Raw genomic sequence first — 141,429 nt, forward strand, 5'->3', positions numbered from 1 at the left:
GAAGCCTCTGGCCCATCCTTGATTTTGGAGGCCTGAATTCTTCATTACTCCATGCAGTTTCCGTATGGCTTTCTTGGACTGTTAGTCACTAGTTACGTCCAGGGGGTTGGTTTATTGTAAGATGCTCATTTTCATGCGGGCATCTGGTTGGACCATGATTGCTTTCTCAGGATATTAATTGGGGAAATCACTGTTTACCCATGGTTGGTTCACTGACTCCTGGTTGCGGAGTCCAAACCACAGGCTGGTGAGCTCACATCCTTGGCAATGCCCCTTTTGTCAGTGTGAGGACTATAGGTCAACATAGTGAAGCTGACTTTGCACCTTACACACTGTGTAAATTGTATTAATGTGCCTTTGGATGCTTTCTTGTAGCAGGATTTTCTCCTGACAATACGTTCGTGGCAATGTTTGACTGGTTATGCTCCTTTTTTCTTCAGGTGCTTGGTTCCTTGCCCTACAGGTCCGGCGACTCCTTGGACTGATGGCATCTACTGCAGCTGTTCGCTCAACTGAGGTTGCAGTCCCTTTAATCCTGGTTTCTTTCACTCTTTCAGGTATCTTGCGACCACCGATCCATGTCGCTCTAGGTGACTCTGGAACTCGCTGCACACTTGGATTGATGGATGCTCCTCCACACACTCTACAGTTAGGGAGACCCTTTGGTATCTTGACCCAGTTGGTTTGGTCAGTAGTGGATACCAGCCCGCCAGGCTGTGGGGGGACTGTCTACGCCACCATGTTGCCCTTGGCAGCTGGTCCATGATGGTAACCAGCCTGCATATTATTGTGCTGGAGCTCCTGGCACTCACCAAGATCTTTTGGGCCTCTGAGTCCCTGCTCCAGAGTCGGGTGGCCCAGGTCACATCAGACTGGACCGCTGCAGTTTCTTATATGGACACGCAGGCTGGCACTCACTAGTTACACCTTCTTCAGAATGGTGTTATGCTCGCCACATTTATCCAGTGGCTGTACATTAGGTAGGCGAGAACAATTCCATGGCAGTCCATCTCAACAGACTACAGTCCTGCTCTCACGAGTGGGCTCTTGACTGTTCTATTTTTCTTTGCCTATGTCGTTGATGGGGGACTCCAGACATGGATGCTTTCACATCTCGATCGAACAAGTAGTGTGCCATGTTCGGCTCTTGACATGGTGTTGGCCGCACCTCCCTGGGGATGCCTTCTTGACCAAGGGGCATGGGGATTCCTTTACAGATTTCAACCTTTCACCCACTTCAGGGCTGGTCATTCGAGTCCGCCATGGGTGTGCAACCATCCTGCTTTGTTGCGTCACTAGCCTTGGTTCTTGATCTTGCTCCCAGGACCTGCAGGATACATCATGCTGCACCTGGTCCCTCACCTACGGTCTCAGGACAGGGGTCTGGCGTTTCATCTGGATGTCGGCTTGGAGTCTTCCCTGATAGTAATGGACGTGCTCCATCATGTTTGCATACCTTCTACCACCTTGACCTACTCCTTTCATTGGTAGGCGTTCTGTCCCTTTGCATCAAGACGACATTGGCCTACTAGGCCACTGTCTCTGGATGCATTCCTTCAGTTTCTCCTTCACTTGTTTTGCCTGGCACTGGCCCGTTCCACCTGCAAGCTATTTCTCTGCATCCCGGAGAATATGCACCCTGCCTATGGACCGCTGACACCTCAGTGGTCTCTCCAGTTAATTCTTTGGCAGCCCTCAAGGCTGCCTTTCTCCTGGCAGTATCCTTAGCTTGCAGGGCTGGAGGAGTGGTTTCACTAGGAGCTGGTCCTAATTTCTGCAAAGTACCCCTACGGCCAGGCCTTACCTTGCCTACGGTATTTTCTGCCTTCAATTTGAACCAGCCAGCTGTCCTTCCTGGTTTCTTTCCCACACTATCTTCACTGCTTGAGACAGCTCTGCATGCTCTGGACGTGCAGTGTGCTTTGTCATATTATGTGCATCACATGACCACTTTTCGGGCCTCACAACGTTTCTCTGTTACCTTTGCTGGCTCTCCTTCGGAGCACCGGCTTCCTCTTAGACTATGTCTAGCTCGACAGTCCAGACCATCCGCCTTCCCTATGATTTGGCAGAGACTCTTCTTCCAAAATCAGTGAGAGCTCACTCTGCTAGAGCTGTGGCATCCTCAATGGCCTTTCTCTGTCACATGGACATCACCGTTGTCTGCTGCACTGCCACGTGTGCCACTCTGTCTCCCTTCATCTCACACTACCACCTGGTTGTCCAGCTGAAGGCTCAGGCTGCAATCAGGCGAACTGTCCTGGCATCTGCACTTTGGTGACATCCCTCCTCCTGGTTAGTCAGCTTGCTAGTCATCCATTAGTGTGTATTCACAGAGGACACGAAGGAGAAAAGAGGTTACCTACTTGTAACTCTTGTTCTTTGAGTAGTCCTCTGTGAATTCACATGTCCTGCCTTCCTCCCTGCTGTCCGTCACTTGTGCCATGGCATATTAGGCAGCGGCAGTTGGTTCTTTAAGAATTGAAGCACTGGGCCAGGGGGTGGAGTTATATAGCCAGGTGTAGGGGAGGTCCCAGCACTAAGTGCTTAAAGCTGTGGAAGTTTCGAGAGATTGCTCTGCTCAGGCGCAGATTAACCCATTAGTGTGAATTCACAGAGGACTACTTAAAAACCAGAGTTACAGGTAGGTAACCTCTTTTTTTACATGTTACATGCTACTCTTCTGTTTATATTGACGTGGAACTTATTAAGGTAAAAGTAAAAAATAAAGCAAAACTAGCTCATGAACAGTCACAATTGGATAACCTCATAGAAAGATGAGGAGGCTGTACTTATAAAACAAACAAAAAACCAATAACCTTAGCATGTTATTCAGATAACCAGTTAGTGGCACAATGTTGGAAAACAGAAGGGTGCTTTATACCATATTATCAGCTTGCAAATTGTTATTGTCAAACATGCTTACATTTTTCAGCAGAAGAAAATATAACTGATACTCTCAAACTATGATACTGAACAATATGTATAATTTTAATTATTTTTTTATTTTAATTTTTGGAAATTCTATATAGTACCATCTTTTATCATAAAAAACAATGAAGTTTTTTATGAGAGAAAACCAGCATAACAAAAACAGTAACAGTAGGATATATCACTTAATATCTTAATTATGTGTTTTGTACTTGTTGAAGTTTCCAAACCAACCCTGATCACACTGGAATAATATAACTGAAAAGTTAATGGGTGAATTGCTGTGGCCAAATTATCTCTTTAACTGAAAGGCTGAAAGGCGTTTCCAGCCACTCAAACTACCTGAGCCTCCTCCAGGTGAGGATAATTCCACCCTCACCTCAGATTAAGAATCTTCTTTAAGAGAAGATTAACTCTAGAAAACCGTTCAGCTCTTGGCCCTGAGGACTACTTACCCACAAGCCTTCTACCTTACTGAGGATCAGGCTTTATGGCCCTTAGAGAGTAACTATAAGCTGAACTGGCCTTCTATGCTTAGCTTATCAAAATCCAGATGTATTAATTTCTGGAAGTAAAAATTATACAGTACAGTGGTGCCTCACTTAGCGAGGTTAATCCGTTCCGTTAAATGATTTAATCGCTATCCGGAAATGAAAAGCCCATAGGAACGTATTGAAACAGGTTTAATACGTTCCTATGGGCTTAAAACTTACCTTTAAGTGAAAAATCTCCATTGCGGTGGCCATTTTGGGTGCCTCATAAGCGAGGCAAAACAGCGGTCGCCATTTTGTTTTTGCGGTGGCCATTTTGGAACTGCCAATCAGCTGAGAAAAATGGGGGCTTTGCGGCGATCGCGTCCCCACAATTGTCGCAAAGTGATTTTTCCCCATAGGGGCCATCGCTAGGCGATCGCTCCAGCGATGGCCCCAAACCCTTCGCTATGCGGATTTGTCGTTAAACGGTGCGCTCGCTATGGAGGGCACCACTGTATATCAATGAATTAACAGTAGAGATGGGCACAAACCCACCCATCCACCCACCTGAATCAGGCTGTTTTGTGGTTAGTTTCAAGGAACTTTGGAGAAACATGTCTGCCCAGCATGGAAGAAACACCAAACTAATATCACTGTTGATGATTCATACATGGGCTATACCTTTGAGGTCACAAATCCAGTCTTCGCCAAACTTGGAAATACTCGTGGGCTGCCTCTCTTCCATGCTCCACGTTTGGCGAAGATTGGATTTGGGATGTCCGAGTTATAGCCCCCCAAAACATGTATCCTCAGGAAAGTGCTAATTAGCAGCTGGCTGGGGGGGGGGAATCTACCTTAGAGAGCTATAATTCGGATGACTTGAATCTAATCTTTGCCAAACTTAGAAGGTGTGGGGAGGAGAGTCAGTTGAAGGCTCATTGTGAGTTTGGAATCTCTAACTTCCATGGGGGGTGTTCTACCACTCCTGGATCATTCCATGTCAAATCAACCGATGTATGGAAACTTGATGACATGGATTTGTTTAAATTTTTGTACATTTGTACCTTACCATGTGATGTTTACAATTTTTTTTCAGATTTTTTGGTCCACCCATTTCTGAGATACTGCATTTTCAAAACTGCCAAAAAATCACTATCCACCATAAATTCTAAAATCATTTAATAGATACATGTGATAGCTACAGACCTGTGACAGGCGTCATTTTAAAGTGAAAAGGGCATTCATTTGATATACAACATGAAGCAATTGTACGTTTTCAATAAATTTACACATTAAAAAAAATTAAAATTTGAATTTCAAATAATCCACACTTAAAGATACATGTCTTGTAGCCAGTCAATCCAAATTTCAGGCTGATATCTCATTGTTATACAAAAGTTAAACTTTCTTTTAAAATTTCTTAAACTTTAAAAAAATCAATTTTCCCAAAAATTAAAATTTTAATTTTTAAATATATAATTTTTTTAAAAAATGTAGAATTGCTTCATGTCATATATCTAATTAAAGTCCTATTCATAAGCTTTAAGATGACACATGTCTCAGGCCTGTAGCTATCATAGGTATCTATTAAATAACATTTGAATTTATGGTGGCTAGTGAATTTTTGGCTTTTTTTGCAATTTTGAAAATGCAGTATGCATGTGCAACTGTGTGTAAACCTTATTTATATACTGTATATAGTTTCCAATCCAGAGAAGGTGGTCCATATTTAGGCTTAATGCATTCAAAAATTGTGGTTCTGAGGAATATGTATGAAACTGCATATACTACACTGTTCAGCTGAGCACGGAGATTCCGCATTCTCCTCACTGAAGGAGCCAGTTTTGCGGTTGCTGGCTGGACCAGTAGAATTTTAAAACAGTGAGCCTATGCCGGAACTCTAGATAATTTGAGCACACAATAGATTAATTCAGATGCTCACTTTGAATATGACTTATGTGTATTTATGCAGTCATAAGCCCCACTGATTTCAGTGGAGGGTTTCTTCCCAAGTTAGTATATATAGGATATTCAAGTCAATACAATTCAGTCATAAATGCATCTGTACAATCCTCCTTGTCTATGATTTCAATAATTTAGATACAACAATTCATCTCTTTCTATTCTTTAGGAAGATGAATGTGGTTTTTAAAACTTTCATCTTCATTAACAATCTTTTTTTACAATGAAATGTAAATGTTATAACCACATATTAATTTCATCTAAAAAGTGTTTATCATTTTAAGGACTTTTTTTAATATCAGCCAAAACTGAAAGCAGATTAGTTATACTTTAGGCTATTATTTCATTTTCTTCTAACCAATGATAGAGACAAGCTCCATGAAACAGCTGAAAAAAAATTCCGAAATCTGCTCTATATTAGAGTGCAATCATTTGTTTGCCAGCTTCTTTCCACACAGATAGAGTTCAAAAAATTGGGAGGGAGAAGGATTATAAGGGATTTATAGAAGCATGGAATAGACATGTTATAGTTGACTACTAGTAGCACTGGGTTAAGCCTTTGCTCCTCTTAATCTTTGCCGGTATTATAGGAAATCTCTTGCCTGCAGACAGTAAACAAGTAAGCAATATGGCACCAGTCTCTTTTCTGTTGTTTTGATGTCTGCCTTTTGTTACGTAGTTCTAGGGCAAAACACTCCTATGCAATTATATTGTGGTGGAAAAGAATTGTACTGCCACCATTGCCTGTATGTTATCAGTCTAGGAGAGGACAGAAAAACATATTTTGCAAAAATATCAATAAAAACAGCAGCTATGCCCACAATGTCACTGAAAAAAGGAGATAAGCTAGCAAATCCACTCACATGCAATCTACATATGGAAAACAAACCCTTAGCTCATAATGATAGGGACAAAATCATCAGAAATCTTTACATAACTGCACACAGTTTGTAAGACCACACCTCAGCAGTCTCACTTCAGTGACACTGCCAGTAGTACAATTCAATCACAAATTCATCTGAGCAATTTTATATCTTATCTATTATTTCAGTTTAGATACAACAATACAATATAGGCCGGAGTCAATTTCCTTGATGTACCTCTCAATCCTTGTTTTGGAATGCAAAGGGACAGCCCACATAAAACGGTACCAGCAGTACTGGAAAATTCAGTGACAGCAGCAGGGACTGTAGGGCCTGGGGACAGCAGTGCAACCTCCCAACCAGAAAGAGCAGCCCACCCACTCCTTAGAGGGAGAGGGTACTTACAAGCATGTGGATCACTTCAGAATCTTAGCTATCACCCAAGAGTGCTACCTGTGCTAAGTGGAAAGCTTTCACATCTCTTAACTTTCAAGTAAGCTCTATGTTCTACTCCTTCCTTAGCAGTTTTTAAATGTGCTGAACAAATAATTGAAATGCTCAGTCCTACAGTTACTGCTTCTCAGATGAGAAAAATGTTTGAAGAGAAGGGTGTAAATTTGAGATTTTTAGTGAAATCTATGTTGAGTGAAGGATCTAGATGCAGTTATCCCTTCCTATTTGACGTTTTCCTATAAACATTTATGGTGCAAACAGATACAGTACTTGAGTTTAACTGGCTGAGGGGCTATATATAACATGGGGTGGGAACAGATGCTGTTGAACTTGAACTCCCATCAGCTCTGTTCAGATATAATGGCAATTAAGAGTCTACCAACTTTTCAAGGTCCACTAGTTCTCCCCTTAGTTTAGTGGAAACTGTGATATACTGGCACAATTTCATACATGTGGGCAGTACTGATATGTAATCATACCTTCCCACTAGAGGAACAGCTGAAATGAGACAGAGTCATGGCTGAAGTAAATGGCATGGTGAGGAACACACATAATGCTGTGTGTCATGCCTCCATTATGCACATTTCATATCAAGTGTGGCTGAAAGCCAAGGATATATTGCTATGATATTCTTGATTACTGTGTATGAAAGCTAGACTTCTAAACTGACCACATTGTATCCCCTTTTGTTCAGAAACGAATTGCCTTGGATATAGTTAGAATACTTTTGGTTCCTTAGCTTGATGTGAATGATCTGGGAATGTAGTCAACCCTTCCCTAAGTATCCTAAGTAATCTTGTCTGTAGCTGTGAGAAAATGCTATTCTATCTTCCCTATCCTTTCAGAAACAGAATTTACTGGTAATTTTTCCACTGAAAATTCCTACATTGCTTCAATGTACACTTTAGATGCAAACAGTGAGTCTGTGTGGTGGTCAAAACCATTAAACATTTTCACTGTGATATTATCTAAATAATGTAGCAAACCATGAGCTTAATTCTGGGTCAGGTTTCCTACCCATCTTCAGTGGTTTACTCTTGCACCATTTTCCCTGCCTTTTTCCAAGCAGAAAAGGGGTTAAAAAAGTTAATAAGCAATAAAAAGGCAGTTACAAAGGAATTAGAAAAGATCCTTAATTATAAGGATAATAATATAATAATAATAATATAATTTATTGTCATTGTAAGTATATACACAGTATATCATACAACGAAATTCACAGGAAAGAAATAAAGTAAAGTACTACTAAAGTACTCATGTCAAAAAAGATGTATATGAGATGGATTTTCTCAGTACAGAAATCCATAGGCTTTACTTTACAATAACTAAGCAGAAAACCTGTTGAAGGTTAGTAATTCATAGAGCTACTATGAGTCAAAAGTGACTTGATGGCATATAAGAACAGGTTACTTACCTGTAATTGTGATTCTTCGAGTGGTCTTCTGTGAATTCACACATGTGGTTTTTCTGTGCCTGCAAAAAAACCTCATCAGAATATTCTAGGACTCAGTAAAAAGAAAAACCATTAAGGCAGGCCCATCCTCCACTGTACATGTTCCTGCACTCAATGGTTATAATTGGTTCTGAATATCAGCCACTGCCTGTAAGTTGACAGTAGCACGTCAGACTGAGGAGAGTCTGAGCCAGTTGTGTGAATTTACAGATGACCATTCAAACAACTGTTAAAAAAAGGTAAAGGTTCCCCTTGACATTTTTAGTCCGACTCTAGGGGGCGGCGTTCATCCTGCTTTTCAAGCCATAGAGCCAGCGCCTGTCCGAAGACAGTTTCCATTGTCACGTGGCCAGCGTGACTAGGGAATGCCATTTTACCTTTCCACCGAGATGGTACCTATTTATCTACTCGCATTTACATTGCTTTTGAACTGCTAGGTTGGCGAGGAGCTGGGACAAAGCGACGGGAGCTCACTCCGTTGTGTGGCTTCGATCTTACGACTGCTGGTCTTCTCACCCTGCAGCACAGGCTTCTGCAGTTTAACCCACTACGCCACCATGTCCCATTCAAACAACTGTTACTTACTGATAAGTAACCTGTTCTTCATTGTGGTCTCTGTGAATCACACATATGGGTGTCTGGCAAGCACAGAAGAGATGAGACCAAGCTGCTGCTTTGCACATGTTACTTAACTATATGCCCTTGAGAAAAGCTGTTAAGGATACCACAGTCCTAGTAGAGTGTCCTTTTGATGAATCTAGTAATGGAGTCTTTGGTAATTCATAAGTCAACTTGATCGTGTTCCATGACCACTTTGAAAGTTGATCCAACTTTGCATCCTGGTAGCTGATAAACAATCTTTTGGACTTTCTGAGTTGTCTTGTTCCAGAAATGTAAAAGGCAAAAGCTTGTGGTTATCCAGTGAATGGATAGTTCTTTGTGGCCTCTGTGACTGCACACAAATGGGCTCTGAGCCTGTGCTGAACTTCTCAGAAGATTCTAGAGCTAAAAGTAACAATTTAGTGGGACGTTCCCCTGTGGGGCACATGCTCCCCCCCCCCAAGTTTCCCCTCAGTTCCTTTTTTCCGCCAAGCTGATTGGACTTTCAGAAGACTTGAGCAATACTTCCCTTTCTGATTTACAACTAAATTGATATCTTCTTATTTTCAATCAACTAATCAACGTTCCCCTGTACATTAGTTCCGTTTTTTGCCTTTCCCACTTTTTGGCTTTCTGCCCCCCCATTCTTCAATGGTTCCCCCCTCTTCCCCCCCACTCTTTATGTCCTCACCACCCCCTTTTAAGCATTGTGTTATTTGTTCTAACAAAACCCTGCTTTCTGACGACCACAAGCGGTGTTTATTTTGTTTGGGTGGAACACCCAAATCACTTGTGTGCTGCTTGTAAAAGTCTGATCAAACTGGCATTAAAACTCAGGCTCCAAAGGCTAAGATCATACCTTTGGCAAACAGCCATGAATCCTCCTGCAGCTTCTGTGGAGACAACGAGGTCACCAACTATATTGACAGAGCAGCATATCCCAACTCGGCCTGCTCCTGACCCAACAACCCCGTCTCCACTATCTAAGGAGACTGCCGAGAAAACAAAATCAGCAGCTAAGCAAAGTTACCCGACACTGGATACCTGTCATCATCTGCTTATTCTTCTTCTACTGAAGAAATCCACTCAGACTCTTCACCAGAATCATCTCCTAACCTCCCTACTCCTCCTTCTGATGTACTTGATAATCATCCTTCATCTCCCTCAGAGAATTATAATCCTATTCCCAGCTGGTATCCTGAATGGCTAAAGCACTGTAGCTCCACATCGAAGAACCTCCTTCTCTCGATGCTGACCCAGTTTTTCATGACATCAGCCAGGAACGTTCTCCTCCACTTAATCTAAACTTTATCAAATCAGTGTTGAAGCTCATTAAAGACACTTGGGACAAGCCACCATCTGCAATGCAAATATCAAGAAGGATAGAAAAACCCATGGATCAGATACCAAATTTTTGGCCAAGCACCCTCTTCCGAATTCCATAATCATTGAGTCCAATCAATCCAGAGCAGGGGTCTCAAACATGCGGCCCGGGGGCCATTTGCGGCCCCCCAGATGATAATTTGTGGCCCTCGCCTTGCCTGCCCCCCCAAAGCACCCACACATGCTCTGCTGTCAAGAGTAAAAAAAAAAGCCTTGCCTCGCTCGTTGGCTCTCTCCCAAGACAGCACCTCTTGCACCCTCCATCCAGAACTGCAGCCTGCCAGCCCGCCCACCTGTCTGTCGGCTAAGGAAACTCCTGGGCAGCTTCCTCGGGCTCTTGCTCTGCTTGGCGGAAAATCTGATGCAGCCCAGACTCACCCAGACTCTGCCTCTAGCGGCCCCCAGGTAAATTGAGTTTAAAACCCTTGATCCAGAGGAAGAAATAAATCTACAGTGACACCAACTAACGAGGGAAGAAAGAATGACATTTTAGGCAGAAGGATCTATTCACTGCAATCATTCCTACTAAGAAACACCAATTATCAAGCTGTGATGGGGGCATACCAGTGCCAGCTTTGGAACAAAGTCCTCCCTGTCCTGGAATCAGCACCCGAATCAATAAAAATTGAACTGATTAATACCCATACTGAAGCCGTTACTCTGGCAAAACAGCAGCGAATTGCAGCTAGGCATGCAGCAGAAGCAGCGTCTAAGAGACTGGTTTCTTCGATAGCCCTACACCGCCATGCATAGCTGAGGTCTACAGGAATGTCTGATGATACCAAAGCGAGGATAGAGGACCTTCCCTCTGGGGCAGGTGTCTTTAATCAAAAAACAGATGAGACGATGGAGAATATTCATAAAATGCGTAAGACTACAAGATCATACAATAATCAGCAGTCCTACAGATACCAAAGGCCACCATATAGACAAAATCAGTTCTATCCCCAACCATAGTATCAAACAGTATCAAAGATTTCATCCATATCGACAGTACAGACCACAACAAACTGACAGGTCTTTTCAAGGTCCACCACCTCTGATGTCTTCCTTTCAGAACCAGAACCAATCCTGCCAATGCCAGCCCTTTCACAAAACCCAGAAAAATAAGCAACACCAACAATACACATAAATTTTGTTTCCCAAATACAGTTATCCTTTCCATTACCAATTTTAAACCAGACTGAGGAAATTTTTCCACTCTTGGCAAAATATTACTGTGGCGATTTCCTCTGAAGCCCCTATCCCCTCGGGTCTTCACAAGGTTCTCACCTTTCTTCTTTCTTCGCTGCCACCAGGTATTGCTGCCTTAATACCATTTATTCATGGAGACATGTGCTTTTAAAAAGTCATTTATTAGATCAGGGAAGTTAACATCTGAGTAATATTCAATAGGCAAATCACAGGTTGCTAATCACTTGTATTTTAACCAATTCTACTTTAACTTTAAAACTCTATTAACTCTGTTCCATTCAGCGTTCTTACAGATCTCTAACTCCAAGTTCACTTTTAAGTTTCACACTGTCTCTCACTCACAGAATCTCTCTCCAAACTCCATACACCAGCCTTTATATCCAGCCCCCTCCCCCCTTGGCTCCACCTTCCATCCTCTCATTGGCTCCTACTCCACTGTTCTTCTGTGGCAGACAGCTGAGGATGGGGCTGATCGCTACAATTACCAATCACAAATGGGTCCTTTTCATTGTTAAATACGGTTATTTTATTGAATTTGAAACTCTACCACCTTTGTTGTTGTTTAGTCGTTGTGTCCAACTCTTCGTGACCCCATGGACCAGAGCACACCAGGCCCTCCTGTTTTCCACTGCCTCCCGGAGTTGGGTCAAATTCATGTTGGTAGCTTCGATGTCCAACCATCTCATCCTCTGTTGTCCCCTTCTCCTCTTGCTTTCACACTTTCCCAACCTCAGGGTCTTTTCCAGGGAGCCTTCTCATGAGATGGCCAAAGTATTGGAGCCTCAGCTTCACAATCTGTCCTTCCAGTGAGCACTCAGGGTTGAATTCCTTCAGAATAGATAGGTTTGTTCTCCTTGCAGTCCAGGGGATTCTCAAGAGTCTCCTCCAGCACCACAGTTCAAAAGCATCAATTCTTCGGTGGTCAGCCTTCTTTATGGTCCAGCTCTCACTTCCATACATCACTACAGGAAAAACCATAGCTTTGACTATGTGGACCTTTGTCGGCAAGGTGATGTCTCTGCTGGAATGATCAAACCCACTCCCTATTCTTTAATTCTTCAGAATGAAGTTTCAACCCTTCTTCAAAAACATGCTATAATTAGAGTACCATCATCTGATTTGTATAATGGTTTCTATTCAAAATATTCCATTCAAAACATTACATTCATTGAACCTCAAAAATTTAGAATGCTGACACTTGACACTATTATCCCTTTACTTTCACAGGGAGACTGATTTGTTGTAATTGACTTGAAAGATGCTTATTTTCATATTTCGATTCATCCTTCCCATCAAAAGTTTCTCAGATTCCAAGTCAACAACATTTATTTATTTATTTTAATTATTTTATTTTATTTATATCCCGCCTATCTAGCCAACTCAGGACCACTCTAGCCAACTCAGGACCATTCTATGCTTACACACAATTTCTGCAATCTAGGAGAAGCAGACATTGCTAATTTGAAAATTTCATGCATGGAAGAGGTCATGGAAGAGAGAATTGTCTGTAAACTCCGAGGAACAAACAATCCTATTTGCAAATTTCACTTTACGGAGCTATTTTTCTGTAAAATCCAATAGCAGCAACACTCATTTACAACTTGATTCTGGCTTTTACAGGGTTCAAAACCTCCATTCCATACACAAGTATGACACATAGTTATCTTTGTATAGAAGTAAATGTATATTGCTCTAAGTGTTTAAGCAAGCGATACTTTGCAAAAACAAGCTGACCATGCAAATCATGCAGAGATTGAGCTCAATAGTAGAGGACAGTAGGTTGGTTGCTGGAGTACTAGAGGTGGAACTGGGAAAGACCAGAGAAAGAGCATCATTAAATTGTACTATATTCTGCTACTTCTTTTTCACCAACTGCCACAAGAAAAATCATCTTCTTGCAGCTACATGTGAAAAATCCACTACACAAGGACATCTTAATCACAATTTGCTGGACACTCCCTGCTTTCCCATCAATTTCCCTGTTTTTTCTGACTTACCAGAAAGTGGCAACCCTGAAACATGAGATACATTGACTTAAAAAAAGAAGCCATGCCCTTGAGTTTGCAACAGCTGAGCAAATCCATTAATGATAGGATATTTTGGGAGTCACTCACAGGGTTGCTGTAAGTCAGAGGCAGTTTGAGAGAATGTAAGAACTCAAGAGAAACTGTATATACTTTTCTAAGATGCAAAAGGTTCAAATATATTCTTAGAGGTGGGTCATCCTCTGACTGTTCTGGAACATTAGTTCCAGAAATAAAGGATTAAAGCACTATTAATGTGACAACTAACTCATGCAACACATACAAGAAAAATTACAAGAAGTAGTGAGGCATTTCTACATGGAAAACTCAAACTCTGATCTGGTATCCTCTTTTTATGGCACACCCTACGAGCAAGCATAAGAAGACACATACAATAGGAGCCATGGGGGTGTGGAGAAATAAGGGGGAAAAAAGAGAATGGAACTGATATAGAACATATAAGCTATCTAAGCAATATAAACAAATGAACTCCAGTAGGGTTCTTTGCAAATTAATAATTGTGCACTGTCAAGTTTATTGCTGGGAAAGACACTGAAAGGAGAGATTCAGTATACCACCAAACTTTGTCATGAAATCCCCCTTTCCTCAATTTCTCCTCTGTACTATACAGAGAACGACAGGTTACCCACCTGTAATTGTAGTTCTTCAAGTGGACCTCACACCTTGGGTGATCCGTGCCTGTGTGGAGCCTCATTGGAAAGTTCTAGAGCTGCAGTAGCAAAAACACATTAGAATAAAGCCCCTTCCCCCTTGTATATCTTGGCACCAAGGCTCTCCTTTCAGTTGTGTCAACCACCGCTACATTAAGCAGAATGGTGTGACAGTGGGGAGGATGGGCGGGATGTGTGAATCACAGAGGTCCACTCGAAGAACTACAATTACAGGTGGGTAACCTTTTTTTCTTTGTGGCCTCTGTGAATCACACCATGGGTGACTAAAAAGCTGTCTTACTTGGAGGTAGGGTGTCACGCCAAGGTAGAGGCTAGAACACCATGTCCAAAGGCTGCATCAGACTTCTGCCAGAGATCGTCTATAATACCAGATGAAAGTGGACGGCTGTTCCCAGGTGGCAGAGGCACAGATGTCTGGAAGAGGTACGCTGCGTAGGAATGCCGTAGAAGTTGACACTGCTCTGCTGGAGGGTGAATCACCTTCAAGACTGGCTTGCGTGCCAGCTGATACGCGAGGTGAATGGTTGAAGCGACCCATCTAGATATAGTTTGAGACATCACCTGGGGACCTTTAGTAGATGGTTGGAGACTTATGAAAAGTCAATGTGAACGCCTAAAAGGTTGGGTGCGTTGGACGTAAAAGGCAAGGACTCACCTAATGTCTAAAGTATGGAGGATTCTTTCTCGAGTTGTGGACGGTGATGGGAAGAAAGAAAGATAAATGGCTGAGAGAGATGGAATTGAGATATGACTTTGGAGAGGAAAGAAATATCCATGGATAGTTTTACTTTGTCCAGAAATAATTGTAAATAAGGATAGTTGTGACGTAAGGCTGCTAACTCACTAGCTCATCAAGCTGAGATGATGGCGATGAAGAAACTGTTTTAAAGGTAAGTAGCCGTAAATCAGTTGAAGCTAAAGGTTCGAAAGGAGCTATAGTAAGTTGTTGCAGTACTAGTGCTAGTGACTGTTGCGGGGAAGGCGGGTGGGTATCTGGGTAGATATGAGATAGACCTTGAAGAAAACGTTTCAATGTTGGATGTTTGAAGAAATCAGCTGCCGGAGAGTTAGGGGGCTGATAAGAAACTATGGCAGAGAGGTAAACTCTCAAGGAAGAGATGGAAAGGCCACTAGACTTGAGATGAAGCAAAAAATGTATAACAGTAGCAAGTGATGGGTTGATAGAAGGCAATGAAGAAGCTTCAGTGAAAGATTTGAATCTGTTCTATTTATACAGGTAATCCTTTCTAGTGGAGGGCTTCTTTGATTGACAGAGGACTTTCATTAGCGAGACAGAATCATCGACGCTGCCTGGTGCAGAATAGGTAATAGGAATACCTGGGCGTTGTTCTGTGTGAGGTGGGGCAAGCGAGGGAGGTGGTGAATGTCTGATGAGAAATTGTGAAGGACTGGAAACCAGGGTTGTCTCGGCCACCAAGGGGCTATAACGATGGCATCGGGTTTGTCTTGTTGTAGGCAAACCACGACCTTGTGGAGAAGCGGAAATGGAAGGAAGAAGGTAAGTACAGTAAGGGTCTTGGGCCATTGGCCGACGAATGCATCTCCTTGGGAGTGTCTACCAATGCCGGCTCGGGAGCAGTATCGTTTGCACTTCCAATTCACAAGGGAGCTGGAAGGGTCGAGAGTTGGTTTGCCCCACTGTTCGCATAGGCAAAGAAAAACTAATTGGTCTAACTCCCATTGAGCTTGAGAGTTTGTGTGGCTGAGTAGATCAGCCAAGTCATTGTCGTGGCCGGCAATGTGTAAAGCCGTGAGGCAGATATGATGTGCTAGGCACCACTTCCAGTGGTTAACGGCTAAGTAGAGAAGACTTGGAGAGCGGGTGCTGCCTTATTTCAGAATATAGTACATCGGCATGGTGTTGTTGGTGGCAATTTGTACCATCTTGCCAGAGAGATTTCTGAAAGCTTTGCAAGCTGTTATAACCGCCAACAGCTCTAATTCGTTGATGTGAAGCAGTTTCTCTCTGGAAGACTACTTGGTGTGGATTTTGAGAGATCTGCAGTGAGCACTTCAGCCTGTGAGGCTGGCGTTGGTGGTGACCTGTATTTGTGGTCGTGGTTGTCCGAACAGCCACCTGATGGATAGGTTGGGAGGAAAATGCCACCACTGAAGTTGGAAAGCGAGTTCTGGGGTGACCCTTAAAAAAGTGTAAGGAGGGTCTGTGAGCGGATCGAAGAGGGCAAGAAACCATGACTGAAGAGATCTCATCTTGAGACGCACATGCTGGGCTACTGAAGTCATAGAGGCCATGGTGCCTAGTACACATTGCACAGTCAAGGTGGGTACCATAGCATGAAGGGTGAAAATTTGAAGTAATGCGATGAGATTTTCTCTCTTGTCTTGAGGAAGAAAGGTGCGAGCTTCTGTGGAATCTATGCATGTGCCTATATAATGAATAATCTTTGTAGGTTTCAAATTAGATTTTTGTTCGTTGACAGTGAGACCGAGATCACAAAGGAGCGTAAAGGTGAAGTGAGTGTCTTGTTGGGCCTTGCAACGGGAATGAGCTAGGATGAGCCAGTCAACGATATATGGAAATATGAGAATTTTTTGCAACTTGTGATACTAGCTGAAATTGAAGGAATTTTCTGTGTGAGAAATGTATGGAAATATGGAAGTATGCGTCTTTGATGTCTATGACAGTTAACCAGTCATTTTTGCGGAGTAAAGGAAGAACTGACAGACAGGTAGGTGTTTCCAGAGGGCAGGATGAGTGGTGTGGTGTGCAATCTCGTTCATGGGAGCGTCAAATGTGATGTTTGGGCTTGCAGTTGTTGCGCCTAGTAATGGGTTGTTGGTGGGGTTTATTTCCTTGATTTCTGAAATAGATTGTATAAGATGTTTGTTTTGGAGGATCACATTGGAATTTTTGATATGATTTGTACAGTTGTCTCCATTGATTTTGTTGGGGTCGTTGTTGGTAAGATGGATAAACTCCCCAACGTCTAGCTGCTGATCTTTTCTTTTGCACGTTTTCCAAAATATCATCAATTTCAGCATTAAAGAGGTCTCCCCTGTTGAATGGAAGGGGATACATGCGCGGGCATCCTCAGCCAGGCCAGCTGTCCTTAGCCAAGAGAAACGTCGTAAGGCTACTGAAGTGGCCACTGACTTTTCTGTGGCATCTACCGTGTGCCTGGCAGAAAGCATCTGTTGTTTGGCAACCGCAAGACCTTCTTGTTGAAAGGTATGGGTGAGCACTTTTTAATCTTCTAGTAAAGATTCGACAAAGGTTGGCATATTGTCCCAAAGGAATCGCTGATATGCACCCATGGCTCCCTGGTAGCTAGCGACACGCATGGTGAATGCTGCTGATGAATAAAGCAATCTTCCCATTGAGTCAATCTTTTTACTGTCTTTATTTGGTGGCATGAGGGTTTGTCAATGTCAAAATCTGGATGGTGAGGCTTCGACAAAAATAAGAGTTTGGAGCTGGTTGTTGTTGAAAAAATAGAGCTCCAGGATCATGGACTCCGTAGAGGTTATCGATTTGTTTAGACATGGTATCAGAAGAGGCTGGTTTTGTTGAGTAGAGACGGAAGCATTGAAATGTGTACTGGAGTAGTTGTATCTTTAGACATCGGGTCGTATAGATGAGCGGCTGGTTCTGTCGAAGGACGGTGGATTTGGAGATTGAGAGACTTAGCCATACAGATCACAAGTTGGGCATAAGTTTGGAAGTCTTCCACCAGTGATGGTGGGTTGGGATCAACAAGGTCGGATTCCAGTGAGGTAAGTAATACTGATGGCATCTGAGGTCTGGATCCGTGATTGGAATAATCGAGATTGTGTCGGGAGTCAATGGATAGTCGATCGACTTTGGTGTTGATAGGTTGAGTGTCATAGTATTGACCTTTGTGGCTCGATGTCAATGGAGCCGGTATGTCCATGGGCATTTGTTGGTATCGAGGATTTTTGATACCAAGATATGTCATCCGAGTGTTCATGGACGTCGTTTGATATGGTTGAACGTCGGTGTCGAACCCGGGGTCATAGTCATGTCAAGTTCGATGGTTTGGTTCTATCGGGCAACAGAAATCGTGCATTGATAGAGGGACAGAATGAGTGTCCGTGAATCAGGATGGATATCGAGGATCATCAGTATCAGAACCTGTGTCTCGGTGATGTCAAAATGGAGGTTGTTGATGAGCTGGTAAAGCAGTGGAGTATACAGATGCTGGAGATGCCGAGCGAGAGGAATGATTTCCCTCATCTGGATTAGTGGGAAAATATCAGGAAGCTGGAGCTGTAAAAGCCTCATGTGTAGAAGAAAATTGCTCGACTGTCCTAGATCTTTTAGGTGCCAGGTAGGGAGCAGGTTGGAGTCCATGTGGGTCATGGTGATATGGCCATTTCGACAGCAATGGCTGTCGAGATTGAGGCCCGCCATGAAAAACTACGACTGAGCTGGATTGAACAACTGGGTGATTAGCAGTTGCAGTTTGTCCGTTCGAGCACTGGTTGGGGCAAATGGCAACCCGATGAGAGTGCTGAACACGGGTCTCAGCCACATGTGATGAAATAGACGGCTTCAGGTACAGTTGGGAGCGATGTCTCTGAGGCAGTCGTGGTGGACGATCTGATGTTACCAAATAAGGTAAGGTCTCCAGTTGTTTGGAGTCGACCCTGTCAGGTGAAACTACGGAATGGTTGCTTGAAAGAACAGAGTGTTGAGGACTGGGAAGTGAAGATGTTAATCAATCAACCCATTCCAGTGATTGGGAACAGGGTTGATGAGAGGGGATTCCGTCATCGTCAGAAGGTGAACCAACAGAGATTGATTTGGCGGTTTGTTGGGGCTGCTAAGAGATGACTGCAGCTTTAGATTTATGCTGCTTAGGTTTTTTAGGTGGAGAGGGCTCCGGGACCAAAGAGGGTTCGGTGGACATTTCACGTTTAGTGGAGGGGTTCGATATCGAGGATTTCGGTATCGAGCGCATAGATTTATGGGTTTTTGAAGTTTTAGATGAAATGGATAGAACGTCGGAGTGGGATGGTGTGGAAAAAAGGAACTGAGGGGAATCTTGGGTGGAAGGAGCATGTGGCTCATGGGGGATCATCCCACAAAATTGTTACTTTTAGCTCTAGAATCTTCCAAGAACCTCAGACAAGACCCTTTTGTGTGAATTCACAGAGGACCACTAGAAGAACTATGCTTACAGGCAAGTAACCTCTTTTTTTGACATTTTAGTCAAAGTGGATGAAGCGACGGAGTGGGATGGTGTGGTTGATGGACGTTGTTCGAGGCTTCAGAAAGAGCCTTCTCCATAGCTTTGGGTTGTGAGGTGGCCTTACAAGGAGGTTGGGCCATTTTGGTTTGGTTGAAGGGATTGTTCCCAAAGAGTTTTAATCTGGATAAGTGAGAACAGAGGACTCCACGCTTGAAGTTCTTACAATGCTGACAGGACGTTTGGTGTGCCTCTCCCAAGCAAAAAAGACACTTGCCATGGCTGTCGGAAAGTGGTATTTTGTTATCACAGACCACACAGTGTTTAAATGGGCCCAAAGGGGCCATGAATAGGAGAAAAATAATTTGAGGAGAAAAAGCAATGACTGGAGGGGGGAGGTGCTGTGGCCAGTGGCCGAGCGAAGCAGAAAGGAAAAAAATCACTGATGATAATGAATTTGATCTAAAAGGAAAAAAGATTGATAACAGGAAGGAATCAAGAATAAACTCTCTCTTTTACTCACAGAAGCAGAACTATGAGGCTCTGAACATGGTGGTTGAAAGAAACTGAAAGGGAAGCCTTGGTGTCAATGTACTTATACAAGGAGGGAGCGGCCTTATTATTATGTGGTTTTGCTACTGCAGAAGCTCTAGAACTTTTCGATGAGGCTCCGCGCAGATGCGGATCACCTGGAGTGTAATTCACAGAGGCCACGAAGAAGAACTAGTTTTTGCTGCTTTAGAGAAGCAGAACTATAACAGAGAAAAATTACCTGGCTCAGAGAATGACAGTTTCTGTCAGATCTATGTGAGCTTGCTTCTCCTAGGCACTGCTACCCAGTGAAAACCCTGGATCTTTTAAAAGGAAGCTTGAAAAGCAAGCCACCCCCTTCAATCTATGTCACTGTTAATACGACATCCTCAATTACAGTGGGCCCTTGACTTACAGACGGCTTGACTTACAGACTTTTTGAGTTACAGACTTCTCTGGCCGCAAAATTTAGGTTTGACTTGCAGACTGAGATTTGACTTACAGACCAGAAAAAAACCAAAATGGAACAAAAACGGCCTGTTACGGGATTAATCGGTTTTCAATGCACTGTAGGTCAATGGAGACTTGACTTACAGATTTTTTGACTTGAGAACCGCCTTCCAATACGGATTAAGTTCTCAAGTCAAGACCCCACTGTAGCTTATGTAGCTTTGTGGTAAAATAACAAGTAAGGACACTTCACATATATTTCAAAATTTAAGTTGCACTAGTGCTGGATATCATACATTATGAACTCAATATGAGGAAAAAATAAGCAATACACGTTTTCACTTGAAATATTTATTGAAACTGTGCGAGTTCCATAAAGGTGAGTAAAACAATTTTTTTTGTAAAAAAATTTCAATAAAATTTCTTGCAGACATAAGTCATACAATAAAAAACAATAGAAAAACAAGAAATGCCCAAACATACAGGTGTGCCTTGAGAGAAATAAGACTGTTAAAAAAATCTTACACATATTTAGACATCATTGACCCTTGCAAATATAGTACACAGTTTACCAAATCAGGCATGGATTTTTCCATAACTTTTATCTCTAGTACTGCAAAAAGTAGGAAAGCCAGCCTCTAGCAAGAGAAGGTAAACCCTGAAAGGAAATGCATCACATGCCACTGGCAGTGAATTGCTGCATTAAAATCACGCTACACAATATCCAGAGTTAAGGGTGGTAGTAGGAAAAATACATTTTCAGGAATATTTTGTCTGCATTTGAACACATGTAAATAGGACACTGATAATGAAACAAAAGGATGAGGCCAAAAATCAAAGAAAATACTCAGCCTAAGGAACTAATCTATTACCGAGTTCTTTGCCTTTTTGTTATCTAGTACCGGAACTCTGTATTAATTAAGGAAATATAACTTTCACTTCCGATAATGCTTTTACATGCTCCAAATATCTGAAGGTTTTAATTATCCACAGCTGCATTCTGCAACAACTTCTAGTATGAAATGCATGTGATGAACAATACCTTGAAACTTGCCCAAAGACAGTGATACAGCTACATCAACATCTAGCTAAAACAATACATATAACTCTTCTCTCAAATGGCTCAATTTCAGGTCACTAACAACTTACAAACAGCCATTTAATGAAAGAGAATTTCATTCCCAGATGAAGAACAATAAGCAGCCATGTCCCAAAAGGGAGTGTTTTTTTTAAAAAAAAGCAGCAATAGCCAATAAAATGACAGTTTCCATATAATCATTCTAGCAACAATAGTTGTATTTCAATAGTTGAGACATGATTCTATTACTCTCTGAGGCATTTGCAGTATACACTGGAGTACATCCTACATACATGTCAGCTTCCTGACCTCTACCAGTATTTCTATGTCCCTTCGTTTAGAAAATCATATATTGTCAGGTTGAAATCCAATGTTGTATGAGTAGACTTCAGGTCATGCAGTGACATTTCTCCCTCAGGTTCCTTGTACCTGCCTTCTTCTGCTCTCCAAACCTTAAAATGTAGAGGGTTGTCCAACCTGCAGAACAGAACAGGGACTTCAGACCTCTCCCACCCTTGCAATTAATCTTCATTTTCTTCATCTTTTCTCTCTCCAAATCGACCTGCAAGTTTGCAGGTGAGAATGGAGAAGAGATGAATTGCTGATGCATTTGCTTTCATGTTTCTTTCCACTTATTTCCCAGGGGTTTTCTTGTACATGAACCACCTGACACACACAGAACATGGCAATTGGAATATATACAAAGAAGTTGCACGCCTACCACTTAACTGACAAAATGACATAGTATTATCTTTATATATAGACTTGGAAATCATGGCAGATAAAAAACAGGAAATTTGGTCTCATTTTAAATTAGCTCATTTTAAATGTAGCTTCATTCTTGTTAAGATCTCATTATTCCCCTCCATCCTCTCTGTATTCTACCTCTCTTAAGCTTAATTACTCAAATGTCACAGATAGCAGCACAGGCCACTGAATGTGAACCAAGATTTCAGTGAATAAGTAACTGAAATGCTAAAGGATATTGAGAACATTTTGTTTACTTAAAACATTACTTGTTCTGGGCTAACAGTTAAGCAGTCTCATTCAAATGGAAATTTTCTAGACAAGCACTTGATGTTCATGGTATACATTCCTTAGCATTTTCCACTGTTTGTTCAAATTATTACAACCATGAGAGTTAAATAAATAGTGCTCTCTTAATGTAATCTAGAGTGTCAGCTTTCCAGTACAAACCTAAAGGCCACCCTGACATGCAGTAAGGACCATGTGCTATCTGCCCGTCTTTGTTCTGGCATGGGAAGTCATGCCACTTTTTTCTGGAAAAACACATCTTACACATATTCACTGAAACAATGAATCCAGAATTTTAAGTAATTTCAAAGACCTATGTTTTATACACAATTCCAGAGAGTTTGGCCCTTTGATATGTAATAGAAATTTCATTAGACAGTCTGGTAACTAAAAACGTTTGGCAATGTAACATAAAAAGTGGAACCAGACAGAAAACAGAATGCAGGTATCTCTCATACACAAGAGTAATGTTTCATAAAGACATATTTCACAAAGTCAAGAAATGTTTCACAACCACAAGAAAAACTGGTGCATGTCCACTAGAGTTAAACACAATAAAAGTATCATACTGCTTGAAATCTGACCTAGTTTTACTAATTACACTATTTCCCCACATCTGGCAACACAAACTTCAATTGGAAATGTCCAAATTAAGTGAAGTAAGAAATCCACTGACCTCTTAATATTTTGGGGATTGATATTTTGGGGATGGTTCTAAGTCAATCCTGCTGTGTTAATAAAACAGATGTTTTGCAAGAAGAAACAAAGTTGTGTCAATACAATATAGCAGTGATTTCCAACCTCAGGTCCACATATGTTCTTTGATTAAACCTCCTAGAAGTCTTCACCACTAGCTGTGCTGGCCAGGATTTCTGGAAGATGAAACTCAAAAACATCTAAGGACCAAAGATTGGGAACCACTGCAATATAGAATTGGGGTATAACATGTAACACTATAGAATTCCAGATGTGCGAATTTGTTAATCTGTTGCAGCAAAGTCAATGAAGTCTTACAGCACCTTAGACAAATGAATACATTGTAGAATAAACTTTTGCATTTCAGAGCCAACTTATGCATATGAACAAAGTGGTCACCTAATTAGGTAGGTACATGGACTTGGGGTACAAAAGGTTTTAAAAAACAAACATGAAGCGAGGCAAAAAGGCCAAACCATGCAGTAGATAGTAACATGTCACCTTAAGCAAAAAAGAACACAAGATCCAGTTATTGCAAACATGACCTTCTCATGGCTAGTGATCACTGGTAAACAGGCATATCAAGATTAACAGCATAATACTGTTGCTATGCCTGTTTATCACAAATGGCTGCCAACTTGTGAGTGGGCCATGCTATTGCTACAGTATTTTTGTTAGTATAAAGCAGAGGTGGGCAAAGTGTGGCTTCCAGATATTGCCGAACTTGCAGCTTCCATTAGCTTTAGAAAGCACAGCAAATGGTGAGGAATGCCAGAAGTTGCAGACCAACAGTATCTGCAAGGCCCCACTCTGCCTAATTCTGGTCTGAAGACAGAAGAAAAGTTAACTTTTAAAAGGTCAACTTTTCTAAACTGCATAGGTATGGTAGCCCTAGTTCCTTCTCATCAACTCCATGTCAAGAATAATTTTAAATTACGTAGGTCTTTTCCAACAGAAATGTACAGCTCTGAAGATGTTTTGGAATTTGAAGTTTTGGGTTTTCTAGCTTATTTTGTTGTATCTCAGTAAATATGCTTTTGTAGCCAGAATAGTTTCAAACTCTCTACAAGCAGATTTCATAACAGAAACATCCTCCTACTGTTCAGTGTTAGACAGTTATAGTTTATTTTTGAAAAACAGAACAGAAGAAATGAAATGGGCCACATGTGCAGATCAGTACTAAGACACCAAAGGTCCTTAGCGTGACACCCTAACTATATCGCTAGTCAAAAGAGAGACTATTTTTCACTTAAGTAAACCGCTTTAACAAGTATCATGCCTGACAAATTATTACCCTCAGCAGACCCACAAAACAGTACTTTGACAACCAGGAAGAACCATGCATGGCCATTTCATGATCATATGACTACAAGGTTTATATACTATTGTGGCAAGACATGATAGGATCCAGGAGAAGTCAAAGGCAATTTAAAAATTTGACAGTGACACAACAAACCCAAGATGTCCCAAGAGGCACTGATGTGAGTTAGTTGGTATTTTTGCAGAGAGAAGAAGAGAATATTGTTCTGAAACATAAGTCACAGGACTAGGATCAAGTCATTACACTGCTGACTGAAGTGCTTCGAAATGATATTTCCAGACAAGGAATTTTATTCATGTGCATACTCATTCCCCACCAAATATGTTCTAATATTGCTTTTTGTTTTAGTCTCAATGATGTTAAGCTTATGTGGGAGAAGGAGGGAAAACAAAGTGATCACATGATAGAATACTGGAAATTTTTGATTCTTTGGTCCTGGAAGTAGAAATTATATAGTAACCATCCTGCTTTCTGGTATGCATCAAAATAACTCAAGATCTATAAATAACTTCTCATGCAAAAAAATACGTCTTCCAGTGCTATTTGCAGTTTTCCCCTTGCAGGAATTTTGTTAAGGATAACTGTTAACATATTCTATTTTTCCTTGTTCAAAACTGAAACTGGGATGCAAAACATTAGGAAAATCGGTTGGTTGAACTGCACAAAAATAATAAAAATAAAATTTAAAAAATCATGGATGATGCCTCCCTTCTTCTTGGTACCAAAAGCTTCAAAAATAGCAGGCCATTTTTGAACTCATGAACTTGAGCCTTCCCGAGACAAGTGCAGCAGTCTCTCTGCCACTCCTCTTTTCCAGATCTCACAGCAGTCTAAAAGGCATAGTCATAGAGATCAAGATATCAGTTTGACATGTTTATGGAACTGCCGGCTACTATGTCGCGGACAAATGCAATTTGGAAGGCTTCCATCACAGGTACCTTCAGTAACGCTCACTCACATGTTAACAGCCAAATTTACCCTTCAGTTTCTTCACCATGTCCTGACTGGTGGAGTAGAGACATCTGTGATATTACTTTGTTTGTTCCACGAGACAGACGGTCTTGATCTGTATTTGCAGACAAGGAGGCCATGGAAATAGGCTGCAGCAATGTGGGCGTTATTCCAGAGGTGACGGTCAGATTATGAGTAGCACCTTTGAGGGTAAGATCTTGTGTGGGAAGTAGTGGCTTAAGGATGCTAACAAGGCAGAAAGCGGAGCCACTTTTAGGAATGAAATTTACTTTATTCTTGTCAGGACAGTAAAAGGCTGGAATTTCATGCAAGGGCTTTGGCCTAGAAACAGAAAGACAAGAATGCAAAAGATGTAAAGTTTAATATAGAAAGCTGCATGTTCCCATGGAATACATGAGTTTTGACAGTTTAACTACACAAGCAAAACTGAAAAATCACCATGTAAACATTTGTGATAGGTCATTTTATATACAGTTTTTCATAAGAGCACCACTAGGTAAAGGTAAAGGTAAAGGTTCCCCTTGACAATTTTTGTCCAGTCGTGTCCGACTCTAGGGGGTGGCGCTCATCCCGCTCTTCAAGCCATAGAGCCAGCGTTTGTCTGAAGACAATCTTTCCGTGGTCACATGGCCAGTGTGATTTAGACACGGAGCGCTGTTTACCTTCCCACCGAGATGGTACCTATTTATCTACTCGCATTTGCATGCTTTCGAACCGCTAGGTTGGCGGGAGCTGGGACAAGCAACGGGCGCTCACTCCGTCGCGTGGATTCGATCTTACGACTGCTTGGTCTTCTGACCCTGCAGCACAGGCTTCTGTGGTTTAGCCCACAGCGCCACCACGTCCCCTAAGAGCACCACTACATCATCCTAATTCAGTCCATTTTTACTGCTCTACAACAAGAGTGAGCAAACCTTCTTCAGTGCTGCAGATATTTATGACTGCAAGACTATAAAACGTGGCCCAACAACATCTGGTTTACAACTCTGCCACCCTAGTATGCCATGATCGCTGTGTTGGTTCCAGAGATTCAAGAAATATGCAATAGGCAAGCAGATTCTCGGCTATTCAAACAACATAAAAACACAAAGGATTCTAAATCACAAGCAGACCTCCCTAATCTATACATGTCAACATTACATTATGTGAACATTAGGATAAAAGTGGAAGTTTATTAATGCACTTGCCTTCAAAAAGTTGCTGATGAGCCTTGACTACAGAAAATAAAACTTTCAATGAAAAAAGCTAAATATCAACAACCCAAGTCCTCCATTTTTCAAGTGTGCAGTGCTTTTATTTGCCTTCTAGACATTCTCTATTCACCTACTCCTTCCTCACCCTCTAAAAATCAGAATTCTGTACCCATCAAACATACTCAGTCCTAACTGCTTGTACTGGTCCCCCACGTCAGCTTTAGTGTATTAGTGATAGGTGAACATATCTATCTATCTATCTATCTATCTATCTATCTATCTATCTATCTATCTATCTATCTATCTATCTGTCTATCTATCTGTCTGTCTATCTGTCTGTCTATCTATCTATCTATCTATCTATCTATCTATCTATCTATCTATCTATCTTACACACACACATCTGTGTCCAGCTATATATATATAGCTGGACACAGATGTGTATATATATCTTTGATTTTTCCACTGATGTCCTCTGTTTTGTCCCTATTGATCTGTTATAATATCAATTAATTAGTGCCAGATCCAGGACAGCTGATCTTGTTGCTTCTTCTACCTTCTGCAGATGAAACTAGCAACAAGGTAAGTGAGAAGTTTCTTGGACCAGAGTGTCTTGGCAGAGATAGACTTCTGACATATATCAGAATAGCTCAAGACTCTCCTGATTGCTATGTGCCTTCTCTTTGAATGTTTGTTAATCTGATATAGGAGGGTATTACCCAGATCCTTAGTCTTTTTAGGAGATCATAAGCAAACTCCTCCTGCCCCCGTGATGTCACTGTTGTTTTTTATCTCAATGCTTTCCATCAGCATTTTGTGTTCCAACACATTGGCCTCCTCATAGTTGTATACATCCTTTACATACAATCCTGTTCTTCCCTCCGTTTCACCTCTTCCTTTTGAAAAAGTTATACCCTACAGACAAAATACACATTTGATGCAGTTTAATGTAGCACATGCATTAAAAAGGCCCTCAACATCAAATAACACTCAATTTTTGCTTTAGTGCTATTAGGTACCCCTAACAATTTGAGCCACGCATGACAACATAAAGCAATTACTGCAGATGTGACATCAGAGGAACAACCCACCATGTGTTATGCTGCATGTATCTACTGACTAGCTAGTGAGTGTGCTTCTCAAATAAAAAGGGCCTAAAACTTTGTGGTCTTCTGAGAAAGGTGCCATGAGATGTCCTAAATTTCTTCTCTCAAAACACTTCTTATAAGTTGGCATATCAGTTTGGTAATTAGTAATGCAGATGCCCAGGGGATCAGAAGATTAAAACCCATCAGCTTCAGTGTTATACAGTAATGTACTTGTTTATAGTGAGATTTTCCTTTCCCTTTTGTCTGGAGTGCTATCACAATAAGGAAATTGAATGCTGGCGAATTAAATAAGAACTCTGCATCCTGTGGTGCATCCCCCAGAGGGACGTGGTGGCGCTGCGGGCTAAACCGCAGAAGCCTGTGCTGCAGGGCCAGAAGACCAAGCAGTCGTAAGATCGAATCCACGCGACGGAGTGAGCGCCCGTTGCTTGTCCCAGCTCCCGCCAACCTAGCGGTTCGAAAGCATGCAAATGCAAGTAGATAAATAGGGACCACCTCGGTGGGAAGGTAACAGCGTTCCGTGTCTAAGTCGCACTGGCCATGTGACCATGGAAGATTGTCTTCCGATAAACGCTGCCTCTATGGCTTGGAAACGGGGATGAGCACCGCCCCCTAGAGTCGAACACGACTGGACAAAAATTGTCAAGGGGAACCTTTACCTGCATCCTGTACAAGTTTTCCATTTACAGAGAGTTGGAACCATAAAGAGAGGTTACTTACCTGTAACCATGGTTCTTCAAGTGGACCTCTGTGAATTCACACATATGGGTTAAATCAGCGCCTGCGCTGGAACTTCGGAACCTTCTAGAGCTTTTCTGAAAAAGATACATAGTTTAGATTGCCCCTTGCACGCATGCTCCATTCCCCCCAGCCTTCAGTTCCATTTATCCGCCACTCTAAGAGCATAAGCTTAAGTACATTATAAACAGTGACGGATAGTGGGGAGGCCAGGTGGGGATGTGTGAATTCACAGAGGTCCACTTGAAGAACCATGGTTACAGGTAAGTAACCTCTCTTTCTTCAGCGTGGCCTCTGTGAATGCACACATATGGGTGACTGGCAAGCTCACTTACCGGAAGGAGGGCTGTCAGTGTAAGACAGATGTCAAGACAGCCCTTCCAAAACCTGTCTCCCTCTTTGCCTGAAGGTCCAGTCTGTAGTGGGTGACGAATGTGGACACTCTGGACCATGTTGCTGCCTTGCAGATGTCCGGAATGTCCACACCATGCAGTAAGGCAGTAGATGTTACCATGGACCTTGTAGAATGTCCTCTAAGACCTTCAGGCACAGTCCTACCAGCAAGTTCATAGGCAAGAGTGATGGTGGAGACAAGCCACCTGGACAAGATGGAAGATGATGCTGGAGAACCCTTATGCGGTCCATGAAAACACAGGAAAAGTCTTTCAGATTTACGAAAGTCTTTTGTCCTAGAAGTATAGTATGCCAGGCCTCTCCTGACATCGGGGGAATGGAGCATCTTTTCGACGTCAAACGAAGGATCAGGAAACAAGGTAGGTAACGAAAGAGGTTGATTAAGATGAAACTCCGAAACAACTCTGGGTAAGAACGAAACATCTGGGAACAACATAACTTTGTCCTTGTAGAATTGCAAGTAAGGAGCATCAGACCTCAAAGCTGCTAGCTCACTTGCTCTTCTAGTGGATGTAACAGCAACCAGAAAAAGTCTTAAATGATAAAAGTTTGATATCACATGAAGCTATTGGTTCAAAGGGATGCTTCATGAGAGACTGCAGTACCAATGTTAAGGACCACTGAGGTACCGGGGGTTTAGTAGGAGGGCGAATATTGACCAGTCCTTTCAAAAACACCTTCAAAGTTGGGTTTGAAAAGAGACGAGAGGATTCTGAGTCTCTGGGCTGATATGTACACCTTAAGAGTAGATAAGGTAAGGCCCAAGCCAAAGAGATGTTGAAGGTATATCAGTAACGTCTTTAGAGATACTGGTGACACCTTGAGGTTCCTAGAAGCAGTAAACTTCAGGAAATTGTTCCACTTATACTTGTACAACAGAGTAGTAGAAGGTTTCCTAGATCTTTCTAAAACCTCTCTGATCTCTGGCAGATCTTTCACGCTGCAAGGTGGAGGGACTTCAGGTCTGGATGCAAGATGCTCCCCGAGTCCTGTATCAGAAGATGTGGAAGTAGTGGAAGCTTCAGCATGTCCACTGCCAAGTCTCTCAGAGTAGAGAACCACGGTTGACGCGGCCAGCAGGGAGCTATGATGATGGCTTGTGCTTGTTCCTGCTTGAGCCTGACCAAGGTCCGCTGGATCAAGGGAATTGTTGGAAACAGGTAAAGTTGTTCTCGCCAGGGTATCATGAAGGCATCTCCCAGGCAGCCTGGACCCCTGCCCGCTCGAGATGCATATCTGTCGCACTTCCTGTTTGTGTGAGAAACGAACACGTCTATGGATGGTTGACCCCACCTTCTGCATAGCATCTGGAATATGCTGTCGTCCAGCTCCCACTTGTGGGACTGTCCCTTCAGGTGACTAAACTTGTCTGCCAGCTGGTTGTCTGATGTTGAGATGTGGATCACCACTGGGTAGATGTGATGGAGGCAACACCACTCCCACAGGTGCACGGACAGGTAGAGTAGTGACATTGACCTTGTCCCTCCCTGCTTGTTGATGTAGTACATGGTCATGGTGTTGTCTGTCACAACCTGAACACCACGACCTGTATCAGTGGGAGGAACGCTTTGAAGGCCTGAATCACTGCCAGCATCTCCAAGTGGTTGATGTGGAGTCCTTTGTGCCTCTGAGTCCAGAGTGCATGTATTCTGTGTCCGTTGCAATGTGCACCCCAGCCTGTGGGACTTGCATCTGTAGTTACTTGCACAGATAGTTGTAGTGGACGAAAAGGATGCCCCATCATGAGATGTGGTAGGAAACTCCACCATTTGAGTTGCTTTGCCAACTCTGGGGTGACCAGAATCTGTTTCCAAGGGTCGTCGCAAAGTGCGTCGAAGTGATGGAGGAGCCAAGCCTGCAGAGAGCGCATCTTCAACCTTGCGTGTGGGAGAGATGCTGTTGTCGAGGCCATGAGGCCTAACAGGTGTTGTTCATGGTGAACTGATACCAGTGAGTGCGGGTGAAACTTCTGAACAGCTGCCTTTAGTTTCTGAATGGGCTCTGCGGGAAGAAATAGCCTTGCCTGTATGGAGTTCAGCGTGGCTCCTATATAATTTGTGATGCGAGATGGTGTCAGAGTGGATTTCTTGTAATTCACTGTGCGGCCCAGATTTTGAAGGAAGCTTAGAGTGTACCTCGAGTCGTGGATGGCCCTTTCCCTGAATGGAGACACAATCAGCCAATCGTCTATATAGGGGAACATTTTCACTCCTCGTAGACGTAGAAAGGCTGCCACCGGTGCCATGCACTTCGTAAATGTGAGTGGAGCTATTGCTAAGCCAAATGGTAAGGCCACATATTGGAAGATTCTGTTGTTGATCACAAAGCGCAGATACTTCCTGTGATGGTGATGAATTATTATGTGGAAGTACACATCTTTGAGGTCTATGACTGTAAACCAATCTCCTTTTTTCAGCAGGTGGACGATGGACTCCAGTGTCACCATCCGAAATTGACATGGATGAAGGTAAGTGTTCAGGTCTCTCAGGTCCAGATTTGGTCTGAGTCCCCCGTCCTTCTTGGGCACTGTAAAGTACCAAAAGTAGAACCCTCTGGCGATGTCTCGATGCAGGACCTGCTGTATTGCTTCTTTTTGGAGCAGAGCGAGAACTTCCTCCTCTAGAGCAGGGTTGGATGTTGTCACCTTTAGATACCCTAGAGAAGGTAGCCGAATTTGATGATATTTAGAACCCAATTGTCCTTTGTGATCTTTTGCCAATTGTGATAAAATGGAGCAAGTCATGTGGGATGATCCTGCAGTAGATTGGGAAAGTCAAAGGTACTGTTTGGCCTTTTTGCTAGAAGGCCGGTAAGACTGAAACTGGACGTCCTTGGACACCAATGTCAACGTTGAAGCAGGCTTAGCTGGTGTCTTCTTTAGTAGTTTTGCTGGTTCAATGTCGTGAGAATGTCGATGTCGAAGTGGAGAGGTTGATGAAGAGGTGGAAGTAGATGGAGAGGAAGAATAGCGCCTCTTTCTATGCCTATGGTGCCTCTGCGGGATCGAGAACTAGTGCTCTTGGTGTCAAAGTGTCGATGTCGATATTTAGATTGGTGTCTAGTTGAATGGGAATGGCTGGAGTGGTGCCTTCTATGGTTCCTCTGACGTCAAGAACCCTCCTTGTCAGAATGTCGAGCAGAGGAAGAACGGTCTCTTTTCGAAGACCTCTTGCGAGGCGGATATTCGCGCTTTGGAGACGAAGGCAACCTTGGAGCCTCTGATGCCCGCCCGGCATTAGCAGGGTTGAAATGGGCAGAATGAGGGCTGGATGGCGCAGCCTCTTCAATTCTATCAGGAGTAGGAGAACATGGAGGCTCAGCTTGAACATCCGAATGTTGGTGAGGAGGCAAAGACAGAACCGCCTCAGAGATTCCTGATCCCTCGAGGAATCTTCCAGTATAGGGGAAGGCAGCGAGGGTGTCACTGGTGGGATAGAAGTAATATCCCTAGCCTTGTTCTTTTTAGACTGGCCAGCCAGCTTTTTAGGCTTTGGAGTGTCCTGAGAGACAGTCACTTTGGGTGTAGTGGGCGGCTTTTTTAGAAGAACTCGAAGCGGTCTTCTTGGGAGTTTTAGCTGGCTTAGAAGCAAAGGTAGCTGGAGTAGACACATTAGCCTCAGAGGAATGAGTCACAGATGGATTGGAAGATGTTTCCATCTCAGATGGGTGGGAAGCAGACAAGGTTTTGTCCCACAGATAAAACTTCAGCCTTTGCTGACGAGCCTTTAAAGCTGCCCTGGTAAACTTCTTACAATGTCTGCAAGTGGAGGTGTTATGAGCGTCTCCCAAGGAGAATAAACAGAGATTATGCTTGTCATAAAAGGGCAGTTTCCTGGAGCACGCTCTACACTTGCTAAAAGGGCCTGACGGGGACATAAACAGTCAAAGTCAGGCTATAGGAGCCTCAGTACTCATGGCAATAAAAGAAAACATCCTGAGGAAATTAAGGTTAAGTAGATAATGGCGTGCCCCACAGCGCCAATCAGCCAGGCAATCAAGCAATCCACAAAAGCGTGGGAAAGCTGAAAACAGAGCCAAAGTCCGCAAACGAAAGAATGGTCGATATAGTCCGAGGTCAAGAGGTAACAGAGAATATTCTTAGTTGATGAAACAGTCTGAAAATCAAGCCAAAATATCGAAATGTGAAGAGCTCTATCAGAAACGTTCCTAGCACTGTGGCAGAAAAATAGGAACTGAAGGTTGGGGCGAATGGAACATGTGTGCAAGGGGTAATCTAAACTATGTATCTTTTTTCAGAAAAGCTCTAGAAGGTTCCGAAGATCCAGCGCAGGCGCTGATTTAACCAATATGTGTGCATTCACAGAGGCCACGCTGAAGAACAGATAGTTTTAAGCAAAGACTGTTTGATCAGATGTACCAAAGCTGTGTAGGAATTATCAGGTGAATGTTCTTTCTCGGTAATTATGAAATGGCTTTGAGACAGAAGCAGAAAGAGGTACAGTATACTGCCTACACTTCTTGGTTTTCATGGGTAGCATAAAGTAAGGACAGGATGCTTACCTATAACTAGGGATGAAAGTTTTGGATTTCTTAAACTGCGAATCTCATGATTCTTCTTTCTGGGAGTTCTACCTGACAGATAGACACTTTACATACACTTAAATGTGGTTCACCTGGAAGAATAGTCTCAATTGGAAGGTTTTGAGGCTGAATTAGGTTTAATTCTGCCCAAACTTCTTGCTTTTGTCCTAGTGTTAACTAAGAGCTAGACCTAGCTCAGCCTCAAAGCCTTACAGTTGAGACTTTTTGTCTGTAAGGTGTCTATCAGGTGGAACTCCTAGAATTGAGAATTATGGGATTTCTAATCCAAGAAATCAAAAAATCCCATCCCCACCTGTAACTATAGTTCTCCGAGTGATCATATGTTAATTTGCACACATGGGTTCTTGTGGCTGTGCAGAACATACTACGGAATCCTCTGTTGCTTAGTATCCTCTAACACAGTGGTTCTTACCCTTGGGTTACTCAGGTGTTTTTGGACTGCAACTCCCAGAAGCCTTCACCACCAGCTGTGCTGGCTAGGGTTTCTGGGAGTTGCAGTTCAAAAACACCTGAGTAACCCAAGGTTAAGAACCACTGCTCTAACATCTTTCTTCCTCCTGTATCACAATTCTTAGTCCCACTCTGTCTGCTGCCTAGGAACATTTATAGACAGGTGTAGCAAAGAGTGGGGAGGAGGGTTGGTTGTGCAAATCCTCAGATGACTACCTGAAGAACTACAGTTATAAATGAGCAACCTGTCCATCTTCTTTGTGGTCTCTGTAATTCACACATGACTGACTGACAAGTTGAATGATGGGATGTAATGCCAACATAGATTATAAGACTGCACAGCAGAAGGAGACACCCCACTGGACACAAAGATCCAACTTATGTTTAATAAAGCTCACTGGCTGGGGTCAAGTTGTTGTTCTCTAGACCTCCTGTAGTTCAATATTCTCATGAAAACTACTGATGCTGCCACTGCTCTAGTGGAATGACTTCTAGGAGTAAAAAGTTAGGTTACTTACCTGTAACTTTGGTTCTTCTAGTGGTACTCTGTGAATTCACACAAATGGGTTATCCTGTGCCCGCGCAGGAACATCTGGAAGATTCTAGAGCTTAAGAAACAAGAGTCAAGCCCCGCCTCCTCCATCTTCCTTTCAGTTCCCTAATCTGCCGTTACCGTAAACTAGATAAGCATGGTATCATAGAACGGTACCGTGACGGATAGAGGGGAGGAAGGAAGGGATGTGTGAATTCAGAGTACCACTAGAAGAACCAAAATTATAGGTAAGTAACCTAACTTTCTTCATAGTGGTCTCTGTGAATGCACACAAATGGGTGAATAGCAAGCTGTGCTCACTGGCAGGGGGGCCGTCACGGTATCTTAGATCAGTGGTTCTTAACCTTTGTTACTCGGATGTTTTTGAACTGCAACTCCCAGAAACCCCAGCCAGCACAGTTGGTGGTGAAGGCTTCTGGGAGTTGCAGTCCAAAACTCCTGAGTAACCCAAGGTTAAGAACCAGTGTCTTAGATGACAGTATCGCCCGTCCAGATGCCGCATCATTTTTGGCTCTGACGTCCAGTCGGTAGTGTCTGGCAAACGTCAGAGGGGTAGCCCAGGTGGCTGCTTTGCAAATGTTCTGCATTTGGACACCTTTGAATAGGGCTGTCGAGGTGGAAACCGCTCTGGTGGAATGTGCCTTTAAGTTCTCTGGAAGAGGTTTCTTGGCCAGCTGGTAAGCCAGGTGAATGAGCTGAACAATCCACCATGATACTGATTGAGAAGAAGCAGGGGCACCCTTGCGTGGTCCGTGGTAACACAAGAAGAGATGTGGGGGAGCGTCGGATGGACTTGGTGCGGTGTAAGTAGAAGGCAAGGGCCCTTCTAACGTCAAGAGAATGAAGTTTGCGCTCCAGCGGTGTAGTTGGAGACGAGAAAAAGGTTGGGAGCACAATGGGCTGATTGACATGGAATTCTGGCACCACTTTTGGGAGGAAGGAAATGTCCATGTATAAGGTAACTTTATCTGGGTGCATTTGTAGGTACGGAGGGTCGGACCTTAGGGCAGCAATCTCGCTTGCTCATCTGGCTGAAGTAATGGCTGCTAAAAATGCTGTCTTCAAGGAGAGAAGTTTTTCAGAGCACGTAGCCATTGGTTCAAATGGAGGTTTAGTAATGGCCTCTAAGACCAGCGGAAGGGACCATTGGGGTGCAATGGTTTGGGAGGGTGGTCATATGTTTTGGAGACCTTTTAGAATCTTTTGAGTGTAGTCGGAAAAAAGCCTCGCAGAGTATGAACGAGGAGGCTGGTGTGCTACAATCACTGAAATGTAAACTTTAAGTGTGGAGTGAGCAAGTCCCATATTGAAGAGATGCAGCAAAAAGGTAAGTACTGTGCGTAGAGAAGCTGGTACTGTGGTCATGCCCTTAGATTGGGCAAACTTGGTAAATGCTGTCCATTTGCCTTCTTATAAGTGTGAGGTAGAGGGCTTTCATGCATGGTCTAGCACCTCGCGGAAGCAGGGGTTATCCTCCACGCCGTCAGGCGAAGGGACTGAACATTGGGATGGAGGAGAGCCCCGTTGTTCTGTGACAGGAGGGACGGTATCTGAGGTAAGTGGTACACTTCTTGTGCTATTTCTGACAGGTGAGCGAACCACGGTTGCCTCAGCCACCAAGGAGTGATGAGGATAGCGTCTGTACCATACTGGATTATCCTGGTCACAGTCCTGAGAAGCAGCGGTATTGGAGGGAACAGGTACATTATTTCCCCTGACCAAGGTATGAGGAAGGCGTCTCCCAGGGAGGCGGCGTCCATGCCTGCCCTGGAACAATATTGGAAACACTTGGTGTTGCGATGGGACACAGAAAGGTCCAGGGTGGGCTGTCCCCATCATGTGCAAATACTGCGAAAGACCGTCTGGTTCAATGCCCACTCGTGCATCCTGGTAGGGAGCCTGCTCAGGTGGTCCGCCAGAGAATTGTCCTTGGAAGCGATGTGGATCGCCTGTGGGAAAACGTTGTGGGAGTGACACCATTTCCAAAATTTGATGGTCAGCTGGAGGAGACGCGCTGCTCGCGTTCCACCTTGCCTGTTGATGTAGTGCATCACTGTGGTATTGTCCGTTACCAGTTGCACTGCATGAGCTTGGATGCAAGGGAGGAAGGATTGACGGCTATCAGTTCTAGCTGATTGATGTGCAAGGTCCTTTGGGTTGGGGTCCAAAGACCGTGAGCACGGAGGCGCGCGCCCCAACCTGAGAGGCTGGCGTTGGTGACAACCTGTATGGACAGGTGAGGGGAGCAGAACGGTCTTCCCTGTGACAGGTTGTTGGAGCTGGACTACCAGGCGAGATACCACACGACCTGAGGAGGAATTCTCAACCTCTTGGACTGTGGGTCTGCCACGGGATCGAACTGGGTGATGAACCAAGACTGTAGGAGTCTGAGTTCGAGTCTGACGTATGGTACCACCGCGGTAGTGGATGCCATCAGCCCTAGAACATGTTGGATGTAGTGCGCTGTAAGTATGGCACACGGTTTGAATTTGCGCATGGCTGCTTTGATCTTTCAAATTCGTTGTAGTGGAAGAAAACCCTTTGTGCGAACAGAGTCCAAGGTTGCTCCTATGTAGGAGACTACTTGAGAGGGTATGAGATTGGATTTTTTGCATTGATTTTTAGTCCTAATTTCTTTAGGGTGGACAGGGTGAATCTCGAGGCCGAGAGCGCTTTGTGGTAGGATCGGGCCACCAGAAGCCAGTCGTTGATGTAAGGAAAAAAAATTTATCCTTTGAGTTCATAGGTACGCAACAACTGGTGCCATGCATTTTGTGAATGTCCGGGGGGCTGTTGAGAGCCCGAACGGTAAGGCAGTGAATTGGAAGGTATCGTGGTGGAACCGGAACCGGAGGAATTTTTGATGAGACGGGTGGATGGAGATATGGAAATATGCGTCTTGCAGATCGATGATGACGAACCAATTTCCCTGAGACAAGAGGGGAAGAATGGAGTCAAGAAATGGAATTTCTTGTGAAGTATGTACCGGTTGAGGTCTCTTAAGTCCATGATGGGCCTTATGCCCCCATCGTTCTTGGGGACTGCAAAGTAGTGTGAGAAAAAACCATTGGTACTGTCAGATGGAATTTGGATTATGGCCCCTTTAGATAACAGAGATGAGATTTCCAAATGTAGCGGCTTGGAAAAGGGGGTAGGCCTGACTGAATTTGGTGGAGGGATGCGGAAAAATTCTATCTTATATCCATGTTTAATGATACTAAGGTAGTGTCATTATCAGTAGTGATGTTTTTCCATTCTTGTAGGAATGGAAATAATCTTGTATAGGGGGGAGGAGATTCATAAGAATTGCTTACTCCTATGCTGAGTCTTGCGAAAGGACTACTTAGGGCTACGAAAGCATTGTTGCTTGAACAGCGGCGTAGGAAGCTGCTGAACTTGGTAGGTGTGGTCTTGCTGTTGCTTACTGTACCGAGAAGGCTGGTACTGAGTAGACGATTGGTACTGTGGCTTTTTGTAGGCAGATGTATGGTACCTATATGCCTGGTATGGTACATAAGATTTCGCTGTTTTTCTCATCTTATGGATATTGTCCATAGTCTCATCAGTTTTAGAGTTGAATAGTCCCGCAGCATTGAAGGGAAGTTCTTCGATCTTGGTTTTGGTGTCTTCAAGGATGTTGGCTGTCCTAAGCCAAGCGTGGCGTCTAACAGCAATGGCAGTCAGCATGGATTTAGAAGTGATGTCAGCTGTATGTTTTGCAGCAAATCGCTGTTGCCTGGTAAGGGTGTTAGCCTCTTCATAAACGTTAAGGGCTTCTGCTTTTGCGGGGTCAGGTAGTGATTGCAGTACTGGAACTATCTTGTCCCACAAGTGCTTCTGATAGGCGCCTATGGTGGCCTGGTAGTTAGCAATTTTAATCAGCATTGCGGCGAATGAATACAGCTTCTTTCCAAAGGTGTCTGATTTCTTTCCGTCTTTGTCAACAGGTGTAACTGATGATCTGGTACGGGATTTGTACTGAGTAGTTTCGACCACAATGGAATTGGGTGAAGAATGCCTGGCCAAAAAGTCAGAGTCCGAACCATGAGTCTTATAGTGGTGCTCGAGCTTGCGAGGCACCTGTACCAAAGTAGGAGGTTTGTCCCAAGAAGATTTTACCAGCTCAAACAGAGCAGGAATGAGACTGAGGCTAGGAGAGGTTGTACCTCCTTCCATATCATGGAAGACAAGGTCCCGTTCTTGTTGAGGGATTTGTGCATCAAGCTGTAGGGTTTTCGCCATCCACATAATAAGCTGTGCATAAGATGAGAAGTCCTCTGACGAGGGCTGAGATGACGAGCCTTGGGCAGCAGTGTCAGGGGCGTCAGAATCAGAGGACACCATAGATGGATTAGACGACTGCGAGGCAATCAATGGAGAACGCCTCGGTACTGCGTCTTCTGGTGCCATTTCCACATCCGATTGGGTGGACTGGGAGAAAGATATGGTATTGTGGGCATCAGGACTGGAGTAGAGCGCCGTGGCTTGAACCAAAGAATGTCCACTACTGAGCACGCTTGGGAAGTGCTGTAGGTACTGTAGGAAACTGCCTCTTACGAGATGGTGCTTGAGGTGTAGAAAAGTCCTGTTCAGTATGTGGCTGTCACGGGATAGAGGGAGCCACGGTACGGTGGCACGGTACTTGTGCCTGAGGCTCCGACTGGTAGGCGTAGCCTGGGTACGGACACGGTTGGAACGGAGCATAAAAAGAGTGGCCAAACTGAGGTAGTCCTTGCAGACGGTACCCGTCGCCTCCATCCCGAGGCTGGTACGGAGCGATATTTTTGCGCTTCGCGATACGCTTCCTAGGAGTTTCATGATCAGACTCCTGTTCAGATGGAGACTCGGTATCAGCCCGCCCTGAGTATCGAGGGCTTGAATGGGCAACGGCCCGGCTGGTGTCTGGCTCAGCCTCAAATCGGCCCGAGTTTGGTAGCATGCACATATGTTCCTGAGCCATCTGGGCTAAAGGAACGTGCTCCTCTGCATCAGAGAGTCCAATTGCTTCCCTCGAAGACTCCTCGAGCAATATCGAAGGAGCGGGAGGAGGTACAACGGGCAACTTAGCCGGTTTCTTCGGTCTCTCAGGCTTATCGGTAGCCTTCTTTTTTACAGGGTGAGAAGGCGGTTTGACTTTTGGCGGTTTGGAAGCGTCCTTAGCCTTAACCGGCACAGAGACGGTAAGCAGCGGCTGGTCTGCCAAAGAGTCCTGTTTAGAAGCCTCAGCATGCGACGGGGACAATGCTGTGAGGAAGGCGCTTTCCATGTTTGGAGACAGAGTCTTTTCGTAAACGAAAGCTCGAAGTCTTTGGCGCCTCAACTTAATTGCTTGCATTGAAAATCCTTTGCAAGCAGAGGAAGACTGATCTTGATGCGATTCTCCAAGACAAAACAGGCATTTATCGTGTCCGTCTGATAAAGGGATCTTTTGGAGCAGACGACACACTGCTTGAAGCCCCGAAGGGCCATAAACAAAAGAGAAAAAGGGGGATCGCTGATCGGGGGGGACCACGACAGAATACATGAAGTAACTCAAAATCAGCAAGTTCTGTCAAATAACCGTTAAAAGTAAGATAAAGTAAATAATAAAACAAGAGAAAAAGGTAGCTAGCTAGCTAAATACTTAAAGGTTGATAGCTCTGCTCTTCCTACGTCCTACAGGAATGGCGGAAAAGGAGGAACTGAAAGGAAGATGGAGGAGGTGGGGCTTATATACCCGCGGGGGGAGCTAATTGACTCTTTTTTTCTTAAGTTCTAGAATCTTCCGGACGTTCCTGCACAGGCGCAGGATAACCCATTTGTGTGGATTCACAGAGACCACTACGAAGAACTATTTTTAAGCCAGCCAGATAAGTGATGTGACCCATTTGGCTAAAGGTTAAGATTACACCACCTGACCCTTGCAGTGCCTCTGATAAGAGCCAAAATGTTTTGTAGAGTTCTTGAATTCTTTGGTCTTTGTTATACAAAAAGCAAAGATCTCTTAAAATCTAAGGTATATAGTGACCATTTTAATGGTGTTTGGGGAGATCGGTAAAATGAGGAGTTGTTAACATGTGAAAAGAGAGCAACAACTTTAGGAAGAAAAGCAGTATCATGGTATAAAGTAACCTTGACTTTATGAAACTGCAAGTAAGGTGAGTCATGCCTCAATGTGCAAAGTTCATGAACTCTCCTAGTAGATATCATTGCAACTAAAAATATTATCTTCATTGTTAACCATATATCTTGCTTCAAATGAAGATTTCATTAATTGTGACAAACACCACTGAAAGAGACCAGGATGTTGGTGAGGATTTGATGCCAAGGTAAAATACTGGCTATAACTCTTTAGACATCTTTTAAGCATTGGGTCTGAAACAATTTTGATTAAGTGTAGTCTTTAGGCTGATACAACAGACTAACTACCAAATATAGTTCCAAGGGACAAGTGAGATAAGCCATACTCCTTAAGATGTAATGGCTGTCTCTAAATTAGTTGGGACAGACAATGCATTGATGAAATTTGCAGAGATGACAATTTTGTTCCATTTAAATTTACAGGAAAGTTTTGTGGATGATTTCTTGGATGATCCATCCTATTTGTGACAAATTCTCCATGCAATTAGTTTCATGTGGTCCATGTCTGGGTGGCTAACTTTGCCATCTTGGCATGTCAGAACGTCTGGCAAAGAGAAAAAAGAAAGGTTACTTACCTGTAACTCTGGTTCTTCGAGTGGTCCTCTGTGAATTCACACTAATGGGTTAAATCTGCACTTGTGCAGAGGCCTCGGAATATTCTAGAGCTTAAAGTAACACTTTTGGCTCCGCCCCCCAGGACCTCATGGTCCGCCCGTCCTAACAGTTACCTCAGTTCCCCAAATTCCGCTGCTGCTCTAAGGTGAGACAGCCGTGACGGAAAGAGGGGAGGACGGGCGGGACGTGTGAATTCACAGAGGACCACTCGAAGAACCAGAGTTACAGGTAAGTAACCTTTCTTTCTTCTTCGTGGCCTCTGTGAATGCACACTAATGGGTGATTAGCAAGCTTGCCTCTGATAGGAGGAGGGACGTCATGGCAAAACAGCAGACAGGACCGCACGTCCAAAAATGACATCCTCCTTGGCCCGCAGATTCAGGCAATAGTGAAAGATGAAGGCTGACGGAGTGGGCCAAATGTCAGCTGTGCAGGTGTCTGACAGCGGGACACCCTTGACGAAAAGCTGTAGAAGTAGCCAAAGTTCCGGTAAAGTGAGCGTTCACTGGGCGCAGGCGATTAGACTTGCGGGGGAAAAAACAGTCCTGCAAACATAGAACGATAATGCTCTGCGAACATCTAGCAGGTGAAGAGACCTCTCTACATCTGTAGGCAGTTAGGAAAGAAAGTGGGCAGACTGATATGAAACTCAGTAAAAACTTTAGGTATGAAGGAGACATCTGGGAACAGTATAACTTTGTCCAGGTGGCAAAGTAGGAAGGGAGGATCCACCTGAAGTGCTACTGGAAGTAACTGCAACTAAGAAATAACCTTGAAAGTCAACAAATGTCCAGCAATTGTGGTCAGTGGCTCAAACGATGAATGCGAGAGGCACTCAGGACAGTGTGAAGAGTCCACTGTGGTATAGACTGGCCCCGTGGAGGGTAAAGGTTTGCCGTACCACGGGAAAACCTCTTCATTTAGGGTAGCGAGTAGTAATTTTGGTAAATGCCAGCCAATTGCAGAAATAGAATTGATTGGTAGGGGGCTTCCTGGAGTGTGATAATATGGAGTTTATTGAGGAGGAATTCTCCATGCCATGAGGTGAAGAGCTTGTAGACCTGGACGGTACGTTTTCCCTTGATTCTGGGTCAGAAGATGAGGAATAGACGGGGGTCTCAGGGAGCCTGACGACATTGTCAGCAGTGTTGTGAACCACAGCCGTATGGGTCAGTATGGAGCTATGAGGATCACGATGGCACTGTCATGTCATATCTTCACTATTATGCACAGTAGGAGAGGTATTGGAGGGAACATGTACATGAAGCAGCCCTTCCAGGGCACCATGGGAGTTTACCCCTAGTCCAGGCCGTGAAAGATAGATGGCACACTAGCTGTTCACCTCAATTGCAAGGGCATCTATGGCAGGGAGGAACAAAAAAAAAATCTCTTGCAGATTCTGATGAATGTGCAATGGTCCAGAGATCACTCGTGTATTTGGTATGTTCGCCTGCTCAGATGGTCTGCCCATGTGAAGTCCTGGGCGGAGATGTGCACAGCAGACAGAAAGATGTGGAATTCTAGACACTACTCCCAAAACTGAACAGTCAGGTACAGTAGAGGAAGAGAATGGGTGCCTCCCTGTTTGTTGATGTAGTACATTGCTGTCGCATTATCCGTAGTAACTTGGACAGCCATGCCTAGGTTGAGAGTTAGGAGCGCCTGAAATGCTTTGAAGATGGCCAGCAATTCCAGATTTTTTTAAAAAGAGAAAGTTTTACTTCACTGACCAGGTGTCGTAGATATGAAGAGTGGTACAGTGGGGTCCCCATCCGACCAGACTGGAGTCTGTCGTGATTCTCGAGGTAGGTAGGAGTGGAGCAAACACTCTTTCCAGGGCCAAGTCTTCTGGGTTGATTACCAGCAGGGTTGGTGTGCAAGCTCATGAGTAATCTGGAGGCATATGTAGGGCGTATTTTTCATGGGGTTAAACAGGGCAGATGCCAGGCCTGTAGGGACTGCCTCTTGAGCCTCGCGGGCTTTATGACAGATGTGGTGAAAATCATGAGTCCCCGAAGATTTTGGGCCTGATGGGCTGTGATCCAAGACAACGGAGGGGAGCGACATATCAGGGAACAAATTTAGACCATGCCATTCTGGGAAAGGAAAAGCTCTTGCCGGCCAAGATTCCAATACGGCCCCTATGTGAATACTCGAGGCGCCGTCGAGAGCTGAATGGCAAGGCGCTGAACTCTAAAATGGGCCTTCCTAGAGAGAATGGAGGTATTCGCAATGATCACTTCTGATGGAGATGTGGGAGCAGGCGTCACTCAAGTCTATCAAAGTAAACCAATCTCCTTGTCGAATTAGTGGAAGGATATGTTCCAAGGTCACCATGCAAAAACAGCGCTGGCTGATGAAGAAAAATCAGGTCCTTTAGGTCTAAAATGGGGCATAGTGATCTGCCCCCACCTGGAGTGGCAGGAGATATGTCTGATTTTCCAAAAAGGATCTTTACCTTGTCTCATAGAGTGGTAGAAGAGTGAGTGTAAATCACCCGCTGAGCCGGTGTATCCCAAAACTCTATGGTGTACCCATAGGTGACAATGGAAAGAGCCCAGGCATCCGAGGTGATGTGGGTCCATGCAGAAAGAAGGGAGCAAGCATACTGAACATGTGACGCAGAATCGAGCGGTGGTAAGCGGGAGGGAGTCACAGTGTCTGTTGGATTTTTTTGTCAACTTCCTATAGGAATGGTGGGGATGGTCGCGTTGATTGGATTGTGGTACTGAGCCAACTGTTGAGGGAGATATCTTCGTTGAGAAGTATAAGGTCTGTATACACTATAAGAGTACTGATGCATCAATGGGAATTTTTGAGATGTATAAGGCTGAACGTTGTACGACCATGCTGTTTTCCTCATTCTTTGAAGGCCATCTAGGGATCGAATAACCTAGAGCCATCAAAGAGCAAGTCCCCTATTCCAAATCTGACATAATCAGAAATGTTGGCTGACCTTAGCCAATTGTGTCTTTGCAAGGTTACCCCAGTCATGAGTTGTTTGGAGGTGACCTCGATAATGTGATGCGCTATCACACTCTCTTGCTGAGTGAGGGACATGGCGTCTTAATGGAGAGCAAGCCCTTTCAGATTAAATGCTGCTGGGGCTGCCTGAAGAGAGGGTAGTGCACAGTTAGAGAGGTTGATATGGTAGGCACCCATAGCTGCCATGTAGATGAGCTTTCTAACCTCCTCGCTGCTCGGTGTGGTAGTAGATCTCGAGCGTGATCTGGCTTGTGTGGCGTCCACATCCACATAAGGAGGAGGATGCCTAGTTAAAAATCTGTATTGGTACCATAGGTCTTGTACAGATTTTCTACAAGCCTGGACATTTTAGGGACAGAGAAGAGCTTTTCCCAGGTCTACTGAAGCAAGCAGAATAAAGATGGGATAAGGGACAAGCACAGGGAAGGCACTGATTCCTCATCAATATCTGCATAAACCTTATCAGACTCTGTTTGAAGTTGATGTACTGTTAAATCAAGAGCCTTATCGATTCTCTGTATCATGTTAGAACATGAATGAAATTCAGAAATGAGGGATGGAGGAAAGCCATCACAAATATCAGAGTCTGGCAGGGTCAGGTTAGGAGTGGTCTGGTGCCATGGAGTCGGAAGATTCAGAGTCAGAGTCATGGGAAGTAGAAGAAAGTGGAGCATCAGAAGTGAAAAAGGACTTCTGGTTTCTTTTTCAGTATCCTTCCTCATATCATCAATATTCAGTATCTTCCTTAAGAATACTTCCTCAGTACCAGGCGTTTCTTATGGGCATATATTGTTTTAGTCTTCCGCTTGGTACCGTGGCATGGTACCAGCCGGTTTTAATCCCCTGGTACCAGCAAGTTTTAATCCCCTGGTACCAGCAAGTTTTAGCCTTCTGCTTGGTACCAAGGCATGGTACCAGCATGTTTTAATCCCCTGGTACCAGCAAGTTTTAGCCTTCCGCTTGGTACCAAGGCATGGTACCAGCATGTTTTAATCCACTGGTACCAGCAAGTTTTAGCCTTCCGCTTGGTACCAAGGCATGGTACCAGCATGTTTTGACCTCCTGGTACCAGCAAGTTTTAGCCTTCCGCTTGGTACCAAGGCATGGTACCAGCATGTTTTGACCTCCTGGTACCAGCCTGTTTTAACCTTCCCCTTGGTACCAAGGCATGGTACCAGCATGTTTTAATCCCCTGGTACCAGCAAGTTTTAGCCTTCCGCTTGGTACCAAGGCATGGTACCAGCATGTTTTAACCTCCTGGTACCAGCCTGTTTTAACCTTCCGCTTGGTACCAAGGCATGGTACCAGCATGTTTTAATCCCCTGGTACCAGCATGTTTTAGCCTTCCGCTTGGTACCAAGGCATGGTACCAGCATGTTTTAACCTCCTGGTACCAGCCTGTTTTAACCTTCCGCTTGGTACCAAGGCATGGTACCAGCATGTTTTAATCCCCTGGTACCAGCATGTTTTAGCCTTCCGCTTGGTACCAAGGCATGGTACCAGCATGTTTTGACCTCCTGGTACCAGCATGTTTTAGCCTTCTGCTTGGTACCAAGGCATGGTACCAGCATGTTTTAACCTCCTGTACCAGGGAGGCTTCATGGTACCATCTCTTCTTATGTCTTTTGGTATCAGGAGATGATCTCTTTCTTCGGTACCGGAGGCCGCAGGAGTATCGGGACCTGGGAGGTCCATCGATGTTCGGGCATCTCCAGTAACAGAGGTTCCCTCGGTACCGATCGGTGCCTCTTCCTCCTGATATCAGGGAAGGACAGTACCGACGATGTCGAACTCTCATTGGAGGATTCCGATGAGGACGAGGAGGCCTCGGAGGATGAAGTTGCCGCAGCAAGGCTGTATAGCAGACGTGGATAATACAGCTTTTGCATTTGCTGCCTCCAACGTCTCAAATAGCTCTTAGAGAGCTTGAGCGGTTGCAAGTCCTCTTTAGGTGCATGCTCTTTAGCTTCATTGGGGCGAAGATGTCGAGCCCCGTGGGGTGAGACCTTCGGTCCCGAGTGGCTCAGAGATCGGGAATCTCTAAAAGATGGCACGAAATGCTTCGTTTTCGCCTTCTTGTTTTTCGCAAGTCCTCTTTAGGCGCATGCTTCTTCGCTTTATTGGGGCGAAGATGTCGAGCCCCGTGGGGTGAGACCTTCGGTCCCGAGTGGCTCGGAGACCGGGAATCTCTAAAGATGGCGCCAAATGCTTCGCTTTCACCTTCTTGTTTTTCGGAGAGGATGTTGCAGGGATAATTCCGGAGTAGGAGGAAGCGGGACCGACGACGGCGGTGAAGATGGAGGCGAAGAGCCCTAGGAAAGAAACTCAACAGGAGACTGAGGAGTGAGGACAGGCAAGGACGGGGAAGCCTGTGGTGGCAGGCTAGGAATAGCCGAAGAATGAGGGGTTGGTGGTTATAAAACTAAGGGTTTGGCCTTAGTTTTAGAGGCTTTACTCTTTTCCCTAGGTTATATATGAGGTAAAGGGTCGGGTTCTGCGGACGCAGAGGCCACTTCGATGCATATACAAAGATTTTTGTGCAACTCTCCAAGGCAATGCAGCTTTTAAAAGTAACCCTGGGAGATGAGGAAGCCTTGGAGGCCTGGGAACAGTCCAAGGGGGGGGAAGGGGGGAAGGGAGGGGGAAAGAGGGAAAACCCTCGCAAAGGGCCAAAACACACACCTCCCCTCCTAAATAATAAAGTCTTTGTACTTTCCTTAATGAAGAATCGAACAGGAGCCAAATATTTTCCAAGAATTTCCAATAATTTCACGGAGCTCTAGCCAGGAGACCTAACTGCAGCAGCGGAAAAAAATGGAACTGAGGTAACTGTTAGGACGGGCGGACCATGAGGTCCTGGGGGGCGGAGCCAAAAGTGTTACTTTAAGCTCTAGAATATTCCGAGGCCTCTGCACAAGTGCAGATTTAACCCATTAGTGTGCATTCACAGAGGCCACGAAGAAGAACAAAAAATATGTTGTTGGACATTAAAAGTATTGTGGCAAATCATGACTGACGAGACCCACCAATGTGTGATGTGAACTGCATTTCATTTGATTTGCCTCAGTTTGATCATCATCGGATGTATATGGGGAAATGCAGAAAAGATACATTAGAGGTCCCCACCAATGAAGAGTGAAAGCATCTCCCATCAAATGCTGACCTTTGCTGGACCATAAGCAAAAATCTGCATCTGCAACTGTTGTGAGGTACAAGTAAGTTGATCTGTAGAATACCTCTATGTTTGATTATTAACATGAATGCTAGTTGGAACAGGTCTCATTCATATAACAGGGTCAATCTCCTGCTTAGGAGTCTGCTTGCTGATTATTCTTTCCTGCTACATGAATACAATGGAAAAATGTGCCCAACTTTACACCATTCCCAGAAATGTTCAGCAGAAGTGACATATATCGCATGCCCCACTGTTTGTTGCCATGATATATTGTTGCAATATTGCCTGTGCTATTTGGACAACTGTGCCAATAAAGTTAAAATCCTCTCATTGTTTGGAAGAATGCCATCAGCTTGAAATAACTGATGCAATGTTGTCTCTCGCTCATTGTTCAGAACACAGGTATGTTCTTGTTGAGACAGTGTGCTTCCCCAGCCTGTCATACTGGCATCCCTTATTATAGGTAAAGGTTCCCCTTGACAATTTTTGTCCAGTCGTGTTCGACTCTAGGGGGTGGTGCTCATCCCTGTTTCCAAGCCATAGAGCCAGCGTTTTGTCTGAAGACAATCTTCCGTGGTCACATGGCCAGTGCGACTTAGACACGGAACGCTGTTACCTTCCCACCGAAGTGGTCCCTATTGATCTACTTGCATTTGCATACTTTCGAACCGCTAGGTTGGCGGGAGCTGGGACAAGTGACGGGAGCTCACTCCGTTGCGTGGATTCGATCTTACGACTGCTGGTCTTCTGACCCTGCAGCACAGGCTTCTGCGGTTTAGCCCACAGCACCACCACGTCCCTAATCCCTTATTATAGGGATCAACAACTGTAGCTGTTTGAACAGTGTTGGTTCTACCATTACAGAATTTGGCAACAGGTGTCTGAATAAGAAGTCCACTCCTTCTTGCACTCCATATAAATTCTCAATGTGACTAGAAGTGAGTCACATGGTTGACAGTTTTTACCATGATTGCATTATAAATTCCATTAGCGTTGATAACATTGACACATATATTGGAATGTTAGGATTATATTGCCACATTGAGCTGTTTTTTTTTTATTTGCACTTTGGAGCGATTTGGCCATTCTTTGTCCAAACATGCTTTATGGCGTATACATTACCTCTGGAAACACAAATGAAATAAAGGGGATGGTGAATAGGAAGTAGATCATGGTCCAAATGAGAAGTGTCTGTTTTGATTTGTGGCAGATGGCTATCCTTCAGTTCCATTTGTTAGTGTTCTGTAAGTTAGTTACTGTGGATAATAATAGTAGTTCCTATTAGGAATCTCAATTTCATAGTCAAACTGTTTCTCAATAACTGTCTTAGCTGAGTGTTTCCATTCCATTGATGAGCCAAAGGGTCTTCTGATATTGGGGCTGATGCTGATGTCAGAGATTTGATCTCATTGGCAAATATTGACAGTGTAGAATGCCCCTGTTCAGAATTCAAATTGATAGACAGGTTACTTACGTGTAACTCTGGTTCTTCGAGTGGTCATCTGTGAATTCACACGAATGGCTTTCATCTGTGCCTGCGCGGAGGTCTCCGGAATATTCTAAAGCTTTATGCTATGTTTGTGAAGGACCGCCCCCCCAGCCCACGAGGTCCGTCTGCCCTCACAGTTACCTCAGTTCCCAACATAGCCCACCGCTGCATCAAAGGATACAGGAGTGCTGGACAGATGGGAGGACGGGCGGGAAGTGTGAATTCACAGATGACCACTCGAAGAACCAGAGTTACAGGTAAGTAACATCTCTTTCTTCTTCGTGGTCTCTGTGAATGCACACTAATGGGTGATTAACAAGCTTACCGTGCAGGTGGAGGGATATCACGGAAGGACTGGAAAAAACAGCTCTCCCAGAGACAGCATCTGCTTTGGCTCTTCTGCCGAACCTGTAATGGGGGGCCAACGTGGAAGGTGTTGCCGAAGTAGCAGCTTTGGAAGTGTCCATCAATGGGACTCCGTGAAGGGATGCTGCAGAGGAGGTTGTCACCCTCGCCGAATGAGCCTTAATACCCTAAAGTAAAGGTTGCTTGGCGAGTTGTTATGTCAATTCTATAGTGTGGATCAGGATATTGTCGGCGAGGATGTCCGAATAATCACTTGTGGGTGGTACAGTGACATGAACAGTCTTAGACTTTGTGGATGGAGCCATCTTGTAACTATAAAGGTCTGGGCCCTTTGGTGTCTAATAAATACAGTGATCTTTGCAGATTAGTAGTAGAAGATGGAAGAAAGGCGGTAGATTTATTGTTTAAAGATATAGGATGTGATCCGATGTTGTGGCTGGAAGCTTGAAGATAGGACAAGACGGCCGGTGTAACATAATTGACCAAGGCCATCGAGGAGTATGTGGGTTTGGCGATAGTTGAGTATTGGTCGCCCTTGAAGGAACGGTTTATGGTTGGATGTTTGAAATTACTGCAGCAAATTTTGACTGAAGGGAGTGATAGTTGTTTGCCAAACAAATAAGAGAGAAATTGTAGACCAGTATTTAAGGTCGTCAGTTTGACAGGTAAGTTATGTTGAAGGGGAGGTGAAGAAATAATTATCCATTTCTGTGAATAAGTTTTGATTGTGGAGGGTTCACTGACATGGAGTAAGATATCATTCATCGAGGGAAGATTCTCAAGCTGAAAGGTGGAGGATATATACCGTATTTTTCGCTCCATAAGACGCACCTTTCCATAAGACGCACCGATTTTTTAGGAGAAGAAAACAGGAAAATATAATCTGTTTTCTTCGCTCCATAAGATGCACAGACTTTCCACCCCCCTGTTTTGTGGGAAAAAAGTGAGTCTTATGGTGCAAAAAATACAGTAGATCCTACTGGTGAGCCCTGTCATGATGTAGGATGAGGAGATGAGGTATGGAAAGTAGACGGGAATAGTTGTTGGTAATGGTTCGTAACATGGTGAGCCAGGGTTGTTTTGGCTACCGTGGAACTGTGAGTATTGTTTTGGTACTATCTTTTCTGAGATTGTCTATTGCCTTTAGAAGGATAAAGATAGGCGGGAATAGATATATAAGGTGAAGGTTAAAAATTTTCCTGAGGACATCTCTTAGGGGTCCATGGGCCATGTCCACTCATGAATAGCAGAGACTGACTTTGTTATATTGGTGTGTGGCCAATGTATTGATCTGAGGGAATTGCAGATCTTATACGGTAAGGGAAAAACTGTATGTTGCTAGTTGATTGTCTTATGCGGTGATGTATAACGCCATGGGAATATATATGGCTTTCAATGCACCATTCCCAAATTAGGTGTAGTGGTGTTGTCCGTTGTGACTCGGGCAACGTTGTCTCGGATGGTAGATTTAAACACTCTGAATGTCTGGAGGCGGTTAGGTGTTGTAGGTTGTTTATGTGTAGACGGCATTTTGTGGCCTTTTTCGGTAGAATGTGCCCTTGGATTTCTGTAATTTGCATGTCATCCGGTGGTGTTGTCATGTGCAGTGTTCTGTATAAGTGGTTGTAAGGGAGAAACGGGTTGTCTCCTGGGGTGGTTGTATTATCTGTTCCAGCAGAATAGCTGTGGTGGTAGTTGTAGTGTGATTGTGAGTCTCGCCTTGTATGCAGTTACAGTGGGATGGTTTCGTAACTGGAGGATAACTTCATTTTATTTTATTTTATTTCATTTTATTATTGTGTAAACTTTAAAACTTAGATCCGGACGGAGAGGGAGAATTGTTTGGATGTCCTGTGACCTTCTGTGACTGAAGTTGGGAGGTCGCGAACCAGTGTTCTCTGTAGGTAAACTAGCATAGGTGCCATGCCTTACATGAATACTCATGGCAATGTAGGGAGATCAAGGAAAGGAGCCTTTATATCACAAGCCCGATTTTGGAGTTTTTGATGAATGTGTTGTACAGTGATGTGACAACATGTATCGATAAATCGATGGTGGTGAACCCACTGCTTTTTGAAGAAGTGATAAAGTCCATTCTGTTGTACCTTTGCGAAAAGTCCTTTGTATGATGTACTAGCTTGGTTCCCTAAGTTGAGGATGGATTTAGATCCTCCACCTCCCTTCAGAGTTTTGAAGTGATGATAGCAAAAAGGAAAACTTAGATGGTTCAAGGGGTACTAGTGAGAAATACGGTATCCCTTAGTAGGAGGGGACTTAATTTCTGTTTGAGGATAAGGACGGTAGTGTTTTAACGAACCTTATCATCATCATCATCATCATCATCATCATCATCATCATCATCATCATCATCATTTTGAAATCTATGGCCATGATGGAAGGTAAGGGTTTTTTTTTTCGTTTTGTTTTTTGAAAGAGAAGATATTTTGTGTGGATCTAGGGCCTGAGAACTCAAAGGTCATTCTTTTGCTTTTTTTTTCTGAGCGTATGAAAGGTTGTTTTGTGTGTGATTGTTGAGGGATCTGCCGTGACTGAAATGAAGAGGTTGATTAATTTGAGTACAGTGGTGCCTTGACTTACGAACACCTTGACCTATGAACATTTTGAGTTACGAACAGCTCTGTTCACATAATTTTGCTTTGACTTGCGAATGGAGCTTTGACTTACGAACAGAAAAAAGGCAGGGGGAAATGGTGGGAAATTCAAATTTCTAACTGTAGGTGGCGACGAGGCTGCTTCTTTCACCCCGGAAGTTAGAGAGTGTGCGATCTGAGGAGGTTGCCTACTAAGGTAAGGCACTGGTTTATACATTTAAAAACCTGTTCTGGGTATTTTTGCAGCATGGTTTTTGGCTGGGGGGGTTATGTTTCTGTGCTGTGATGGGTCTTGGGAGGGTTTGTTTGTTTTTGGTTCCCCCCATTTCCAATGGGGGGGTTGGTTGCTTTTTGGAGTGTTTTTCCCCACTTGTGATGGGTCTTGGGGGGGTTTGTTTGCTTCTTGAGTTTTTTCCCCATTTTCGAAGGGTCTTGCATGCTTCCCTTGCTTTCTTGCTTCATTCTCTCTGCATTTTTTATTTGCTCTGTTTGTCTTCTGTGCTTTTGCAATGGTTCCTGCATGCTTCCCTTGCTTTCTTGCTTCGTTCTCTTTGCATTTCTGATCTGCTCCATTTGTTTCTTTTGCTTTTGCAATGATTCCTGCATGCTTCCCTTGCAAATCAGAAAAGTTTTTGCAACGGTCTGTACTGGCTTGGTTAGCATGTGTTTTAGAGTGCAAACTCTCTTCCTCCCCCATTGTCTTCTCTCTCTCCTTTCCTGCCCTTTTTAAAACCTAAGTCATCTTAGGTTAAAAAATTCTTCCCCTAGTGGTAGAGGACAGATTAACCAGTTTTAGGAACTAATGCTTTGACTTACAAACCGTGCCTTGACATAAGAACAAAACAAAAAAAAAAGCCGGAACGAATTAATCGGGTTTCAATGCATTCCTATGGGAAATGCCGATTGGACTTACAAACATTTTGACTTATGAACACCATTCCGGAATGGATTAAGTTCGTAAGTGAAGGCACCACTGTATCATAATATGTTCTAGGTTGTTATAACTGTATGGTCAGTGCCACTGTGGTCGCTGAGGTTTGTAATAGGATTGTTGATAGTTAAATGACTGAGTTGTTTTCTTTTATTTCTGTAGATTCTCCAATATGTCATCAGTCTTCTGATCGAAAAGACTATAACAATCAAAGGGTAAGTCCTCTATTCTCATTTTGATGTCATTCATTCATTCATTCATTCATTCATTCAGTCATTCATTTATTTATTTATTTTATACCCCGCCTATCTGGACCACCAGACCACTCTGGGATATATGTTGATCTTAACCAGGTGTATCAGCGCAATGGTACTGCAGAAACCAACTGTCATGATGATGCATCTATGATGTGCCTAGCTGTCAGTCTTTCTTGTCATGCGAGGGCCATTGCCTCCTGGTGAAATGCAAGTCCGCATCCTTTATATTCTCCTGCAGCAGACTGGAGAGATGGGAGTGCTTTATTCCACAAACAGTGGTGGTATGTTCCCACTGCTGCGATATAGTTGGCAGCTCGGAGAACGAATGAGGCTAAGGAATAGGCCCTGCAACCTGCTATGTAAACTTTCCTTCCTTCTTTGTTGTTAGGAGTTGGGGTGGAGCGATTCTGTGTTCTATTTTGTATCGAGTTAACAATCAGTGAGCTTGAAGGCAGATGTTTGAACAAGAATACTGTACTGTCACCATGCGTTTTATAAAGGTTTTCAACCTTTTTAGACATTTGTGGTACTGACAATGGTTTTGACCATGTTTGTTTAGTCAGTTCTAGTAAGGACTGGATGAAGCTCATGCTTGGGGGCAGAGTTTGTTCGTCATTAATGTCCTCAAAGACTTTATCAGATTGTCTTTGTGTTGGCTGCTATATATCAAGCTCCATGGCCTTGGCTATCCTGAGGACTAGTTGCGAATATGAGAAAAATTCATCAGAAGGAGAAGGTGGATTATTGGTGAGGGTATCCAAATCCAGTGTAGGCAGATTGGGTATTGATTCTTGGTTTACGACTGAATGAGAAGAGTGAGAGGAAAAGGAGTGAGATGACGGGGTGGGATAACATTGAGTAGGAGCTATATCCGAATGAGTATGTTGGAGTTTAGATGGGGTCATTTGAGCCATTATCAGAGAAGTACAATGTCTGGTATGCCTTTTATGTGGGGGCTTGGTACCGGTAGCCACTGTCTGATCAGTATCTTGTAAAGGAGGTTCATCCGCTTGTTGTTGTTGGGCTGGTATCGAGGTTTGTTTCGTTATCGTGTTTTAGATGAGGCCGGACAGTTTTTTGTTTTGTTGATTTATGTCTCCATACCGAGGCAGATGAGATGGAGTCATCTGATATTGATCGGGACCGGCAATTATCATAGTACCGTGATCTGTATCTAGGTGATATGGATGATTCGGAATAGTCTGAATCATAATAAAGTTGGTGAAAGTGTCACCTTCCTGGATGAAATTGAGCTCAGTAGAAGGGTTCCAATATGCTCGATAATGAGAGCTTTCATAGGCTGGGTCATCATATTCTGAAGGCTCATATCGCCTGACCCTCTTAGATCGCCTATGTCTTCTGTACCACTCTTGGGGCGTGAAAGACCCAGGTGGAGTAACAGGCCTCACAGTAGTGATTGTCTCACCATGGTATTGTCGATGAGACGTTTGATGTTCTTTCCTCAACCTCTTGCGGGGAAGAGAAACGTTGGGTGCCTGATAATGATGGTTGGATTCATAAGCCGACACTGATCACACTGCCGATACAGGACTGGAGTGCAGTGAAGTTGGGATTACTATAACATCCGCAGTATTAACCAGCGTTGTTGGAGATACAGTAAGGATAGGTGACTCAAGTTGACCCGGTGGTATCAGACTGTCCTATGGAGACTCAATTGTCACTGTGGGTTGGTCTTGTAATGGAGGTTGTTGTGAAGGTGGTTTTTGCAGAAGGGTATCATCTTTCTTTCATTTTTTAGTCTTAAGTGTATGATATGGAAGGGGACTTTGGGATCGGTGTCGACTTGTCTGAATTCATTAGTTTCTATTTTGATTTTCTGGTAGTTTTAGAGGACGATTTTGCGGATGAAGAAACTGTTGCTAATACTGGGGACTGTCTGGGAGGTTGCGCTGTATGAGGCACATCCATTGTCTAAGGTTTAAGACATTTTTCCCAGAGAAAGGACTTGAGTTTTTGTTCTCTTAATTTTAGTGCTTGTTTTGTAAGATTTTTACAGAATTGGCAAGATTATTTTGGTGGGCTTCCCCCAAACAGAAAAGGCAGATGTTATGGCAGTATGTAAGAGGAATTTTATTCAAGCATGACATGCACTTTTTGAAGGGGGGAGGGGTGCCATAAATGGCAGGAGAAAGGGGGGGAAAGTCCAAATAGTGTACTTATCTAGCGTTGTTATAAGTGCTGATTAGAAGAGTTTGAAGACTGAGAAAAAAGGGTCCTAACATTCCTCTTTTATAGAAAAATAGGACAATTCTCCTCAGTCAGCTCGACTAAGAGACCTCATGCGGCGGTGGCAAAAAGGAACTGACGTAACTGTGAGGGTAGGCGGACCTTGTGGGCGGGGGGGTGACCCTTCAGGAACGTAGCATAAAGCTTTAGAATATTCCGGAGACCTCTGCGTAGGCGCAGATGAAACCCATTAGTGTGCATTCACAGAGACCACGAAGAACAATATTTTTTTAAACTTGACTGCCCTGAATACGTTTACCGTGCCTGTTGTAATACAGAGAGTCCACAGCTTTGAGAGATTTTCCCCAAGAATTTTTTCTTCAATACCAAGTTGATACTTCAGAACAAAAGTGTATCTCTGCATCCTGATCAAACTGGAGTGTCAACTCAATGTCAAAAGGAGAAATAAAGTATGAAAGCCTCACTGAGTATGAGCCAGTGAAGACCTACTTCTGAGAATAAGGTCTATGGCACTCCTGATGCCGACTTCTCAGTGCCACTGCCTTAGTGCTCCTCCTGTCTCCTCTTGCTGCAATGTCAAAAGTGTAGTAGTGTGTAGTGTGACACTGAGGTCACCTCATTGAGGTAAACTTTCTTCAGTCAGTTATCTGTAGACGCTATCTAATGTTGCCATAATGACCATTTCAGAGCTACACTTGCAAACTGATGCAGAAGAAGGGTGCAACAGTATATTTTATGCAGCCAAATATGCACTGTGGAATTGTTTCTTCCAAAGATGAAACATTGTGTCTTGATTCCCTACTTCTAAGTCCCACCACAGTGAATCTTTCACAAATACTGCACTGCTACATTAAATGTCCCTCTCTGAGGCAGAACAAAAACTTTTTGTTCATACAAGGGGGTGATTTCTCTCTCATGGGTCAAACACTTTAAAGGGCAACAAGGGCCATAAAAGGAAACAGGTTTTTCAAATTTTTTATTCATACAAATTACAAAACAATAAAGAAGATAAAGCTATTTGAATTGTAGAAAGACACTGAATAATACACCTTCTCCTACTTTTTGAATAATGGACAAAAAACAACCAAGGAAAGGCTATAAGGGTGGATTCACCACAAAAGTAATTAAGTGGCGCCTCGTGGCGCAGTGGTTAAAACGCTGTACTGCAGCTAAAACTGTGCTCACGACCTGGGGTTCAAATCCCAGGTAGCCGGCTCAAGGCTGACTCAGCCTTCCATCCTTCCGAGGTCGGTAAAATGAGTACCCAGCTTGCTGGGGGGGGGGCAATGTGTAGCCTGTATAATTAAAAATTGTAAACCGCCCGGAGAGTGCTTGTAGCGCTATGGGGCGGTATACAAGTCCAATAAATAAATAAATAAATAAATAAATAAATAAATAAATAAATAAATAAATAAATAAATAAATAAATAAATAAATAAATAAATAAATAAATAAGTTCTAGAATTTCTGAAAGAGGCTCTGCACAGGCAGAAGACCTGTATGGTGACTCACAGGATAGAGAGATACCTACAAGAGGAAGAGTCCTATCCAAACAACTAGATAGTATTTTCTATTTTAAAAAATATTCATACCCCTCCTATTCCATTCTTTTAGAACCACACAGTTGTTAGTTCTCCCTCCTCAGTTTCCCTACCATTCTGTGCCACCGAGTTAATATGGGCTGTTCTGAGGTTCCTCTACTTTGGATTCTTTCCTGAAAAAGAACAGCTACTGAGCAACAGCTACTTCCAAATGCAGTGTGCTTTGGAATGTGCATTAACAATGCATAGAGTTTATATGTTTTTAAACCCTAAGCGAGAGCTCACAGCAGTAGCTTTTCTCTTCACTGCTTGCTACCTTTTGAATGGTCCTGTGTTTGTACAAAGGGGGCAGGGACTGTTTCCTGTTGAAAAAACATTCCTCTCACTATTGATACCTGTATATTAAACTATTTCTAACCCACTCTTCCTCATTACTGGTGCACTAGGGTACACTCAATAATACTGACACATTAACCACTATTGACAGATTGGCATACTGACTAAGGATATTTTGGGCACAATCCTGTTCATGTGAGCATAACATAAAGTTATGTTGGTGTAAATGTGCCAGATGATATGCTTGGCAACAAGGAATTACACTATGTACTTGTGCTATTTTTCATCCCTGGCACAACTGATTGTGCAATGAACTAGCAAAAGGGTTTCAGAGACTGCACTTGCACCTGGGCACTAGTGCAATTACAAGGGATGCAACCTTCAGTTGCAAGCATGTAGCTACGCAAGAAGATTTTGGCCAGTGTAAAACAGAAGTTCAGATGTTAGGTATACCACATTTCATTTTAGAGAAGTATAAAACGTAGAATTACTTACAAGCTTTCCTCAAACACTTTCACCTTCTCACAGCCCTCAGGAGGTTCACGTTTGAACATATAGCTGTTATTAGGTTTTGGTGAGGTGGCATATTTGAGCAAAGGTGAATTGTTTCCATTTTCTGTAATAAAAATATCTGTTTTTTAACCATAACTAAAATATTTATCACATCTCTTACCACTTTCTCCCATTCCTCCTCGCCCCTCTACATTTAATCTGGCTAAAAGGTTTAATGCAAATTTATTCCTCAAGTAAAAACATTCTCTTCCTGGTATTCCTATAACACTTCTACTATAAAACACAAGGTAAATAAAAAAGTAATTAGTCCTTAGTCCTGTTCCTTTTCCCCAAAAAGTAACCATGAGTTATTTTTGACTGCTTCAAAAAATTAATACTGTATTTTTCATTCAGCAAAACAATAGAAGAGCATGAATCAGCATTTGACATATGTAGTACTCCTACACCTCATTTAATGAAGTAACACACCTAAACGATGAAGGCAAGTCACCATTAAACTGCGAAATGGGAGATCCCTTATTTACAATAATAATTAAATGTACTTCCAACAAAATTATTACAGAATGAGCTTAACAGCAAGTAACTAGTTATACGTAACTACTACAAACTCTGGTACAAATTCTCCATGTCTGACAGAGAAATATTCTTTTTTAACATAGGGGGAATTAGCATGCAACTAGACTGCACGAAGAATACACTTGGACCTGCCGAGACCCACATTTTTTCAAATCAAACTTCCACAGGTAACATTGCTGGAGCCATCCAGACATCAAATAATTTGGAGGAATCCACAGGGGCAGAGAAAGACAGCTGTCTTTGTACAGCAGAAAATGACTTTGACAAGGTGCTAATTATCAAATTCCACCTCTTTTTAAAATTTACTTTTCCTGAAGTAACATAGGAAAATGGTGTTCTAGCTTCCAAAAACAAATAAAAAACAAACAAGCACTTCATTCACGGGAACTACCCCTATCGACAAAAGATCTTAATTGTGCAAGGTAAGTAGAGTTTCCTTTAGCTCTAAAAGTGAGTGTGAGAGCAAGAGTTCTGCCCCCTTTGCTTTCAGATCAGGAGATCACACTGGGAAGAAAGCAGACAAAAGCAAAGTCAAACCTATCAGAGCATATTGAAACCATCCCTGCTGGCTAAACAAATAAACAAATAAACACAAAATACAATTCCCCACTTAAAAGAGATGATTTCACAATGGGCTTCCCTATATTGAGTTTTATATCATGTAGTTAGTGTGTCTCAAATTCATCTATGCCTAATCCGTTACAAACTGCTAAATAAACGGCCAGTGTGATTGCCCTCTTATTATACCTAGTTCCTGACCGGGGGGGGGGGCAGAACTCTCTCTCACTCACTCACTTTTAGAGCTAAAGGAAACTCTACTTACCTTGTACAATCAAGATCTTTTTTCGATATACAATTTAACGGCTAAAATCTTGTTGTTATGCATGAGTAAAACAAACTGTGTAACATTCAGTCACCTCTAGTTGCTATTAGCAAATCCCTGATAGAATTCTAAGCACCCGCCCAGCTAACAGGTGTGTCACACACCCAAGAATCCCAGCATAACTTATTAACTGCCAGATAGAAATGGCAGAATATTATGCCATTTGCCTTTCACATGCATTTTAAAGCAACATGATTTCAACCAATGTCTTAATTGCAACAATTCAACAGAAACATAAGGCAGATGTATAATGAATACAATACAGGGGTAAAGCAACAAGCTAGCGAGCAACTGTGATGCTTGTTAAAAATGAGAGGAAGCAATGGCTAAAATATCAGCTTCTTTTAAAGCTGCAGCAATGAAAAAGAAGTGTTTTTAATTGAATTCTGGGTAATACCACCTCCCCAGAAAGATACTTAAGTAAAGCTTTAGTTATTTTTCCTGAAAACAGGGCATTCATAGCAGTAGCTCTCAACCTGTGGTACACGTTCCACTAGTTGGAAACAAAATTAGGTGAGACACAGGATTGTTAAAACATTTGCTACGCATTCACACTTTCTCAATCCCCATATTCTCCTATAAGAGTGGCATGCCATCTGCTATCAAATCTTCGAGGCATGGATTATGTTTTCACCTCTTAATAGCATCTTTGGACACTTACTGTTCCCCATAATCTCTTGTTCCCCTGCACACCAATTTACCATACATGATAAATAGATTAACAAAATGCCTGGAAACGTACAAATGTCCTTCTTGGGAAAAGTGGGCTTTTTAAGACAATCATAATGGGACTGAGCTTCTTTGACAGAATGACTGTTGGGATGTAAGGCTGAGAAACACGTCCACATCATGTGACATGAACAGTTCTGTACCTTAAAAACAATTTTGCAATAAGGAACAAAGGTGGAAATCTCTGGGTAAATACTTTGCATGAAACTAAATAGCCCTTGAATTCTGGCCCACAGATCAAATATCTATGCAACACAAAAGGTTTCATGGCCCAAGACTGCCCTCAAGTTCGTAAGGTAAGAAAAGCATTAAAATGAGTACCCTTCAAGGAGTACCTTTATCTCTGGGCTCCCCAAGCAAGTCATCAGCAGAGCATGGGCTCTCTTCGTTGATCTCATTGGTGATGGCAAGGAAGGAGCTAGGGGACACAGACTGAGACCTGCTGCTGTTGTTACTGCCTTTCTCTGCTCCACCTGGAGTTTGCGTGTCAATGCTGCGAGTACTGCTGCTGCGTTGCACCAGAGGAGGTGGAGCTCGATGCCCATCTGGAATATCTTGTGGCTGTGGAGCAAAAACATATTATGTCCTTTTTAGCACAAGGCAGATGATTAATCTTGTCTGGATAAGAATTACGTTACATGTTAATAGACTACTTGTATCAATAAAGCTCTTTAGCAAAAGATTAGTTGCCCATCAGACTACAACAAAAAAGAAAAAGATAAAGACAAACCTAAGGAGATTTGGAGTCTGGGGAAGCACACCAAGGAAGAGGAAATATATATGTATGTGTGTGTGTGTGCACACTTGCGCTTAAGCGGATTTAAGAAGGATGATCATGTATAAAAAGCAACTAAAATGCCCAAAGCAGGCTTCCTAATGAGTGACCTCCTCCATGATGTCTGCTTTCCTCTTCCTTTAAAAGGAATTGGATCTTAAAACATTTATACATATATCTGGTCTTGGAAAAATATAATGCACAGCTAGTTGGAGACCTCCAAACAAAATGAGGCTGGTTCAGAGCAATGCTTCTAATTTAACAAATTATGGTTTATTAAGCAGCAAATAACACCAAGCTTGCACACTCCCCTCTTACCATCTCATCATTCATGCCCCTACACCACTCTTGATTTAAATGGAATCACAATTCCCTATTATTTCTAAATTGAGAACTCTGATCTATTATCAGTTTATGAACTAGAATGTTAAACCCATTTGATCCTCCCTTTTGGGCAAGAAGAACAAATGTTTCAAAGAGACCAAGACTGAAGCACAAAAGCAGGCACAGAACAGTACAAGGAGCAAAAGAGAAATATGTGGGTCCAAAGATGCCCATTCCTGGCTTCTTCAATAGCTGTTTAAGAAATCAGAATTATTATATAGAAATAAACCCTATAATTGCTAACCTTTCAAATAAAACTGTGTTCAAATACTGCTATAAGATAAGGTTACTTACTTGTAACCATAGTTCGAGTGGTCCTCTGTAAATTCACACATATGGGTTTTGTCTGCGCCTGCGCTGACGATCTCGGAAGATTCTAGAGCTGAAAGTAACAATTTAGTGGTGTGATTCCCCCATGAGGCATATGCTCCGCCCACCATCCCTTCCCCTCAGTTCCAAAAACTTTTCCGCCAGGCATAAGTATGACAAGTTAAATGAGCAGTGACGGAAGAGGGGGGGATGGGTGGGTAGTGTGAATTCACAGAGGACCACTCGAAGAACTATGCTTACAGGTAAGTAACCTTATCTTCTTCTTCGTGGTCTCTGTGACTGCACACATATGGGTGACTAGCAAGCTTCACTTGCCGGCAGGTGAGACGTCACGGCAGGAAGGATGCCAACACAGCTTTGCCGAAGGAAGCATCATGTTTCGCTCTGACATTGAGCCGGTAGTGCCGTATGAAGTTCGACAGTGTGGACCAGGTGGCAGCACGGCAGATGTCCAGAATCTTGGTGCCGCAGTGGAAGGCAACCGATGTGGAAAGGGCTCTAGTGGAATGAGCTGTCAAATGGTCAGGAGGTGATTTTCCTGAAAGTCTATAGGTGAGAGAAATTGTGGAAACTATCCATCTGGAGATGGATTGGGGAGATGCAGGGGTCCCTATACGAGGACCATAGAAACATGTTAAGGTATATAATTTTTATATAGCCTGAACATAATATGTGTGTGTGCAGAACAAGATTAAGATGACGTCATTCCTTCATCCCTGGCTGATGCAATTCTCTGCAATATGAAGATTGCCACACCTGTGTGCATGAAGTCACCTTAGACGGGATTGGACCAGACTGATGCCAGAATTGTATTTAAGAAATGAACTCTGTACAGTCTTTCTCTTCTCCTGTGTACTGATGTCTGCATGTCATGCTGCTGGTTTGAATACTGAGCTACTGAAGTGCTGTATGTATGTATATCCTGTATATATTTGTAAATACACTGCTGAAAAGAAGAAGCTGTTGTGTGCGTTTATCTGCGCTTTACTCTGCGAGAGACAAGATAAAGTCACAGACGCACACTCCCTTAACAGAGGTTATGCGCCCAGCAACGTTCCGCTGCGCTGCAAACGTGAGTAAATGAGTAAATGAAAGAGGAGGAGAGCCTAAGCAGCAGTGATAGTGAGACAGAAACCAGTTCGTCTGTAAACCCGGGGAAGGGAAGGATACAGAGAGCTGCAAGGATGGCATACAGCACGGGAGGAAATATAGGTGGCCTGGCCATAAATAGACTGAATGAAAATAATTATAGAACGTGGGCAATTAAAGCGGAGATGTTGTTGAGAAAGGAGTCTCTGTGGCGCTACGTTACAGCCCCCCCAGCGCAGCCCAGTGAGGAGGAAGAGGCAGAGCATGAGAGAGCTCTAGCCACGATCATTTTGGCCATTGAAGATTCGCTTCTGACCCACATTCAAGGACTGGCAACAGCAAAAGCAGTTTGGGATAAACTAAAAGGCATTTATCAGAGGGAGACGACAGGCACAAAATTTCTCTTACCAGGAGGTTGTTCCAATTCAGGATGAAACTGGATGAGTGTGCTTCGGAACACTTAAAGAATATGAAGGACATGTTTAATCAACTGCAATTAATGAATGTTGTCTTCCCTCAGGAACAGCGCGTGTATATTTTGCTAAGTTCTCTGAATGACGATTACTCCATGCTAGTAACAAGTTTGGAAAGCATGCCGGAAACAGAGCTTTCAGAAGAATATGTGACAAACAGAATTCTCCAGGAGGAACAGCATTTAAAACAGAGAATGCTGAACAAAAAGGCAAGCCACGTGCGTGCTGACCACGAGAGACAGAGATACTCTGATGGCAGCGTGCCCAGGAGGCGGGCGGACGGAGAACAAAGAGGAAGAGTGATGATGACGAAAGCCTGTTTCCTCTGCGGATCCACCAATCACCTGCAACGGAACTGTGACAAAAGCGGAAGTCCTCCAAGCAACAGAGACGGAAGAAAGAAGGTCTCCAAAAGGTTTCAACAAAGAAACGACATGAGGCCGGTCTCCTTGGTTACCAGAGGAACGAGGGACAAGGTTCCCGGCAGCCACACAGTGGGGTGGCTCATTGACTCGGGGGCTGTAGTGCATTTGACTAATAATAGAGATTTATTTTGTCTTTTAGATGAAACCAGCCTCAGAAGTGTGATGATGGCGAATTCACAAGAGACGGCCGTCGAAGGACAAGGAACTGTTTACATTCCTTCGTTGAATACTGAGATAAGTGGGGTATTTTACGCTCCTGAATTGTCGTTTAATATAATAAGTGTATCAGCGTTGGCTGAGCAAGGGTTCACTGTCACTTTTGAGAAACAGGAGTGTATAATTAAGAAAAATGGTAAAATAGTTGCAAAAGTGAAGCAAGAAAATAATTTGTACATGTTAAAGAGCCAGACACATGAAAGTGCACATGTGATACATACAAACAAACCACAACATGATAACTGTATTCATTTACTGCATAGGAGGCTGGGTCATGTAAATTTCAGATCATTACAGAAAATGGAACATTTTGCCAGGGATATAAACATAAAGGAATGCAAAAATTACTTGGACTGTAATGTCTGTAAAAGTAGCAAGACAAATGTGGCCCCAAAAGGGAGGAAAAGTGACAGAGTCACAACCAGGCCATTTGAATTAGTTCATGCAGATTTAATGGGACCATTTCCTCCATCATTAGGAGGAGCGAAATATGCAATGGTTCTAGTGGATGATTTTACAAGGTTTTCTTATTGTTATACACTAAAATCTAAAACAGAAGTGTTTGAAACATTTAGAAAATGGTTGTTTTCAGTAGAGAGGTGATTTGGCCACAAGGTGGCGCAGTTGCAAACGGATCGAGGTACGGAGTTTACAAACACTAAGTTTCAAAGATGGTTAGAAAGTCTGGGAATTAGACATAGAAAAACGAGCCCATATAGCCCATTTCAGAATGGTGTTGCTGAGAGACGGAACAGAGTGTTACAAGAGATGAAAAATGCTTTGTTGGCAGACTCTGGGTTGCGTCACGGTCTGTGGAGTGAAGCGATACTAACCTCTAACTTTTTGGTTAACAGAATTTATTCTTCCTCGATAGATGACACACCATATTTCATGTTATACGGTAAGAAACCATGTTTAAAATATTTGAGGGTGTTTGGATGCACGGCTTGGGTGCATATCCCGAAACAACTCAGAAGAAAAGGTAAAAATAAAACAAGGAAAATGACATTTGTAGGGTATGAACCCAATTCAAAGGCATACCGGTTTTTTGATGGGGATAGAAGTGTGGTAATCTCTAGGTCAGCCAGTTTTAATGAAGGGGAAAACTGGGACCAAGTACATGCAAACTCACAGTTATACATCCCTCTACACGAAAGAAAAAGTCAATTAAGACAGACAGAAACACTTAAGCAAGGCGTGGAGTCCTGTGCTGATGATGAAGAAGGAGGAGCTACTACAGATGATGAAGAAGAAGAAGAAAAAGAAGGTAGTGATGAGAAAGGACAGGAAGAGGAGGAAGCACACACAAGTAGTCAGACAGAAACACACACAAATTCACATGGTCCCAGGAGGTCCCAGAGGGCAAATAAAGGTGTGCCACCCAGTAGATATGGAGTGGGTATTATAGTGTGTAATGTTTATATTGAGCCCAGAAACTATAAAGATGTTTTGAAGCTTCCTGATTATGAGAAGAATAAGTGGTTAGAGGCCATGGAGGAGGAGATGAATTCCATGAAGGAACATCACGTGTTCACTGAAACCAAACTACCAGCAGAGCATAAGGTAATAGGTAGTAAGTGGGTGTTCAAAAGAAAATTGCAAATTGACGGAAACTACAGATATAAAGCGAGATTGGTTGCACAAGGTTTTACACAGAAAAAGACTTAAAGTGTAAAACAGATAATGCAATAAAAGTAATGGAAGATAATACCACTTGTATACAAATGGCCAAAACAGATAGAGTAAAAAACAGGAGCAAACATGTTGATATTAAATATCATAACGTAAGGGAAGCTGTAAAAGGAAAACTAATTGAATTAGAATATTGCAAGACTGAAGAAAATATTGCAGACATATTGACTAAACCGTTGTGTGCTCAAAAGCATGAAATGTGTATAGATGCATTGGGAATGTGTAATGGGTTCAGGCAATTTAAAAATTAGGAGGAGTGTTAAGGTATATAATTTTTATATAGCCTGAACATAATATGTGTGTGTGCAGAACAAGATTAAGATGACGTCATTCCTTCATCCCTGGCTGATGCAATTCTCTGCAATATGAAGATTGCCACACCTGTGTGCATGAAGTCACCTTAGACGGGATTGGACCAGACTGATGCCAGAATTGTATTTAAGAAATGAACTCTGTACAGTCTTTCTCTTCTCCCGTGTACTGATGTCTGCATGTCATGCTGCTGGTTTGAATACTGAGCTACTGAAGTGCTGTATGTATGTATATCCTGTATATATTTGTAAATACACTGCTGCAAAGAAGAAGCTGTTGTGTGCGTTTATCTGCGCTTTACTCTGCGAAAGACAAGATAAAGTCACAGACGCACACTCCCTTAACAAAACAGATAAAAAGTCTCTTGGCCTGTCTGTGTGACTCAGTCCTGTGGATATAGAAAGACAATTACTCTCGTGATGTCCAAAGTGTGGAGCATATGCTCTAATGGAGTCGATGGGGAATTGAAGAAATAAGGTAGTATAACAGGTTGGTTCATATGAAAATTGGAAACTACCTTGGGCAGGAAGGAGACATCAAAGTACATGGTCAACTTGTCAGGGTAAAATTGGGTAAAAGGTGGGTCACAACGGAAGGCAGCAAGTTTGCAGGCTTGCTTAGCTGAGGTGATAGCCACCAAAAATGCCGTTTTGTAGGTTAGCAATTGAAGACTGTAGGAAGACATGGGCTCAAAGGGAGGACGTGTCAGGGCGTTAAGTACAACCTGCAGGGACCACTGAGGGAGGATACGTTGAGGTGGTGGTCGAGTGCTGCGGAGCCCTTTAAGGAATCTCTTGAGTGTCAGATGCGAGAAGAGTTTTGTGGATGGAGAGTTGTCCGGTTGGTGGGCAACAATGGCGGAAATGTATACCTTTAAGGTGGACAGAGCGAGGTGAAGAAGAAAGGTAAGTAAAGTTGCAAGTGAAACTGGTATAGCAGGTAAGTTGTGCTCAGCATAATATTTAAGGAAAGCTTTCCATTTGCTCTTGTACAGGGAAATAGTAGAAGGTTTACGGGCTCAATGAAGAACCATCATGATTTCGGAGATATTTTCCATGCTACGAGATTGAGGGAGGCCAGGTCCAGGTGATGGATCATGCCCTGTTTGAGAGTGAGAAGGTCTGAGATCAGTGGGAGATGAATCCAGTCTGTGGACATGGAGACCAGGTGAGTAAACCAGGGTTGCCAAGGCCATTCTGGGGCTATGAGAATGGCATGGGCGTTGAACTGCCTGAGCCGAATAATTGAGCGCTGGATGAGCAGAATTGCTGGGAAAAGGTAAAGAAAGTTCTTGGACCAATCCACCATGAAAGCATCGCCAATTGAACATCTGTCCGCTCCAGCTCTGGAGCAGAAGATCTGGCATTTCCGATTGCAGCTGGTTGCAAAGAGGTTGATTGAGGGGGAGCCCCACCAATGACACAGTTGGTGGAATATGGAGTCCTTCAGGGACCACTCGTGTGTCGTCAAAGGAGACAACTGAGGCAATCGGCAATGTAGTTGTCCTCTGTGGTAATATGTACAGTTATGGGGTAGATGTGTTTGCGGTAGCACCATTCCCAAAGGTTGACAGCCAGATAAAGTAGGGAGCGGGAGTGTGTTCCTCCCTGCTTGTTCACGTAGAAGAGCGCTGCTGTATTGTCTGTGGCTAGCTGGACCACTTGTCCCTTGATGAGTGGGAGAAAGGCATTGAAGGCTCTGATAACAGCCAGAAGTTCCAAGTGGTTTATGAGGAGAGTCTGTTCCTGTTTTGACCACAGCCGTTGGATCTTGTGCGAAAGGCAGTGGGCACCCCAACTGGATGGGCTTGCGTCGGTGGTGACCTGAATAGTGGGTTGGAGGGGCAGAAAGGGTCTGCCGGTCAGCAGGTGTGGAAGGTTAGTCCACCATGCAAGCTGAGTGACTAGGTCGTGTGGGACTAGTAGTCTCTTGGTTGGAAGGTCTGACATGGGGTCAAACAGTGTGCAGAACCGAGATTGAAGCGGTCTCATTTTGAGTCTGGCGTGGAGAATCAACAATGTGGTGGACGCCATGATGCCGAGAAGGTGCTGCACTCAATGAGCAGGGATGGTTTGATGGGTTTGGAAGAATGATATTGAGTCCTTTATCTTTAGGAACGTTTCGTGAGGAAGAAAAGCCCTTGCCTGCAAGGAGTTGATGTGGGCGCTGATAAAGAGGGCCGTCTGTTTGGGCTGAAGATGTGACTTTTGCATGTTTACAGTCAGTCCGAGTCTTTGCAAGGTGAGGAGAGTGAAGTCTTGAGCGGCCATGGTGTTGTGGTATGACGGTGTGACGATTAGCCAATCGTCGATGTGGGAATAAATAGTGATGCCATGAAGGCATAGGTAAGTGGCGATGGGTGCCATACATTTTGTGAAAGTCATTGGGGCTGTAGAGAGCCCGAATGACAGAGAGCAATATTGGAATATTCCAGCATCGTTGGAATGAAAACGGAGATATTTTTGATGTGAAGGATGTATGGAGATGTGGAAATAGGCGTCTTGTAGATCGATGATGCAAAAGTAAAGGAAGAATTGGGTCCAGTGTAAGCATACGAAATATATGAGGCTGAATGAAAGTATTTAGGAGCCTTAAGTCCATAATGGGATGGAGTCCCTTGTCCTTTTTAGGTACAGTAAAGTATTTGGAATAAAATCCATTATGCCTATCATCCGATGGTACGGAAACAATGACTCGCTTAGACAGCAGGGTGGCAACCTCATCCTGGAGGATAGGGGGGAAAGGTGTAGGGCAAATAAATCCCAACAGCAGCGGGAATTGAAACGCAATCCTGTAGCCTTGAGAAATGATGGTTAGGACCCAATGGTCAGTGTTAACACTCTGCCAAAAGGGCAGGTATGGTGCCAACCTGGTTTGAAATGAAGTGGGGGCATTCCCTTGGGAAGGGAAGCATGCTAGAGTTAGTATGGCTTACCCTTCCTTTGGTTCTTGGGAAGGTGTTGACGTCGTAGAGTTGAACTGTGGGGACAAAAGGAAGGCAGGAGTGGCTGCAGGGTCGAAGAAGACCTGTCTGGCTGATGAGGTCAAAATTGCCTCTATGGCTGATATCGCTGGTACTGGTATGGAGAGTACGGCTGGGAATAGAGTTGATTGAAGCGGTAGTTAGACCTTGAGTAAGTGGAGAACTGTTGCGAAGAGTAAGACTTTGCAGTTTTACGCATTTTGTGAAAGTTCTCCATGGCTTCATCAGTTTTACTATTGAATAGTACAGTACCGTCAAAGGGTAAGTCCTCGACACGGGACTTGGTATTGTCAGATATAGTCGACGAGCGAAGCCATGCATGACGACGAATGGAAATGGATGTAACTAGAGTCTTGGATGCAGCTTCTGCTGCATGGCATGCTGCAAGCCGTTGTTGTCTGGCCAAAGTGATAACTTTAGCATGAATGTTAATAAGGTCAGACTTCACTGACTCAGGAGCAGTCTCCAGAAGAGGGAGGACCTTGTTCCAAAAGTAGCGCTGATATGCTCCCATAATGGCCTGATAGTCAATGTTCTGTAAGAGGAAAGACTGTAGGGAGTAAACTCACTTGCCGAGGTTATCATGTTTCCTGCCTTCTTTGTTCATGGGAGTGGCCTTAGATAGAGCTACGGGACTGACTAGATTCCACTATAATGGAATTTGGTGGAGGATGTTTATTGAGGAAGTCGATGTCATCACCATGGGAGTTGTACAGGTTCTCAGTTCTACGAGATACCTGCATCATTGAAGGGGGTTTATCTCAAGTCTCTTTGATGAGTTGTAAGACTGATTTATTGAAGGAGAGACTGACTGGCGATGTCGTGTCACAAAGGATATCATCGAAGACAGGGTCTAGCTCGGGCGGGTAAGGTTCCTCCACTTGAAGGTGAAGGGCATGAGCCATGCATGAAATAAAGTGAGTGTAGGAGGAAAGGTCCTCCAGTGGGGAGGAAGGCTGAGCCTCTTTAGTCTGGTCTGGAGGGATAGGGACATCAGGAGAGGAACAATGTGAAGAGACAGACTGGTTGTCATCGAAGGATGGTTGTGAATAAGGCGATGTGTCATGACATCGGGGTTCATAAGGAGACTGATCCTGCATATGAGGTTGCTCCATGCCATCAGGGGCAGCATAGGATTCCCATGACAATGGGAGTCTGGGCTGGGACGATGTCGAAGCCAGTTGCTGTGTCTTGGCAGATCCTCTCTCAGGAAGAGGGGACTTGGCAGTTTCAGGAGGGAAACGAGCCCATTTCTGTTGGTCGGTATGATATCGCTCAAAGTGAGCCTGCCAGACAGCGGGGTCAAAAAGCTGGTATGGCATCATATGAAATGGGAAGAAATCTCCAAACGGTGTAGAGGGTCTCTGTGGGGATATATGCTTTCATTTCTCCGTTCATTTCCTGGGGGAGCGGACAGAAGATTCGGGATCAGAGACCTGAGTTTCAACTGCCCTCCCTGTTGCGAGGTTGGAACGGGCTGAGGTCGGGCTGGAAGGAATCACAGCCGCTGGTTGGCCGAAACTTGTCGTGAAACTCAATGTCATAGCTGAAATCACCGTCTGCTGGACATCCTCCTGGTTGGAAGCAAAGTCCTGGTCATCCCTTGAAGATTCCTCGAAAGGTGGGGGAGGGAGGAAAGGCTGGGGTGGCTTGGGACGAGTAACTTTGTCTGGTTTGGAAGTTCTGGTGGTGGGCTTCTTCTTAGATGAAGGAATGAGAGGTTTGGAGGACTTAGTGGAAGCCTTTGACTTTTGGGTTTTCTTTTTCTGCTTCGGATCCGCAGGGGGAGCGGGGTCCGTGGCTTCAGAGGAGGGCTGGGCAGCTGGGAGCCAATCGGACAAAGAAGCAGGGGATCTCCCTGGGTCCCGAGGGGGGGGGATGGAGGATTCATTGTGATTTGCCAAAGGTGAGACCGAAGTCTCTGAAGACGCTAGAGTGGTCTTATAGGCCAGATGGGCGGGGTATAAATCAAATAAATAAATAAAAAAAATAAAGATGTTGCTTCAATGCTGGACGAGTGAGATTTTTGCAAGCAGTGCAGGTATGGAAGTGAGAGCTGGACCATAAAGAAAGCAGACCACCGAAGAATTGATGCCTTTGAATTGTGGTGCTGGAGGAGGCTCTTGAGAATCCCCTGGACTGCAAGGAGAACAAACCTATCAGTTCTAAAGGAAATCAACCCTGAGTGCTCACTGGAAGGACAGATCCTAAAGCTGAGGCTCCAGTACTTTGGCCATCTCATGAGAAGAAAAGACTCCCTGGAAAAGACCCTGATGTTGGGAAAGTGTGATGGCAAGAGGAGAAGGGGACGACCGAGGATGAGATGGCTGGACAGTGTCTGCGAAACAACCAACATGAACCTGACACAACTCCGGGAGGCAGTAGAAGACAGGAGGGCCTGGCGTGCTCTGGTCCATGGGGTCACGAAGAGTCGGACACGACTAAACGACTAAACACACACACGCAGGAATGAGTGGGGTGAGATTCACCCAAGCAGAATAGACACTGATCATGAGCGTCAGAAAGAGAAATTTTGTTAGGGCAAGAAGTGCAGCGTTTGAAAGGAAATTGATAGGCCATAGGAGAGAAGGGGGGGGACAGAATCAGGAGAAAGAAAAACAGAAGAAAAATAGCTCCCGTTCAGCAGAAAAACAGTAGAAAGAACGATAGTCCTTAAAAGGACTTTTGGATTAGTTAGCTCAAGGCTAGAGTTAGCTAGAGGCTAAAAGCCAGTAGAAAGAGTTTAGAAGTGCTCCAATCTTCCTAAGGGAACTGAACAGCTCTGCGGAAAAGAGGAACTGAGAGGAAGGGATGGTGGGCGGAGCATATGCCTCGTGGGGGAATCACATCACTAAATTGTTACTTTCAGCTCTAGAATCTTCGGAGAACGTCAGTGCAGGCGCAGATGAAACCCATATATGTGCATTCACAGAGGCCACGAAGAAGAAATAAGACCTTCACTTCTGTCCCCACAGGACCACATTATCTACCTGCAAATGGTTTGCTTGTTTTTTATTCAATACCTCTGAGGTGGGCACTTTGGTGGGTCTGGAAAACCTGTTTTTTCTCCCACAAATCACACAGGGGCCATAAAGCCTGCCAGAAAGTTGGGGGCTAGAAGTCTATTTCTGGTCCATTATGGTTTATTTCTTTATAGATTTTGGAAACTCTCCTTGAAGTTCCCACCTGTATCCCATTCAAATCCCTGGAAGTGTCTCTTAAAACTACATTTGAGGTGTTTAATCTTCATTTAATTTCACCTTTGCTCCAGTCCTGAAAATTATTAAGATTTGAGTTGTAATATTATTGTACATTATGTTTTATATTAACATGCCAATGTTTTATATCAATGAGCCAACTGATCACATATCAAATATAAATTTCTTGTTAAGTAATCTGGTTTCTGCTTTTGAAAATGTGGTTATTTTGTTGCTTGGGCACCCCTGCAAACTATGTAAAAGAAAAAACACTGCTCCTAGAGACTGTAAGTACAGTGGGCCCATTCTGGAAGGACGTTCGTACCTCAGAAAGTTCCTAAGTCGAAGTACCATTTCCCATTGAAATGCATGGGAATGGAATTAACCTGTTCCAGCATTTCAAAAAAATACCAGAATAAAAATAAAAAGAGCAAGTCCCACGTTGGGATTGAAAAAAAAACCCACAAAAACACAAAATCCACAGAAACATAACCCCCCAGTCCAAACCCAACCTCCAAAACCTACACAGAAAAGGTTTTTTTTTTAAAAAAAGGACTTAAAAAAGGAACACCAGTCCAAAGCCTGCCAGTGTTCCGCTGCCTCTGCGCGGCTGGGGGCGAGCGGCCCAGCCAGCTCTAGCCTCCCGGTGCTGGGTTAGCTTCGGTGGCTCCGAAGTCAAAAAGACAGGGAGAAAGGGTGGGAAATTCGAATTCCCTGCCCTTCCTCCCTTCTTCCCTGCCTTTGGAGGTTTCAAAGGGCTTCCTCCGATGTCAGAGGAAGCCTTTTGAAAGTTCCAAAGGCAGGCAGGAAGGGCAGGAAATTCGAACTTCCCACCCTTTCTCCCTGCCTTTTTGGCTTCTGAGGTTTCAAAAAGCTTCCTCCGATGTCGGAAGAAGCCTTTTGAAAGCTCCAAAGGCAGGGAGGAAGGGCAGGAAATTCAAATTTCCCGCCCTTTCTCCCCACCTTTTGGGTTCGTAACCCGATCCGCGTTCGGAAGTAGGGTGTACTACTTGCGATGAGATCGGGTTTGTAACCCGAAATGTTCAAAACTAGGGCCGTTCGTAAGTCGAGGGCCCACTGTACTAACAGTTCACCTTTTTTACTGCCTAGAGGGAAAATTAATGATGGGGTGAATAAGCCTACAAGGATTAGGGGAGCAAAACAACTTTGGAGCTGTTTGCCCATCCTTGCCCTATGAACATGCATGATGGATTCAGCTCACGTCAGTCAATATTGTCTAAAAGACATACTAATAAATATTTGATTGTTATAGTACTCACAACAAGCTGTTCTTCTTTCTCGCCTGTCTCCTTTATTATTATTTCGATTTCCTGATTCAGCCCTTCAATGCTGTTACGGAAACGCGATCCTGTAGATTTAGCAATTGGTATCACAGGGACTAGCACACTCTTTGGGACTGGAGCCTGAAATCATTTTTAAAAGGTAAGAAATAATTGTTATATCATTATATAAAAGAAAAATCAGTGCTCCAATATTTCCAAATTCACATTATATCTATTGAGATAGATGCTACAACTCATTTCATTTTATGCAGAAGACTTTTTACTTATGCCCTTTGAATACTTCTTAATTCAGAAAGATTATCGGCTTCTCTCAGTTCAGTCCTTCATAGACCTGAAAGATATCGTTAAGCAAGACACTCATCTCAGTAAGAGATCAGACTAACTACAAAATCTATACTCAACCATTTCCTCTGTTTTTACAATAGAAAAAGATGGGACAGCAAACAGAAGATAGTTAATTAATATAAGCAACTCAAAAAAGTCCTAAATAGAACAGACACTATTTTCATTGTGAACTGTTATAGCTTCAGTTTTCAGAAGAGGGTTTGTTTTCTCCTCCTCCTCTTTTAGCAAGATAGCACCTCTAAGTAGAATACATTGCTCGTGATGGATACTAAGATGCACAATGTCATATTAAAACTGTGAGTGTTCATTTACTATGCAATCCAGAGATATATGAGATTTTGGCATGTCATACAGGCTGGGTACTAGTCTGCTTTGCAAAAAGAAATCTCAATCTATGTCCTAAATTTTCAAATGTATAGTCAAGTGTACAACTCCATCCATACAGTGTCTCTTGACAGGCCAAAGTCAAGCAAAGAAATCGAGGAACCATGGTTCATAATATGCACAAAATACTGCTATTGCTCCTCAAAACTTAAGTCTTTTTCAATGCTGATCTTCAACACAGAATATCTGAAACAATTTTTTCCAGTAGCAGAATTCTGTTCCATTAACATAGTTGTCATTTTTACAACTACAGTGGTGCCCCGCTTGACGATTACCCCGTTAGATGACGAAATCGCTTGATGATTAGTATTTTGTGATCACTATAGCGACGCAAAACAATGTTTGTATGGGGTTTTTTCGCTTCACGACAATCGGTTCCCTGCTTCGGGAACCAATTTTTCGCTTAACTACTATTTAAAAACAGCTGATCGGCGGCTCTCAAAATGGCTCCCCGCTGTTTTGCTGACTTCATTTTGCAAGACAGGGAGCAGAAAATGGCTGCCCTATGGAGGATCTTTGCTGCGCAATCAGGTATTTCCCCCATTGGAATGCACTGACCGGTTTTCAATGCATTTCAATGGGTTTTTTTTCATTGACGACGATTTCGCTTAACAGCGATTTTGCTGGAATGCATTATCGTCGTCAAGCGGAGGCACTACTGTATGTTTTTGGTTGTGGAATTCCATTTGGTGGAGTTCAATTTGACTTCCTAGTGACTGAGACACAACCAATTTTCTCAAATAGAAAAATTACAAATCTTACATTCAGCATCACAATCTCACCTGGCATTGGTTAATGGCTGCATGATTACCATGGAATGGAGACTGTCTTTCTTTATCCCGATGATGTCTACTACTGTGTTTACTTCTTTGCAGTTGCTGACGTAGCTTGGCAATCTGGAAAAGAGAATAAGTTTAGATTTATCTGTAAAATTAATAATGAAAACTATGGATAATTATGTCAAAAGCTGTATTAACTATTACAAGTATTTATACAGTATATGTTGTTGTTAGGTGCTGTCAAGTCTTCTCTGACTTATGGCAACCCGATGAATGAAGAGATCTCCAAAACATCCTGACCCCAACAGCCCTGCCCAGCTCTTGTAAACTCAAGCCTCTGGCTTCCCTTAGGGAGACAACTGATCTCATGTTTGGTCTTTCTCTTTTCCTGCTGCCTTCGAAGTTTTGCAGCATTGTTGTCTTTTCCAGAGAATCTTGCCTTCTCATGAAGTGCCCGAAGTAGGCCAGTCTCAGTTACAACAATTTTGCTTCCAGAGACAGTTTAGGCGTGATTTGATCTGGGACCAACTTGTCCGTCTTTCTGGTGGTTCAGGATATCTGCAAAGTTCTCCTCCAGCATCTCATTTAAAATGAATCATTTTTGTCCTGTCAGATTTCTTTATGGGCTAGTTTTCACACCCATATATGGTGATTGGGAATACAAGAGTGTGAATGATTTTGGTCTCCTTACACTTGATGATCTGTTCTAATTTCTTCATTGTTTCCCTTCTAAGGCTCAGTCTTCTTCTGATTTCTTGGCTACACTCTCCATTGGGATGGATGATTGAGCCAAGGTATACAAAATCTTTCACAATTTCAATTTATTCATTGAACAGACCACTGCAAAAGCTATGTTTAGAAGAAATGCACAAGATAAAAAGAGTATTTTCCCTCCTCACTATAGCGATGTCTCCAATCTACCTTTGACAAACATGAAAGGAAATGAGTGGGAAAGTTCTATATCTAACAAAACAGACCTACTGTCATAATGAAAGCAGGCTGGGAACATAGTGGGAAGTCCCATGCAGTATCTGAATGGGAATTATCACTCTACTCTTGTTGTAGATATTAATAAACCTGTCAGCGCCACCACTTCATCCCTGCTGTGAACATCAAGCAGGTGCATACGGAATTCTACAGTGGCTTGGAAATGGTACGGGGCGTCTAGAAAGACAAGTTCTGGTTATGATTGTGCTGTATCCCCACACTTATGGTAGGATCTAGTCTCTAAGAGTAACTATTTAGCTTCTCACTAGTTAATCAAACCAGACACTTCAGTATCTGTATAATGTAAGCTTGTATTAACTGAACAACAGAAATGATATAAGATTGCTGTAACTGAAGAACCAAAGTATCTTGTATAGCCAGATAATGGATTCAGAAGTGGCATTTTTAAAAGGAGCACTTAAATACTGATTTCTGTAATGGAACCTGTCCTAGGTTTTAGCCCAGCTAAGCCCTGGAAGCCCACGACCACAGCAGCTGCCACTCCTGCTTGGACTAGCAAGTAGGGGACTCCCTACTTAACTTCATAGCTGGCCAAGACCGGATTTAGGACTGCACTCTCCCCATCACACTCCCAATAAGCACACCAAGTGTGCAGAAGATTATTTGATTAAAATAATTGATAAAAGCCAGATTAAAAGAAAACACCTTTTTAGAGCTTTAAGCCAATTATAAATTAACACAGAACATGTCTGATAAAGAATCACAACACAAGAAAAATAATAAAACTAGGTTGTCTATTTATTTACACCATGAGACCTCACCACAGACACAGACAGACCCCTGAGCTAATTTAGAGTTCAAATCTCACCAACGGAGCAGACTAACATCAACAGACATGAGGCCCATTTTGGTCTTAGGCTGCTCAGCTCTTGCACTTTTGCCTTCTGCAACACTGATGACTCAATTATGAATCACAATTCAGTTTTCCATAAACCCCCTAGGATATAAGATTCAACATCCCCCTTTAGGAAAAAGGCATCTGAAATTAATTGGCAACTAAGCACATTTTACCAGGCTGACCAAGCTGACTTGAGCTCCACTCCACTCTCTGATAAGGCAGACATCCTCTCATGTGAACTGATTCATCCCTCCATCCTAGCTGGTACCAATGCCCCTCTTGTATCAATTTCAGATTAAAAACAGCATGCACCCATCACCAGGAACAGAGGGGAGGATGTAACACTTTTCTCATTATTCAGATAACTGGCAATAAGAGACAATATATCTGTAAGAGTACCTTTTATACAATCCAATGGATACACTGGTTTGGGGCACACAGTTTACTATTTGTTTAGACACAGTCTTTGCTCTTGCTTGTGGGAGCATCCTTTGAGCAAGGCTCCTCTTGCTGCCAGAGGAGAGCACTTTGCTGATTTCCTCTTTCCCCTGCACCTTCTGAAAACCTGCTTCAGAAGATTGGGAGTCTTTTTATAACAATGTGGGTAGTGATTCTAAGGACTGCAGGGGGAATTGGTAAAAACTGCATCCTTTCTAGGAAGCAAATGCCTCTGCTAGGTCAAAATCCTTCCATGGATGGAGAGATACTCAAGTTTGCATTCCACAAATGTAGAAAGACAGCTATCATTTTGGGACATTCAAAACCACTGTTCCTGTGCAGATACTGTGCTGAATAGGTTATATTGACAAACAAATTTCTCAACCTCTTTGAGCTGATCTGTGCTGCCCCAAGATGCTGAACGCTTATGAGATCCTTTTTTCTTTTCCAAGTATTCTTCAGCCCAAGCACTCTCAGTCTAAAAAAATAAATAAGATGAGATATGATTTTTTTAAAGAATCCTAAGGCAACTACAAGGAGGATGAATAAAAATAAAACATGTCTTACCTTTAGAAAAATTAGAAATATATATTATCTCAATATAGATATATATCTCAAACACTATTTAAATATGCCCTGGCTTGAAATGTAACACAAAAAAATTATATATATTCATAATGTTGTAACAGTGAGTCTATGATAGAAACTTTAAGTTAAAAACTTTTTGTTCTTATACAAAATAAACAGGAACAGAATTCTTCATCAACACAGAAAGTTGTATCTATTTCAGCCTAAAGGATACAGTTTATAGTAAGAAAATCAAACAAATAACATGGACATTGGTTTTCCATCTTCATTGAGAAATACAATTCTAACCACACCAACTTTTGGTTCTAAAATGTTTTGGGCATTTAATTATGCAGTTATTGCTTTTGCTTAACTCTCTTGCATGTACAGTGATTGCTATACAGAAAACTTTTCAGTCATGACTGTTCTCCAGGAAGATGCACATTAGGAGTGGAAGACTGGTACCCCCTATGAAGGCTTCTTCCCATCTGGTGTGAAAGAGTGCATGGATTTTATTGTCCAATTCTTGAGGATGGCAAAGACCATTTGACCATGTTTTCTGGACTAGTAGTGGTGATTCTAGCCACTTTGGGTCCCTTGTTGGGAGAAATGTGGCATCATCATCAAATCAGTCTGGGTGTATGTGAGACAGGCTTATGAAGGAGTTGCTGCACAAAGACCATAAAAACTTACAGAATTTAAGCTACTTCCTAGGATATATTTGAAGACCTTTTTTCTGACTGACCAGCTCAAGATGGTATCTGACAAATGGTGACTATCAAAAGGTAGCTGTGAGCTTGAGATAGATTTCTCGCGGCCTTTGCAGATGCAATATGTGTCCTGCCTTCTCCAGTGAATGAGAGTACAGTATATTTTAGATATAAAGAAGTTAATACTCCTGACTTGTGATCTGAGAAAAAGTGAATTCACCTTTGGACACTTACTGCAAGTTTCAACTGTTAATGGAACTACTGCCTTTATTTTGTTTACATTTACTCTCAACAATTCTACCACAATATTTATGTTCTTAAAATGCACAGTGGCGCCCGGCTTAACGATTACCTCGTTAAACGACAATCCGCTTGACAATGAGGTTTTTGCGATCGCTTTTGCAATCACAAAACGATGTTTTAATGGGAAAAATTCGCTTTACAATGATCGGTTCCCTGCTTCGGGAACCGATTTTTCGCTTTACAGCGATCAGAAAACAGCTGATCGTCGGGTTTCAAAATGGCTCCCTGCTGTTTTCAGGACTTAATTTTCGCTGTACAGGCACCAGAAAATGGCTGCCCTATGGAGGATCTTCGCTGGACTATTAGGTATTTAGCCCACTGGAACACATTAACGGGTTTTTAATGCGTTTCAATTGGGTTTTTTTCCTGCCTGATGACAATTTTGCTCTACAGCGATTTCGCTGGAACGGATTAATGTCGTCAAGCAAGGCACCACTGTACTACAAATGAAAAATACAGTAAGAGAATGCCTATAAATATATAAACGTTCTTTTCAGGAAGAGTGAGATTTCTCTTTTTATTACAAAACCAAAGAGAAGAGCCTTCTGTTGCAAGTGGCTGCCTTGGTAGACAAACCTCAGGTATTGTCTATGAACTAGGATTATCAGGAGTTGGAGATACATATACCTCAAACAAGTCTCCAGGATTCCCAATCCTTGTAGACAGGTGGGTCAATTCAAATCAAGGGCGGGAACTAGTAGTGTCCTCTAGGGGCCCCTTGATAAAACGATAGTCCTTCTTTCCCATAAGAACTATTCTGACCAGCAAGCAAAGGAACAAAGCCTCATAATCTGACATTTGAGAAGATGTTTGTTCAACTATATGGATGCAGGATTTCCAGGCAATAAGAGCACAGCCTGCTGATTGCTCTGAAGAATGAGAATTAGTTAGCACAAAGAATCCTGGTTCTGGTTTTCTTTACATGTTTTCTTTCTTAATTCCTAAGTGGAAAAGGATTCAGAAGAGTTGTTTTTGAGGGTGCTTTAATGGGTTACTTTTCTTTCCTTCCTCTTTCACAGCAGCTTGGTTAGTTCTGTTACTAGTGACTGCTTGATCATGAGAAACTACTGTAGACTGTAAGATTTGGGAAAGTCTGAATTCACTTCAACTAGGTGAGAAAAATTAAGGCGCTCATAAATAAATTACTCCATCTGGTGGTCACCCATCATCTTTGCAGCCAAAGAAAATGGCATCTGACTTGGAAACAAAGAAAAAATGGATCTAGAGAGGGAAGAGCTGAAGTGAGGGATAACCTGTCTGATCAACACTGGAAAAGGAACTTGGACTCAGCCTACTTCCCTGCTCCTTATGCGTGACTGCTACTGGCTGGAGAAATTGTTTCTCTATAGAAGGAGTCGGTCCAGTCCTGAATAATAGGAATTTCCAAAACAGATTGACAAGCAAGGTGCAGTGTAGTCTGTATATTATTATTATTTCATTTCATTTCATTCATTTATATACTGCTCCGTTAGTGCAATGCACTATTCTGGGTCGTTAACAAACTAAAGAAGCAAACAGTAACAAACACACAATAACTCAAAACAATTTAAAAAACAAGATAAACATCAAATATATTAGTAATATTTAATAGGAGTAAGATTTTTGTAATTGTAGGATGTACATGCCATGTTCTCTACTGTGTGGTAACTGCCTTTCTAGCAGATGGATCACTAAGCTAGCCTAGTTCTTTACCTAAAGCAGGGCTGGGGATGCTGACCCCTTCGTTCTCCTCTTAAAAAAAGATGTTCCAATCTTACACTAGTTCTGACAAAAGGTGGATACCCTACAGCAGTGCTTCCCTTTGATGCCCAGATATTCTTGGACTACAATACCCAGAAATCATGGCCAGCACAGCTGTGAAGACTTCTGGGAGCTTTAGTATAAGAACATCTGTGGACCCAAGGTTGGGAACGATTGCCCTACAAGATTCTAATATGGCTCAATCTGTGCTTTTATTCTGAGGGTTAAGATATGTATCTCTCATCCCCCACCCCACCTCTGATATCCTTATTAGAAACAGAGCAATGCAGAGAAAGCAGAGAACAGGAAAAGGTGGAACTGAGGGGGAAAAACCTAAGGGCAAATATGAATTGTAAAGGAGAAAAAGCTCCTGAGCAAGAGAACAAAAAGACTGTTCAGGGATGTAACTTTCTTCCCACCAGCTAGGATGACTGTTGCACATAAGAAAGGAGTAAAAGACAGCAGTGAAAAACATGTAGACAAGTGTAACAAAAATGATTAGACCAGGAGCATTTTCTCCAGGAGGAAAAATTACAATCAGACACTCCAGCACAGGAAAAGAAAGTCATATGGGAAGGTTTTTCCCTCTTTTCCTTATAATATCACATCATTCAAAGAAGCTCAATTGTGCAAAATTCAAAACAAAGAAATCTAAGAACTTCACACAACACAGTTAGATGGAATTGCTGCTACAAAATATAGTGATGGCAACAAAATCTGTATAGTTTAAATGGTGATCAGAAAGGCAGAGGTGTCTATTCACAGCTGCTAAACACAACTCTATTCAATGATAAAAAAACTGTCTGGTTTAAGACCAAGGTTTAGGTCTCTCTAGAACTGGCTTAAGCTTCACAAAGACAAGAAGCTGCTTTTACTCAAATTTGTCAGATGCTCTCCGAGTACATAATAGGATTTCTTACCTGTGTGGCTTTGTCCCTCATGCAAGGTGCAGCTTGTCCATGATTATCACGAGGCCACTGGCCAGCAAGGTATGGTGCAGCAAGTATATCTAGCGAAGGCGTACGACGAGCAATACTGGAAGGGCTTGATGATGGGGGCCGTGGTTTATCAACTAAAACATATATATACACACATACATCTCTATTAGTGAAAACATTCCTAAACTCAAATTTTCATTCTACCAATTACTTTAAATTAAGCAGATTACATACAGTGTCCTCAAACACAATTTGTTTTCCAGATTCATATTGATTAAACTCTTCTGTATGTTTAAATGTTAGGCTGTTTGGAGCACCAATGACTTTACATAGCGCTTGACTGTCCAAGAGTAGATATTTAAAATTTAAGTACTGGCTACAGATGTGCCAACAAAGTCCACAAAAGCTCTCTACTGTGGACAATAGGAGCAAATCCTTAGATCCACTTCTGCCACCAATGTGTGGCATTTTTAGAAGCTACCAGCACTGTGACAGAGCTCTCTGGTGGTGTCCGACTTTAATTTCCCATCTCCACTCCTGCCCTAGTAAGCAGCATCCATTAGGTGAACAATGCTGCCCATTCAATTTCCTCAGTAGCATCTCACAAGGATGACACTGAAAATCAAAACTGTGGCCCATAGTCTTTCACTGCCACCAATGGTCCTTGGCAAGGTTACCTGGCAAGAGGGGCTGACCAGTATAAGGTAACCCTTCCAAGTACCATCAAAGGTCTACTCAAACTAATGCCAGTCCTTTTCTGGATTCATTTTTATTTTCCTGCATGTACCTAACATTTGTAACTTCATTTAAGTCCCAAGCCAGATTTGTGAGAATCTAACTCTGCAGTCCAGTAATGGATTATAAAAATTGCTTATTGGTACTTAACCTTTCACTTTCCTTTCACAGTTATATTCACATGACAGGTATTTATATATTGTAACCATGAATCTGAACTGGGCAAAGAAACAGACTGACAGCCAGTGAAGCTATTGTAATAATTTAGCTTCTATTCAGATGAGTGTGTAGTTTGGACTGATGTGGGTGCAGCCATGGTCTTCCCATCATACATCAGAACCATTCATTCCAAGCTTCTATACCTGTTTTAAGTTTTCTTAGAATGTAATCTGGTTTCTTCAGTTTTCCATACAACATGTCCTCACTCTTCTGCCTCTTTCTCTCTCCCTCTCATGGACTCCCCATTCATTCTCCACCCTTTCTCCACTCCTTGTCTATTGAGGTTGACTCATCCAGCAGTGAAACCTTCCAGTTTTTAGGAAGAAGGGTATATGTGTTTCTTCCTAACATGGAGAACAATCTGCAGGGTCTGAAGGAAAGCTTAGAACTGCTAGTCTGTTTTTTGAGGACAAGGTAAACCAGCATTCTGAATCAGAAGGCCAGAAGCAGCAGTGCTGAGAACAGTTCCTTCTTTTATATTTAAAAAGTCAGCAAGAAGCAACCTTGCTCCATGCCAAGAATACTGCCACACATGATGTCACAACTGATGTCAATGGCATTCTAATTATATATGCACACCTCATAAGATTTGTGTTTGTTCAGGAGAAAAGACAGAAAGACAACAGATCTGGACAAACCCAAACTCCAATAAAAAATTCAGTTCCCAGTGAGGCAAAATAACCCTAAAATGGAAAGGATCTGAAACTACTCCATGTCTTTGTCAATGTTACGTGCATCTCCTAAACTAATCCAAATCAATGGGTGAGCAACTGAACCACCTCTTAGATAGGAACAAATAGAGTGTATGGATGAGTTCTGACAGACTACAAGCAAAAATGACCAATGTCTGCACCTCATTTTAGAAAAACCAAACAGAATAACTTAGATCCAAGATTTAATTTTTTTTTTTAGCCTATTTGATTTTAAGAACACTGAGAGAACATAATCTAAATATATTATCAGGAGGAAATCAAAATTATTCTACCTCCTAAATCAGGAAAGATGCTTTTGTTAGAAATACCAGAAAAATATAAGTAACATTTTACATAATGATTTTTTCAATGTTTGTGTTACTTTAAAAACTATAGTACAGTATGACTATATTATGAAACCCACAGTTAATTACTTCATTTTTGGAGAGGTGAATTGTTTGGTTGTAATACTTTTCGTTCCTGCAGAAGCTACCTCTCTTTTAACAATTTTCAAGGGGTGATATGAACAGAGCAAAACAGGTTCCTTAGTGTTAGTAGAAATGCTTTTTGCTCTCACAGGCATCATCAGCTGTTGCACAGATGGGGAAAAGATTACATTTACCTAGGTTTCAACTGCCAGACTACAAAAGAATTCTTGTTACAAATAAGAAGCCACAGACAAACAAAAAGGAAGGCCAGCAATTATGTAAAGCAACATTGTTTACTTAGTGCCTCATTGTTTAAAGCTTTCTTGTATTCACCAGAATTTCATTTTGTTTGTAGCAGGTTCAGACACATCTTTATTGAGAAGGTCGAGTTAATTTAAGGGAGCTTTAACATCTATGTAATTTGTTACACAGTACTTTTGAAGAAACATATTGGCTCAAATACAGTAGCAGAACTTAAGGCTGACAATGTATTTTTTAGAAATTAAAAATGTCTGACCCCAGGCATTTGACCCCTTTTTTTGTGGGGAAGCTGCTGGGGGCCACAGGATAGGCTCTTTAATTTCCAAAAATCAAAGTGGAAGTTCCACTAATGGATTTTAGCCATCTTCTTTCAATTTACCTTTCTTTTAAATTAACCTCTTAACATTTTGTCGTCTTCATTAATTTCAGAAGTCTGTCATTAGATTGCTACTGAATTATTTGATTACTATATAAAGTATGTTAGCAATGTAATTAATCTTATAAATATTTTTAAAATGTGTTTGTTCCAAAAGCTTTTTGAAATGCTAAAATATTCCAAATTACATAACTAAAGAGGTGCTATCTTGAATTTGGTTCCCTCAGAGCTCCAACTTGGGCCCCACTAATCACCTTTGAGTAACATGTGATCACAGGCATTTTGTATAGCATGCCAGAGAGAATTCAATCAGAGATATTTTTTTCTGTATGGTTATGAACTAAATAGCTGGTTGGATAGCTCAGTGGTTTATGTATCTGGCTGCGTAGACATAAGTTGAGAACTTGATTTCTCACTGTGCCTCCTGTGAGTAGAAGTAGCAAGTGTGGTCTCAGGTAAGCAGCACAGTCCCATGGTGCCCCTAGAACAGTGATGGCAAACCTATGACACACATGCTACAGCTGGCACGCAGAGCCCTCTCTGTGGGCACACGAGCCATAAGTTGCCACCGAGAAATACTTACCCATCCTCCAATCCTGGATTTTGGCATTCCCCTCTGCTGGTGCAATGGTCCAGTGGAGGGGTGCAATGGAGTTCATGACTGGTCTAGCCCAATGGGGGATTAGAGGACCAGTAAGTATTTCTCTGTTAATACCTCCCCTAGAAAAAACACAAGCATTTAACCCTTGCAGTGCAAGGGCAGTTTTTTTTCTAAACTAAAACCTCTGTATTCAGGTTTAATTGCAGTGTTGGCACTTTGAAACAAATAAGTTGGTTTTGTGTTGCAGTTTGGGCACTCGGGCTCAAAATGGTTCGCCATCACTGCCCTAGAAGAAGAGAATGGTAAACCACTTCTGTGTATTCTGTACCTGGAACACCCTGAAAAAGATTACCATAATTTAGAATTGACTTGACAGCACATGTTTATTTACTATAAACTAAACAGCTAGACACATATTGGTAATATTTGTTTTTCTAAAAAGGTCTTCAAAAGATCTCTGTGAAGATTCTCAGTCATCCAGGTGAGGTTGTCTTCTTTCTTATTAGGTTGAAATGTTTCGCTACTCTTCCGAGTAGCTTCTTCAGTCTGAGGACAGTTAGTAGGAGATCCCTGATATATACTCCCCATTGGCTTCGTTTTCCCCTGGCCTGAATAAGCTAGTTAGAAGGACAAAGGACTGGGGGTTAAGTAAATAATCCCATTTCTGCATCCTTCTCCACCATCATGGGTCGTTAACAGTTGTTAACAGTGGTCTTCTGATGGGTGTGGTCCTAATCTTCCTGGGAATGGATGAAAGGGCATCGTGATAAACAGGAGATAGATTGTATCTAAGGCCTCCACCCCTGTTGAGTGAGGGATTTTCTATATGCACATGTATAGCCTCCTTGACCCCTCTCTCAAACCACCTATTTTCTCGGTCCAAAATGAGTATATCCTGGTCATGAGTGTCCTTCAAATGGAGGAACAATCCTGATTGTGGTCCTGGGCCATTGCCCCTCCTGTGCTGGACCATGGTCCTCTTTAGTGGCTGTTCAGTTTCTCCAATCTAGAGCTCCAAACACTTATTTTTGCATTGGACCACATTTACTATATCGCTCCTGTTGTGTTTTGGTGTCCAGTCTGGAAATTGGTTCCTCAGACTCCCAAATGGGCTCACTACTAATTACCTTTAGTGGTGCCTGCTCATAGCCATCTAGTATACTCCGCTGAAAGTGAGCCATATGAACTTTGGCTATGAAATCTTTTCCCTCTATAAACTGCATAGTCCACTAGGCTTCTACCAACTTTCTTCTTTTTTTATTGCACAACAGTATTGTAACTAGTGCTTTAAAAACTGGCTTGGTAATGACACATATTTTAAGTTAAATAAATCTTAAAAACAAAATATGGCAAAAATACTGTTCTTTTAATTGTTGCTGTGAAACTGGTGTCCCCAAGCTACAAAACAGGGAGCCCAATTTCTGCATGAGTGTATGTTGAAATATTGGGGTAAATGAGTACCTGGGGAAAGAAAATATAAAAATGGAAAAAAAACTGTTGGGGAAGAATACAGACAAAGCATTTGGGAGAAATGGAACTGATGATGAAGCTAGGTACATTCTTCATTTATTTAATAAGAGTAATAAATGTACAGTATATGTTAAGCATTTCACAGCATATTCAAACTAGCACATGCTGAGCCAGATTTTCAGCAAGATTATTTGTAGCATTGCTAGTCAGAAACTACTGCTGTTTACACTGATACTACAAAGCCCTGTGTAAGAACTGGCTGTAACTGTGTTCTACTTATATATGAAAACTGGATGCCACTCACTGAAGAGACCTGAAATTATTATGAGAATTCTTTCTGCTATTGCAGTGGTTCTTAACGTGGGCAATAACGCCCCCCAGGGGGCGATTTCATTTTTCAGGGGAGCGGTAGAATGAAAAGGGGCGGCGTGGGGGCACTGGAGCAGAAGGGGGCGGTAGGGGGCGCTGGAGCAAGCCAAACCTGTGAAGATGGCTGCAGCCTTTTTATAGTGTGCATGAATATATATTTTCCTCCAATTTTAATTTAGTTTCAGACTTTTTGTCTTGAAATTTTTAGTTCCTGCATTTGTTTTTATGCCCTTTTTATATTTCTTTTTGCGTCTTAAAATTCACTTGCAACTAAATCATTAAATTTTACTTTTTGGGGGGCATTTCATTTTCTTGGAATTGAATTTTGTTTTCAGGGGTCATTGGATTTAAGTGTCTTAAATAAATAAATAAATAAATAAATAAATAAATAAATAAATAAATAAATAAATAAATAAATAAATAAATAAATAAATGATATCATCACTGTGGGGAGGGGGGCGATGACAACTTCCTCAATGGCTCAAGGGGGCGTTTCTTTCAAAAAGGTTAAGAACCACTGTGCTATTGTATGCATTATACCAGGGGTCCCCAACCCCTGGTCTGTGGCCTGGTTCTGGTCCGTGGCCTTGGCCGGGCTGGGCTGTGGAGACAGATCTCCTGCCCCCCGCAATCCCCCAGCACAGCCCCTTCACACATGCGTGCGAGTGTGTCCATACCCCGCACCTTTGCGCATGCCCGCAAGTGTGTGCACAATGTGCGAGTCCCCCTGCCCCTTTGCGCATGCCGCACGAGCACCCCGCCCCTTCATGCATGCGCATGAGTGCCTGTGTGCCCAAGCATGTGCCCCCAGCCCTTCGCACATGCGCACAAGCGCAGGGGGTGCCCTGCCCTCCCATGGACACCATCCCCCCAACCAGTCCGTGGTGTGAAAAAGGATGGGGACCACTGCATTATACAATACCACTTTTCATTGCAAATAATTACTCTATACAAAGTAAAATGTTATATTAATTCAAATTTGATTAATTAAGCTCCAAATGCACACCTCTCTTTTTGAAATAAAAAGTTTAAAATGAAATCCTCAAGATTATTTAATGTGATTTACTTGTCAGTAAGAAAAAACAGTAAGTGAAAAAACTGAAGATGTGTTAAGTATCTCATAAGAGGCCATGATGTGGGTGCGTGCAGCTGTGTCCCTCTGCTCACCAAAGGCTCCTTGCTCCAACAGAAATTGCTGTGGACTGATGCAGGATCCTCATAAATCTGTTTTTCTCCTGCAGTACCAACTCAGTAGATGAAATCTTATTATATAAAGTAAATGGAGTTGTACATTTTGGTTCATTTCTCACTGGTAAATAAAGAACCCCTGCTGTGAAACTTATGACTTTGCTTACATTACAATACAGGGTTTTGGCAAATGAGGGCTCAATCACACCTGCCAAAAGAATCCTTTTTTAAAAAAATTTTTTACAGGGATATTGACAAATCGCTAGCATTCAGCCGCTGTTGAAAACACTGCTCAGGAAACAGCCTTCTTCGTTTTACCTTGAAGGTAAAAAAGAGACTGAGCACAGAAAGAGGCTTTTCCTGCTTTGAATTTAAAGGAGTGTAGCATTAATGTTTCCTCTCTCTTTTTTTAACTCTGCTCTTCACAATACTTTGCAAGTCTTTTAAAACTCGTTTCCTCCTCCAGACACTGTGCAAAAGGGAAAAGAAAAATGAAAGCCAATAACTGAAGAGGGAGAGATATGCAGGGAAATAAGGAAAAGATGACAATTGAGTAAAGGAGAGAAGGGGAAAGAGGAAGAGGAGAGAAGGCTTCCATTGCTTTATTGAACTATTTCTTTTGTTACTTAAAAAGGGACAAGGGGTGGCTGATTGTCCCAAGAAGCAGCAAAAAAATGAATCAATTCAAATTTCTGGAGCAATGTAGCCAGCTATAACAGTTCAAATAGAAAGGAACGAATTGATACAGTTGAAAACAATGTGAATGCTCTTGCTGATATATGTACCACATGATCGCTGAAAAAAATATATTGGTAAAACCAATGTTCCCTCTAATTTTTGGCCCTTGTGTGCCAGAGCCTTGCCCTGTGTACGCATAGGGGCTGGGATGGGAATTCATCTGAAACCAGAACTAAATGGGTGTCAACACTGGATGCCAGTGCATAGTGCTGATGGAGCTTAGCATACATGCACATTGCTTAGCGTACATGCACTCTGTTGTGCCCAATGTTCTTAGAAAGAACATTGGGCACAACAGAGATATGAAAAGAATTGATATAGCTGGAGTTCTTTTATCACATATGATCAAGCCCTGAGTAAGTGATCCAAGGGACTCTGAAGTTTGCCCAAGACTATAGGCTGGTTCTTCTCCTGAGACGCACAGTGTGGAATTAAACTCCTGACCTCTGGCTCCAGGTATCAAACTCACTGAGCAATTCAGCCAGTAACATTTAAAACAGATTGTACTAACTGGTATTTTTAAAATACAATTTACAACATAAATCTATATAACCTTGATTCAAAATCAATCCGTCCCATAGGTCTAATGTATATGTGCCTATTTATTAAGAGCCCTCACCTATTTTTAAATACCCATCTGCACGTTTTCACTACTCATTATCATTAAAACTTTTTCAAGATCATTTTATAATTGCAAGCAATCATTAAAACTTTTTCAAGATCATTTTATAATTGCAAGCAAACAATGCATAGTGTATCAGCTATATCTAGGTACCAATTATAGTGGTCTTCATGAAGACAAAAACAGTCAACTAATCACCAAAAAGTAATTAAGACTAATAAAACTCCTTATTTATACAGTTCATTCAGGAACACTCCACATGATTTAACTCCTTGCCCTTTCAAACTTCTGCAATTTTTGTGATATTTGTAGTTTTTTGTTGTTTACAGGAGGCCAGTGTTGAGAAACCTAACAAATATGAGGCATGCACACAGAAAAGAGCTCTGCTAAGAACACAAGATTTTTCTCACAGCTCTCAAAATACTGTACCAACACTAGAAGCTGTTTTGCTTAATTTCTCATATACGACCCTCATTGTATATGGAATAACTGTGTATCATATGATCAATGCTCTCTTATTTGTAATAAAGACATGTATTTGTTATGCTGATACCTAAGAACACTTTCCAAGAACAAACAAATGTAGCCCCTCTTCATCCTAGAACATGTTTAAAGCAATTTTAGCATATTTTATTATTTCTGAATCCATCAATTATGGATTTTCTGATCTAGCTTCCTAGGTTGAGTATATTCCATTAAAAAAAACCCAGCTATAACCCAGCAAGCCATAGAATATTTACATCGTTGTTTTCTGTCTTGTGCTGCTCCTCAGCCCTCCCCCTTTCCCACAACTGTTCAGCTGCTAGCTTCACATGATGTGACCTACATAACAAGAGATGCACTTGCTTCAAGATAGCAGTTACAACAGCTGGGCTGATGAACAATGGTGGTATTTCAGCAATGTTTTAATTTTATGAGGCCTAATTACACTACGGCCAAAGGTTACAAAAGTATTCTGTGTTTCTACAGCCTACAGATATTCTCTTATGGATAATCAAGTTATTAATTTTCTATTAAGGAAAATGCCGCTCAGTTTTAGCAAATACAACTGCTAGGAGATTATACTGACCTATAACAAAGATGGGCATATATATACAAACATTATATAGTAAGAAGCAAGTCATAAGATTATAGAGAATCAAATGCCCTATAAATTTCTTTAACAAATATTTTGCAAGTGGTATAGCTTCCATCTATAACAACCTATTCACAAAGATAAATGGACATCAAATTTCAATTAGATATACTATGTAACTTTAAAATGAGCACTAGCAGCAAATATTATGGTGTTATTTTCAAAGAGATTCATATCCCATTACGGTGATGTCTTTAAAAAGTATCTTAAATCTAGTACAGCAGGCAGATTTGCTAACACTTTATTGCCACCTGTGAGAATTGTATCCAGACAAGGAAAATGAAGCTTCTTCCCTTTTTTGGTTGCACCTGAAAGCTTATATACATAGGTAGATTAGCCCAAATTATTTTTGAATTGCTACTTTTTGAACTTTTTCCCAAAATTAGCTAACACTATGACTCCCCAAAAACTAATCTGATTCACACTCCTGAAACTAATGTAGCAATAGTAATAATTATATTTCTAGTTTTGCCTCTCTCTGAATCTTGCAATGTAAATTTTGATTTTAAAATGCACCAAAATACATTTTTTACAAAAAAAAAAGATGCACATTTCTATACAGGTTTCTTAAAAAATAAAAACTTGGATAAATGTAGAAGGCTAGAACGGAGTGCTAAATTAACAGAAGTGAAATGCCAATTCAAAAACAGCCTGATTCACCCTGTTCCTCCAAATACCTATACAAATAAAAATCAATTGCTAGTTTCAAAAGCAAGGATGCCAGTTCAGAAAAGGCGACGTTTTGCAGCTGCACTCTTAACATTAAAAAGCGAAAGCATTCAAAAACCTCTTAGGAAAAAAAAAGGCCAGGTTACTTACCTATAACTGTGTTTCTTAGAGTGTTCATCAGAGAATTCACACATATGAGTCTCCTCTGTGCCTACAGATAATCTCAGGAACATTCTAGTGCTTTAAACTCCTCCCTTCAATAATATACTGGTTCCATCCAATGGTCAATCCTCAGTTCTCTCTATCCGACACCACAGTCTTAGCAAAAGTACCATGGCAGACAGAGGAGAGATTTGATGAGTTGTATGAATTCTCAGATTGCCACTCAAAGAGCCGCAGTTACAGATAAGTAACCTGTCCTTCTTTTCTGTGGTCTCTGTGAGTCACACATACAGGTGACTCCCAAGTTAACTTATTGGCTGGTGGGATGTCATGCAAGTATAGAAGGCAGCAGCACGACTGAACAATGCATCAAGTTTGGCCCTCATATCCAACCTATAACAATTCACAAAAGTTACAGGCTGGGACCAGGCTGTAGAGCTTTGCAAATGTCCTGTAACTGGACTCCTTTCAAAAAGACTGTAGAAGATGCCACAGCATGAGTTGAATGCCTCTTTAAACTATTAAGTAAAGGACAAATAGCTAGTTCGTATTACAATAAAACTGTTTTCACCACCTGTTTAGATAGCCTCTGTGATGACACTTTTCACCTTTTCTGTTTCCTAGATAGCAAACAAAAAGCTTATTAGTCTTTCTGAAAGAACCTGTTTTATCGACATAAAATGCAATTCATAACATTCTCTTTATGAAACTGTCTGTCTGTTGTTTCAACTTATATACCATCCTCTAGGGCAGAAGCACTCTCTGGGCAATTTACAACATAATAATGCAAAGAACACTTTGCCCCTCAGTGAACTGGGTACTCATTTTACTGACTTCAGAAGAATGGAAGGCTGGACAACCTTGAACGAGCTACTTGAACCCATTGAGAGATGGAACTCAGGTTGTGAACAGAGGGCTTGACTACAGTACTGCAGCTTAAACACTATACCATGAGGCTCCTACATTAATTGTAGGTACAGTGCAGTTAGTCACACTGCAGTGTGGCTAGATCACCTGCATGCCTAGCAGAAGTTATGGCTACCAGAAAAGCAGTCTTATAATTGAGAAAACTCAAATGAGCCAAAGTCATGGGTTCAGATAGTGACCTTGTAAACTGGGTTAAAAGCACTGACAACCATTGTGCTGTTGGTGGTTTTATATCTGGATAAATATTATTCAAATCTTTTACCTACTGAACTCTTTTAAAAGGTTTGACAAACTAAAAGCACTTTCTAGTAGATTTCTTTCTCGACTCCCTAAGAACCCTTGCTAATGTGGGAGAGTTCTCCACATGGCCACTTTTCACATCTGGAATTTGATTTCTGTTTAAAACATTTGTAATGCAATTGTCCTTGCTGGAAATATGTATCAAAACAAGGTGCACATGTCTCTGAATACACCATTCCCACAGGTAGGTTGTTAATAGCAAAAGAGCAATAGAATAGGTTATACTCTGCTTGTTTAAGTAATGTTGTGGTTGTATTGTCTAGTATCACCTGTATCACTTTTCCCACCACAATGTGTTTTAAATCTCTTAAAAGCTTTGATGATAGCTAAGCATTTCTAGTTGATTTATATACTGTTTCCTCTTATGGAGACTTGAAGGGCATTTCTTGGCTGTCCCTGTTTCATCACCATGTCAGTTGAAGCATCAGCTCCTCGCGCAAAGCTTTCTGTGTTGTAAAGGGCTAGGTGCACCAACTGTAGAGGCTACATTCTTTGCCTTGCATATGCTACTAATGCAGTGGCGAATGCCATGAGGCACAATTATATCTGTGGCAAGGATGCTGTAAGTGTCCTATTCAGTTGGAATTTTGAAACAAAAGATATGTTGTCCACTCTCTCGAGGAAGATAAATTCTTCTTGGGTTTGAGTGAAGTAGTGGGAGTAGAACCCACTGTGTGCATATCTCTACAGAACTTGTATAATTGCTTTCTTTTCCAGTAGAGTTATGCTGATTGGTGGTACTATTTCAAATCTGATGAATAACCATGGCTTATGATAGCAAGTACCCAATGGCTGTTGGTGACTTGTTATAATAAGGTGCTAAAGAATTACAAATCTGAGTGTTTTCAAATTTTTTAATCTGCTGGGGTATGATGTCAGCCTTGTTTATAGTCCAATAAAAATATACTCTGTATTTTTGTCACTCATTTTAGAAGATGTTGCTGACTTAAAATTCTGTTGTGAATCTCGAAGATTGTTGTGACCTTAGTTTTTCCATAGGAGATCTCCTTCTCCGGTGAGTGTATTGTCTTTTCCAGGATGTTTTGCACTGTTTGTATTGCTGCATGAAACATATGCATTTTGCCGTATTTCATTGTTTATATAGGTCTTCCATGATGTCATTAGTCTTAATGTTTAAAGCAGAGGTCCCCAACCTCCGGTCCACGGCCCGGTGCTGGTGTGTGGGCCTGAGCCAGACCGGGCCGCAGAGACAGACCTCCCACACACCCCACACACACTCCTCCCCTGCACAGCCCCTTTGGGCATGCACGCACCAGGACCCACACAACCGCTCCCCCACTCTTGCACATGCACCCAAGCACCATCCTGCTGTTTGCGCAAGCACACGAGCACGCCCCGCCATTTGCACATGCATATGAGCGCAAGTGCACATGCACAAGCACCCTCCTGCTCCTTTGCACATGTGCACAAGTGCAAGGGGGTGCCCCCACCTTCCCCAGTTGGTCTGCGGGGTTAATAAGGTTGGAGACCCCTGGTTTAAAAGACCTTCAACAAATGGTGGGGTATTCACCCTTATTATGTTAAGTAGTCGTGCATATTCATGTTGCAGGCTAATGTTGCTAAGAGGCAGAGCAGAAAGATATGTAATAAAGAGGCGGAGTCAGAGAGGAGTCAGTCAGTCAGTGAGAGAGGGTAGAGAGATCAGAGTGGAGAGATAGAGTGTGGTATTTGGGAGATCTGAGGTGTGATTAGAGTGAAGAGTGAATAAGAACTGTTATGAGAAATAGAAGTTTGAGACTGATGATAAATAAACCTGTAGAAGTTACCTATGATTAATAATGAAACATCTGTAACCAATAAACAAGTTTTATTTAAAAGACAATGAAGTTTGGACCTTCATCTTCATCCTTCCATAATTAGTGTTGATTTAGTGATCAACTGGTGGCAGCGGGTGAAAAGGAGTACTAGTTTGCCTTCGTGTGCTTTGTGTTTGGAGAGTCAGGTAGGGGCACGAGGAGCGAACACCACAGGTAGATCTTCAATACGGCTCCTGGATTCATCTGGTATGTCTGAAGATCTCAACCAGGCACACTTGTATAATACAATGACTGCAGACATATAAAGTACAATCCTTGGAGTGCCTTCCAGAGATTTCTTGGTTGGTCAGCATGAGAGCCTTCTATTGGAATGTCTTGGCTAGTATTTATCTTCTCAGAAACTTAGTATGAGATGCTACATTTTATCTCAAAGTGATGGCTGGTTTCAATCACAGCTTGATAATTGGCTAATTTTATTCTCAGAGTATAAGTAGAATAAATACATCTTTCAAGCAGATCTATTTTTCATCCTTCCCCATTTATAGGTGTTTTCCTTTAGAACTGGCTTAAGAGGATTCAACAATTATTGAGTTTGGATGGGGAGTGCTTGAACAAAAAAGATGCACCCTATTCCTGGACCTTGTATACATTCTTTATTATTTTTGATGATGGTGGTAAGGAAGACAGCTTTTGCCAGGATTCTTTGATTAGATCATATAGTGTTTGAAGTAGTTGAATCTGAACCAACTGGACAGTGTTCTTTTTTCAAAAACTGGGTCTGTTTTGGGAAGTAACAGTCTAACTACGTCAATCCTGACTGACTTCGCCATCCTCAATGTCATATCTGAGTAGCTGCGTATGTCATTGAAAGAAAGTGTTGGTATTGGCTACATCCAATTCAGGAGAGGTTGAACAGACAGAGAAGACACTCAGTCAACCTCTATGTCACTGGAATCTGTATCAGATTTGTCATGACCAGTACACTTCTCTACCTTTTTGTGTGTATTGTGTAAATGTTGATTTGTAGGTACCCGTTCAGCACTTTTTGAGCTCAATGTTAGTGTTTAAAGGTCAGAACCTTCTTTTCTGATCTGTGCTCATCCATTAGATCCTAATGTTCTTTTATCGGTTCGGGCATTTGGATGCGGTAGATGCTTTCTCTGTACTCACCGAATCATGATTTGGAGGCAATTCGATGTCAGATTCATCAACAATCTTAGCCTCTGTGTCTTTTACTACCCCAACAACTACAGATGATCATTGTTTCTTATCTTTCTGTTTTGCTTTGTTAGATTTCAAGACCATAGGCCCCGACACCTTCTTTTTTTCCTTTGATACTAAAGACAATAGTACTGATCATTTTGTGATTTCAAAATTGACTTGTTTCTGAGGTAAGTCTGGTTCTGAGACTGTTACAGTTTGGTATCGATTCTGGCTGCCATGGATTCTTTAGATTTGTTTGGATCATTTTTAATGACTGAGTGAGACCATTAAGGTGATTCTAGATGGAGTTTTACAGACAGTGGGAATCAATGTCATCTGTTCCTTGAATATTATATCAACAGTCTTAAGCAACTGCTCCAAAATGTGGATTTCTGCCTTGACTGTTATTTAAGGGTGATTTTTGTAAAGTTTTGATAAATGTTATCATTTTGTGTCTGGTGAATTAGACAATAGAGGCACTTCTTGTGTTTGTCTGTTAGCATTATCTTGCCAGCACAAGATACACAGAGTTTAAAGGAAACATTTAGAGGCCATAAACAACAGCAAAGGACAACAAATATTTTCTTCTTTTCTTCAGAGCACAAAGAACAGGAAAAAATAGAAGAGGGGGATAAGCAGATAAAATAAAATAATCTATGGTGAACAAAGCTCTGAAACACTCCCCAGATGTTGTGAAAATGGCAGCGGGAACTCAGGAGCAACCACTGGGTGGATTTATTTATTTATTTATTTATTTATTTATTTATTTATTTATTTATTTATTTACTTACTTACTTACTTACTTACTTACTTACTTACTTATTTATTTAATATCCCGCCTATCTAATCAATTAAGATTACTCTAGGATGTGGTATACTAGCTGTAGGGAGGGGTTTAAACCTCTAGAATGCTTCCAAGAGGGTCTCCGCAGGTATAGAGGAGACCCATGTGTGTAAATCACAGAGACCATGAAGAAGAATTGGGTGATTCATGGTTTTTGCTGATTTCTTAGGAATAGCAGATAGCACAGTGAAACCCACTTGATCAACAAATTGAGTAATCTACCTTTTTTTAAAAAAAATTCCAACATTCCATCTTTGTCAACCAATTTCAACTTGGATGATTCTGAGTTGGGGGACACACAAAGAGCCTCCATAAAGAATGTGCAAACTGTCAACTCATTTGGATGTTCCCCAGGGCATCAACAGCACCCTGTTGGCTTATTTGTCCACTCCACAAGTACCAGTGGATTGTTTCAGACATGAATGAAGAATAACTATGAGTTTTTATAGGTCACTGTTTTAGCTGGTTTTGAAAACAACTCCAAAAACTAGCAACTCAGAAATAATGTTGACTGGTCTGTCTGTGCATACATGCTTGTCCTTTGTAGCCCAAAGGGGGATGAGACTTCCTTTTCCTGATTGCCAAAATATAATTCTTAAAGGCAGCAACAAGGTTTTACTGATTTTTTTGGATTACAGTTAAGACACTCTGTTTAGAAAGCACAATGATGGGATATAAACTTCATGAAAAAATAATGCCGTAAGATTGAGAGCCAATGTGGTATAATGGATAAAATGATAGGGCTCGGGAGACATGAGTTCAAATTCTCACTCAACTATGAAAAATAACTGGCTAGGTAGGTGAGTGGGACACTGATAAAACCTTTCATTTCTCATCTAAGTATCTTGAAAACCCTATTAGGGCCATCATTAAATCAGATGCAATCTGGCAGTGCATAGCAACAATTCTGAATCAATTCATATGTTTCATAAAATCACCTCTATTAGGAGTTTCATATTGCCTCAAGACAAAAAAAATATTTCAATCCCAATTTAAAACCTTACAATTTACAAACAGAATGTAAAGGATAGTATTAGCCTGTGGTAGAATAAAAAAGTCAACATCTTATCTCTGTCTGTACATAGGTGGCTACTTTTTACTGTAATATAGGAATACAGAAAGAGAATTTGTGCAGTCCTTTTTGCACAGCACCTAGGCTACGTGCCTGCCATCTGGTAAGCAGCAGGGCAGCAGTCGCACTGCTACACAAACGGAATTTGGCTCGTCCTAATCTGGTGACAGATGCTAACTTTCTCTGTGAGTTATCACACCACCACCGCCAAGCAGAAAAACAACCTGAATGGCCCTTTGCTAGCCCAAAACATGTAACACTGTTTAGTGTGACATGGGAAATCCTACAGAGTGGCCATCGCAACTTGTGAATAATAATACAATCTAAATTCAAAATGCATTCTCACAACCAGATCTTACACCTCTACTGAATGGGAACTGATCTATTAATGGCTAGGGTTCCTGCTCACCTATGAGAACTCATGGGGAGAGGGGGTGACTGCTAAAACTACTCCCTAAACATCTTACCTTGAAAATTCTATTAAAAGCACCATAAGTCAAACAGAACTTGATGGTTCACAACACATACACAGGCTTAGCTAGCTGAAGTGCATCATTCAAGATTAAAACCTCCACATCACAGTTTCCATAAACCAGTGATTCTCTCTAAAAACAGATTTTAGAATGCCAAGCCCTTAAACAGGATAGGACAGTAATTCAATCTTCATCTTTTGAATCTCTGTTTACCGTATATTTCTCTGTATAAGACTATACTTTTGTCTACAATCTTTAGACTAAAATTGAGGATCGTCTTATACACAGAAGTAAGCTGAGAACAAAAACAAGTGGAGGGGAAAGCAGGGATCAAAGCGATTCTGCAGCGCTTTTATCCCTTTTCCCCTACACTTGCTAAGCCCCACTTAGATTTCTTAATTTTGGATTAGAAAAGTGGGGGGCATCTGTTACATACAGCACTGATGTTACCTGTCTGTCATGGGTTTGGAGGGAAAGTTCCATCCTATGGGGAGTGGAAGGCGGGACATCAGGAAGAGGGGCTGTACTGTATAAATATGTGATGCCTGTGTGGAGAGTTTAGGAGATGCTGAGAGACACTGGGTTGTGACGAAGCAGCAGCTGGGAAGAAGAAGCTGTTGTGGGAGTCTGAGTGTCAGACAGGGTACTACTGTGTGTCAGAGTACCAACCTGATAGGTTCAGGTGTCTGTTGGTTAGCCAGAACTGATAGGTTCAGGGTCTGTGCTTTAAGTTAAGGGTTCTGTGTGAACCAAACTGTATGCTTGTATGAGTGAGAATAAGCCACGTTACTTTATCCTATTCACCTGATTGTTTATTTTCCCTGTGTGTATTTAAATAAACTTTATTCTTTTTATTGTTTAAAAATCCATCCCTGGTCTGTGTGACTTCTTACAGGGAATGGTTGGTGGCAGCTTAGTGTAACTGTGTGACATATCCCAGTAGGTCTGGGTTTGTCACATTGATTGGTGTCCAGCGTGTGGGATACGACTGGTCCAGTTGTCCAGCGGTCCAGCAAAGCCTTGGCAGGTGTGCCCAGAGCAAGGGGGGTCTAGTCAGGGACAGTCTGAGGCGCGTAGGTAATCTTCTAGGTGTACCTCACGGGGAGGTGCGCTAGTAGAAGAACGTGCCAACTGGGGAGACTTAGATTAAGGTGCTCTGAGGCAGCCTAGTTTTGGCGGGAAAACGCTGAGGCAAAACTGCGTAGTAACAGTGATCTAGCTTGCCAGCTGAGAGGCCCAGCAGAGGGGGGTAGGCTCTGACTCGATACTGTTGCAAGTAGTGCTGAAGAACAGCAGCAATCTCTAGGGAGAGCTGGTTCTGAGGCAAGAAGGAAAAAAGTGGTCGTTTTATTTTGAGGCTTGACTTTTAAAGCAGCTTGTTCTGAGGGGGGATTATGCCCTTGACTCGAAGCCAGATGGCCGAAATGAGTGAAGTGAAAGACCCCCAGATTGACCAAGGTTCTGAGGATGAATTTGGCTCAGTGCAGGGTGACAGCACAGGAGAGCAGAACCCAGAACTTAGAAAATTGCTCATAGCCCAACAGCATGAACTGAGGATGAGGCAATTTGAAATGGAGGAAAGGGAAAGAGAAGAAAGATTAGAGAGAGAAAGAAGGGAGGAAAGGGAGAAACAGCGGCAATTTGAATTAGAGAGAGAGAGAGAGAGAATGGAGAGGGAAGAAAGAATGGAGAGAGAGAAAATTGCTCTGGAAAAAGAAAGAATGGCGTTTGAATTAAGAAAATTGGAAATGATGAACCAGAACAATAATAACAATAGGGATTCTGAGGGAGGCCAACTGTCTAAGGCTGACCTGAAGAAATTCCCTGTGTACCACAAGGGAGATTGTCCTGAGGTGTTCTTTTCCCTAGTGGAAAGAGCGTTTGTGGACTTCTCAGTGAGGGAAACTGAGAAGATGACCATCATGCGATCTTTAATCAGTGGTAGCCTGGCTGAGGTTTATGCCGAGATGCCTGAGGAACTGATGAAAGATTTTGCAGAGTTTAAAAAACTGGTGTTTGCCAGACATGGGATAAATGCAGAGCAGCTGAGACAAAGATTCAGGTCCCTCACCAAGAAGCCAGAACAGACTTTTACCCAAGTGGGGGCCCAATTGGTGAGGCTGCTTGAGAAATGGCTATCTCAGGAGGGGACAGAGACCTATGAGCAGCTTAAAGATTTGATAGCACTGGAACAGTTCTATTCAGTCCTGCAGGGGGAATTGAAATTCCAGGTGAGGGAAAGGAAACCGAGGTCTGTGGCAGCAGCCGCAGAGATCGCAGATTTTATTTCCCAAATAAGAAAGCCCTTGGGTGAGGGGAAATCTGTAGGTAAACCCAAAGAAACCTACAGCAAGTACTCTCAGGGACCAGGGAAAAGCCAGCAAGGGGGAGGGGCCCATGGTGAAGGGAAGCCCTCAGACATGAAACTAAGACCTCAGATTTTGGAGGGAAAACCAAAACAAGATGAGAGAGAATCAAAATACACCAGAAAATGCTATTTCTGTCAGGGAAAGGGTCATCTAATCTCAGAGTGTGAGAAATTAAAGCAGCTAAAAGGAATGGTGCCTCAGAATTCTAGTGGGACCAAGCCAAAAGCTGTGTTCTGTGTCCAGAAAGAGCAAGGCTCAGTGTCACTGAGGGAGCCTGTTGCCATGGCTACTCAGTCTGGAACAGCTACCGCTGCTGATCAGGCTGAGGAAAATGGTCCTCTTGTGGAGGTAAAACGCTGCTTGCTGGTGAAAACAGATTCTCAATTGTTTGAGACGGCAGGGGTGGACGTAGGAATACTTGACCGTCAGTATAGGGGGCTGCGGGACACTTGTTCCCAGGTAACCCTGTGCCATCCAGATATTATTCCTAGGGAGTTTATAATCCCAAATGAGAGCATAAAGGTGGCAGGGATTGAGGGGCAGGTAATCTCTCTGCCAGTAGCAGAGGTACCTGTCAACTTTCAAGGCTGGAGGGGAGTTTGGAGGCTAGCGATTTCATCGACTCTGCCAGCAGCCGTGCTCGTGGGAAATGACCTGGCTGAACACGTGAAACGGGTGCTAGTGATTACACGCTCACAAGCCACCATAGGGACAGTTCAGGGGGGTAATGATGAGCCAGAGACGGAAGCAGAGGGGAGTTCAGAAGCTGTGGTGGAAACCTTAACCACAGACAGCAGATTTGGACAGGAGCAAAAGGCAGACGCCACTCTCCAAAAGTGTTTTGAACAGGTGACTGACGCCCAGCTAACACCTGAAACCCCAGTGAGATTTCTGGAGGAAAAGGGGATTTTATATAGAGAAACCCTGAGGAATATCTCAAAAGGGGGAGATGGGATCAGAAGTCAGCTGGTGGTACCTGAAAAGTATCGCCCCATGATCTTACAAAGGGGTCACTCTGACATGTTTGCTGCACACTTAGGGGTGAAAGGGCCCCTTGATTTGATCAAACAAAATTGGGAGCAGATCACCCAGGATGACCCACAAGACGTTGTGACATACATAGACACCTTGATGAATGACCTAAAGAGAAATCTAGAGCTGGCAGCAGAAAACCTGCAAGCTCAGAAGGTCAGACAGAAAACATGGTATGACCAAAAAGCTAGAGAGAGGCACTTTGACCCAGGGGAGGAAGTGCTTTGGCTTAGGCCCTGCAGAGAGAATAAACTGCAGCTCAAATGGGCAGGACCATATAGGGTCATTTCCAAGATGTCAGACCTGAACTACCTAATAGAGCAGGAGGAGAACCAAGCAAGGAGGGTGGTTCATGTGAATGCCCTAAAACCCTACTACAGAGGGGAACAGAGGGTTTTATTCGCGATAAAAGCAGCTGAGAGTGAGGAAGCTGAATTACCCTTCTGGGAGGGTAGAGGGGAAGTAAAATACAACCCAGAGGAGGTAAAGATCAGTCCTGCACTCACCCAAGACCAGCAGCAAGAACTAAAAATGCTGCTTAGTAAATATCAACAGGTGTTTTCCAACAAGCCGGGGATAGTGAAGGGAGTGATGCATCGGATCCACACAGGGGATGCACCCCCGCAGGCAGTATCCCCATACCGAGTAACGGGACCCTATAGGGACAAGGTGCGGAAGGAGCTGGACGAAATGCTGAGGGAGAACATAATCGTCCCCTCTTCTAGTTCTTGGTCCTCTCCGATAGTCCTTGTGGACAAGCCTGATGGGAGCATTAGGTTTTGTGTCGATTACGGGAAATTAAACCGTGTAACCACTCCTGATGCCTACCCAATGCCCAGGCTAGACAACCTAATTGAAACCATAGGGGGTTGTCGGTTCATCTCATCATTGGACCTGGTAAAGGGATATTGGCAATTAAGAATTGATCCCAGGGATCAAGAAAAGACTGCCTTTTGCAGCCCTTTTGGTCTCTATGAGTTTCGAGTCCTGAGCTTTGGTCTCAGAAATGCACCAGCCACATTCCAAAGGCTGATGGACCAGACCTTGGCAGGGCTCAGTGACTTTACAGTGGCCTACATTGACGACATAGGGATCTTCAGTAATACCTGGGAAGATCACCTGATACACCTGGAGTTAGTGCTGCAGAGGTTAAGTGCAGCAGGGCTAACAGTAAAGGCCAGCAAGTGTCAGCTGGGTAGCCCAGAAATAAAATACTTGGGTCACATGGTAGGGGGAGGAATGATAAAACCCCTGGAGGCCAAAATAGAAGCTGTTCGTGATTGGCCTAGACCCAACACCAAGAAAAAGGTCAAATCATTTCTTGGGTTGGTGGGCTACTACAGAAAGTTCATCCCGAGGTTTAGCGAGATTGCGGCTCCGCTGACCGATCTGACGAGGAAGAAGGCTGATGACCGCATCCCGTGGACCAGCGACTGTGAGGCGGCGTTCCAGAGGTTGAAGGAGGCGTTAATCAACTATCCTGTCCTGCGTGCTCCAGACTTCGACCGGGAGTTCATCATCTACACCGATGCGTCTAACAGCGGGGTAGGAGCAGTTCTGTGCCAGGAGGATGAGAATGGTGACCAACATCCAGTGTCCTACCTGAGTAGGAAACTTCAAAAAGGTGAGAGACATTTGGCAACCGTGGAGAAGGAGTGTTTGGCCATAGTCTACGCGATCCGGAAGGCCAAGCCTTACATCTGGGGAAGACATTTTATTCTGTGTACTGACCATTCACCATTACAATGGTTAAAGACAATGAAAACCCACAATAGCAAACTTATGAGGTGGGCTTTAAACCTACAGGACTATGACTTTGAAGTGAAAGTGGTCAGAGGGTCAGTGAACTGTGTTGCTGACGCCTTATCAAGAAGACCTGAAGATTGAAGACGGCGAAAGAACATGGACTATATGTGTATATAATGATGACAAAAGTAAAATGTACCTGTTTTTTGAATTTGGGTTTGTATGAATAAAGGTAAATTGATGTAATGTTAATGGTAAATGTTTAAATGCCTATTTGCTATGGTTTAACTTAGAATGTAAGTATAAGTAAGTATAATATGGTATGTATAACTGTTGTTGTGTGTTTTATCCAGGTTGTTTTTTGGGAAAAAGCACCTTAGCTTTCCCCCTACAAAACAACTTATAAAGAGGGGAGGTGTTACATACAGCACTGATGTTACCTGTCTGTCATGGGTTTGGAGGGAAAGTTCCATCCTATGGGGAGTGGAAGGCGGGACATCAGGAGGAGGGGCTGTACTGTATAAATATGTGATGCCTGTGTGGAGAGTTTAGGAGATGCTGAGAGACACTGGGTTGTGACGAAGCAGCAGCTGGGAAGAAGAAGCTGTTGTGGGAGTCTGAGTGTCAGACAGGGTACTACTGTGTGTCAGAGTACCAACCTGATAGGTTCAGGTGTCTGTTGGTTAGCCAGAACTGATAGGTTCAGGGTCTGTGCTTTAAGTTAAGGGTTCTGTGTGAACCAAACTGTATGCTTGTATGAGTGAGAATAAGCCACGTTACTTTATCCTATTCACCTGATTGTTTATTTTCCCTGTGTGTATTTAAATAAACTTTATTCTTTTTATTGTTTAAAAATCCATCCCTGGTCTGTGTGACTTCTTACAGGGAATGGTTGGTGGCAGCTTAGTGTAACTGTGTGACATATCCCAGTAGGTCTGGGTTTGTCACAGCATCTTATACATGGGGGCATCTTATACATGGAAAAATACTGTAAATATTTAAACTCTCCAGGCTTATCTGTCCTTACTCTTTGAGTACACCCAGACAACATTTTTATCATGCAATCTTTACATGCCTCTTTCACAGAATTGTACTAGAAGTCTATATGATAATGCTTTTGACCTTCCTACTTCTTTAGAATTCAAACATGTAAAAATAAGCATTACCATCTTGATTTCAACACTGTTCTACATCTCAAAAGGACATGGTTAAACTCATGAACAGCACTGAAGTAAAACAGGCAAAATTTAAACTTCAGTATTATTTTACGTCAATTAAGTCCCCAAAACATATAACATTTCCGTAAGGACAGAGATCATGCTGAGAATCACCAGAACAAAAAGAACAGTAGAACATGAAAGCAGCTATTGCTGCATTTTACAAATAAAATCTGGAAGTCTAGCAGCCTTCTTGAAATACTACAACCAGGCAAAAAATAAGGAAGAACTACTCAAGAGCAATTTCCATAATACTGGATCCCCTATACATAATATAACATCTAGCTGTAACTATGTCCAGCTTGGGTAACCACAGGCTCTTCTTTAACAGTGGAAAACTGAGGGAAACGATGAGTTTTTACATTAAAGTTGGATCTCATTTGAGATGCTAGACTAAATAAAAACAGAAGCCACATGGCTTTACTAGTAGTTTGAGAGAACAAACTTTTACAGAATAAATCTAGCTTCAGACTATGTAAAATCCTCCTGAGTTTCGTGCTTTCAGGTAGCTAAATTCAATACTGTCCAAGTCAAACGAACAACAAAGGCAGCTGTGTAGGCCTTTAGAAAAAAATATAAAATCCATATTTACTATTATAAAATACTGTAGGCACAATGTTGTACAATACTGGTGCCACTACTAAGGCTGTGCGCTAGGTCTTAGTAGTGGCAGATGTGTCTCACATTGTCAACTGTGTCTCAGATGACAAGAGCATTGAGAACATAGTTTCCAAAAAGGAATGCAAAATAGAAAAGTTTATTGTGAGGCTGGAGTCCTCAAGACATCCTGATTTCAGCCAGGGTGGAGTTCATGCAAAGCAGATCCAAGGACCAGTTTTAATCTTCTAGGTCTTACCACAGGCATCATCCCTAGCGAAAAAAGTTAAACACCCATGCTCTAATGCAAGGCCCTGTGCCTTGCTTTAAAGGAGAATCAGCAGCTCTTGAAATGTCAATTCTGTTTCCCCTCAATCCGTGACCCAGGGCTTTAGTAGTTAGGAGGACTTTGAATTTAATTTACTAACCAACAGGAACTGAGCAATGCATCAGGAGACCGTGTGTGTGTGTGTGTGTGTGTGTGTGTGTGTGTGTGTGTGTGTGTGTGTGTGTGTGTGTGTGTGTGTGTGTGTGTGTGTGTGTGTGTGTGTGTGTGTGTTGGGTGGGCGGGTGTGCACGCGCGGGTGTGCATGCGTGCTCATACATGCATGCGTTTGTGTGTGTTATCAAATCTATTAATATTACCTATGGACCAATGACCCAACTGTAGTTTTTACCTGCACATTTAAAGAAATGCCAAGTTTAGGATTCCAGGGAAGAGAAAGAGCTGTCCCTTGTGTCCCCCCATGACAGCCAGTCAATGTGCTCTGCATTTAATGTTATACATTCAGAGAAGCCTGATTTGTACTCTAGCAGTCACATTCTCAAGCACTTCTAATTTCTGAGGCAGCCCTGAGTTGAGCACATTATAGCTGCTTAATTATTATTGTCACTTACGTAAAGATGTTATTGTGCTATATCATTAGAAAATGGAGCCAACTGGTAAACCACCCTAACCTATTAAAATACACTCCTAGCTGTTCCCCTTGTTTAATCATCAAGGCATAATCAAGGATCCAAGAATACACCCACAGTGCAAACCTGAATTAAAAACAGAGTGCACTCCCATTCAGTGCTGGCTGTGCACTACTCCTGTATCAGTCAAGTTCCAAATTTATAGTACGTATAACCCTTGTCAAGATTATGTTTGTCCAGTTGCTCTTATTCAGTCCATAACTGACCTTCGAATATTAAATCAGAGCTTTCACTGTCTGTAATGCTGACATAAACAGTAATTTTATGTTTTGTAAAAATGCAGTTAAAATAGACAACAATGACATTATTAGAAAAATAAATGAGCCCTCTCCATTTACATATAAGGATGTGGGGGGTGTTGTGGGTTAAACTGCTGAGCCACTGGGCTGTTGATCAAAAGGTCAGCAGTTCGAATCCATATGACAGGGCAAGCTCCCGTCACTTGTCCCAGCTCCTGCCAACCTAGCAGTTCAAAAGCATGCAAATGCGAGTAGATGAATAGGTACCACCTCTGTGGGAAGGTAACGGTGTTCCGTGTCTAATCATGCCAGCCACGTGACCACGGAAAGTGTATATGGACAAACACCAGCTCTTTGGCTTACAAACGGGGATGAACACCAGCCCCTATACTCGGACACAATTGGACTTACATATCAAGGGGAACATATACCTTTATTTACATATACTATGCCAACTCTCAGTCATTCAGAAGAACAGTAGATTTTTAATTGGTTTCTAAAGTGACTATACCATCTCTGCCTCCACTTTCAGTTTCCTGGTCTGAACTACTATAGCTTTATGTCCATCTGACCATAATGGAAAAAGCAGATTCTAAATTCCAAGTAATCCAGTGTCTAAATGGAAAGCAACCACACAATGAAATAGTAAATAACTCTATGCATACATACCTCCACACAAAAAGGCAACCAAACCACCCTTTGCACTCCCCTCTAGAGGAGAAGCCAGCTTTAAAGAACAAGGTCCTTTGGCTGGTGCTTCCCCATACATCTTGTTTTCATATTTTCTTTCCCTCTGCTACAGACAGTATTCAGGCACATAGAAAATGACCTAACTAGGCATGACATCTTCCTATGTTGATGGGTGTCTACTTTGCTCTCAGTAACATACCCATCAGATCATTCATCAAGGATTAAAATCCTGAAGAGCAGCTATCTTTCAGTTTCCTGACATGATGCTAAGCAGCAACAATTTAAAACTCGATGCCAAAGGAAACAGCCAACAGTAAGGTATAGCTAGAAGACACCACATCTCCCTTACCATCATATCTTTTAACCTACACATTCTTGATACTGCTATTACCTCACCCTTAATGTCGGTACTATGCACATATGCACGTGCAGCTCCCATTTAGTAGTTTAAGAAACTCAGAACAAACTCTACAGATTAACAAAACATTCTGTCAATCAAAAATAATTTACCTCTTCTCACTGATTGTCAAAATGTTAACCCAAATAAAACCAGGAAGCCCCTTGCTCCCTTTCAAAAGGACAGCCCTTCGCCTTGCAGAAATACTTTCTCAAAAGCAGAAATTGAAGACTGGAAAATAATACACCAGAATGCTGCTAAATCCTGAAATACATTATAGCAGGGGTCCACAACCCCCAGTCTGTGGCCTGGTGCCAGTCCGTGGCCTTGGCAGGACCGGGCTGCGGAGACAGATTTCCTGCCCCCCCCGCACATACTTCCCCTGCATGCCCACCCACATGCACAGCCCACCCCCCCCCACATGGGTGAACCACCCACCTGCCCACGTGCGTGAGTGTGCCCTGCCCACTCATGAGCATGCCCCACACAGCTGCAAATGTGCCCCTCCCATCCACACATGTGCGAGCATATGCCCTGCCCACCTGCAAGCGCCCCCCGCCCCCGTGAGTGTGGGGGGTGCTGCATCCCCCTGCACATGGACCCCGCACCCCAACCAATCTGCAGTTCAAAAAAAGTTTGGGGACCACTGCATTATAAAACTGTATGGAGAGACTAGCATTCATCACTATATGAAAATAGAAACTGGACAGGCAAATACATACAAAACAACTTACTCTCTAACTATCACTAGGAATTATGTATACTTGACCTGAATTGCTACTTTGCAGGACCACATCACAATTATTCAAATCACTTAAAAATTTGTCTGAAAATAACACTGAACCAGACCCAACAGGAAGATGTTCTTAGTGCTCAGGTCAAAATTTGGTTAACGCCTACGTCTGCTGATTTATTCCTATGTATATGCAAATTTAGAAATATTAAAAGTAATTTAAATTTCACAATTGCAGACAAAATAGTTAAATAAGTACCTCTGAACAAAAAAAGAATGCTTTTCTTCTCACCATTAAGCACTACAGCTTTCCCACAATTAAGTGATATGCATATCTCCCACACATATGAAAGCCTCAGCACTACCTTTAAGAGTTTAAGAACTGATCAAATCTATTAAGCCAATGCCAAACGGAACATTTATACAATGCTGCCCTCCAAACTACAATCTCTCCTCATTTTTTCTTCCTCTAGCAAACTATCTTTTTTTAAAAATTGTATCTTGCAATTCTACTGCAACACTTCCTTCTTCTGGGAAAACTGTATCCCCTCATAATCTATGCTAAAATGTGAGAGGCAGCTCAACAAATCCACCTATGCTTCTTGGGACTCATTTGTGAAAAAAAGGCTTTCTCAGATAGGTTTAACTATCTGCACACTTAAGGCAACAGAAGTCTTAGCTTCATTATCTACATATTCTCTGAGTTGCAATACACACTTCAGTTTGCTTCTTCTCCCTCAATGTCTTTCTTCTTGTTGAAAAAAGGTTTTTAAATGCTAAAACTGCATGGGGGGGGGAACAGACTTTTTTTTTAAGTGCTTGAAGTTAGGCAATTCTTGGGGAGAAAAAGAGAACGTGGAGGCAAGGCCAGCTGCAGGACACTCTGTATAATCCCATGCCTTCAATACAGTGAATAAAACCATACTGTAGTTTTGAAGATACAGTGGTGCCTTGACTTACAAACTTAATCTGTCCCAGAAGATGTTCATACAGTCAACCCTCGACTTACAAACTTAATCTGTTCCGGAAAGAAGTTTGTGAGTCAAAAAGTTCGTGAGTCGAATCAGCATTTCCCATACAAGTGCATTGAAAACCAATTAATCCGTTCCGACTGTTTTTGGTTCTTAGGTTGAAGGGCGGTTTGAAACTCGAATCATTAGTTCCCATAGGAACTAATGCAAAGCCAGTTAATCCGTTCTTGCCACTAGGGGCAGATTTTTTTCTTTTTTTCCCTTTTAACCTAAAAAAAGGAAAGGAAAGAGGGAGGGAAGGAGGGAACAGACACCTTTTCAACAGATCACCTTGAAAAGCAATTTTTTGCAATCAAGACAAGCCAATACAAGCACCATTTTTGGGGAAAAGGGGGCAGCAAAGGAGGGAGGAAACGCCTTTTAAAAATCCAAAAATATTTTTTTTAAAAAGCCAAAAAATAAAAATACAGTCCGTACAGCACTGTACCAGGCAATACCGGGCAGTCTGAAGACTATCTCCAAATCCACTCTCAAAACGCTGGAAATAGTGAGGAAGCAGACAGGCACCCTCTTCACTGGCCAACGGCTAGCTGAAAGTTCAAATTTTGTGCTTTCCCCACCCCCCCACGTGTTTTTTTCAGTTCGTAACTCGAATCTAAGTTTGCAAGTCGAGTCAATATTTTTCTATCAAAGCGGTTTGTAAGTCAAAATGTTTGTAACGAGGGCCGTTTGTAAGTCGAGGGTTGACTGTAAATTGAAAAGTTCGTAAATCGAATCAGCATTTCCCATAGGGATGCACTTAAAACCGATTAATCCGTTCTGGCTGATTTTTGTTTGTATGTAAAGGCACCATTTGTAAGTCGAAGCATTAGTTCCCATAGGAACTAATGCAAAACTGGTTAATCCATCTTCTACCACTAGGGGGAGAATTTTTCTTCTTTTAACCTAAGATGACTTAGGTTTAAAAAAGGGCAGGAAAGGCGGGAGGGAACAAACACCTTTTAAACAAAACACCTTTAAAACCAAGCAGCTTTAAACCAAACCAAGTACCTTTTAAACCAATTTTTACATTTTAAAATTACAGTACCAGACAGTCCAAAGTCCATTTCCCGCTTTCCCCGCATTTTTGTTCATAAGTCAAAGCTCCATTCGCAAGTCGAAGCAAAATTCTGTGAACATTTTGGGGCTGTTCATAAGTCAAAATGCTCATATGTAGGGGTGTTCGTAAGTCGAGGCACCACTGTACTCTCTCAAATTTAGAGATTCAGAAATACAAAATTAAAAAATACTAAGGAGTCAAAACAAAGCATATTAAGACCAAAGCAAATAGGTTTCCTAATTCAACATATTAACAACTTTCAAGAGTTGACTGAATGCTCCTATCTCAAGACAGCACTTTATTAAACACTAAACTACATTTAGATATCCATCTGTATTTGCTATACATGGCAATCATTTTTAAATGATTTGTTTTACTCTGGTATATTTTACATTTCCATCATGATTCTGTTTCAGGCATCATCTGCTTTCATTTGTTTCGAAGACTATGTCTGCTACATTAGTTGAAACAGGCCTTTAAAATACCAATCTACAGCAAAAGAAAACAACATGACCTGGCTTCAAGAATTATTTTAGCAGAATGCAAACTCCATTTTAATGCACTTTTCTGACTCTACAATAGCCATATCTCATAAACAATACTGGAAAACTGGAAAAGGTGAAGAAAAGGCCAACCAAAACAATTAAGGAACTTAAATGACTCCCCTTGTGATGCTACTGATCTTTTCAGTCTGGGGAAAAAAGTACATTAGAAAATGTTAAGTGGAAAGGAATGATCTTCTTCTCTCATGATTCTAGAAATCAAAGCTGAATGACAGGGGATTCAGGACATAATAAAATACTTAACTGAAGTACAGAATTAGCTATCCACCAAAACGGATTTAAAGAGGGAATTTGGGAAATTCATGGAAAAGAAATGCAGTTCTTTTTTCAATCCCTCATGAAATAACTCTGTCTATACTCTGCCCATGACCCACCTTGATAAAAATCTTTCTGGTCTTCTGTTGTTCCATCTTTGCCTCGTCACAGCCAAATTTATTCACATATCCTGACCCTCTGACAACAAATCTTAATCTTTACAGATCCTGCACTAATTTCTTGCTCTTCAGCCATCTCCCCATCCTTATATCCCTGCATACCACTTCCCTGGTCTCTATTAATCCAGCTGTATCATGCTCAGAAACGAAAGTCTTCTACCTACTAAATTATTATTTATTGTTATTATTTATGGAATTTCTACACCACCTGATTAATGAAAAACACTATTTTGGGTGATGCACATAGTAAGACAACTGAATCTCATCCTCCCCTCCCTTGGTACCAATTTCAATAACCAATAAAATCAAAATAACTGTAAGGATGACAATGAAAAGCACATGGCAACAACCAAAAGGGAAAAAAAATGAGATTAAAGTTCAAAGTATTATGGGGTTACTAAATCCCTGCCTATGGTATCACACTCTTAGAGACCATCTTGAAAAGCTTTGCCTTTGCTAGTTTTCTGAAAATTTTTGAGAGGCAGGGCTTAGTGCACCTACTATTCCAATGGGATGGCCCCACCACCAAGAATTCCCATTTCATCCCTTTTGGACCTCTCACATTATGGCCACCCTCAATAGTGAGGCCTGGGAGGAACGAGTGAAATGGGTAGGAGGAGACATTCCAATAGGTATTAAAGTCCCGAACCGTTCAGGGTCATTTGGTCAAAACTAACTAAATAATTTCTCTATTACTCCCTCTACTTAGAAATGTCTCTTAGAGTGCCTCTATATACCCTATATCCCTTTGCTTATACTAGATTATAAGTAGATGACTATGAATATCCCCACGGCAGCTGAAGTTAATGAGAGTCCGGCCCCACTTACATGTCCACTGCTGCCCCCATTCATTCTTCCAATTGCTCTGAAGTGCTGTTCTCTTCGGTCAGCTAGCCACTCCTGACAGAGGGAGTGAGGACGAGTCTCCCTGCAAGGCTGCCGAGTGACGCTCCAGAGCTATTGGAAGGAAGAGACGGGCTGCCGCCACTGCTGCGTTGCCCCAGGGGCCAGACGCTCGTTACACAAATACGAATACCCCCAATTATAAGCCCTGTAGATAAGGACATATAAAATTAATTAATATGTGTGACACTTTTCAAAGATGGCACTACAATAATAAAGTGGCAATAATAGGGCTGTAATAACTGTTACTGGTCAAAATGGGTATGTGCTATCTCCAAATTCAAAGACAACAGAATACTGAATACAGTATCAGTTGCTGGGGAACAACACAAGGTGATGGATACTGTTTGCATATCCTTCTTCTAGGTTTCCCATAGACATCTGGTTGATCACTGAAGAAAACAGTACGCTTGACTAGACAGGTGTTCAATTTGATAGAGTTTACCTCTTATTTCATGGCTGCTGAGCAGATAGTGGGAATATATAGGCTAATAAGCCTTACATTTCAACTCAATAGAAAGTTCAACAGAAAGTAAACTAGATTAAGGTCTATAAGTGCAGCCTACTTTATGTTCAGATTTTGGCCTAGATCCAGAAAGTCCGTTTCCCCAGCAGAGAGCAGATGCATCAATATCAAACCCACCCCTTGCAGCAATATTACAATTTTTGGTGGCCATAGTGATTGTATGACTGTGTACAGAAATCATGAATTCCATTCACAATGACATCTTTAGATCCACATACGTGTTCTGGTATCCTATATTAAGAGATTTGCATCTAAGCAGCTGTGGTTTTTTTTAAAAAATCTTTTTTAAACACTGCAAGAAAAACAGATCCTGGCTGTGGCCAAATCTGCCTTTTTCCATCTGAGGCAGATTGCACACCTGTGTCCCCTTCTAGATAGAAGATCCCTAATAACACTGTTTCATGCGTTGGTTGGTAATCTCAAGGATTGAGTATTGTAATGGCCTCTTTGTGGGGCTGCCCTTGAAGGTGGTTCAGAAGCTGCAGCAAGTGCAAAATGCAGCAGCCGGGCTGGTCACTGATACATCTAAATTTGACCATATTTCACCTGTCCTAGCTCGCCTGCACTGGCTGCCAGTATGCTTCTGGGCCAAATTCAAAGTATTGATGCTAACTTATAAAGCCATTTACAGTTTAGGTCCTTGCTGCCTGTCAGAGTGCCTCTTCCTTAGGTCATCTTCCCGTCGCACCCACATCTCCCAGTCTTTGACGTTGCAGGTGGCCACTCCAAAAGAGGCCCAGAAGGCATCAACCAGAAACTGGGCCTTTTTAGTAGTGGCTGCTCCATTCTGGAATGCTCTTCCTGTGGAAGCGGGACTGGCCGCTATCCTCCTGAGCTTCCACAAGCAAATTAAAACCTGGCTTTTTACCCAGGCCTTCCCAAGCACCATTCTTTTGTAAAATTATGCTGGCCCATTGTCTGCCATCTTATGCCCCATGCAGGTGTTTTTATGGGGGGATAGGGTTTGTTTGTTTTCTTTTCATAAGTTTTATATAGTTATAATAATATTTTGTAAGCCACCCAGGGTAGTGGCATATTCACTAAATGAGCAGGGTATAAATCTAATTAATTAATTAAAAATCCAATAATATGCAGTAATCCAAGAACCTTCCTGAAGTTTGATGGAGTGGGGTTTACTGAGCATGTGTGCACACATACATACATATCTTTTCTACATAATTCATTCCTAAAAGAAAGCTTATTTGCAAAGCAACCCAAACATTAATTCACTAATGGGAAGAAAAGAAACTATTAATCTGAATGATCTAAAAATGCCTTAACAGCTGTGAATATTTGTATCCTGAATAGGGAATAAAGACGATTCAGTCCATGAATTTAAGAATTATATTCTGCTAATTTCAGCAAGCTAAAAATCCTGGAAGTAGGTTTCTGATCTGTATTTGAGAATCTGATATATGGAATTTATGCACTCCTCGAGTCTCAGATACTTTGGTTTGTCATGTCAGGCAACTTTACTGCCAACATGTTTCAAGCTTAGAAGAGAGCAGAATACTACCACTTACTTCATCACAAAGGGTACAAAACAGTATAAAAATAAATCAGATTACACCGTCCAGTATGTAAACTCACACAGTATTTTGTTATGCTTCCAAAATGCTCAAAATGGTTTACAAAGGGCATACAGTTATTTAGCCAACTCATAGCTTCAGAAGAACTGCTCTGTATGTCTTCAGACTAATTCCCTTCCCCTCACCACTTTTTAAAGCTGGTACTTTTGATGCGTTTCCCACCTCCATCTTTTAATTGCTTTGTTCACTTCTTTTTAAAGCTTGTTATCTGCTTTTAGTACGCTATTATGCAAAAGCAGAGAATAAAATAACCAAATATTTGCCAGATTTAATTTTCAAACAATATCTTGCTATACAAGTCAATGTTAACTGCCCTGTCTGATAAAACCTCTTTATGCTTTTGTTACTCCCAAATGAAAATTAAAAGGTCAAATTGACCAGAATATATGCATCTTAGTCCCTTTGAAGAATGACATTTTGTCCAAAAAAGTGCCAAAGCAGAATTTAGTGAGTTACAAAGCACACTCAACAAAAGCTCCCCAGTCCAGCAGTTAAATGTTAATAAGTAAAGGTAAAGGTTCCCCTTGACAATTTGTCCAGTCGTGTCCGACTCTAGGGGGCGTTGCTCATCCCTGTTTCCAGGCCGTAGAGCCACCATTTGTCCGTAGACAGTTTCTGTGGTCACGTGGCCAGCACGACTAGACATGGAACACCATTACCTTCCCATCATGGTGGTCCCTATTTATCTACTTGAATTTACATACTTTCGAACTGCTAGGTTGGCAGGAGCTGGGACAAGCAACCGGCGCTCACTCCGTCATGTGGATTCAATCTTAGGACTTCTGGTCTTCCGACCTTGCAGCACAGAGGCTTCTGCGGTTTAACCCACAGCACCACCACATCCCTTTAAATGTTAATACAGGATGTCAAAATGTAATTGATCACTAAACAATGCAATTCAAGGAATCTCCCAATAAAATCTTACATACAGCTATATGCACATGAAATATGAAACATTCCATACTTTACATAGTGCTTTTTGCAGCTATGCAGCTTGATCCTATACTTTTTTAGTGGGAAGTCACACTGAGTTCAATGGCAAGTATGCATACAGTGTACACAAACTAATCTTGATTACATTTTCACTTAAGCAAATGAGGACTGAAGTTTCTGAATTCCTCTCTGTCCTTAAAACACCAGCTTTACAATGTTAATTCCCAAGTCAATTTCAGCTTTTACAATGCTATTTCCGAAGCACAATTGCATATTAAGTCAAGACTGCTTTGGCCAACTTGGCGGATGACCTAAGCTGGGGCTGGATGGGGGTGTGTGTCCCTGTTGGTTTTTCTGGAATTCTCAGTGGCATTCAATGCTACTGATCATAGTATCCTTCTGACCCGTCTCTCTGGAACGGGACTTGGGGACTCTGTTTTATGCTCCAGTCCTTCCTGGAGGAGAACTCAGAAACTAGGGCTGGGTTTGACACTGGAGGGTTCCTTAGGTTTCTGTTTTGCCTCCTATGTTATTAAACACCAGGAGAGGATATCCAAAGTTTTGGGGTTCCGTGTCACAGTAAGCGAAGGACACCTAACTCTACCTTTCCTTGCCACCTAAATCCAAGGAAGCTGTTTCCGCTCGAACCCAGTGTTTGGCATTAGTAATGGACTGGATGAGGGTGAATAAAGCTGAAATTTAATCTCGACAAGGCAGAGGTGCTCCTGGTGAAGCTAAAGACAGATCAAAGAATAGGAATGCCGCTTGTACTGGATGGGGTCACATTCCCCCTGAAAACACAGGTGCCCAGGGTTTAACAGTGGCCGGGAGTGTGTTTGCACAATTAAAACTAGTACACCAGCTACATCAGTTTCTGGAGAGATCTGATCTGGCCAGTGTCATACACACCCTGATTATTTCACAGCTAGATTGCTGTAACTCATTCTATGTGGGGCTGCTGATGGAAAGTGTCAGGAAACTTCAGTGGATCCAAAATGCAGCCGCCGGATTGCTGACTGGGGCTGGTTACAAAGATAACATAACCCCCATTACAGCAGCTCCACTGGCTACCAGTCAGTTTCTGGGCACAATTCAAAGAGCTGGCTTTACCCTATAAAGCTCTAAATGGCCTGGATCCACATTATCTCAAAGAATGTGTTTTCCAATATGTGCTGGCTCAGGTGTTCATCAGGTGAGGCCTTTCTCTTGGTCCCACTACCTTCACAGGTGCATCTGATGGGGACACAGGATCCTCCTCTGTTGTTGCTCCCAGACTTTACAACTCCCTCCCACAGGAGGCTAGTCTGGCCCCATCTTTGCCGTCCTTCTGTAAGCAGGCAAATACCTTTCTCCCCAGGCAAGCTTTATCTCAGTGACTGCTTACACGAGTTACTGATCATATGGCTGGTTACATGAGTAACTTTTTGATGGATTGCTATGCGTTGCTGCTCTGACTGGTCTTTAGTACTATTTGTGGTAACCTTCTCTCAGAGTAGTATTTGGTAGTTCCTTTTTAGTATCTGCATACTTTTTTAGCTTTAATACTGTATTTTAATGTTGTAGGCTGCCTTTTTATACTCACTGTTCTTAGCTTTAAATATTGTCTTTTAATGATGTAAACCACTGTTATACTGTTTACATCATTTCAGCTTTAAATATTGTCTTTCAAGGATGTAAGCTGCCAATGAGTCTGGAAAGGAGAAAGGTGGGGCAAAAATGTTTTAAATAAATAACATTAAATAAAGAGTTACTACTTCACAAGACATTTTACTTATTTGTCTGTCCATACACACCAATTTAGTCATTTATAGACAAGTGGGGCGTGTGCAAACTTTTCTTTGCAGAAAGTTCTCTGGCTGGCAGTATGTGGTTCACCAGAGGTAAGTAGGTAATCAGGCAAGTGGGTACAGTGGTGCCTCTCTAGACGATGATAATCCGTTCCACTGAAATTGCTGTTTAGCGAAATCATTGTCTAGCGAAAAGCATTTCCCCATTGGAATGCACTGAAACCTGTTTAATGTGTTCCAATGGGGAAGAATCATCATTGTCTAGCAAAGATCGGCCATAGGAAAGCCGCTTTGCGAACTGCCGATCAGCTGTTTAAATCGCTGTCTTGCGAAGCTTAGGTCCCGAAAACACCTGTTTGCGAGCGCGGAGGGAGCTGTCAAAATCGTCGTCTAGCAAAAATTGGTTTGCGAAGCAGGGACCAAACATTGTCCAGTGAAATTCCCCCACAGGAATCACTGTTTTGCGAATCGCTATAGCGATCGCAGAAAGTCAATGTCTAGCGAAAAAACTATCATGCGGGGTAACTATCTAGCTAGGCACCACTGTATTTAAATCTGTATTCACTGACAAAATCTGAGGCTTCTTGAAATCAATGTATAGTGAGTTACTACCAACTCACTAGGCTTATACATGAATCAGATACACCATTGAGCATCATGAAGGTGCAGTTTCCAATGGCATCACTTATATCTCTAACACTAGGTGTACTATGCACTTTGTCCATGCTTGCACAAAAGGTTGCTCCGCCAGTGATTTGCACCCTTTTTGCTCCCTTGAATTCAATATCCAAGCCACACCATGCACCCGCAGAATGCTACTATATTTTAGAAACTTTATTTCATTATGGATCCATTAATATTAAAAATAGACAAACATCTAAAAATCTCTGTCACTGTGTCAACCGCATATTTATTCAGTACTGTATATACGTAACTTGTTCAAGAGAATTTCAAAATACTAGCTATCAAGTATGCTTCACCTTGCATGAGAGAACACATTAGCTGGCCAATTTTTCACTTACAGAAGCATATATAATAATAATAATAATGAACTGTCAAGTCCATTTTGACTTATGGCAACCCCTTTTCAAAGTTTTCCAGGTAGAAGGTATTCACCCGTGGTTTCCCATTCCCTTCCTTTGAGGTCAACCTGGGGCTGTGTAGCTTACCCAGCACTACACAGGCTGGCTCTACTGGCATGAGACACAGTGGGGAATCAAACTCCCAGGGTTTGGCTCTGCAGCCAGATACCTAAAACACTGAGCTATCCTGCCAGCTACAGAAGTCTATACACCATGCTTGAATCAAAACTATTCATTCTCTCCTTTTTATCTTCCTCATCAATGCACTTTTTCAAAGAGCAAAGACTGACAGCCATCATCCCGATAGCATATAAATGTCCATTATTTGTTGAGAAGAGATAAAAGTTAATACAGTGGGGTCTTGACTTGAGAACTTAATCCGTATTAGAAGGCGGTTCTCAAGTCAAAAAGTTCTCCGGTCAAATCTGCATTTCCCATAGGAATGCATTGAAAACCATTTGATCCGTATCTGCTCTTTTCCGTCCATAGAAACTAATGGGAAGCTGCTATTCTGCCTTCAACCACTAGAGGGGGATATTTTGTTTCTTTTTTTCTTAGGTCAAGAAAGGTTCAGGGAAGGCAAGGAAAATACAGTCCAGGCAGTACCAGGCAGTCCGAAGACTGTCTCCCAATCCACTCTCTAAATGCTGGGAGGAGTGAGGAAGCAGACAGGCACCCTTTTCACTGGCCAACAGTTAACTGAAAGTTCAAAATTTGCACTTTCCCTGCCTCCCACGTGGTTTTTTTCAGTTCTTAATTCAAATCTAAGTACTTAAGTCAAGTCAATATTTTCCTATGAGAGTGGTTCTTAAATCAAAATGTTCTTAACTCAAGCCATTCTTAAGTCAAGACCCCACTGTACCATCACCTTTACATTTTAAATGTAAGCTCACAAATCATTGTAAAACTGCATTAAATTCAGACATGTCTAGACATGTCTTTCACTTCCCTTATTCCCCTTACTCTTTTCAGACATAACATGATGGTTCCTAACATTTCTTCTCTGCGGGCTCCTGCATACCATCGAGCAGCTCTTCCCAGGCGGATACTCAAAAATCTCCAGCCCTCAAATTACGGTGAAGAAACCGAAGGACCATCACACATCACGAGATCTGGAAATACTGTAGTAAAAATACGAGACGCCACCTCCATCCCCGCCCCCCCCCCCCGCCCCCGAGTGTGGACTCTCCACAATGGGTCTGGGAGCCAGCAGGAAGAGTGAGGCGGTGAAGGGCCCCCAATTTCTCTTCGCCTCGTGGTCGCTTCCCAAGGCTGCGCTATAATAGCCCCGCTTGGGGGAAACTGAACCCCGAGCTCTCTCGGATACAAAGCCAGGCCCCCAATGCTCTTCGGGAGATGGCACTCTTCCCTCGGCCAGCTGAAGCGCCTCACAACCATGTGGGGGGACGTATCTGTCACCTTCACCATCTCTCCCCCCTCCATTCTTGCCCCTTTCCCTGGAGAGGCCTTCCCTTCTACACACACACATATACACACACACACACACACACACACACACACACCAACCCTCCTCACCTTTACAAACTGGCGAGTTAGGGCTCTTCCTTTCCGGAGAGGCCCGGCTTTGCTCCGGCGACCGCCGCCTCTGACGGTGTCGGATCCTTCCCCCTGAGGAGGTGGCGGCGGCGGCGGCGGCGGGGCACCCGCTGCTCTCGGGCACAGGCGGCGAAACGGGGGAAGAGCACGGCGACGGGGAAGAGCCCTGCGGAGGCGGCGGCAGTTGCTGCTGCTGCTGCTGCCCTCGAGGGGGGCTGCCGCGCGCCCCTCCGCCGCCGGCGCGCGTGGGGCTGCTGCGCGCGGACCCGGACGACGAGGACACGGAGAGCGCGGTCGCGCCGGCGGCGCAAGAAGGGGGGCTGGCGGTGCTCCTCGTACTATTGCCGATTCCGGCGGGCGTCTGCGTGGCCACGGCAGGGCCGCCACTCGCGGGGCCGCCGCCACCGCCGCCGTTGTTATTGGCGCTGCCCCCGCGCGCGCCGGCGATACTACCGTTGGCAAGCGGGGATCGCGTGGGGCTGGCAGCGCGCGAGGAAGCGGGAGGAGAGGGCGGCGGCGGAGGAGGAGGGGGGGGGCGGCGGCGGCGGCTGTTGAGGGGCTACCGGGGGAGCCGTCGCCGCCGCCGCCGCCGCCGCGCGAGGAATGCCGCCGCCGCCGCCGCCGCCGCCCCTCGTGGGGCTGCCATGCTGCTTGAGCTGGAAAGGCACCGTCGCCCTCATGGGCTGCAGCCTGCTGGTGGTGGTGGTGCCTGCTCCGCCTGCTGCTCCTCCTGCCGCCGCCGCCGCCGCCGTTGTTGTTGCCATTGCTGCTGCCGCCGCCGTCGTCGTCGCCCCAACAGCCGCGGCTCCCCCACCGCCCAGGGAGGTGGCAGGGGTTGGGGAGCCGCCGCCGCCGCGCCTCACGCGCGAGTGAGAAGACATCTTCCTCGCCCCTGGCGCGGGCGTCGGAGGTCCGGGGCGCCCCAAACGGGCCACCAGGAAGAGGGGGAGGGGAGGAAACAAGACGCCGTCCCGCCAGCCCTCCCCTGGTTCTCGGCTACACGTATCTTCTCTCACACACGCACACGCACGCGCGCACGGGGGGACACTCGTGAAGCCCGTCCGGCCGAGGCGACTGCTCCTCATCAACAATAGTGGCCGCAGCAGCCTCTCCCATTGGAGGCGCGTCAACCCCGTTCCTGCCGCTACAGCGTTCTGATTGGCTGGGAGGCGTGGCCGAGGAGGTGAGACGGCTGAGGAGGCTTAAAGGGACCGTGAGAGAGCGATGACCCTGGCGAAAGAGGCAGCGCAGGGGCGAGGGCTGGGCTGGGCTGGGCCAGGCCAGTGCCTTTGGCTGCTTGAGGACGCATTTGCAAACTGCGCCCCCAGTCGCCCTGGTCAAGAGGGCAACCCTGGTCTGGCGCATCGTTATAGGAAGAGCAGGAAGCAAGCAGGAAACACCTCGAGCACGTTTCCCGTTTTTACCAGTAGAAATGCGAAGATCAATTAAGTCTGAAGCAATCTGTTGTCTGAGGCAGCCGCATCGCTCGCCTAGTGGTAGGATCCGCCCTGTTGGTAAATAAAAAGCACAGCCATGTAATCAATTAGTAAACGCAAAATTTAGCCTTGAGTAGCACCTTTACTGGATCAATAAAATGCACTAATGATCTCATAAAAATATTACTCATCTCTTCGTAGTGCCACACCCACACAACATAGCCAAGAGTAAACAAGCCAGTACCATATGCTGCAGCATTCAAGACAATGCTAGAGTACTGAGTTTCCACTCTGTTTCCAGGAATGCTACAGGCATGAAATCCTGGTCTTGAAGTCCAGCAATTGTAAGATTTTATGCAGGAACTGCATCCATGGGCCACTCATACGTATCCTGAAATAGAGAGTCATCAACTTGTGCACCAGTGCATGCACTCCAAACATCTAGTGGCACATTCTGGGCTATTCTCAAGCCTACAGTCTCATAACCCATCCACATAACCATCACAGACGTATCAAGTCAGGAATAATTCATGAGTATGATTGATCTTTCCCTTCATATCCATTGGGCTAATATGTCTATGGGCTGTACATGTAGCCTCCCCCCGTTGGACATGACCCTATCATTCTAAATTATTTTTGTACAATCATTAGCTATCTTTAACAGTAAAATATGCTTACATGCAGTGAACAGTGCAAACTTTGAGGAGGAAGAGGGGCTATTTAACTTTGCTGCCCATTCAGCCCATTCATTTGGGCAAATATGTAGATAGGCTTTTAAATCATTTCGGCACATATTGCTGTTCATTCTCATTCCATAACTGGAGCTCCAGCCCTTAAAGCTGCATTTTATTTATTTATTTCTTGTCTGCAGATGATGGTTCAACATATTCCACTGGGAATAAAATAGGGTAGGCTGATTAGATGGAAGTCACTCTTATTGGCTCTTTACATTGTACAGTATTTTGCACTGTAGTCACGGGAATGTACTATATGCCCAAATAGTGAGGTTCTGTCTACATGTGCTCAACAGAGGTGGGCTGGATTGGTCTAAATAGGGTCACTACAGGTTGCAGAGAGGTCTAGTATGACATTTAGTGCAATCCTTGCACCCAAATGGCATATGCACCTCAGGCAACCCCATCTAGTCCAGTTCCTGCTGTCTATTTGTCATATTGTTGAGCGACTTAAGGAGAGAGCCATTTCAGCATATTAGCAAATTCAACACTTCCTCTTGACAGCAGCAGGCAAGTTAACTGCACATGGCTTCACTTGGTTCATTTCCAGGCAACTGCATGCACCAAATGAACCAAAATGGAGCAACCTTACCCACAACAAAAAAAGTAGAAGCCCTTGAGGGCCTCAGAAAGGTGTAGATAGGAATGCACTGGGAATAGGCTGGTTAGCTCCAGCGATTATGTTGTGTGATCACCAGAAAAAGAAGTGAACCAGTTCCTTACAGCAACAGATCAAACAGTGGGTGAAATGCCTGTCTGATTGCACCCTCAGTTAGGCAAGGTACAGCGTATGACTGTTAGTCATCTAGGATTCAAACACAGGAACTGCTCTTTATCTGAACAACACAGTAACTAAGAAACTGTAATGCCCCAACTATTAATTCAGAAACACTAATCACTACAGCTTTTCTGAGTCTGTAACACTTCAGAGTGATGGAGTATTCCCTCACGTCAAAACTCCTTGTGTACAGGATACTAGTAGGTAAGCGATTTAGCTAGAATTCTTCTCAGTCATATGCCAACTGTCCATAACACCAATAACTGCATTCCGAAGTACAATAGCCCAAAGAGAGCCATACTAAATTATATATTTTTACAGTGCAAGTGGATTGCAATTTCATATTAAATGGTGGCTGCTTGATTTTTATGGGTAGGAGCAGAGAGTAAAATCCGTGGTGCAAACTAGTACAAAATCGAGGATAGTACATTTTATGGAGATGAGCAGGTGTAAAGAAACTTCATGAAACAGGGGGTTCAGAATGTATTTACATATAGCCCTAAGCCCAATATGGGAAGCAACTGACTTTAAATAAAAACAGAATGATTGCTGATCAGAAGAAAAACATATGTATGTTCTTGAAGAGACTGTTTTATTTATTTATTTATTTATTTATTTATTTATTTATTTATTTATTTATTTATTTATTTATTTATTTATTTATAAGATTTTTTAGCTGTGCCATTACCAATGTTATTTTAAAAAAATAACAGAAGGGGCTTTCATGAACAAGAGGATTTTAAAGACCACATATACAACAGTGTGGTATATTCAGTTGAGCTACAAAACTGAAAAGATCTATCGCTTACAGTAAAACAGAGAGGTAAAAAAACTATGTGGGCCAGTTCAAAGCACCAATGGAAATTTAAAATATCCGAGCAAATAAAAAGCTTCTAGTCCTCACAGAGGCAAGCAAGGCAAGTCAGCAGCCGACATGCAGTTTTGATGGTGGCATTTGTTCGTAAGATGACCCTGCTGTGTAGTCCACCTCAGACGTTGGGATGTTGCAGCAGTTAATGAAGTCTCCTCGTTTCCTCTTGTTGCCATGAATAATTTTCTTTCTATAAAACACACACACACACACACACACACACACACACACACACACACACACACACACACACACACACACACACACACACCCTGTCTGGGGCAGAACCAAGCCCCTCACTCAGATTTGGGGTGACAAGATGCTTTCCACTCAAGCCACCTTAGAAGTTTCCTTGGTGGTCTTGACCATGACGGTCTGAACTTCCAGCCCAGACGAGCCTCCCACTGACTCCTCCCAGGGGCGTTGTTCTTCAAAATCGACCATCCTGGGAAAATAAGGGTCTTCCATTGGGGGGGCAAAGTTTCACCCCAGGGCTTCGAGAGACAGAAGACACAGGTGGACATCTCAGGATCGGGCCAACGAAGGGAGGACAGCTTCTCCAGTCCAGGCTTTGCTCGCCATCATCTTTGATGAGTATCCCCAACGGGCTTTTTGGGGATGCCTCCGCCTCCTTCCGCCTCCTCCCAAATAGGGTCCCCCGCTTCCCCTGAGAGGTCCGCTGCCATCTCAGCCCCCTAGGGCGTCCCCTCAGAACCCAGACCCATCTTCTCCTGCAAGAGAAAAGGGGGGGAAACGGTGAGGATGGGAGCCCCGGACCAGGATCCGACTTGCGGTGGGATCTGGCCGAGCACTCCTGGTGGCCCGTGGGGTGGACGCTCCACCACCCAACCTGGTTGAAACTCCGTGGGTCTAGGGGGGAATCCCAGGGGCTGAGGGGAGATATTTAGCCCACCAGCATTCCTGGCTTCAGCACCCACCATGAAGTGATTCTGGTCACTGCCCCAAGAGGGGTGCGGGGGTCTTCGCTGAGTAACTCCCTCATCTTTTTCAGAGAGGAGTCTGTCTTGTCCTGCCCCTTCCCAAAGATCGTCTTCGGCTGCTCTGAATTGGGTGGTGGGGACCTTTCTTCGTCTTCCTTTCTGGAGGGTCTCTGGGCATTCAAAACCCATTTCCTCCTGAAAAGAGAGAAAGGGGAAAGGTGGAAGATGACAGGAGCTGTGGACCTCCACCCAGCTCACCATGGGACCTGGCAAAATGTTCCTTGGGGCCCCTTACGTGAACCTCCCAGGAGTTCCCTTGATGAAGGAGGTGCCATTTCCAGATGAGGAAGGAGTGCTCCTTGAAGAGGCAAAACTGGTCTGTGTTGGGCCAAACCCACGCGTGGTCAATCAGCCTGCCTTTTTGCTTCATAATGCTGCGTTAAAAGAGCATGGCTCTATTTGCATGCTTGATGAGTCTCAGACAGGCAGCCCTGAAAGCGTAGCTGGAGGGAACCCGGTTTTAAGAGGGAGATCTGGATTCAGATCCCTGCTCAGCCCCATAAACTCACTGGGGGATGTGACTACGGAAAGCTACTCCTAAAGTACTTCATGCCCCTCAGGAGGAGGGTCACCTTAACTAAGGAACGACTTGGCAGTGCTGCTCAACAATTGACAATGGCTTCAGGAAACTACAGAAGTATTTGCTTTTCCTTCAATAAAAGGCAAACACAGTGGGAAGTGGACCCGAGTGGGAGCCCAAGGGGCTGTTCGCTCGGTCACTCTCTGTGCCTGCCCTCCCTCGCAAGGTTGCTTGGAGGGAATAATCTTGGTGGCCGAGCCAGAAAAGAGTTTTAGGGTCCCCGGAGGGAGAAACCCATGACATCCTTCTCACACAGGCCCATGGAAATACTCACACTCGAAAACATGCTTAGGGGCTGATAACTGTCCGGCGAAACGCTAAAACAGGGGTGTGGCCCACAGAGCATCCCCTTCGCACCACCGTCCAGAGGAGGCTCCAACGGTCAACTGGCCAACTGACCATTGAGCCCAGAGGTGGACATTCCACCAAGACACCCCCCTTTGGAACGTCAACTCTCCTGTGTATCCTGGCAACGGGCTCCTCCCTGCCCCACCGCCTGCCTCGGGGAAAGCCCCCCTCCCTCCATGCTTCCCTCTTTCCTCTTGGGCTCCCCAGAACGTGGTCTTGAAGGATAGACTGTCACCGACCCTGGAGGTTCGTGTGGATCTTCTCACAGAGGAAAACTTGATTGCCTCATGGCTTGCGGAGAGAGAGCGGCTGATAGGTCTCCCTGGGCGAGGATATGGAGACCTGATCCAGCTGGCACAGGCCGGGGATGAAGGAAGGAGAGGGAGGAGGAGGCCATGGTGGGTACATCATCCTAACCCCGACTGCATGAGATGGGAGCTCTGTAGCCCCATGATATAATGTAATACCTCATCAGCTGCTGTGCTTCCGTCCGATGGGTGTCCCGGGTTTTGTGGTTTGGTGGAAGGTGGGCTTTTCCATTGATGCTCCAAAGGTTTGACTCCCTCAAAGGTTTGCTTCTAAACTGTGCTTTGGATTGCTTTCCATGGGCTTGTCGTTTAATCCTTTTTCCAAAAGCTAGCCGTGTTTGGCCTTCGAAGGGCATCCTTACTTTCTCCCTTCCTCCTCCTGGCTTTTCCTTCTGCTCCTGGGCCAGGAGCCATTAGGAACCACAGAACAAGTTGGGAAGGCAGGACAAGAGAGGAATGGTGGATTTATGGAGCTGTTCCACTTCTCTTGCACCCCACTCATCCACAACTAAACTCCCTCCCCAGACCCATGCACCTTGAGTGCACCTTGATCTTCAGTCTGCAACAGTTGCACTGTAACAAAGAGGCATCCTATCACAGTTTTTACAACCTTGTGTGCTGCCTGTGGTTGAGTGACTGGGAGGGACTTTTCTGGGGTGATTGTTAATCTGTCCAGCATTGACCAATCATACTCGTCCACCTCTGAATTCATAGAGAGCCCCGCCTCTCTGCTAAGTGTTATTTCCCCCCTGTTTATTTGTTTATTAAATTTTAATCTAAATTTATTTATTTATTAGATTTAAATCTAAATCCCCAGGTAAGTGGGGCTCGTCAGCCTTGGAAGGCAGCCCATCTAGGAGAAGGAAAACTCAGATTTCAAACCTCCACTGCCTTGTGGCTATATCCACTCATGGAAAAGGCTTCAGGAGTTAACCTCGAGGCAAAATCCGGAACTGGAGTCCCGAAGGCAGTTCGTGTCGTTCTGCCAACTCCTGCGACGTTGCTGGAACCAGTTGTATTGGTTCTTGCCTTTCCATTGGACCATTTCAGCAATGTGGAGAGGGGGGATTTGCTGCTTAGGTAATAGCCTATCCTCCATATTACCCAGGCTTCATGCTCTGGAGAGGACACTCCTCGATTCGGAGCATGTTACCATAGTCTCTCAAAACTGAAGGATGCCTATGGCCTGAACATGTCTATTCCGAGAACTAACTGCAATGAAATTTAGCAGGGTCTGTCCCAAAGTAAGAATGTACAGGATTGCATTACTAATATTGTTCAGCTACATAATTGATCAGGATTGCTAAAAACAGATGCAGCATAATTAATCTACATTAAATTATTATTAGGCTGTTTTGTCCTCAGACGTTCACATTTTTCTTAGAGGATATTCATTTCTTTGTTCTTTATTTCCTCTTGAAAACTCTTGTCAATACCAACATTGCTTTCCAGGTTACAGCTGCAACTGAGTTAGAAATAAATAACTTTCCCAAGGACATCCAGTGATCTTTGCCTGAGCAAGGCTATGAAACTAGATCTCCTGTACTTCTTTCTGAAGTCTTTCTCTCTCTGGCTAATCTTAAAATCTCTCAAGTCACTGTCAACTTCTTCTATCATGTCGTCAACACATAAGTCAATCTAGATAAGCCCTGCCCTTGCACGATAAAGTGTGTACAGAAGAGATATGTTCCCAGTGACTTTTCCATTTTGAAACTGCCCGTCCTAGAAGTTCATCAAAGTCAGACTGACCTGGAAAAATATTTGTTCCCTGGCTTAATAAAGCAAATGTCTAGGGACTATCAACTGGCTCCCTTCTGTAACCCCTGCCTATTTTACTTCTCTGTTTGAACACACATTTTTCTCATTTAGTCTATAGATCAGCAAACTAATGCCCCCCCCCCAGGTTAATTCACACCCTCTGAGTTTGCCATTGCTCCCTGGCTCAGCTTGTTTCCACCTCCTGAAGCAAAGGAGAGGGATAGGTGAGTGGCACATGTGGTTGGCCTCCACTTTCCATCAGCCTGACCAGTGCTGAAGGGTCATGGGAGGAGGAGGAGTTCATCAACACCTGGAGAGTGACAGATTTCTCCACCCCACTTTATTCCATTCTCAATACAGTACAGAAACTGGGTTGCCCCATGCTACGTGGGATCTTTGTGTGCCTGGCCCACAGCACTTTCCCACTGGAACTCTTTGCCTGCAACCTGACCCTGAGGCTGTAGAGCTAGCAAGGAAACAAACGGGAAAATAAGACAGTAAAGAGGCCACACTGCCTAACTTTCACACCCACTTTTGGGTCTGTTTTGATGCCTCACTGCCACAAAATGAAGTAGGGAAAACCTGTCCTCTTCCTGCAGATGCAGATGCTGATGCAGAAGTAATTTGCTCCAGCTACCTATACATTCTGTTTTCCACCCTTCCTCCCAGGACCCCAGGGTAACAGTCTGTTGTGTGTTATGTGTCGCCAAGTTAGAACCAACTCACAGCAACCCTAAAAGGGATTTCAAGGTAAGATATTTTTAAAAGTGGCTTTACCTGTTCCACACACACCTGGTAAGTTTTGATAGCCAAGTGAGATTTTGAACCCAGTTCTCCTGAGTCCTAGTCTGCCACTCCACCACACTGGGTATGCACAAACAATAGTTTAGCTCCATAGTAACTCTGTAGGGTGGAGTAGATGGAGACAAAGAATGTTGCCTATAAGGTGAACCAGTGAGCTTCACGGTCAAGCAGAGATTGAACCTGTCTTGTCCTAAGCATCTTCTGCTTCCTTATCAATCCAAACGATGTTGTCTTCTTTAAAAACTCTTCTTTACATGCCGAAGTCTTTCAGCATTTTAACAGCATCAGTCCATTCCTGCCTTATATAACACCCTCTGGGTAGCAATGGCTGGCTGATGTCCATTGTGGTTGATGGGGCAGAGGGTCCAGCCGCCAATGGTGGGCAGTGAGCCAGGGACAGAAACAGGTATTCTTTCATACATATATGTGGATGTATGACAAAAACAAAGCTACCATAAAAATAAAAATATTGTATTACCTTAAAAACAAACAGCTTTATTTCAGTATGAGCTTTTGTAGATTACAGTATATTTTCTCAGACACATGGAGTATAACAGGCCAGAGGTTATTATATCCAGAGTACCTAATAGAGAGACAAGGACCAAGTGAGGTGAGGAAAAGAGGACAACAAATACATTGGTAATACACTTTCAAAGTGACAGTTACATTCTTCACTCAATAATGACGATTTGAAGTACCAGCTCCATAAGTAGTAATAGGCATCTTGTTAGCACATAAACAGGTTGTCAGTTGTACACAAAGGCATTCATATAAAGAATCTCACATGTTCTCTCTCTCTCTCTCTCTCTCTCTCTCTGTCTCTCTGAGGCAATCTTTCACATGATCACTGGGAGAAAGGAAGAAAATAGAATTTGGCTGGTTGGGGAATAGCTTGAGTGGGGCCATGTCCCACTTGCCCTGAGGGACCCGTCTCCTAATGTCCCCATGTCGGAGATTGGAACTAACTGTGAGAAAGGCCAAGAAGGGTCCCTCTTACAATGGATAAATAAATTATAGGTGTTAGCATTAATTAAGAAGCTTACTGGCTAGTTACAAAAAGTCCAGCATTGTTATAATCACGATAAAGTATATGATAATTGGCATCTGTTCATCAATAATGCAAACCTTAATGATAATGACTGTATTTCACCTCTCTCCCATCAAGGTGTATGGAAAGATGTGAGAGGCTAACCAGGCCATTACTACTAATAATGGAAAGAGTAGCTTTTTCAGATTACTGTATGGTCCAAATGTTGCTGGGAAAAGTTCATTCAGTAAATGTTATCTATTTCCTTTAAATATATATTATGATAAAGCTTAATTTTAAGTTATTTTAAACTTAAACTCTCTCATGTTGCCCCTTGAGTGCTACCTGTACCATCATCCTCTAAATGCCATACCCACAGAGTGTCTATCTGTCCATTCCACGTGCCATGCTATGTACTGTTTATATGCAGAGACCTTTAATTTAGTAGTTATACACTTTGGCAGGTTCCTATACAATCTGTGAATGGAAAGTGGGGGAAATTAGCTCTCTAGATGCAAACAGATGTGAGAGCAGGCTATAAAGGACACTTTGATGGCTTTCAGGAGCTTTTTATTTTTGTGCAATACATTTTCCAAACATGAAGCAGCAAGTGATTTCATCAAAAAGTAAAATAATAGTTTTCCACCCTCCACTTCCCGTTTTACAACATGTTTCAGTCAACTACCATGTCTTTGAATTTGGACTTGGTCATTAAAACACCAGTGTTGCTAAGTACTAAATCTTACTTCACTTAGTGTGGTTAATCATGTATCTGTCGGTGTGGAAGAAATATTGTTTGTACTCTGTTCTTTTCTTTTCTCTTTTGCAATGTGCTGAGAAGGTTAGTAGACCAGATAGCTCCTAAAGTATTAACACTTACCAGTTGATTTTAGGGTTTTGGCTTACATCTACAGATCTGTTTGAGTTAGGCATAGATACTGAAAGTGGATGTGAAACTAATCTAAGGAGTGTTTTTACAACAAAGATAGTTCAGTCACAACTACGTGGGAAAGACAGTAACAGAGGCAATTACTATAGATCATTTTATCTACAGTGCAGTTCTGGCTGCCAAGGCAGTTCAGTGAGTGTCCTAGAGCAATAACAATCTCCTCATGATACAAAGATTGGAAGAACTTCAAACCATTATTTATGGCACTCTGCCAGTGTCTCATTGTTTCATTCCTACATGATAAATTGGGTATGGAGTAGGGGGTGGGAATCAAAATTAATCCAATCCACTGCACAGTCTGAGCTGAAAAGTCCCAGGTTCAGCTTGTGCATTAGCATTGGATTCTACCTGGCCTTCCCAGAGCCATTTCCCACAACAGCTTGGCTTCCAGGAGAGGCTTCATCCCCCGGCTTAGGGCAGCTCTGTGCTTGTTCCAGTTGCACGACTCGTTCGTTCACCAGGAGAAACAGCCATTTCCCACAACAGCTTGGCTTCCAGGAGAGGCTTCATCCCCCGGCTTAGGGCAGCTCTGTGCTTGTTCCAGTTGCACGACTCGTTCGTTCACCAGGAGAAATGGCTTTTGCAAAGCCATGGCAGTTTGCCATCACAACACTGGGTGCTCACAGTCATATTCCCAGCATGGATGGGTAGAATGAATGAGACTGGGACGCACCACATTGCCTTGGTAATGAGACAGTCTGAATATTTTCTAAACATGAAAGAATAAAGGTAGAGACTAGTCAGAAGGTTTAACAGGGAATATTACACAGGCTGTGCAAAACAAACTTACTTGAAACAGAAGGCAAGAGAAGCATGGAAGGAGCAAGAACAGTACAATACTGAATCCACCTTCATATTTGCTTCTATGTGACTGGTTTCATATTAGAAATAAAAAAGGAATTAGCATTAACCAATAAATTTGGCCAATTCATACTTGGCAAGACTAGTGAAACGGCATGTGTATCTTTTGGTTTCCTGTCAGCAAAAGGAAACCACAAGCATCAGAATCTCTCTTTTTCCCCTGTTTGAAATAGTATGCAAATAAATGTCCAAAACAAAGACTGCGTATGTCTGGAAAAAAAAACACCAAGAAATTTTAGTCAGATGAAAATGCATAAAAACTGCATCCCAGAAGTGTGTCTGTCAAAATATGCACAGATCCCCAAAGTGTGAAGCGAAAGAAGCTTGCAACCTGATTTTGGAGAAGGCAAGAATGCAAATTCTGAGAAGCACAATAGAAGACAAACAGAAGATGCTCACCTACCTCTTACAGGAATTTTCTTAGCTGAATGTTACATTTTTGTATTGCTCATGAACCAAAGTTCTACTCTAGATGTTGCTGACCTCAAAGGCTGTGGGAATTCTCTACCACGTTTCTTTATCAAGCCACCGTAGTCCATGGGATTTCTACATCCATCTCCAAAATTACAAACCTAAATAAGATTATGAGTTTGAAGCAGTTAGAAAGGTAAGAAGCCTTGTGTTGAATATTTTGAATAAACTGGGCAGAAGAAAAGGCCTATTAATTTTGTCACTTACAAGCAAGAAAAAACAACAACGAGAGAGCAGAGTTAATGATCAAAATATGTAACTAAGGGTACATGTCCCCACAATACTGTATTGTGGAGACAGATCTACACAATCTCTCCTAAACCAACACTCCAGTGTTGGAGTATTAGAACTGGTGCTACTTATGAGCAATAGTAAGTCAGTGATGAAGAGCAAAGAAATCCAATTTGTGGGTGAGAAACTGATTTATTAAGACATGGGAATTAATATGACAGTAGATTCAGAAATACATTGTGTGTAGCAAGGCTGGAGACCATGTGGCCTCCAAACATTATTGATTTATACCAAGTCTAATAGTCCTTTTCACTATTACACTTCACTGAAGGCAAGGCAATTAAGTGTAATGGTCTCTACCATCTTTTCCGGCCACCAAGTTAGGGGGACAGAATCCACTCTTGTCCAATAAAGTAGCCTTGGGGTGTATGAGCAACAAAATAGCAACTGAGAGTGAGAGCAAACCTGAAAATATATACTGTAACAGATACATCAACACTTGACCAATGTTAGTGATGGCAGGTTAGTTGGTTGAACTGTAGAGCACTTATGGATGCTATGATGGTGAGAAGAGTAGGTTGGTTATACTATTATTTTCCTCCTTCATGGAGGTGAAAGAATGAAACCAGCAGGACAAGGGGAGCTTGATTTTGAGTCAACAAGTGGTAGGAGAGAACAAGGATTAAGCATTCCATTCTCGGCCTCCCTTTTTCCCTTGCTTAAACTACCAATACAGTGGGGTCTCGACTTATGAACTTAATCCGTATTGGAAGGCAGCTCTCAGGTCGAAAAGTTCTTAAGTCGAATCTGCATTTCCCATAGGAATGCATTGAAAACCATTTAATCTGTATCTGCTCTTTTCGTCCATAGAAACTAATGGGAAGCTGCTATTCCGCCTTCTGCCACTAGAGGGGGATATTTTTTCTTTTTTCCTTTTAACCTAAGATGACTTAGCTTTTAAAAAAAGGGGGAAAAAGAGTTCGTAACTCGAATCTAAGTTCGTAAGTCGAGTCCATATAGTCCTATGAGAGCGGTTCGTAAGTCGAAACATTCGTATGTCGAGCCGTTCGTAAGTCGAGACCCCACTGTACTCTCACGGCTGCTTTTGAGTAGCCCAGTCAAATCCTTTGGACAAAGTGTTTATTCCTCTCCAATATAAACTCTTATCTGATGAAGTGAAGTGGCATGGGACAAAATATCTTCTCCATGGGAGAGAGTTGAACCATGCAAAGAGTTCAGAATCCTGGCAAAGTTTTCTGAAAACAGTGGCTGAAATCCAGTAGTAAGTTGCAACTAGAGTAGCCTCTTTCAATTGATGAATCAACACCAATGTAAGTCCCACTGATTCAATAGTAGTGGTCAATTGCAATTCAAGTAAGTTGCAACTTACTACTGAATTTGAACCATTAAGCTGTTCTGCAGAGAATAAAAATAGAGATATCATAAGGTCATTATATATCTCTCTTATCACCTTAACTTAGAATCCTGGGTATTACTCTCATCTCATAATATGATTGTTATTGTTACTGATTTTTTTAAAGAGTTAAAGAAGAACTGCCAGGGATGGCAGTTGTGTCCTCCTAGAAGTTGTTGGATTACAACTCCTGGACTCCCCGATCTCTAGCTATATTGACTATGATTTACCATTTTAGGAGAAAACATAAGAATGGGCACAGTTGATTACCTCTGCTTTGTGGTATGAAATAAGCACAGTGGATCACAAGAAAATAGATGCCACTCATTGATCACATGTAAGAAGACTTTCTGTAAACTATGCTTTATTGAAATCCTTCTTAGATTTCATGTGGAAATGATGTGTCTGTATAAAATTGCATTGACACTGTTAGACTGTCACTTAATCAGATATGAATTCAAAACCCTTAGATTGTTTTCCAGCATATAACTTGACATACATTGTATTTTGAAAGAAATGAGTTACTGGGCTGCCTTGTATGCCCTTCACCAGGCTTTGGGGGGGGGGAGTCATCATAGTTGTGTCAGCAGCTAGCTTGTGGATAAATTTCTAATGTTTTTATCAGTTCGGTTCTTACCCTTCACCCTATTACTTCTGTGTAATTCCCGCTGGAAACTCTTTCATATTCTGCCAATCTGCCAGATCAGTGGTTCTCAGCCTTTCATTGAAAATCAGTGAAAATCAGCTAAACCCTTTGTTTAAAAACAAAACAAAACAAAACACTTTTGACTCTGTTTCAAGAAATGCTGTTAGGGAGGCTTTTCTCTCTCATGAAGGCCAGACCTGTCTTGGCCTGTGAACAGATTATGAATTAATAGAAAAGTAAAAGCTTGCCTTTCCAGTCTACCAAAGCAACTCAGGCAGAACCCAGCTCCTAAGGGTAAAGGGGAGGGTTTACATTTGTGGACAAAAAGGCCTCCAGTGGCAGGCTTTTACACTGTGTTACTTAGACCAGTAGTTATTACAGAGCTTAAGGAAAGTGACCCTTTTTTCCGTCTCCTCAAACAACAAAATCTGACAGTCGTGATTCAAACACCCATTTTGCAAACTCTGGTTTAACATGTTGTCTCTCTCTACTTGCAGAGGTAGTGCCTCTGCAGTGCACGAAGTGTGGTGCGAAGTGCGCACTTAGCATCGCACTTGGTGTTGTCACACTTGGCGTCGCCAGAGGAGTCGAGCTGTAAGCCTTGAGCTGCAGCTTCCGACAGATCATTTACAAGGACTTTCCCCAAGAACTCCTCCTTTTGTCCTCCTTCCTCATTGCATTTCTAAAATATCACAGCCTTTCTTCAATCATTCCCCTCTCATTTTAGTTCTTCTGCGATTCCCCCCCCCCCGCAAGCTCCTGCCAGTTCTGGGGAGAAGCTTTAAACGTAGTTTTTTTTCTGCTTGGGGAAGGATGTGTCTCTGAGAAAGAGAATAGTGGAAGCAATCAGGGAGCATCTATTGGAGTTGTTCAGGGCAGAGGGAGATATGGTGAGCGACAGCACTCACAGCATCCTTTTGAGAGGAAATGGGGAAAGGATATTGGTTGCCCCTAAACTGTCCTCAAACTTGAATGGCTTGGATAGGCTTGATGACAGGCTCTCTGAGTTTAAAATGCTGCTGCTAAATGCCAGATTGGTAAATGGAAAAACAGCAGCCATCCAGGACTTGATCCTTGATGAGCAGGCCAATCTGTATCACAGAGACTTGGTTGGATGAGGCTGAGGGTGTCAATCTCTCGCTCCTAAGCAGAGCCCAACTAACCCCCTGGCCCTCTGGGGAGCCGGTAGTGATGAAATGAATGGGAAGGAGACTGGAGCAACGATGGTGGTGAATCCGACTGAACACAGGCTACAGCCCATTGGAAGGCCTATTCTTTCTTCTCTGCCACTATTGAGTCTGCAGAAAATAGCCCAGAAGAGCAATTTAATGTGGTCAAGGGCCTTTTATATCATGACCCACAAGAAGCTAGTACTGACCACACTGTAGCTCACTGTGAAAAATTTGCATAGCACTTTGCAGGCAAAATCACTCAGATTTTTTTCTGACTTGGATGGCATCGTTAATAAAAGTTCCTATAGACATAACTATGGCACTTGCGGTGCTGATGGGCATGTTTCTGTTTCTGCAGCCTGATGATGTGATCAGGACCCTTGCAGAAGTGACAGCTACCACCTGTCTGCTGGATTCTTGCCCTTCCTGGCTTATAAAATTTGGCAGAGAGAGACTGGCTGAATGGGTCCAAGGGGCAGTGAATGCCTCCTTGAAGCAGGGTAGGATTCCAGCATACTTGAAGGAGGCAATAATAAGACCATTATCGGAAAACCCCTCCTTGAATGCCATGTTACTGGATAATTATTTATTTATTTATTTATTTATTTAATTTATATGCCGCCCACTCTACCCAGAGGTCTCTGGGCGGCTTACAATAATTAAAATTCAGTACAATAAAATGATTAAAATACAATTAAAATACAATTAAAATACAATTAAAATTGCCATCATCAGGACCCACAGTTGTTATTTCAATTAAAAGCCTTCTGGAACAGGAAGGTTTTGACCTGGCGCCGAAATGTCGTCAACGTCGGCGCCAGACGGATTTCAGTTGGGAGGGCGTTCCATAGTCTGGGGGCAGCTGCCGAGAAGGCCCATTGTCTACAAGCCATCCCTCTTACCTCTTTGAGGGATGGCTCTTTCAAAAGGGCCCCCTGGCTAGATCTTAACTGCCGGGTAGGCTCATATGGAATTACTAGCCAGTCTCTAATATCCCATTCTTGGGCAAAGTGCTGGAGCAGGTTGTGGCTTCTCAGCTCTAGGGACTCCTGGATGAGACGGATAGTCTAGATTATAGGTTCTTAACCTATGGTCCCTGGACTCCCGGGAGCCCATGATGTCCTTACAAAGGTTCCTTGAAGGCTTGAAGAAATGTTATGATTTTTTTGCAGCTAAAATAGAAAGAATGAAAGCAAGAAAGAAAAGGAAATGTAGAACAAAATCTTAATTTCCTTTGCTTGTTGTTACAAAACTTGGCTTTTCTAACCTACTTCCTCCATTAAAAATAAACAAAAGTAAAAAAAAGGTTATAACAAATAACCATTTATTTATTTATTTATTTATTTATTTATTTATTTATTTATTTATTTATTTATTTATTTATTCATTCATTCATTCATTCATTCATTCATTCATTCATTCATTTATTTATTTATTTATTTATTTATTTATTTATTTATTTATTTATTATTTGGTTTTTATACCACCCATCTGGCTGCTAAGGCCACTCTGGGTGGTTCACAAGAGCAAAATATGTCCACTGTAGCTTCCTGTGCTCAGGAAGGCAAACATATCCCGAGTGAGAGCCTTGCACCTGTGCTACTATGGTTTAATGTAGTGTGTACAATATTCAACCTATGAGGCATAATTTTTCTTCTACAATAACATAAAAACAAAGATAAGCAGCAGCAACCAAACAAAATATAAGAGCTACTAAATGAATTACATAATAAAAGCATATTAAAGTAAAATAAAGTAAAATGAAAGCATGGCAATGGGTTGAATGTTAGTTATTAAAAGCACTATTGTACCAGCGTGTTTTAAAATCTGGGAAGGCCTGCCTGAATAACCACATTTTAAATGATTTTTAAAGGTTCCCAATGAAGGGGTCAGGTGAATTTTGGGTAGGAGACTGTTCCATAGTGCAGGGTGACCACCAAGAAGGCCTGATTTCTGGTTGTCATTTTTTGGGCCTCTCTCAGGGTCAGAATTCTCAATCGCCCGGCCTGGAAAGATCTTACAGGATGGGCAGATCTGACTGGAAGTAAACGTTCTGCCAGATATTGAGGTCCTAACCATTTAGGGCCTTATAGGTTAACACCATCACCTTGAAGATGGCATGGAAGCGAACAGGTAACCAGTGCAGGGCGGCCAAGGTGGGGGAAATGTGTTGGTGTCTCCTTACCCCACTCAACAATTTGGCCACCGAGTTCTGGACCCATTGGAGTTTCCATAGCAGCCCCAAAGGTAGCCCCACATAGACAGCATTGCAATACTCTAATCTCGAGACTACCAGTGTGGTCACGGACCCGGTGTCAAGGTAGAGACACAACTGGGCAATCTGCCCGAGATAGAAATACACGGAACGGACCACAGAGTTTGCCCAAGATGTGCACCTCATCCTCTGCGGAAAGAGTAGCATCCCCAAATGAGAGGGAAGCACCCAGACAAAAGACACTAGGGGCACCCACCCGTAGGATTTCCATCTTGCCTGGGTTCAGCCTCAATCTATTATCCCTCATCCACCCCAGCACCACATACAGGCAGCGCTCAAGGGATGGGATGGCATCCTCTGCAGAGGGGTGGAAGGAGAGATGGAGCTGGGTGTCATCTGCATATTGGTGACATGAAGTTCCAGAACCCCTAATGACCTCATATAAATATTAAATAGCATTGGGGAGATGATTGACCCTTGTGGGGCTTCACAATTGGGAGTCCACAGAGTGGACAACATCTCCCCAAGTTGTAGTCTCTGAGACGGTCCTCCAGGAAGAACCAGAGCCAAGCCAAGGCCAGATCTCCAATCCCCAACCTAGAGAGCCTCTCCAGGAGGATATTGTGGTCAATTGTTGCTGATAGGTCAAGGAGGACCAGAAAGGACTTTTTGCCCTTATTGGCCTCCCTCAGAAGGTCATCTTGCAGGGTGACCAATACCATCTCCGTGTCATGACATGGCCAGAATCTGGACTGGAATGGATGGAAGGCATTGGTTTCCTGCAGAAGTGCCTGAAGTTGGTTGGCCACCATTCTCTCCACTAACTTGCCAATAAAAGGGACATTGATGATGAGTTGATAGTTATTAATATTGTTTGCCACCAAATTGGGCTTTTTACAGATTGGTTTAATGGGCATCTCCTTGAGGGCAAGGGGAACACTGCCCTCTAGGAGAGACCCACTGATAATAGCCACTGCCCACTCTGTTGTTAAACGTCTGGCCACTTTCAAGGGTCAGGCCGGGCAAGGGTCTAGAAAGGTGCTGGCGGCCGTACAGCGATCAAGGACCCTGTCCAGCTCAGCTAACATCACAAGCTGAAACTGTGTTAGAGTCACCGGGCAAGGCAGTGCAGAGGACATTTCAGCCCAATCTACTGATAAAGGGAAGAGACCCAGGTCTCAGCTGCTGGCCTTCATTTTGTTTTTAAAGAAGACTGCAAATTGGTCACAGGACATACTACTGGGGAGGGGCCTCTCACTGTGACCAACTCCAGATAATTCACGTATAATATGAAAGAGTTCAGCTTGATGGTCTCTGGCTTTGCTTATCCAGGAAGTGAAGTAAGATCTTCTTGTAGCCTTCACTTTAGCTAAATAGATGCTAGACACAATTTTTGTGGCTTTTAAATTGGATACTGTCAGGGACTGTCTCCAACTCCAGCCTCCTCCTATTTCACTTCAATGCCCACAGCTGCTGGTTATACCAAGCATTTGAAAGGGCTCAGGAATGAAAGGGGTGTTTAGGGCATTCAGTTAGCATACCATCCATCCAAGCTTTGACAGGAGCACCAACTAGATCAGCCAATATCCCCCGCATTGCATCTTGGCAACTGACAGGAACCAACAGCTTGTGGAAGTGGACCATCTTAATAAGTCCCTGCTCCTCACGGAGGGGGAGTGTCACTGAGAGGTTGCATTTCATCAGGTGGTGGTCCAACCATGACAAGGGGACCAATACCAAGTTGGTCACCTTAGGGTCACACTCTCCCTGTCCAGTTGAGAACACCGGGTCTAGTATGTGACCTGCCACGTGTGTGGGACCATTGACAAATTGGGACATGTCCAAGGAAGCCATAGTTTCCAAGAACTTGAGAGCTGCACCTGTTGCATCAATCTCAGCATAGACATGGAAGTCTCCCAAGACAAAGAGTCTGGGGGACCTCAATGCTGCCACCAAGATGAAATCTGCCAGCTCCAGAAAGGAGAGTGCTGGATCGCAGAGAGCACAGTTTAATATTTCTGCACACTGTGAGAACTATGAGTGGGTGAGAGACAGCACGTGACATTTCTTGGCTACTGCACAGACAGTCAGAAGCTGCAGGAAAAGAGAGTCTGAGTCAGTCAGTGCCAGTGTGAGTGAGTGTTCAGACGGATTTTATGATTGTATGTCTTCTTCGATTTCTGCTAATAAAACTGGTTATTGTCAGGTAAAGTGACTTCAATATTATCATAGTAAATTTCTAAACAATACATTTCGGCTGAGCCTCAGAATGTATATCTAGTTGAATTTGAAATGTAAAAGAATTGATAATGTTGATGAGGGTGCATCCTGTTCAAAGCACAATGAAGCTTCTTCCAGTCATCTTTAAAAGTGCTGCTGTTATAGCAAGAACTATCTGTTGATGAGACCCTTAATGAGAAATTTTAGATAAAAATTGAATGCATGTTAGGGTTTAAAATCTTGAGTTTAGTCTTGGTGGTCCACAATAACAAAAGCAAGGGGAAAAAAGGAAGTTTGTGGTAAAGAAAAGGTTTAAAAACCATTCATCTAGATCAGTGGTTCTTAACCTTGGGTTACTCAGGTGTATTTGAACTGCAACTCCCAGAAACCCCAGCCAGCACAGGTGGTGCTAAAGGCTTCTGGGAGTTGCAGTCCAAAAACACTTGAGTAACCCAAGGTTAAGAACCACTGATCTAGATCAGGGGTCTCCAAACTATGGCCTGCGGGCCACATCTGCCCTGCCTTGCCATTTTATCTGGCCGGCTCCCTTAATCCTATGCGTGCACAGAGGGTGTGTGTGTGTATGTGCAGGGGTGGGGGTCTGCGAAGTGTGTGTGCATGTGTATGTGCATCTGTGCACTGTGTGTGCATGCGTGCAGGGATGTGGACACAGGGGGTGTCAGTGTATTCCTGTTCCTTTGGCCCTCTAAGATCTTGAAAGTATCTGGTGTGGCCTTCAGGGTAAAAAGTTTGGAGACCCCTGATCTAGATCCATTTCAATCTGCTTTCAGGCCTGGTTATGGGTCAAATACTGCTTTGGTTGCCTTGGTGGATGACCTGTACTGGGAACTGGACAGGGGGAGTGTGTCCCTGTTGGTTCTACTGGACCTCTCAGCAGCTTTTGATACTATCGACCATAGTATCCTCCTGGGTCGTCTCTCTGTGATGGGACTTGGGGGCACTCTTTTGCAGTGGCTCTGGTCCTTCCTGGAGGACAGAACCCAGCAAACAGGAGTTCTAGGGGACTCCTGTTTGACACCCTGGCCGCTGCCCTGCGGGGTTCCTCAGGATTCTATTTTGTCCCCTAGGCTATTAACCATCTACATGAAACTGCTGGGAGAGACTGAGGTTTCAGGGTTTGGTGTCACCAACATGTGGATGACACCCAACTCTATCTCTCCTTTCCATCTAGATCCAAGGAAGCTGCTTCAGTTCTCAATCAGTGTCTGGTGTCAGTAATGCACTGGATGAGGACAAATAAACTGAAATTTAATCTAGACAAGATAGAGGTGGCTCCTGGTCAGTCGAAAATCCAATCAAGGAATAGGGTTGCAGCCTGTGCTGAAAGGGTTACACTCCTTCTGAAAATACAGGTGTGCAGCTTGGGGGTGCTCCCAGTTTCGTCTCTGAGCTTCAATGCCCAGGTTTTGGCAGTGGCCAGGAGTGCCTTTGCAGTTAAACTAGTGCGCCAGTTGCACCCATTTTTTGAGAGGTCTGATCTGGCCATGGTGACGCATGCCCTAGTAACAACTCGGCTGGATTGCTGCAATACACTGTCCATGGGGCTGCCTTTGGAAAGTATTTGGAAACTCCAAAGGGTCAAAAATGCCACAGCCAGATTGCTAATTGGGGTTAGTTACAAGGAACATACAATTTCCCTGTTGTAGCTCCACCGGCTGCTGATCCATTTCTGGCCACAATTCCAAATGTTGGTTTTAACCTTTAGAACTGAAAATGGCTTTGGTCCAAGCTATCTAAAAGATCACATCTCCCTCTACGAGACTGCCTGGGCATTAAGATAATCAGAGGAGGCCTTTCTCTCAGCCCCACCACCCTCACAGGTGCACTTGGTAGGATCTGAACCTGACACAGTAGCCCCTACACCATGCTGACTCAATTAAAATGATCATTACAGCCATGGATTGCTTTTCCCAAAAAGGCCTGCCAAATGGCTATAGTGGTTCTGGGAGCTTACCATGACTTTTCTATTTAGGCAGACATTTTGCACTGATACTAGATTTTTTTAAAAAAATGATGTTGCTTTCAATTTTTATAGTAACAGTTCTCTTGGTTATTTCACTGTTTTTGAGAAATATATTGGCCTTATATTTCTAAACAATCAAATATATTTTGGTTGTGAAATCAAACTTGCACAATGCCTTTGCACAAGAATTGGTGTAAGATATTCTATGTGCCTGGTCACTGAGTAGTGGGGTTTCGATCTTAATTCTTCTAATCCAGACCCACATACAGTAAAAGCATAATTTTCAGCTGCCCGTGAAGTTACCAAAGGATGGACAACAATGGCAAACGCTGCACTTATGAAGAAGAAAGCAACTGGCATTGGGATGAGTGAAAATTTCATTTCAGTTTATGTTTGACGAAAACATTTAACAAACTATGCAAATTTCTACATATGTAAGATGCAAAGAACATAAGACTTCAGGAATTTGAAGGTGAAAAGTCCAAAAACAAATAGATTTGTTCACTCAGATCCAAGGTATTGTTGCCTTAAAAGTCTTGGTTTAAGCCCTTTTGTGTTTAGCCATATTGGTGCTTGAATTAAGGTTGTTCCCTCTTTTTTAACGAGCTCCGCATCTTTAGCACTATACTATAATTATTTACCATTAATTCATCTATAAATTACTATAAAATGTAATTTATAGACGAATTAATGGTAAATAAAGATAAAGGTGACTGGATTGTTTTGCAGATAATAAAAATGTTGATTAATGTCATTTAACTGTAAAGTAATAAGATTAATATGCTTTAAACTGTGTAAAAGAGTAAGTATATATTGCAAATATATAACTGAGAATTGCATTGGAAAAAATGTTGGAAATATTGGTAAGTTGACTCATACGTTGTGCATGAGGGTAAACTACTGTAAGTTTTACCCCATGAAACAAACTTTCCAAGGGGGGAGGTATGTGGCAGAATGCCCAAGTCACGCCTGTCTGTCATATGGAGCTCTAGGGCAGGAGCCTATGACAGGACAGGAGGGGCGGAGTCAAG

At 42.9% G+C, this 141,429-nt stretch overlaps 1 protein-coding gene across 1 annotated transcript; it reads right to left on the reverse strand.

Annotated features, from left to right (window-relative positions):
• Positions 1 to 20,536: 20,536 nt before the first annotated feature.
• Positions 20,537 to 119,701, reverse strand: FAM117B (family with sequence similarity 117 member B). Its single transcript, XM_020810352.3, is given in 9 exon segments — positions 20,537 to 25,624; positions 57,454 to 57,574; positions 59,995 to 60,220; positions 72,816 to 72,959; positions 74,351 to 74,464; positions 77,017 to 77,109; positions 80,872 to 81,023; positions 118,570 to 119,149; positions 119,151 to 119,701. Coding segments are annotated over 9 exon segments (2,274 nt in total). The 5' UTR covers positions 119,676 to 119,701; the 3' UTR covers positions 20,537 to 25,305.
• Positions 119,702 to 141,429: the final 21,728 nt, after the last annotated feature.

This window comes from Pogona vitticeps, chromosome 1 (assembly GCF_051106095.1).
Source record: "Pogona vitticeps strain Pit_001003342236 chromosome 1, PviZW2.1, whole genome shotgun sequence".
Taxonomy (NCBI): domain Eukaryota; kingdom Metazoa; phylum Chordata; class Lepidosauria; order Squamata; family Agamidae; genus Pogona; species Pogona vitticeps.